General features: G+C 45.5%; 1 protein-coding gene across 2 annotated transcripts; it reads right to left on the minus strand.

Moving 5' to 3' along the window:
- Positions 1-22,309: 22,309 nt before the first annotated feature.
- CYGB (cytoglobin) lies at positions 22,310-98,255 on the minus strand. Of its 2 annotated transcripts, XM_075349563.1 has the most exons (4): positions 98,048-98,255; positions 97,097-97,290; positions 39,505-39,736; positions 22,310-23,482 (listed from the first exon to the last, which is right to left on the minus strand). In XM_075349563.1, exons 2-4 carry the CDS (start codon positions 97,237-97,239, stop codon positions 23,318-23,320), a joined length of 540 nt encoding a protein of 179 aa, XP_075205678.1. In that variant the 5' UTR covers positions 97,240-97,290; positions 98,048-98,255; the 3' UTR covers positions 22,310-23,317. The 2 variants fall into 2 exon arrangements, with proteins under 2 accessions (XP_075205678.1, XP_075205676.1); XM_075349561.1 differs by lacking the exon at positions 98,048-98,255 and having other exon boundaries at positions 97,097-97,511.
- Positions 98,256-144,179: the final 45,924 nt, after the last annotated feature.

Here is a 144,179-nt window from a genome sequence, read left to right on the forward strand (position 1 = left end):
CGAATTGCAGTCCACAGCTGACCCAGAAAATGGCGCTTTCATAGAAGCGCCATCTTCAGGCGCTGTATCCAACTCTTCCAGTGGCCCTGGTGGCAGGTGGCACGCTGGGTAATAAGGGGTTAATACCAGCTATGTTTTACCAGCTGGTATAAAGCCCGAGATTCTTAATGTCAGGCCAAGTTTAACCTGGCCATTAAGAATCTCCAACAAAGGATTTAAAAAAAAAAAAAAACACATCACACAGAGAAAAATACTTTATTAGAAATAAATACACAGACACAGTAGGGACTCCATGTTTATTACTCCCTCTCACCCCTCCACGATGGAGAGATTTCTGTACTGACCATGCCAGGAGAGAGCGAGGAAAAAGAGCAAGTGGGGGGGAGGAAAAGAGAGCGAGCGAGGGGGGGAGAAGAGAGAGAGGGGGGGAGAAGAGAGAGAGGGGGGGAGAAGAGAGAGAGGGGGGGAGAAGAGAGAGAGGGGGGGGGGAGAGAGAGGGGGGGATAAGAGAGAGAGGGGGGGATAAGAGAGAGAGGGGGGGAGAAGAGAGAGAGGGGGGGAGAAGAGAGAGAGGGGGGGAGAAGAGAGAGAGGGGGGGAGAAGAGAGAGAGGGGGGGAGAAGAGAGAGAGGGGGGGAGAAGAGAGAGAGGGGGGGGAGAAGAGAGAGAGGGGGGAGAAGAGAGAGAGGGGGGAGAAGAGAGAGAGGGGGGAGAAGAGAGAGAGAGGGGGGAGAAGAGAGAGAGGGGGGAGAAGAGAGAGAGGGGGGAGAAGAGAGAGAGGGGGGAGAAGAGAGAGGGGGGGAGAAGAGAGGGGGGGGAGAAGAGAGAGGGGGGGAGAAGAGAGAGGGGGGGAGAAGAGAGAGGGGGGGAGAAGAGAGAGGGGGGGAGAAGAGAGAGGGGGGGAGAAGAGAGAGGGGGGGAGAAAAGAGAGGGGGGGAGAAAAGAGAGGGGGGGAGAAGAGAGAGAGGGGGGAGAAGAGAGAGAGGGGGGGAGAAAAGAGAGGGGGGGAGAAGAGAGAGAGGGGGGAGAAGAGAGAGAGGGGGGGAGAAAAGAGAGGGGGGGAGAAGAGAGAGAGGGGGGAGAAGAGAGAGGGGGGGAGAAGAGAGAGAGGGGGGAGAAGAGAGAGGGGGGGGGAGAGAGAGGGGAGAAGAGAGAGGGGGGGAGAAGAGAGAGAGGGGGGAGAAGAGAGAGGGGGGGAGAAGAGAGAGAGGGGGGAGAAGAGAGAGGGGGGGAGAAGAGAGAGGGGGGGAGAAAAGAGAGGGGGGGAGAAGAGAGAGAGGGGGGAGAAGAGAGAGGGGGGGAGAAAAGAGAGGGGGGGAGAAGAGAGAGAGGGGGGGAGAGAGGAGGGGAGAAGAGAGAGGGGGGGAGAAGAGAGAGAGGGGGGGAGAAGAGAGAGAGGGGGGGAGAAGAGAGAGGGGGGGAGAAGAGAGAGAGGGGGGGAGAAGAGAGAGGGGGGGAGAAGAGAGAGAGGGGGGAGAAGAGAGAGGGGGGGAGAAAAGAGAGGGGGGGAGAAGAGAGAGAGGGGGGGAGAGAGGAGGGGAGAAGAGAGAGGGGGGGAGAAGAGAGAGGGGGGGAGAAGAGAGAGAGGGGGGGAGAAGAGAGAGGGGGGGAGAAGAGAGAGAGGGGGGGAGAAAAGAGAGGGGGGGAGAAGAGAGAGGGGGGAGAAGAGAGAGGGGGGGAGAAGAGAGAGGGGGGGAGAAGAGAGAGAGGGGGGAGAAGAGAGAGAGGGGGGGAGAAGAGAGAGGGGGGGAGAAGAGAGAGGGGGGGAGAAGAGAGAGAGGGGGGGAGAAGAGAGAGAGGGGGGGAGAAGAGAGAGAGGGGGGGAGAAGAGAGAGGGGGGGAGAAGAGAGAGAGGGGGGAGAAGAGAGAGAGGGGGGAGAAGAGAGAGAGGGGGGAGAAGAGAGAGGGGGGGAGAAGAGAGAGAGGGGGGGAGAAGAGAGAGGGGGGGAGAAGAGAGAGGGGGGAGAGAGAGAGGGGGGAGAAGAGAGAGGGGGGGGAGAGAGGGGGGGAGAGAAGAGAGAGGAGAGAGAAGAGAGAGGGGGGGAGGAGAGAGGGAGAAGAGAGGGGGGGAGAAGAGAGCGAGGGGGGGGAGAAGAGAGCGAGGGGGGGGGAGAAGAGAGCGAGGGGGGGGGGAGAAGAGAGCAAGGGGGGGGAGAAGAGAGCGAGGGGGGGAGAAGAGAGCGAGGGGGGGGAGAGAGAGAGAGGGGGGGAGAGAGAGAGGGGGAGGAAAAGAGTGAGTGGGGGAGGAAAAGAGAGCGCGGGGGGAGGAAAAGAGTGAGTGGGGGAGGAAAAGAGAGCGCGGGGGGAGGAAAAGAGAGCGCGGGGGGAGGAAAAGAGAGCGCGGGGGGAGGAAAAGAGAGCAAGGGGGGGGAGAGAGCGAGGGGGGGAAGAGAGCGAGGTAAAAGAGAGGGGAGAGGAGAGAGGGATAAGAGGGGGGCAGAGAAGAGGGGGAAGAGGGGAGGGGGAGAAGAGTGGGGGGAGAGAAGAGAGTGGGGAAAGAACGGGGGGGGGGGGGGCAGAGGTGCTCTGTCACCAACTGTCTCCACTCTGTGACTTGTGGTGCAGGTGACAGAGTGCAGACAGTTGGTCCCATGCAGCAGGACAGATGGCAGAGTACAGCGGTGACATGCCTGTCAGTGTCTTGCTGCTGGGAGGAGCAGATGATCACACTGCCCGACACCGGCCGCTCTCCTGACATCGCAGCAGAGCGGCCGGGTGGAAAGTGTGAGCACATACTTACGTGCAGGGGGGGATTTCAGCTGAAGAACCCCCCCCTCACCCCCCCCTCACCATCTGCAGGACGCCGGCTCCACACTGCACTAACGTCCTCCGGATCCTCCCCTCAATGCTGGGCTGTGACGTGCGGTAGTCACCGCCCACAGCCCTGTCACTCAATCTGAGTAGCGCCGGCATCCTGTGACGTACCCGTCCAGTTTGAGAGCCCGGAAATGCCGGGACGTCAGAGGATGCTGGCGGCCACAGCTCCAGGGGGTCATGTGACCGGCACTGAGCGTGCAGGATAGCGCCGCTCAGTGCCAGAACTGGAAACAGAAGCCAAAGGAGAAAACGCCTAGAAAGGTAAGTAGAACTCATACAGAAAATAAAAAAAATGGGTGAACCACCCCTTTAAATCAAGAAAACTTGACGAGTTTCATTTGTATTATTATTCATATTCCATCTGGGTAACATCAATACTTATACATCAACGGTTTTAAATGTCCATAATCTAATACAGTCTCCTATGTTAATAATGGAGATGTGTTTGTAAAAAGCATATGGATCTATTTAGATTTATTTTTTCGCACCCATGTACTAAGCATGTCTCATCTAAAGTATAGAAGAGAATAGTGCATGCCGCAAAAAACCCTGTCATTTAAATAGCCCTAATAAATAATATTGGTCAGTGTGCTGTCCGATCTTAACATGGTCATCACCTCACGTCCGTATAATAGTCATCTGGACGAGACCTTAGAATTTTTATTTAGAAATCTGATAAACCCTTAAGTTAGGGAAGGCCTCTTTAGTATGTAGACTATTGTACATCAGCGTAGAGCTGAACACCCAAAAATATGGTAACCTTTGGGTCCATCCGTAGCAGAAACATGATAGTCGTCATAGACTGTCTAGAGATAATTAATGTGGTTGAGTAGGTAGAGAGACATAGAAAAATGCATAAAGAATGTGTGTATAGTAGAAAGAACTGTACAGAAGAAACTGACAGATAAAAGGAGACGGTTCGAGAAGAAGGATGAAAGGGAGAAGTATTCTAGAAAAGAGAGAAGGCAGAATTCATGAAAGGAAGCCTCTGATGTTTGATGTGGAGCTGCGTTACAGAGCGCTTGAACAAATAAAGACTTGCTGCAGCTGTTCACTTCTCCTGGCTCATAATTGTAACATTACATTCCCAGGAACAGCATGATGCAATGTTCTGCAGCTTCCATCTTCATGTGCAATGTGCTGCATGTGCTCGCTATTTCTTTTTGTTATGCCGTTCTATTTCTAAGGCCAGTAATCTGCCGATCTCTATCTCCATGCATCTCTCCACATAGAGCGGTTATCTAGTAGAATAATCTTTCATTGGTATTCAGGACAGGGATTTCAGTACAGGACAATACAATCTGAGGTCACATTGGCCCCCAGGATAGGATGTAATGAAGGCTTAGTATGGAGAAAGACGGATCAATGCTTAATACACGTTCACTAAATGGACCAATTCTAAATGCTGTAGAGGCAGCTCTGTTCCGCAAAGAGGAGATAAACTAGTACCAAAATGTCAATGTGTCACAGTACTATTCGCTGTCAAAACCATATAGGGGTTTTATTAAATACCTTCCTCAATGCATCTATTATTTCTCTAAAGCAGTGGTCCCCAACCTTTATGACATTGAGAGCCACATTCAGCTCTGAGAGAGGGTTGCGAGCCACATTCAGCTCTGAGAGAGAGTTGCAAGCCATATTCAGCTCTGAGAGAGGGTCGTTAGCCCCATCTAGCTCCTGCCCCCTCACACTAGTGACACCTAGAGCCCCCCCATTATCAGTATAATGACAGCCAAAGCACACTGAGTCAGTATACCAAGATCCAGGAGATCCTAGCCTACCCCAATTCAGATCTGCTTTTGTATGTGGAGGTGCTCACAAAAGTCCAACTCTATCTGGAGACCTGCTCTTCATATCTGTTTGGTATCCAGGAGCTTATGCACCAAGCTGGCAGACAGTTACGAGCCACGTATCACAGACCCACGAGCCACATGTGGCTTCCAAGCTACAGGTTGGGGACCACTGTTCTAAAGGGTTTGTCTAGAATGATGACAATTTTGTGTGTGATATTGTAGCTCATCAAATAAAAGAGCAATGAACACAGTATAGAATGTTTCCAAACATGAAGCTTGGAGGCCAATGGCAGGTAGCTTGGGGTTAATTTTAGGTCAGAGTTAAGTTTTCATGAGGGAAGAAGGGTCTGTGGATAATCGCTATTGGCGCAGAGAGAACAGGAGGACGTACCTGGAAGGATATAAGGGGAGAAAGCGATCCCCCCTATTAGCAGCCCACCCAAATGCATCTTGGCCAGGGTTTGAGGTGTTTATCTTTTCTTACTATGGTCTGTGTAAAGGAGGTCATGATTGGTATTATTAATTATTATTATTATTGGTACTCATTGAGTTGACTAGGATGCCATTGGAGGTATGGCTTCTCTCCTTAATTTCGTGATAGGATTATTGGCCAGTGTTATTCCACCAGGCGTGGTCACAGGGAACCAGATCTAAATGTGTAACGGGGGCAGGGGGCGCCTCAGGGGGTGTAGTCGGGTCCCCTCGCCTTGTGGGCCGCAGGCTGAACCCCGGCCCGGCCGTTACTTGCAAAACAGGTGTGTTGTTGGGGCAGAGTGTGGATGCATGGGGCTCATTCATGACAGCGTTCTTTCTGTGCTCTCCAGCTCCTTCTTCACTTTCAGGAAAGAGACAATTGCAGGCAGCGGGTAAACCAAACACCGTTTTATTAAACAAAGCTTCCATCTTTCTGTTTGCAGCAGGCTTACTTTAGTACGTTACAAGTTACAAGTCCTTTTCTACGAAAATGGTTTCCTTTTTCTCTACGGGCACTTTCCTTTGCCTGCAGGGGCCAATTGTTATCCCCCTAGCAGTGGTACTCCTATCCCGATTTTAGTCCAGCCCTTTCCCAGGGATTTGTATTGAACTAGGGGACGGCTCCAGTACTCACTACCGGCTCCGGATTAGCTCCAACTTCTCTGCTCCACTGCCACAGCACCCACTCCTGCACTCTGCCCCGGCACTTCTCCTCAGCTCACTCTCCTGTTACATCTCACAGCACACTGCCCTGCATTCAGAGCCCAACCCCCCTTCTCTTCCCTCCTAGGCTGCCCTGCCCCTTCCTTCCCTGTCACTGTTACCAGCGGAACCACTCACTACACTGGCACCTAGGGGGGGGGAAGAACCGTACATAACACACAACATTGTACAATGTGCCACCATACTCCTGTGGCGTCTTCAGGGGGGGGGAAACGTCTTCTCCACACTAGGGGTCCGTCCACCCCTTACAAATGGAACTAGGTTTTTTGGACAGATTTACCATTCCCAGAATTGGCGCCATGTAACTGGGGGCTCAGTTATTATAGTACTGCAGATAGAGCTATCCAATACCTCCTGGGTGGCCAATACCTTTCAACTGCCTAAAGTGTTCATTAGTTATAATATGCAAAGTAACATTTTGTTTGTTTAGATATTATAATTATATTACAATGAAGAGGCTGCTATGGCTATTAGTTACCGACACCATACAGCGTTTCTGTCTAAATTTGAGCAGGCTATGCCTAATGTCAGAGATGTGAGAAGAGTCCATTTCCAACCTAGAACATTTTCAATATCCTAGCTATGAAGCTAATCAAAATACCAGTCACAAGCCAAAGACGAAAGTGATGTTCTTTTTGGAAAAGAAGCAGATCCTTTATCTCTAAAACAGCATATCTCATTGCAGGGGAACAGATATGCATACGGTGTCTTATTCTTCTCTTTGGTACTTCTACTACTAAAGAATAGGCCTCGTGAAGATATATTTTACCAGGAATGAATAATGCTGTAGTGTAACATTCCTTCAGGTTAATGTATATAAATGGGAAACTATCAAACCACATGGATTTCCATTAGTGATTGTATACTTGCAAAAGGTATTTTCCTTCTGACAGCTTGTACTTAACTCAGGAGACTTGTGTATATTACTGAATCATGTTCTGAAGTTTCCTATATAACTGGATGGTCATTAGTAGCTTGGAATGCAATAGGCTCCACAGATAATATATCCCTGTGAGCGCAATGATCCCATCTTAGTGCTTATTAGTGATGAGCGAGCACTACCGTGCTTGGGGGCTCTGGACCCGTAATGAGCATTTTGTTGCTCGGTCGGGCTTGACACGTGTACTGAGTATAATCGAAGACAATGGGGAACTAAAGCATTTTTCCAGAAAGTTCGCCAGAAAAATGCTAGAGTTCTCTATTGGCTTCCATTATACTTGGTACACGAGTCAAGCCCAACCAAGTGACAAAATGCTCATTACGAGTACCAAGCACCCAAGCATGGTAGTGCTCGCTCATCACTACTTATCATGCAATATCCTGCCGTGTGAAACACAAGTTATAGGTTACTGTGTACAGCGTATTCTATATAATTGTCTCTGCAATGCATTTACATGCTATATAATTGGCTGTGCAATACTCTGCAGGTCTCTAAGGGTCCCAAGCTTCCTCTCAGCTGTTTTATAGTTGGATCCCTGCTCTTCCATGTGTGAGAGAGGGAGGAGGGGGTTGACTCCTGTTTTGTGACCTCTTCTCTCTGGCGGTGGAGATGTGACAGCTCATACAGATGCTGCTTGTCACCTCTGGTTCTGCATGGTTCCACCAACTGTCACCCACGCATTTATCACACAGACTGACGCCTTAACCCTTTAATCGTAGATGCTGGCCCTCTGGCTGTGAACGGGTTAAGCCAGAAAGCAGTATAGAGCTATCCAATAATCATAAATCTACAAACTTTACGAGGGAATGTAAAAGAAATACCAAGAATTCTATCAAGAATTGGTCATTAGAATCAACTGTTATTTATGATCATTATCCATTTCCTCCTCTAATCTGTGTGTCCAACAAAGACCAGCTGTCCCGACCCTTCAAGATCCAGCATCTAATGAGAAAGAACATCTTGCCTTCATATTGCTATGGATCCAGACAGTGTTATGTGTTTGGCAGCCAGGAATAGTCTCATACTAACCAACCCAACCCCAATAATGGAGGAATAACTTAGTGGGTGACAACCAGAAACATTCTCCCACACACAAGGTCACATATTTGTAACCTCCTGGCTGAACAGTATTAGGGTCTACTTAGACAGCGGTAGGTCTGTGCATGATCCATGTTTCATTTGGAACAGAAGGTTTTTCTTCCTGCCAGTGATAGGGTTGTCACCTCGTTTGAAGATAACATTATGGTGCTTACATTTATTATGACTTATGAGCTTGTTGTTGTATTATATATTTATCGCATTGGAGTATTCTGTAGGGAAATGAGATAATGGTCAGGAATACAGATGACTATGTAGACGATAATTTCATCTGACAAGTTGGCCAATGAACTGGGTGGTGATCACTGTGTAACATTACTACTTTTTCAGGCCTTCATTAGCTGAATCTACTGGTCGGTGACTACACAATCTGGTCAATCAATCCAACAAAGGCGGACAACTAGATTATTACAAGGAATGGAAGGTCTCTCATATGATGAGAGGTTGGAAAAGTTGGGCTTGTTTAGCTTAGAAAAAAGATGTAGAAGAGAGGACTAAGCCGCTACCAGATGCATTCATGGTGGCTTATTTCTATGAGAACATACAACATTGAAATTCAACATGAAAGTTGGGATGTTCAGTCAGTCTTGCTGAAATTAGCTGGTCTGGCTGACATCAATCTGTTGTTTACAAAGGAGGAATCTGTTGCTCTCTTCATGCTGTCCAAACTGTGGACAACATGAATCAGAACCTGGCAGCACGATGGAAGCTGTTATGTTATTTATGTTATGTTATGTTATCATTTGATATGTTCCATTTTTCAGAGAAAACATGAAGAGCCAACCGGATACTGTAATGGCCCAGAAGGGGCCATTACAAACGTTTCTGTATTCATAGAAGCCTGCGGAATAATTCCTGCTTGGATGTATTACCTAGTGTCATTCTGTGAGGTTAAATGTAAGTTATTGCTCTGTAATACCATGGGAGACAAGCAGGTGGTGGTTTAAGGGTCGACAAGGGACTGTATTGAAGGATTTCTGATCAACATCCTCTATCGTGTTGAGTACCTTGCCAGACAGTCTTTTCTCAGCCCTGACAACCAAGCATGGTTGTGCCTTATGCAGCAAATCTAAATACAGAATCCAGACAGGTCTTGACACTGGCAAGTGGCTCTCTGCCTCCTGCCAGCTATGAGATCCAGGGTATAACCCTAAAGACCCTAAAGCTACAGTAATGGTTTTGCCATATCAGAGTTTCAGTCTGGTCTAGACTAGATATAACATACATCACACCTGGGTAGTAGAAGCCGGAGGCACTACTAGGCCCAGATGTACCAGTACCCCAGAGGCTGCCTGTGTGCCATGCTTTAGGGGAAATGATTGCCGAGTTTCTCTGTCATCATGGACGGTGTCGGAGTTAATGATGATGGAAGTGGAGGAGGAGTCCACCTCAGATGATGAAGCCCCAGTTAATATCGTTGAGGTTGAGGTACTGATTTGCCGATGCTGTAGCCTGCCAGGTCACTTTGCCAGAGCGTGCCTGGGAAATGCTCAACTCTAAGGAACCGGCCCTGCAAGTTGCTGTAAGATGGAAAATGACTGTTTGAGCCTGTCACCTTTGTTGAACATTCTCCGGTGTTAAGTTTAAGTGAAGAAGGCCGTCGGGGATCGGTTGAGGAGTCCCTTGTGGAAGGTGACAGGAGAGTTTGTGCTACAGATAGACTGTGCCAGCCATGTTGACCCTTCTTCCATGTTCCAGTTAAGGTGAAAAGGCCATCAAGGTCTTGGACGGTGCGGTGCTGGTAGACGGTACCAGGGGGCCCTTGATGGAGGTTGGCACAACGGGTAATGGCTACCAGGTTACTCAGGACGGATACCAGAGTTATTTTTAAACCTCCAGGACTTCAACCCCATCATGGACCCCAAGTAGGAAGTGGCGGGTAACAGGTTGTGTGGGTGGCGGGTTGAATGGAGAGGGACAATGGGAATGGACTGTTGCAGGAAGGGGCTGTAGCAGAGTAGGCTGAGCCACCGGCTACCGCTACAACCGGTAGCGTTCCCATGGTTCTTATAATAAAAATGAACTCGAAGAGTTTGGTTAAGTAACGTTTAAGTGATGTGCCTCCCATGTGCGGGATGAGAAATTGTGAATTAAAAATGCTATTTTCTTTTTCAGTTAAAAATAAACCTCTGGATGTCCTGTAGCTTGCGGACGAGCTACGTTTAACCAATGGGGAATGTGACACCCCTGGACTAGTCAGGATGTCACAGGGTATTGCACTTTCTGCCCTTTAGTGCAGGGCTCATCCCCTCTTGGTTCTGGGTTTCCAACCTATGATACTGCCTCCATCCCCATCCAAATCCCAACCACACCTCACACCACACCCTGTCAGACACACTAGTGGGCTGCTGAGCTGGAATAGAGCCGTCCACCTAGGGGTCAGGCAGACTGGTGGGAGGGAAGTAGAACAGATCAGTGGTAGCTCTCGAGTAGTGAGGAGCTGATGGAGTGTGTGGCTCCCTGAGTCTTAGAGGTTGGGTCGCAGACGGTGGTCTGGGCCCAGAGCAGTCGGAGACCCGGTCGCAGGGTATTGAGGCTGGGTGCCTAGACCTGGTCTTGGAGGACGGTCAGCAGCTCGAGTCTAATAACCGGTCCGGGACCGAAAGCACGGCAGGATACAGGACCCTAGGTCGGGGAGTAGCTTCAGGCAACCCGACAATTGACCTACGGAGGATAGTGACTTTACGGACTGTCCCCAAGAAGCTCAGAGATCAGGGGCACTAGTGCAACGAGGGGGATATGGCTTTCCAACCCACGCAGCCCACAGAAATCCCAAGCGTGAGCCTTTGAGAGCGCAGCTCCACTACCAACAAGTAGGGAGCGGGGCCCGGACACCTTTACGCCAACGGGCCACCAGAACACTTCTAATTTGTGCACGGAGGCAGGCTCCGGACCACCCAGCAGTACTATAGGGGATGGATACCCGGACGGGCTCCCCCAAGAGGGAAGCGGCACCCAGAGACTTGATTTACCTTTTTGTCAGAGTCTGCTTTGCGGTCGCATCGTCACCAGTACTGACTGAGTGAGTACATGGTCCTCCCCTTGCTTTAAAGAAGGCGATTCATTTTATTATAATGATTCAATGATTACAGGAAATAGTGTGATATTGCGTACACTTTTGCATAATATAAATCACAAAGGTAAAGTACTTACATTGAACACTACATAGGAAAAATTTCCCCAAGAGTTACACGCATCATCTGTCCGGTAGCATCAGCTGTGAGAAGCAAAAACAGCGAAGACAGAGAAACTCCTGGGATCCACACTGTGGTGTCATCGGCGTCCCCTCCATAGGTAAAGCAGGCTTCTGACTTCACTGTAATCTTCACTAGTTTATATCTCACTTGAAAACAAATGCTCGCGTAACCAAATGTTACACAAACTCTGACAGGTTCTATTTGTCCAATATAGTATCCCTCTTTTGAGTGGCCAACTCTTCAGATGTCAATCTACACCGGACAAATACGTTACCGGATGAGACATGCCAACGGCTCCTGGTTTCCAATGTTTTACCATACTATAAACACGCACATTCTCACTAAACATTGATAAGAGAACTATGTGGTATTGAGTGATACTATAAACATGTACTTTCGCACTAAACATTGGTACTAGAACTATACCTCCAGGTGTCTCGGAAAATTACAGAAAAACAATCTAATATAAACTAAACTGTTACAGTCTAATATCTTAAAGGATTTCTTAAAGATAGACTACTAATATGGATTCCTGATAGCCACTAACATGTTAGCACTACACTCCCACACTCCAAAGACATACTGATAGGGAATTTAGATTGTGAGCCCCAATGGAGACAATGATGAAGTTGTCTGTAATGCAGTGTTGAATATGATGGCACCAGTGGTTTTTTTGCGGCGGTACATGCTGGTATGGCATACCGGAAAATCTGAAGAGCGCTGATGGCCAGCCCCTCTGGCTCTGTCCACATGGCTAATTTGTAAACTATACATATTAGCCATGTGTGGAGCGGAGGCACAAGCAGAGCAGCAACTGGAGCTGCAGGACCTGCCTGTGGACTGAGGTCCGAGGTCAGGAGGGGTGGTGCCACCCCGGACCTACGGAGGCTGTGATTGGCTGAGCAGCATTCGTCAGCCAATCACAGCCACTGTAATGTTTCAGCCATTGAAAATCCATCCATGATCAGTGCAGCAATAGCACTGATCATTGGCTGGAGCTGAGTGACCTCTGCTTCACCCACCCCCAGCTCTGGAGAGACCGGCCTTGTGACCGATCTCTCCAATCACTGTGGATCTGGGGCCGGTGACCGCTCCCCTCAGCTTCACTCCGGCGTCTGTGGAAGCAGAGGAGAGCGATCCCTGCAAGTGCATCAGTAAGTTATAGCCGCTGCCGCCCCCCCTCTCCATCTGCTGTCCCCCTCCATCTGACGCTGCTCTCCCCATCAGCCGCTGCCCCCTCCATCTGCCACCACTCTCCCCATCAGCCACTGCCCCCTCCATCTGCCACCGCTCTGCCCATCAGCCACTGCCCCCTCCATCTGCCACCGCTCTCCCCCTCAGCTACCGCCCCCTCCATCTGCCTTCCCCCTCCATCAGCCGCTGCCTCCTCCATCTGCCACTGCTCTCCCCATCAGCCGCTGCTCCCTCCATCTGCCTTACCCCCTCCATCTGCCGCTACTCTCCCCATCAGCCGCTGCCCCCTCCATCTGCCTCCCCCCTCCATCAGCCGCTGCCCCCTCCATCTGCCACCGCTCTCCCCATCATCCACTGCCCCCTCCATCTGCCACTGCTCTCCACATCAGCAGCTGCCCCCCTCCATCTGCCACTGCTCTCCCCATCAGCCGCTGCCCCCTCCATCTGCCACCGCTCTCCCCATCAGCCGCTGCCCCCTCCATCTGCCACCGCTCTCCCCATCAGCTGCTGCTCCCCTCCTTTATTGAAATTAGCATACAGACTACAAAACCGAATAATGAGAAACAGGGCCACACCGTCCATTGGACAACAAGTCAACAACAAGTAAACCGTGCACAGGATGTCACGGCCGCCCGACAGCATGACAGCACCCCCTCCCCGCTCCTCAATCTCTGCCGCCGGCTGACAGTTTCCCCCACCGCACCTCAATCTTGCCGCCGGCAGACAGTTCACCCCCCCCGCTCCTCAATCTCGGCCGCCGGCGCCTGACAGCACCTCCCCCACGCTCCTTGCCTTGGAGATGCATACCAGCAAATATTTTTTTACAAAAAAAGCACTGGACGGCACTATATACGGTAAGTATAAATAAATGTGGGTATGAGCGGTAACATTTCAAAAAGCTTGGTAGTGGTTGACCATGTTTTATCATGAATTACTGCAATTTTGCATTTTTGGCTGCCTAATTTTTACAGTCAAAACACATTTTCTAATATATATGCATTACTGTATATGAGCAGAACCCTTGACAAGAAGCAATGTATATCTCATCTGAGCATTTCCTTTCCTAGGAATGCTGTAAAAAATAAATGATGCTTTCACAGCTGGAGATCCATAAGCTGCATGCTATTTCCAGATTTGATATTGTTGGGTATGAGGCATATATGAATATCAGTATTGGAAGCAGATGGGTTGTACACAATGTTGGCTGCTTTGAGGATATATATTTTTGTCTTCATTTAGAATGATTTATTTCACAGTATCTAAGGGTTTTGTAAGCAGCAATAATAAAATCTTAAGTTACGGTAATGCATCTGTCAGTGATTTAGAAACATGACCACATTTAATTTTCTACCCTATACAGTAAATTACTGCAACATCATAAAAATCCAATAAACTTAGCAGCTGCCTATTTAGCGGCTTCCCTTCTCCATGCACAAATGATTGGGGCTTTGCTGCCTTCTTCAGTGTGAGTGGTGACATGGTGACTTGGGGACATTCCTTCACTGCACACACACAGAGAAGGTAGCTGATTGGCTGAATATAGATCAGCTGATATCAGTAGGTTGTTGGTAATGAATGGTTGGGCCAGGACCTTATCGAACAGACAAACTCTCTTTCCACCTATCCCAAGATTTCACTAATAGAATCCAGAACGATTGAATTCAATCTATTCATTTGGAAATCCCAAATAGATATTTGAAATTGAGTTTTTTTTTTATTTTTATAGCAGATAATCCCTTTATGGCCTCCTACATATGGCAGTGATATGTGCAGGCACCCTATATAGCACTTTTTATATGGCCATGTAATAGATATATACTCTCCTAAAAATAATGCTTCCAGGGCAGAATAGTTCCGAAATATGGTATACTATGTACCGGTCTGGCCCCAGAGCCGGACATAGCGGGGTCCCACCAGTAACTGTTACTCGCCGTTAAAATGGCCACTGGCCTATAAGCCGGAAGCTGACGTTCGTGCAAGGCGCATGACTGCCATGCACTATGCGCTGACATCATCTGGTGGCCTCTGATACGTAGGCAGCCATTTTAATGGCCGTGTTGGATTTGAACCAGCAAGAGGGTGCTTCCTGGGAATAGGAGGTATAAGTATGTGTTGTTTATATTTTCTATGCTTTTTTCCTACACGTGCTGCTATATAAGAGGCTATGTGAGGCCACATAATGTTTATAGAGGGCTATGTGGGAGCTATTACTATCTATAGGGGACAATGTGGAGCTCATGTTGTTTATAGGGCGCTATTTGTGGGCTCATACTATATATAGGAGACTATGTGTGGGCTTAGGCTGTTTATAAGGGGCTATGTGTGGACTTATACTGTATATAGATGGCTATGTGGAGGCTCATGCTTTTTATAGGGGGCTATGTGTGGGCTCATGCAGTTTATTAGGGGTTATGTGTGGGCTCATGCTGTTTTTAGGTGGTTATATGTGTGCTCATACTGTATATAGGGGACGATGTGGGAGGTCATACTGTATATAGGGGGCTATGCATGGGTTCATGCTCTATATAGGAGGGCTATATGGGGGGCTCATGCTGTGTATATAGGGGACTGTGTGGGGGCTTATGCTGTTTATTAGGGGCTATGTGTGAGCTCATACTGTATATAGGTGTGTGGCGCCCTGGACAAGCCAGGTCGTCACAGGTACTGCAGCAACACACCCCGAGATAGGCACATCAGTCACACACAAATCCTTGTTGCCTCCCTCCAGGGGCTGATGTCCACACCAGGTGGGGTGGAGCCAGGCGGTTGACCCCACCCTCCAAGGAGTTCACAGTCCTGGAGGCGGGAAAGGAAGGCAGTTCAGTTAGGGAGAGTTAAGTTGAAGGAGTTAAGTGGCAAGTGAGGAGCAGACTGACCGTGTCCGGGTACGTGGCCCGGGCACATACAGCAAGGTTGGCAGACGGTGGTGGCCGTCTGCAGGAGTGGCCTATCGACGTGGAACCGTAGGGCCGGGGCTGGGCGGTGGCCCACCGGTACCGAACCGGGGAGCGAAGAGAAATCAGCACAAACCGGCAGGGCCTGCGAAACCCGACCAGGCTAGGAGTCGCCGTTAAACTGGTTAAATCCGTTAGCGACGGGAACCTCCGGGGTTTCCTAGCAACCAAGACCCGATTGAAGGCAACCATCCAAACCGAACAGGGAGAGGCAGCTACCGCCAGAGCTAGAGCTCCCAGGGCCAGAGCCTGCGGGCAAAAGGGGCTCCTCTGGCACACATCCAAGCTGGGGAGCGGGTTACCGGTGGGAAGCCATCGGGACCGAAGATACACAACAGGTGCAGGGAAAGGCAGCCACCACCAACCTACCGGGAGTAACCACAGCAGCCGGCTGCGGGACCCGTCCATCCAGCACTTCATTGAGCAAGGATGAGTCCATTAGTCAGTTTCTGACTGTATGTGTACCGCTCGGATCCGGGCTCGTCGGTGGGTGGCTCGAGCGCCTCCGGACCCGGGGGTCACGTCGCTCTGAAAGGAAGCTGGCGCTACATGAGGGGTTTCAGTGGGGAGGTTCACGGCCGGAGCTGCGGTTTTGGGTTTAAGTTCGTGACGCCACCCACGGGTCGTGGTGAGTGTGGACACCACTGCTGCTGTTGACTAGGCTCCCGGGGACGGTGTTGCGCAGCCAGGTGTTGACCCCTCCCTGGGTAGGAGGTTGATGGTCCCGGGGCCCGGTTGTTGGGGTTAGGATGTGGGAGCATGGGCGTGTTGGTGCGATGTGGGGCGGTGCGCGGCCCGAGGGCACTGATGTACTCACTATGACAGATACACCAGAGTCTCTGGTAAACCAAAAAGATGGTGGTTGGTGCCCGCAGCCGGCTGTGTCTGGTCCCCCACCCGGTTTGGTGGTCCCCCGCCTTTTTCCTGCACCTCGTTTTGTAGACTTTGACTGCCTTTGCTTCCGCGATGGGAGTCCGCTCCCCGGCTTTGTGTGTGTGCCAGGAGAGCCCGTGTGCTCGCAGACGCTGGCCCGTGAGATCTCTCTGCCTGAGCGGTGGCTTTCTATCCCCTTCGTTGGCCTGTTGTCTTCAGTCGGGACTTGGGTGGGAAAGAACCTAAGGTCCAGACCCCAATCAGTGAATTTGACTCGGTCAAGTGGTTTCTGGGCCTCGTTCTGGGTCTGAGTACCCCTCCTGGTGCTCCGGTTTCCAGTTGGTTGCCCGGTTCAGTACCAGCGGGCTACTACCCTGTCCCGGTTCCTTACGGTTCCACCAGCCGTCTTCCCGGCTCCTGCAGGCAGCAACCACCATCTGCCTCCTGGCCACAGGGTATCTGGGCTACGACCCAGATCCCCGACAGACGTTTTACTCCTCTCAACTCCTCTCTCTTTCACCTCCAAAACTCATCTGCTTGTTTTTCCCGCATCAGGCTATCCGAACTCCTCTGTGGGCGTGGCCAACCACCTGGCTCCGCCCCCGGGTGTGAACGTCAAAACCTGAGAGGGGAGACTCAGGGTTTTTAGGTTGGCTGCTGTTACCTTATTAGGGGACTGGTGCTTGTGCAAGGGCCTGTCTGTGACTACGTGGCTAGTCCAGGGCGTCACATATGCATTACCATATTTTGCTGCCGGTCCCGACCCTGACAACAACGGATCCTCACAACGCACAGTGCGTGTGGTGGGAGGATTCACAAGTCTGTAGTCACATAAAGTGGCACAAAGACTGATTGCAGAGTATTCATTATAGACCGACAACCCTTTTAACATTATTACAGGATAGGGGACATTATTAAATAAAGGGGTCTAGGATTAGGGACATACATTAGTTTATGGTGGCATTTGGGGGACATAATTACTGTAGAGGCCAATTGGGCGATATTATTACATTTTAAGGCTCGCTCACACTGGCGTATATTCTCTCATGTGAGAGAATCGGATGTGATATACAAAGAACACTCGGCACAAACTCTGCTGCGAGCGTGAACTGAGTGTCATTCACTGTGCTCTGATTCTCTCTCGTGAAGATTGGATCACAGGTGCAGAGAAAATGGAGAGATCAACTTCTCCATTGTCTCTTGGCATATATCAAACTGCACGTGAATGACATCAGTGCAGTCCGATGGTTTGCACGTCCCTATAGATCTGAATGGGTGCACGCCATCAATCGCAGTATTCACCGAATTGGCATGAGCAAGAAAACACTAATTGGCACTTCTCCATTGGATAACATTGGAGGGAGTGCGATCTGATAAAACATCTGATAGCACTTCTCCAAGTTATTTGCAAATGTGAGCAAGCCATTTCTTTCAGGATAGTGTTTTCCAGGAGGGGAACAAAGCGAGGTCCTGTTGGCCTATGTGCACACGCTGCTTTTTTGCTGCTATTTTCTGTAGGCAAAGCCTGTTCCCTTGGCAGTTAAGCAGCTGCTTACAAAAAAACATGTTTTGCTGCTTTTTTGGTGCAGTTTACGTGTATAATTTGTCTATAGTACACGTTTAATAAAGTTAATTTAATTCAGCAAAAACGGATGGTTGCATTATCTGCAGTGTTTTGCACACTCATTACTTTCTATGATGAAAAAACGCTGCAAAAATACTGAAAGAATTGACATGATAAAGTTTTCAAAAGTGCAGCAGTTTTCCATTTCAGTATATCTGAAATCTCATAGCTTTTGCTGGTATTGTAAAAATCAGCTTTTAATTTGCATTAAAAAATGAATATTGTGAACATAGCCTTTTACTGTGCAGGGCGGCACTATAATGCTTTTTTCTTTAGCTGGTGCTGTACAGTTGGGTAAAAGTGGAGAATTTGCTCTAGAAGTGATCAGTTACACATGTATCTGTGTTATTTTCTGCAGAAATGAGTCCTGGCTGGAAGAAGTGTTAGCAGTCAGCACCAGATGAAGAAGAAAAGCGAACATGAATGACCTCAACTAGAGATGTCAATGGTAAGTCAGTGTATTTTATGTACCTACACACTATAAACTAAACTATATACAGAACGTCTGTGCATAATGTCACAAGTGATCTCTGTATTACCTGTACACTATATACAGAGCTCCTGGGCATAATGGTGGTAATATGTGTTGTTATTATTATTGTGGTTTCTATTCATGATCAGTATTGTATTATTCGGTCACCAAGTGGTGGTAATATGTGGTCTGGTCATGGTGTGGTGATATTTGTCCCTTGTATTTGGTATTTTTCGGCCAATATGTGATGGTAGTATGTGGTCTGGTCACAGTTTGGCAGTATTTTTCTCTTGTATATTCAGTCGCTTTGGTAGTAATATGTGGTCTGGTCATGGTGTGGCGGTATTTGTCCCCTGTATGTGGTATTATTGGATTATTGGTCTTGATATAGTGGATTGTGTTGTGGATAGAGGTCATTTGTTCACTCTGATATTAATTAGAAAAAAATTATTTGTCTCCATTAGACATTAAATAGCTGGAACGTCCCAGAAAACCACTCAGCATAGTAGAAAACACAGAAATGTGCTGGGACTCTAATGAAATAATTATTAAAAAGTCATCTTTATTAAACAAGTAATATAAAACAGTGCACTACAGACATAACAGAAACTGAATAATTAAAACTGGTGGATGAGCCACTGTGGGAATCATTGTAGTCAAAGGCTAAATTCACACCTGTCTACTGTCTATGATATATGTGTGCATAAAAATACATGAAAGTGCCTAGTGCAATGGAGAAATATATATATATATATATATATATATATATATATATGTATATATATATATATATATATATATATATATATATATATATATATATATATATATATATATATACAGTATTTATATGTGTTCAGGTAAATATATATAGTGATTTCTCTCTGATTTTTCTTCATAATCCGTCTGAATACAATCAATGAAAACTGAAACCAATGAAAACCGAAGCAATTATTTCCATAGGAATCAATGTAAATCCAATTAATTTGTTTTAGACACTCTAAAATACACACCAAAAACACATTTAATAGAGAATGAAGATAGTGTCTAATACTAAAAACAATAAGAAATTAATATAAAATGAATATTAAATGAATATAAAACACTAATGTAAAGAATAAATACATTTTATCTTACATGTCTTACATACATTTTGAAACTGAAGAGCGGGGTGACACTCACATAATGCCACACAGAGCCGGAGAATGCGTGGATCACTTTGTTATCTCAAAATTAGCAACGTAGTCACATGGGCAAGCAGACAAGAACAAACAAAATCTGAAGCAAATTTTTAGTGCAAAAAATCAACGAAAACCATAATCAACGTCAACGAAAACCGAGGTACTACTGTAATATATATATATATATATATATATAATATATAATATATATATATATATATATATATATATATATATATATATCTCTACAATACAGACCAAAAGTTTGGACATACCTTCTCATTCAAAGAGTTTTCTTTATTTTCAGGACTCTGAAAATTGTAGATTCACATTGCAGGCATCTACACTATGAATTAAAACATGTGGAATAAAATACTTAAAGTGTGAAACAACTGAAATATGTCTTATATTCTAGGTTCTAGCCACCTTTTGCTTTAATTACTACTTTGCACAATCTTGGCATTCTCTTGTTGAGCTTCAAGAGGTAGTCACCGGAAATGGTTTTCCAACAGTCTTGAAGGAGTTCCCAGAAATGCTTAGCACTTGTTGGCCCTTTTGCCTTCACTCTGCGGTCCAGCTCACCCCAAACCATCTCGATTGGGTTCAGGTCTGGTGACTGTGGAGACCAGGTCATCTAGCGTAGCACCCCATCACTCTCCTTCTTAGTCAAATAGCCCTTACACAGCCTGCAGGTGTGTTTGGGGTCATTGTCCTGTTGAAAAATAAATGATGGTCCAACTAAACGCAAACCGGATGGAATAGCATGCCGCTGCAAGATGCTGTGGTAGCCATGCTGGTTCAGTATGCCTTCTATTTTGAATAAATCCCCAACAGTGTCACCAGCAAAGCACCATCACACCTCCTCCTCCATGCTTCACGGTGGGAACCAGCCATGTAGAGTCCATCCGCTCACCTTTTCTACAAAGAGACGGTGGTTGGATCCAAAGATCTCAAATTTGGACTCATCAGACCAAAGCACAGATTTCCACTGGCCTAATGTCCAGTCCTTGTGTTCTTTAGCCCAAACAAGTCTCTTCTGCTTGGTGCCTGTTCTTAGCAGTGGTTTCCTAGCAGCTATCTTACCATGAAGGCTGCTGCACAAAGTCTCCTCTTAATAGGTGTTCTAGAGATGAGAAGGTGTGGCCTGTACTGTATATATATATTTAATGTAAAAATGGAGGTTTGCCTTCTAATTTTAGGGTCCGGTTTATAGGCTGGCTGAATGTAGCTTACCGGGGAAGGGGGGGTCAGGGGTCATAGAAAGCCGGTGGCAGCACAAGTGGGGTGATGCTGTGGGCACTAGGATGGGAGGAAGGGGGGGAACTGGCAGCGCGAGGCAGGCATTAATCTCCAAGTGATGGACGTGATGAATGCTCAGACTGAGATCTCAGATTGCACTAGGCATTGCACTAGTAGGCAAGAGTTCCCACAGTGGCACACCCACCAATTTTACTTATTAAGTGTCTGTTATGTCTGCATTGCACTGTTTTTATATGACTTGTTTAATAAAGTTAACATTTAATAATCATATCATTTATTTGAGTCAAAGCACATTTCTTCGTTTTTTGGCTGATTTCTGCCAGATTACATAGCAAAAACTTGATGTCAAATTCCCTTTGAGAATGGTCACAATTCAGATTGTAAAAACATTTGATTTTGCTACGTATAATAACAATTATTTTTATTTACACGTTGTTGTCTGGGCAGTCGACCACCTCTGCAGTGTCCAGCGGTTATACAACATGCGCCGTGCTTACAAATTCATTTCAATTGAGCTTGTAATCACTGCACTATAAAGCTGGTGTCACACACAGCGACAACGACAACGACGTCGCTGCTACGTCACCATTTTCTGTGACGTTGCAGCGACCGTCGCTGTAGCTGTGTGTGACATCCAGCAACGACCTGGCCCCTGCTGTGAGGTCGCCGGTCGTTGCTGAATGTCCAGCTTCATTTTTTCGTCGTCACTCTCCCGCTGTGACACACACATCGCTGTGTGTGACAGCGAGAGAGCGACGAAATGAAGCGAGCAGGGAGCAGGAGCCGGCGTCTGGCAGCTGCGGTAAGCTGTAACCAGCGTAAACATCGGGTAACCAAGGGAAGACCTTTCCCTGGTTACCCGATATTTACCTTCGTTACCAGTCACCGCTCTTGCTGCCAGTGCCGGCTCCTGCTCTGTGCACATGTAGCTGCAGTACACATCGGGTAATTAACCCTATGTGTACTGTAGCAAGGAGAGCAAGGAGCCAGCGCTAAGCCGTGTGCGCGGCTCCCTGCTCTCTGCACTGTGACATGTAGCTGCAGTACACATCGGGTTAATTAAACCGATGTGTACTGTACCTAGGAGAGCAAGGAGCCAGCGCTAAGCGCGGCTCCCTGCTCTCTGCACATGTAGCACAGCGACGTTATGATCGCTGCTTCTGCTGTGTTTGACAGCTAAGCAGCGATCATAACAGCGACTTACAAGGTCGCTGTTACGTCACAGAAAATGGTGACGTAACAGCGACGTCGCTGTCGCTTAGTGTGAACCCAGCTTAACGGATGGAAACTGATGGGGCACACTGTTATCTTTCTATCCTCACCAGCTTCAGTGCCGCTGCACTACCAATGCTGCAGAGGCAAAGCTGAATCATATGCATACAGTCTGGGTCAGTGGCACAATAATGCTACTTGTCCAAATTGTCAATCAAGCAAAGGTGCCCGCCCTCCAGCAAGCATGAAGGTGGCTGGCTGGCTTGGAACCGGTATGCTCCTGAAATACATGAAACCAACCCTTTAGTCCACTTACCTATGCCAATCCAGTAGATAGCAACTCTAAAATAATATTGTGTTCAAGTGTCACCAAAGATATCATACTTAAACTTGGCACTAAGGTACAAACAATGTCACCTAGCATAGTATTGGAATAAAACACGTCTGACATCATTATCATCATTATTACATTAATCATTCACATAGAGGCCAACTCCATTATAGATCCAATAGTATGTTTTATTTCTATATCACAGTAAAACAGAACATTATATATATGGACAGACACATTTGGACACAATTTGTCACAGGCCAGGTGTGTATACATCTCTATTCCACAATTTCACTCCCGCACCACCATCCAAAACATTCTGCCTATAGATCGTAATCCCTTAGTAGTGGCTTATGGGCCTACTTACTGACATAGGGAGATAACATTTCCAGGCTGATATACTGCATGGTTAAGCTGATACTTCTTCTTTATAATGCTATAATTTATCCCATACAAATCTAAATTTCCCTGTACATTTGGTCCCATAAAGAGTCTTTAGTAACTGAGGATAAAATAAAATGGCTGGTGGAAATTACTGAGCCGTTTCTATCCACTGGTCTCATGAAGACACTTGATCAAATGAGAACCAGCCAAATAAAATGATGAGAAAAGAAGAATATACAAGTGCATGCCAAGCAAAACGGTGGGATTTAGAATGGCGTTGTAACTGAGCCATGATGTAATGTGAACCCCATCATGTACAGGGGCCCCGTTTATGAGCTACGGATCTCTTAGAAATCATCTGTTTCTCATGCTTTATAGAACACAGAACACGTGGAAAATATGGGACAGAGAATAACAGGGCAAGGACAATCTCAAAATAGCCTGACGTACAATACTAGATATTTCCACCCTAATGATGTGCACTGTAAAACACCAGATCCTCGGAATGATATGTCTCTGCTCCCTCCCACGGAGATTGACTCTGTTCTATCGTCCTATTGTATAAACTGGATTTGCTTGTGGCTAGGTCAAAGAAACCATATCGCACTTTCCTGCCATATTAAAAAGCCCATCCCACCCTGTTTGTAGAGACCCTGTAGTTATAACCCCCATGCCCACCCAGCTACCCAAGCCTATTTTCCCCACCACCCGTACTTCCCAGCTGTCCCAGAGATCTGAGATAGCTAGGATCTGAAGTCCTTGGCTTGGCTCTCTCTGGGAGATAGACGTGCTCACACTGAATTACTGGGGTACTGTGTCCAGCCCACCTCCTTGTATGTTGCCAGTACATGACAGTATATGTGGCTCCGTAATTTGCTCCAGGCTAGCGATACTTCGGGGGTGAAATCTTTGGCAAATGCTTCTGCAATGACCTCCAGTATCACCCCAGTCAGGATCTAGGGCAGATAAAAAAAAGCAAAAATTAGAGAGGGATAAAGCACCATAACAACCTACCAAACACTGCACTGTATCTATGGACAAATGGACAAGCATATGACGAGGCTTAGTACAAATGATTGCATTACACGACATGCCGTTCCTGCTCATGTGCCTGTTTGTGTGGCTTATGACATTATTTTAACCTATTTGCTCTCAGGATTAGTTAATCCTGTTGGCAGGATTGGATTTATTATGCTGTATTTTTAATAAACCCCCTTGAAATGCGGTTAAGATAATACAGCACAGATCAAATTCAGAGAAGGACAGGAAGACTATAACAAGTCCAAAGCCAACAGGAAACCAGTGTAGCTGTCAGCTCTGCGCGGAAAGACAGATGCCAGGAACAGAGACAGTAATTGGCATTTCGTCTAACAGCACAGAACTGAGAGGTGAATCGACTGAACGCTGCTTCCAATACTGATTATCAGCGGTACAAACTATGCCCCATTCATCATTGCATAGTCTGAATTTTAGGGGGGGGCATAAATTCATGAACAATGTGTGCTCTGAAACAGTGTTGCAAGCCAAATCCAGTGCCTTCACCAGAGTACCTGGTATAATGACAGCCAAAGCTTTTCCACAGAAATCAATCTTAGGCCCCCTTCACATGTCTGTAAGAATCACGCACGTGTTTCACGGACGTGTCAAAGGTGCGTTTTGCCCTCCGAGAGCCGTGTTTATGGCACTACGTGTGTTCTCCGTGTGTTCTCCGTGATAACACACAGAGAACGAGATCTTTCTGCTCACCGGTCCCTGGCATTGCTGTCCGTGGTGCGGATCTTCGGTCTCCAGCCCTGCCACCTCCCCACTGCTGCTGCTTCCGGCCGCAGTGAAGTGAATATTAAATGAGCATAATGAGCAGCGGTCGGCAGCAAGTGACAGCAGCGGCAGAGACAGGAGGGCTGGAGAAGGTGAATAAAGATTTGTTATTTTTTTCTCTGATACGTGAGTTTTCTCCGGCACGTGTCACACGGGACCGCATCCACACTACATCCGTGTGGTCCGTATGCAGGCCGTGTGACACCCGTGATGCCGGAAAAAACGTGGACATGTCTACATATGGAACACACGGACACGCGTATGCTCCACACGTACACACGTTCCATGGCAAAACACGCATGTGTGCGCAGACCCATTGATTTTAATGTGTCTACGTGTGCCCGTGTCTCCGGTACGTGCAGGAACGGACCTAACACGTACAGGAGACACGTGTGTGTGAAGGGGGCCTAGGTCAGTATACCAAAATCCAGGGATTCCTACCTTTACCCCCATTCAGATCTGCTCTTCTATGTGGGCCTACTTACAAATGTCACCATTTGGAGACCTGCTCTTCATAGCTGTTTGCAAGACCTGGCACAAATGCACCATGCTGGCAGACAGCTGCGAGCCACACTTCACGGGCACATGAGCAACATATGCTTCCCGAGCCTCAGGTTGGGGAGCCGTGCATTAGTCTCTGCTGAATTGTTTTCCATATGTTTGGATCCATTACTGGTTTTAGTTAATTATAAAAGTGCATGTTCTTGGTATTGTGAGATGTTCTGAGTATGACAAAAATATGCTGTCTGAGAAAATACATGCATTATACATTTACAAGTCAATTCCCCTTTAAGAAAATGTAAAGGCTATGGACACTTTCGGGGGCAGATTTTTTTTTTTTACTTTAATTATTATATTTTGCTCTAAAAATAATTTTTGCAGTTGGGTTTCATTAAAACGTTTGCACAACTTGTTTTCTGTAGCCTATGTGCTGCAATTTCTCTTGCCGGCTGCAGAATGAGTTATCTAAGAGTCTGTCAGTGAGCTACGGAATTTGTATATCTTATCAGTCTATTGGTCGGTTTCACACATCCAAGAAATATGGACTGTTCTCATCATATTGCATGCTCAGTCCAACTGCTGGGTCTAAGGGGTACTTTGCAAACTAAGACATCGCAAGCCGATGGTAGCAATGCCGAGCGCGATAGTCCCCGCCCCCGTCGCAGCTGCGATATCATGGTGATAGCTGCCGTTGCGAAAATTATCGCTACGGCAGCTTCACATGCACTTACCTGCCCTGCGACGTCGCTCTGGCCGGCGACCCGCCTCCTTCCTAAGGGGGCGGGTCATGCGGTGTCACAGCGACGTCACACGGCAGGCGGCCAATAGAAGCAGGGGGGCGGAGATGACGAGACGTAAACATCCCGCCTACCTCCTTCCTTCCTCATTGCAGCCGGGACCCAGGTAAGGCGATGTTCCTCACTCCTGCGGCTTCATACACAGCGATGTGTGCTGCCGCAGGAACGAGGAACAACATCGTAACATCGGTCCTTCCGAAATTATGGAAATGTCGGACACTACACAGATTATACGATTTCGACGCTTTTGCGCTCATTAATCGTAGTAAAAAGGATTCACATACTCCGATGTCGCCTGCGATGCCGGATGTGCGTCACTTTCGATTTGACCCCACCGACATCGCAGCTGCAATGTCATAGTGTGCAAAGTACCCCTAAGGCTGTGCTCACCTAAAAGTAGATTCTCTCATGCAAGAACGTTGGATTGATTATGCAAATGACACTCAGATCAAACTGTGATCCAAGTTTGATCAGAATGTCACTGTCTTGTCTTCACCTTTTTTCAGCATGTCTCCGGTCCCACAGTGCCACCTTGTGACTGCAACTTCTAACTGGCCGGAAGTCAAACGTTATGTACCAAGTTCTCAACACAAGTCTATGAGAGCCAGAACGAGGCTCTCATAGACTTACTTTGAGTTCTGACATCCAGGGCGCTCCATGAAACACTGGAGCAGTCGGCAGGTCACAAATTGCCAAAGACGACAGGAGCGACGCTGAAAAAGAAGATGCCGGAGGGTGAGTTAAAGACCGGGGTCAGGGAACTTAGATTAGAAGCACCACTCTAGCAGTTAAAAAAAAAAGCTGAAGTGGTGCTTTAAAGAGGTTGCCCTCTATGAAGAAAGCTTTAGCTATATGCTCAGTTAGGTTATGTGCATGTGACATGTTTTAGATACCGGTGATTTTCGAAGCAGAAGATTTCTAGGAAAATGCAAGTGGGGTTTTTCTTTTTAGTTGTTTTTGCAGCAGATTCGCTGTTGGCGTCTTTTTTTTTTTTTTTTTACCATAACAGTATATATAAAATTGTCAGTGGCTTCTTTTTAATGGAAAATGCCTTAAATTCTTAAGCACAGGTTATTTCTTTGAGCTGCTTCACGGCTTTCGAAGCCTGAAGCATTTATGAGAAGCTAAAAAAGACTGAACATATCCATAGCAAGTTGCTATGATTGTTTTTGGTGTGGGGGGGTTAGCGCCTTTTTGAGGTGGATTCCGGCATGGCTCTGTGCATAGTGAGCGCGGTAGCTGACTGAAAGCTGATTCTAATGCTGAGGCATAGAGGGGTGACTGAAGCTGCGCCAGCCTCGCCTCGTATGACTGAAAAACCTTGGCTGCCCGGAGGAATAAAGTTAATTTCCTCCTGGCAGCGGGGCTCTCAGTGTGGACACCGTGCAGCTTCAGAATGCTATTAACCTCCAGATTAAACAAATATCTGCAGATTTATAGTGTTGTTTTTCCTGACTGGTTTCCTTTAAAACAATAAAACAAAAGCTGAGCTTTACAACCACCAGTCTATTGTATCTACTACAGCCCTGCAACCGATCACTCAGCTCAGTGCCTTTTCTGGTATAGATGGAAAGAGTTGCAAAGCTCAGTGATTAGCTGCAGTGTTGTTGACATGATATCAATACTGCAGCCAAACAACAGAGACCAGGGCAGCGGCAGAGAAACAATGCCAGACCAAGGAAGGGTAAGTAAAACTTATTGTATTGTGTTACAGGGGATATGGAAAGTATTCAGACCCCTTTAAATTTTTCACTCTTTGTTTCATTGCAGCCATTTGGTAAACTCAAAAAAGTTCATTTTTTTCTCATTAATGTACACTCTGCACCCCATCTTGACAGAAAAAACCCCAGAAATGTAGAAATTTTTGCAAATGTATTAAATAAGAAAAACTGAAATATCACATGGTCATAAGTATTCAGACCCTTTGCTCAGTATTGAGTAGAAGCACCCTTTTGAGCTAGTACAGATATGAGTCTTCTTGGGAATGAGGCAACAAGTTTTTCACACCTGGATTTGGGGATCCTCTGCCATTCTTCCTTGCAGATCCTCTCCAGTTCTGTCAGGTTGGATGGTGACTGTTGGTGGACAGTCATTTTCAGGTCTCTCCAGAGATGCTCAATTGGGTTTAGGTCAGGGCTCTGTCTGTGCCAGTCAAGAATGGTCACAGAGTTGTTCTGAAGCCACTCATTTGTTATTTTAGCTGTGTGCTTAGGGTTATTGTCTTGTTGTAAGGTGAATCTTTGGCCAAGTCTGAGGTCCAGAGCAGTTTGGAAGAGGTTTTCTTCCAGGATATCTCTGTACTTGGCTGCATTCATCTTTCCTGCAATTGCAACCAGTCGTCTTGTCCCTGAAGCTGAAAAACACCCCCATAGCATGATGCTGCTACCACCATGTTTGACTGTTGGGATTGTGATGGGCAGGTGATGAGCAGTGCCTGGTTTTCTCCACACATGCGGCTTAGAATTATCACCAAAAAGTTTTATCTTCGTCTCATTAGACTAAAGAATCTTATTTTTCATAGTCTGGGAGTCCTTCATGTGTTTTTTTTTTTTTGCAAACTCTATGCCGGCTTTCATATGTCTTGCACTGAAGGAGATAGATGAAGGAAACCGGGTGTCACGCAGCGCTTATCACCATTGAAGACTGAATAAATTATTCCATGCCCTTCCTCAGGACAATAGCAGTGACAAGGATCCTTTGTCACTGTTATTGTCCTATTGTCCTGAGGAAGGGGTCTGCGACCTACAACACGTGTTTACCTGTACTTAACAATCCTTATAAAGGCATGAAATAATTTATTCAGTCTTGAATGGTGATAAGCGCGGCATGACACGTGATTTCCTTCATCTATCTCCTTCTGACTACTTCGGGGCTGCAGCTGTTTCACCTTGATACTACGTAAATATAGGCGTTGTGACTGGCAAAAACCCCTATGGGTGAGTTTTTCCTAATTTTACTTATTTGGTTTTAATCTGGTGCGCTACTTGTTCACAGCTTCTACATTCCTGATATGTGTTACACTGAGGACAGGCTTACGTTGGGCCACTCTGCCATAAAGGCCCGACTGGTGGAGAGCTGATGTGATTGTTGACTTTGTGGAACTTTCTCCCATCTCCCTACTGCATCTCTAGAACTCAGCCACAGTGATCTTGGGGTTCTTCTTTACCTCTCTCACCAAGGCTCTTCTCCCACGATTGCTCAGTTTGGCTGGACGGCCAGGTCTATGAAGAGTTCTGGTGGTCCCAAACTTCTTCCATTTAAGGATTATGGAGGCCACTGTGCTCTTAGGACCCTTGAGTAGTGCAGAAATCTTTTTGTAGCCTTGGCCAGATATGTGCTTTGCCACAATTCTGTCTCTGAGCTCCTTGGGCAGTTCCTTTGACCTCATGATTCTCATTTGGTGTGACATGCACTGTGAGCTGTGAGGTCTTATATAGACAGGTGTGCACCTTTCCAAATCAAGTCCTATCAGTTTAAATAAACACAGCTGGACTCCAATGAGGGAGTAGAACCATCTCAAGGAGGATCAAAAGGAAATGGACAGCGTGTGACTTAAATATAAGTGTCTGAGCAAAGGGTCTGAATACTTATGACCATGTGATATGTTTCTTGTTCAATGAATTTGCAAACATTTCTACATTTCTGTTTTTTTCTATCAAGATGGGGTGCAGAGTGTACATTAATGAGAAAAAAAATACCGTAACTTTTTTGAATATACCAAATGGCTGCAATGAAACAAAGAGTAAAAAATTTAAAGGAGTCTGAATTCTTTCCGTACCAACTGTACAAGTAATTAAGCACATTGCTTACGTTATTATTTTGCACAGATTTACTAATTGTTTGTCATACCATAAACTAATGCGGGCATCACACGAGACGATTTATCGTGCGATGCATCGTCAGGGTCACGGTTTTCGTGACGCACATTCGGCATCGTTTGCGACGTCGTTTCGTGTGACACCTTCGAGCGACGCTGAATCGGTCACAAATCGTGAGTCGTGTACACATCTCTTATTTTTAAAAAATCGTTTATTTTTCATGGCGCCGGTTGTTCATCGTACCCGGGGCAGCACACATCGCTCCGTGTGATACCCCGGGAACGATGAACACCGCTTACCTGCGTCCCGTGGCACACACCGGCTATGCGGAAGGAAGAAGGTGGGCGGGATGTTTACGTTCCGCTCATCTCTGCCCCTCCGCTTCTATTGGCCGGCCGCTGTGTGACGTTGCTGTGACGCCGAACGTCCCTCCCCCTTCAGGAAGAGGATGTTCGCCGCCCACAGCGAGGTCACTCAGCAGGTAAGTACGTGTGATTGCGGTTTAACGACTTTGAGCGACACGGGCAGCGATTTGCCCGTGACGCACAAACGACGGGGGCGGGTACGATCGCTCGTGCGATCGCACGATAGATCGTACCGCATTAGTCTAGACAGTCTTAAAAGGAATATGTCAACAGAATTTTGTTCTTTTGCAGTAAAAGACATGACTTTGAGCATGTCTTGGAACGTTCGCACTACGATTTCTTAGCTTCGGTAAGTGCTGCTAAGAACAGTTCTACTTTTTCTTATGTGAGGCCGTATGGCACATATTAAATAAAAGTAATTTAGAGTAGGACTACTCCAAAGAGATTTTCCGTAACGTGGCGGGGTAGCTCAAGAAATTGCAATTTTTTTGCCAAAAATCTCAAATTTTAATGCAGTTTGGAATTTTTAGTGCAGTAGTGCACATTTAGTGCTGGCTATCTTGTTTTTTCTGCAGTCTCACATAGGTAGGACATCAATGTCTATGCCTGAAGTTACGTCTCTTACTGCGTGTGCACTGGATTTAGAGCACAGAGAAGATACAAACGAGCATGATCTGATCCTCAGTTATAGTTGAAGCCATAAGTATACATACACTTAGGTTGAAGAAATCAAAACTCATATTTATCTCCTCCACGGATTACAGGTCAACAAACTTTAGTTTAAAGGGAATTTGTTAGCAGGGTTATTTTCTATCTCATCTCAGAGCAGCATAATGTAGAGAAAGAGACCCTGATTCCATTGATGTATCACTTAGTTTACTGAATGCAGCAGTTGTGACACAAGCAGAGTTCTTAGATATTGCATGTAGCAGAGTTCACAAAGTTAACCCTGTCCACCCCACAGCTCTCTACTCTCTATGTACATTGTATATTTACAGTGTGTTGCTAATCAGTGCTGGGGAATTGGTTGGATTAGGTGGTAAGCGGGCAGCTAGTCTGTCAGTGATACTCTCCTGCTGATAAATCACTCATTGAAATTGAAACAGCCCACAGCTTAATAAGTGACATATCACTGAAATCAGTGTCTAAAGGGGGTGTTACACGCAGCAATATCGCTAGCGACATCGCTGGTGAAAGCACCCGCCCCCATCATTTGTGCGTCACGGGCAAATCGCTGCCCGTGGCGCACAAAATCGGTAGGACCTGTCACACGGACTTACCTGCCTAGCGACGTCGCTGTTTCCGGCAAACCGCCTCCTTTCTAAGGGGGCAATTCGTGCGGCGTCACAGCGGCGTCACTAAGCGGCCGCCCAATAAAAGCGGAGGTGCGGAGATGAGCGGGACGTAACATCCCGCCCACCTCCTTCCTTCCGCATTGCCGGCGGCCACAGGTAAGCTGTAGTTCGTCGTTCCCGAGGTGTCACACGTAGCGATGTGTGCTGCCTGGGGAACGAAGAACAACCTGCGTGCTCAACAATCACCGATTTTTTTTTTAAAAAAGGAACGATGTGTCAACGATGGACAATAAGGTGAGTATTTTCCATCGTTCCTTGCTGTCACACGCAACGGCGTCGCTAACGATGCTGGATGTGCGTCACGGAATCCGTGACCCCGGCAATATATCGTTAGTTCCGTCGTTGCATGTAACGGGGCCTTTAGCCTCTAGCTAATGCTATACTCAGATTACAAAACAAAAACCTGCTGATAGATTCTCTTTAAACAAGGTGTTTCAGATATCTAATTTGTATATGACTCAAGTAATTTTTACAGCAAATGTTAAACTGTTTCATTTATGATTCAATATATCAAAATTCCAGTGGTTCAGAGGTTTTGAAATTCAAACTGATTGTCTCTTTAAATAATGTGGAAAATTGCAGAAAATTATGACATAGTTTTAAAATCTTTTGATTGGCTAACTTACATAATTTGCATTAATTGGGGGTGCAGTGTTTTATCACCTTCTTGCAGCGGCCATTTTTTGTGCTTTCATTTTTTTCCCCTTCTTCTAAAGGCCCCATTACATGCAACGACATCTCTAACGAGATGTCGTTGGGGTCACGGAATTCATGACGCACATCCGGCCTCATTAGCGACGTTGCTGCGTGTGACACGTACGAACGACCGCTAACGATGCAAAATACTCACCAAATCGTTGATTGTTGACACGTCCATTTCACAAATATCGTTGCTGTTGCAGGACACAGGTTGTTTGTCGTTCCTGAGGCAGTACACATTGCTATGAGTGACACCCCAGGAACGACGAACAGCGTACCTGCGTCCTCCGGCAACGAGGTGGGCGTGACTTTCATGCAGCTGCTCTCCGCCCCTCCGCTTCTATTGGACGCCTGCTGTGCGACGTCGCTAGGAAGGTTAAGCACGTGTGACGGGTACTAGCGATTTTGTATGCCACGGGCAGCGATTTGCCCGTGACACACAAACGACGGGGGCGGTTGCTTTCACGAGCCACATCGCTAGTGATGTTGCTGTGTGTAAAGCACCCTTAACAGTCATACAGAAAAGGGTTTGTTTTTTGAATTGTAGTTTTTAATGACATCATTCATTATACTATATAATGTACTGGAAAATTGGAAGAAAATTCAAACAAGGTGAAATAATGCACAATTTTCCCATCATTTTTTGGCTTTCTTAATTTTGGCATTCATTAAACGGTAAAAATATTTTTTATTTTTAACTTAGTACAATTACGGCGATTGTTTAAGTGGTAAAAAATATGCAGAAATTTGTAGCAAAAATTTTGTTATGTTTTGCCATAATATGAGATCCATCGATTTTATCATCTTTCAGACGATCGATCTGTCTAAGGCCTCTTTCACATGTCTGAAAATCACGCACATTTTTCACGGACGTTTCAAAGGTGCATATTGCCCTCCATATGCCGTGTTTATGGCACACATGTGTTCTCCGTGTGCTATCCGTGATAACACACGGAGAACGGGAACTTTCTGCTCACCTGTCCCTGGCATTGCTGTCCGTGGTGCTGATCTTTGCTCTCCAGTCCTGCCGACTCCCCTCTGCTGCTTCCGGCCCGCAGTGCAGTGAATATTCATAAGCATAATGAGCGGGAAGGAAGCAAGTGACAGCAGCGGTAGAGACAGCAGGGCTGGAGAAGGTGAGTGTAGAAATTCATTTTATTTCAAAGACACGTGTGTTTTCTCCGGTGCGTGTAACATGGATCACATCCGTGCGGTCCGTGTGCGATCCGTGTGACACCCATGATGCCAGACAAAATCGGACATGTCTACGTGTGGAGCACACGGGCACACGTATGCTCCACACGAACACACGGTCCATGGCACAACACGCACGTGAGCGCAGACCCATTGATTTTAATGGGTCTATGTGTGCCCGTGTTTCCGGCACGTGAGGAAACAGATCAAACACATACCGGAGACACTGACATGTGAAGGAGGTCTAAGGGATGTCTTTTTTGTATAGTAACCTGAAGCTTTTTATTGCATACTTTAGGGCGGTGCAGAGACAGAAATAGTTTAGATTTGTTTTATGGCATTAACCATATGGTTAATTAATTTAATATTTTGATAGTTTGGAATTTTGCAGATATGATGATTATCAAAAATTTTATATATATATATATATATATATATATATATATATATATATATATATATATATATATCTTTTTACTTTACCTTTTGTTTTCTTTATTTTTTCAAAGGGTTTATTAAATTTTATGTTTTTCATTTTTTTTTCATCACTATGGGATACTTGAAGCTGCGATTGTCTGATCCCTTGAACAATATATACTGCGGTAAGTATATTGCAGTATGTAGCAAAAATCATGGTCTGCTATGAAGTCCAGAAGTACACTCTAGTACCAAAATATCCATGGCCTCCACTTACCATGGATATACATCATCACCCTGGGATCAATGTAAACCACCATAGAAAAGTCAGGTTACAGTTTTCAATTGCACAAGTGACAAAGATATTAGTTTTCGAGAAATGTCCTTTGGTTTATTGAAACAAAAAAGAATAGTCTCACCATAGTGTCCTTTAGCGGACATGCACACACACACACACACACACACACACACACACACACACACACACACACACATATACACACACACACACACACACACACACACACACACACACATACACACATACACATACACACACACACACACACACATACACACAAACACTGAGCTTTATATATTAGATATATGCATTACTGCTCAAGGAAATCTAAGAAATAAATAAGATATTTAGCATACAAAAATGGCTATTTCTATATCTGCCCAGTAGCCACTTCATGGCATATATCGTATACTGGGTATTTTTTCTTAGATTTCCTTATAAAGATATGTAATACATATCTACAGTTAGGTCCAGAAATATTTGGACAGTGACACAATTTTCGCGAGTTGGGCTCTACATGCCACCACATTGGATTTGAAATGAAACCTCTACAACAGAATTCAAGTGCAGATTGTAACGTTTAATTTGAAGGTTTGAACAAAAATATCTGATAGAAATTGTAGGAATTATACACATTTCTTTACAAACACTCCACATTTTAGGAGGTCACAAGTAATTGGACAAATAGACCAAACCCAAACAAAAATTTTTTTATTTTCAATATTTTGCTGCGAATCCTTTGGAGGCAATCACTGCCTTAAGTCTGGAACCCATGGACATCACCAAACGCTGGGTTTCCTCCTTCTTAATGCTTTGCCAGGCCTTTACAGCCGCAGCCTTCAGGTCTTGCTTGTTTGTGGGTTTTTCCGTCTTAAGTCTGGATTTGAGCAAGTGAAATGCATGCTCAATTGGGTTAAGATCTGGTGATTGACTTGGCCATTGCAGAATGTTCCACTTTTTTGCACTCATGAACTCCTGGGTAGCTTTGGCTGTATGCTTGGGGTCATTGTCCATCTGTACTATGAAGCACCGTCCGATCAACTTTGCGGCATTTGGCTGAATCTGGGCTGAAAGTATATCCCGGTACACTTCAGAATTCATCCGGCTACTCTTGTCTGCTAATATGTCATCAACAAACACAAGTGACCCAGTGCCATTGAAAGCCATGCATGCCCATGCCATCACGTTGCCTCCACCATGTTTTACAGAGGATGTGGTGTGCCATGGATCATGTGCCGTTCCCTTTCTTCTCCAAACTTTTTTCTTCCCATCATTCTGGTACAGGTTGATCTTTGTCTCATCTGTCCATAGAATACTTTTCCAGAACTGAGCTGGCTTCATGAGGTGTTTTTCAGCAAATTTAACTCTGGCCTGTCTATTTTTGGAATTGATGAATGGTTTGCATCTAGATGTGAACCCTTTGTATTTACTTTCATGGAGTCTTCTCTTTACTGTTGATTTAGAGACAGATACACCTACTTCACTGAGAGTGTTCTGGACTTCAGTTGATGTTGTGAACGGGTTCTTCTTCACCAAAGAAAGTATGCGGCGATCATCCACAACTGTTGTCATCCGTGGATGCCCAGGCCTTTTTGAGTTCCCAAGCTCACCAGTCAATTCATTTTTTCTCAGAATGTACCCGACTGTTGATTTTGCTACTCCACGCATGTCTGCTATCTCTCTGATGATTTTTTTCTTTTTTTTCAGCCTCAGGATGTTCTGCTTCACCTCAATTGAGAGTTCCTTAGACCGCATGTTGTCTGGTCACAGCAACAGCTTCCAAATGCAAAACCACACACCTGTAATCAACCCCAGACCTTTTAACTACTTCATTGATTACAGGTTAACGAGGGAGACGCCTTCAGAGTTAATTGCAGCCCTTAGAGTCCCTTGTCCAATTACTTTTGGTCCCTTTAAAAAGAGGAGGCTATGCATCACAGAGCTATGATTCCTAAACCCTTTCTCCGATTTGGATGTGAAAACTCTCATATTGCAGCTGGGAGTGTGCACTTTCAGCCCATATTATATATATAATTGTATTTCTGAACACGTTTTTGTAAACAGCTATAATAACAAAACTTGTGTCACTGTCCAAATATTTCTGGCCCTGACTGTATATTCTTACCTTCACGGTTTTCATGCTTTAGCATTTCAGAGTGCAAACTTTTTTGTTATGGATACCTAAGCTATAATGCCCTACACATGAGGAAAGATACATGACTATATCAGGAGATCCATACTAGATTTATAATTGGAGGTATTTGCTAACATTATTATTACACCTACTACATATTGGGAAAGGATCTTGGAGATGGAAGTACTCCTTTAAGGACAACAAAGTGAAGGTAATGAAATAATCATCATAAAGCCCTGATATCAGTCCCCCCAAAATATGCCATTTTGAATTGAGTAGTGCTCCTAAAGGCTGCCTTACATGTGTCGATTTCTTGTGCGATCGCATTTGCGATCGCACCCGCCCCCATCGTTTGTGTGGCACGGGCAATTTGTTGCCCGTTTCGCACAATGTTGTAACCCCCCATCACACGTACTTACCTTCCAAACGACCTAGCTGTGGGCGGCGAACATCCACTTCCGGAAGGGGGATGGACGTTCGGCGTCACAGCAACGTCACACAGCGGCCGGCCAATAGAAGCTGAGGGGCGGAGATGAGCGGGACGTAAACATTCCGCCCACCTCCTTTCTTCTGCATTGCCGGCGGGACGTAGGTAAGCTGCAGTTCATCGTTCCCGGGGTGTCACACGGAGCGATGTGTGCTGCCTCGGGAACAATGAACAACAGGACATTCGATTTTTAGAAAATGAGCGACGTGTCAACGATGAACGAGAAAGTGAGTATTTCTGCTCGTTCATAGCTGTCACACGCTACGATATCACTAACGAGGCCGGACGTGACCCCGCCGACATCTCGTTAGATATATCGTAGCGTGTAAAGCCCGCTTAACTTGCCTTAAGAGTGGGAACAAGGATTAAATCTCAGGCATAGTGAAAAAGAAAAAAGGGAAAAAAAGAAGGCTCACCTAAAGTGGTATTGTACCTGTGGAGCAAGGAAAAAAACGCTCTCATGTGTGCAGAATCCAAGGTCAACAAAGAAAATCCAGCTCCAGATGAAATATTAAAAATTTTAAATCTTTATTATAACATTAAAATCCAACTCCATTATATGTAAAAAGAATTATCAGGTAAATTCCATGAAAATTAACCGCCTGGGTAACAGGCCGTGAGCAAAAAGCTACGCGTTTCAGATCAGCTTTTTGCCCATGGCCTATTACCCAGGCAGTTAATTTTTATGAAATTTACCTGATGATTTTTTTCAACCTTTTCCCACATAACAAAAAGATAAAAATTTTAATTTTATGGTGAAGAATCAACAAGTGGGACACTATTGTGAAGTAGAACGAAATTTATTGCTTATTTTAAACTTTTATAGAAAATAATAAACTGAAAATTGGGGCGTGCAATATTATTCGTCCCCTTTAAGTTAATACTTTGTAGCGCCACCTTTTGCTGCGATTACAGCTGCAAGTCGCTTGGGGTATGTCGCTATCGGGTTTTCACATCGAGAGACTGAAATTCTTGCCTATTCTTCCTTTGCAAATAGCTGGAGCTGAGTGAGGTTGGATGGAGAGTGTTTGTGAACAGCAGTTTTCAGCTCTTTCCACAGATTCTCGATTGGATTCAGGTCTGGACTTAGCCATTGTAACACCTAGATACGTTTATTTGTGAACCATTCAATTGTAGATTTTGCTTTATGTTTTGGATCATTGTCTTGTTGAAAGACAAATCTCTGTCCCAGTCTCAGGTCTTTTGCAGACTCCAACAGGTTTTCTTCAAGAATGGTCATGTATTTGGCTCCATCCATCTTCCCATCAATTTTAATCATCTTCCCTGTCCCTGCTGAAGAAAAGCAGGCCCAAACCATGATGCTGCCACCAGCATGTTTGACAGCGGGGATGGTGTGTTCAGGGTGATTAGCTGTGTTGCTTTTATGCCAAACATATAGTTTGGCATTGTGCCCAAAAAGTTCGATTTTAGTTTCATCTGACCCAAACACCTTCTTCCACATGTTTGGTGTGTCTCCCAGGTGGCTTGTGGCAAACTTTAAAGGGAATCTGTCATCAGAAATTTAGCTTGAAACCTAAAAGTTTCCACCTCTGCAGCTCCTGGGCTGCATTCTAGCAAGGTTCCTGTACTTTTTAAGGCCCCTTTTAAACCAAATTAAATACTTTATAAACTTGTACCTTTTGCTATGTAAATTTTGTAAATCGTCCATGGGGGCGGGCTCTTTGCTGACCGTTGCTGTTCCTCCTGCACATTGACGCCGCCCCCCAACGCTGAATTTCATATCTCAGGACATTTGGTTTAAAAGGGGCCACAAAAAGTACAGGAACCTTGCTAGAATGCAGCCCAGGAGCTGCAGAGGGGGAAACTTTTAGGTTTAAAGCAAAATTTCTGATGACAGGTTCCCTTTAAACAACACTTTTTATAGATAGCTTTGAGAAATGGTTTTCTTCTTGACACTCTTCCATAAAGGCCAGATTTGTGCAGTGTACGACTGATTGTTGTCCTATGGACAGACTCTCCCACCTCAGCTGTAGATCTCTGCAGTTCATCCAGAGTGATCATGGGCCTCTTGGCTGCATCTCTGATCAGTCTTCCCCTTCTTTGAGTTGAAAGTTTGTATGGATGGCCAGGTGTTGGTAGATTTGCAGTGGTATGATACTCCTTCCATTTCAATATGATCGCTTGCACAGTACTTCTTGGGATGTTTAAAGTTTTGGAAATCTTTTTGTAACCAAATCCGGCTTTAAACTTCTCCACAACAGTATCACGGACCTGCCTGTTGTGTTCCTTGGTCTTCATGATGCTATCTGCACTTTAAACAGAACACTGAGACTATCACAGAGCAGGTGCATTTATACGGAGACTTGATTACACACAAGTGGATTATATTTATCATCATCAGTCATTTAGGACAACATTGGATCATTCAGAGATCCTCAATGAACTTCTGGAGTGAGTTTGCTGCCCTGAAAGTAAAGGAGCCGAATAATATTACACGCCCCAATTTTCAGTTTTTTATTTTTTAAAAACGTTTAAAATAAGCAATAAAGTTCATTCAACTTCACAATTGTGTCCCACATGTTGTTGATTCTTCATCATAACATAACAATTTTTATCTTTATGTTTGAAGCCTGAAATGTGGGAAAAGGTTGAAAAAAATCAAGGGAATTGGGAAAATGTTAGATACGGTGTATGTAAACTTATGATTATGACCATATATAAGGTGTATGTAAACTTACGATTACGACCATACATAAGGTGTATGTAAACTTACAATTACGGCTGCATATACTTTAAGGTGTATGTAAACTTACGACTACGACCGTATATAAGGTGTATGTAAACTTACGATTACGACCCTATATAAGGTGTATGTAAACTTACGATTACGACCGTATATAAGGTTTATGTAAACTTACGATTACGACCATATATAAGGTGTATGTAAACTTACGATCACGACTGTATATTGTGGTATATTCCCTTCTCGACGGAAAATGCATTCAAAACCATTCTGACTTACTATCTGTGGTAACTTTCAGAATTTTAAAAGCAGCTTTAGATATGAACGAAGAAAAAGACAAAATGTAATGGAAATAGAAAATAAGCAAAAAGACCTAACAACCACTCACCTTAAAGAATACAGGGTCCACCTTATGTTTCACTGCATGGCTTTTCCCCACAATAGCCAGAACCGTGGCCACCTTTTCCGGATCTGAGAGGTTTTCAATCACACTGTTGATAGCTCCCATTACCCGACGGCCATGCTTACGCAATTGAGCACTACGCTCCATCTCAAGTGGGTCCTCTAGGTCCTTAAACTGGCTGAAGTACTGCTTGGCAGTTGGGAAGTTGACGAAGAACCTTTATTTTGCAGGTCAGAGAAAAGAACAAGTACAAAGGGAAGAGAAATAAAGAGAATCGGAGGTTAGTGCAAAATAATGAAGCACATAATAGATAAAACTGCCTAAGCTTACAGACACCGAGCATTGCCGGGATGGTATTTATATAGTGAGTCAGGCTTAGCTAGCGTGTATCATAAAACTCTGGTTCTTGCTCTACTTTAATTACAAACTGTAGTGCTATGTTACATTAGGGAACTGTACCCTTTCACTGATCATTGGATATGCCATAAATGCTTGGTGGGAGTCACAGTTCTGGGAAACTAAGCAAATGGGTTCCCTGAGGTTTGTATTCAGAAGACAAGCAAATTCTACAATAAAGTCTATGGAGTTTCCCAAAGAACCAAGTATCGCAAGCGCTGCCACCTCTACATCGGCACGATACAACAAGCGACACCACTTTGTATCGACACCTTAGTAATACAGCAGTACCCTCTTAATGAATAATTTCCTGCCTTAATTTGTTAGTTTGCTATTAGTAATGCCTGTGTAGAAGAGAATCTAAATTGGATCACCAGAGATACAGTCAGACATTTTCTTTTCTGCACACAGGTTTTTGCACGAAATGCAGTTCCCTATATCACCAACTCTTTAGACTGAATTCACACACTGGAGATGTTTCATTCATCTCATAGGATTTGTGGAAAGCCATATGCTTGCTATCAAAACAACCCCATATAGAAAAGTGGAAATCCTTTTCAGATTCAGAAATTTTTGCTATAAATTTACTGCATGTCAATATCATGTCAATATTCAACCAATGGGTTCGGTTCCACTTGTGATTTGCACAGACGAGTGCAATCCAATTAAACATCAGATTGCACTCGCACCAATGCAAAACTTTGGGGCAACGGAGGAGATGGGGAGAAAGTGTTCCCTCCCTTTTCTCCGCAGCTGTGATACGATCACAAGATCGCATCACAGTCACATGACCCTCGGCTCACACCAGCAGCAGAGGGTCATTAGCATATTGCTTCCGATGCTCTCGCATCAGAAGCTATGCGCAGGTGGAACCATGCCCAATTACTGAGGCTTATGTAACCACATGAGCCACTGAACTCAGTGATTGGCTGCAGCACTTATTTGTACTGTAGTTGTGATGTCACCGCTGCAGCCTATGAACAAAGACAGGGCAGGGGAAGGTGAGTAATAGCTCTTTTTTATTATTTTAACCATGCGCTAGCCAAAACACTGGAGAACAGTATAACGGAAGACCCGTTTAATATGAGAGTTATCTCTGAAGACTGAAGGTGCCATCAGCCACTGCAAGTAGTTCATGTATATGTAGCACCCCTGAGGTACCAGGTGCCACAAAATGTAACGTGGAAACCCAAAACCCTGGAATATCCGTGCCAGTCAACACACCAGCACCTTCAGGCTACACACACAACCCCAACACCAAACTGGGAGACTGCCTAGTAACAGGTAAAAGGGATGGGCACTGATTGGATAGTCACGACCCAATCTGTAGGGAGAGACCCAGCAAGGAGGAGGGGCCAGTGGTCAGTTGGGAAGTTGGCGGGAGGAAGTAGTGTTCAGTCAGTCAGTGGAGTTAGGAGTAGGAGAAGGAAAAGGAGAGTTGCGAGTAGTAGTCGGAGGAGTGAAAGTACAGAAAGAAAGGAAAAGACCTGAAGTAACAACGGAAAGCTATAACAGGAGTCAGGGACTGTGGAGTAAGGAACCAGGACTCCAGGGACCATGAGTTACCTCTGGAAGTGGAAAACTCCAGGAACCGCGGGGCGCCTGTGGAAGTCTGGAACCTAGGCTCACAGAACTCAGCACGAGGCGGGGTGCAGACCCTAGGACAGCGGGACACTTTATGGTCAACTGTTAAATCTGCCAGGCGAGAAGATCTCCAGGGTCCATCACCAACCGAAGAGTCTGAAGCATCAGCAGCAAAGAGGGGATCGGGGATTGAACCCCTTAAATAGTCCAGGCTGCCTGCAATAGGACCAAGACAAAAATGGAGGGGTTCCCAAGCAGCTCTAGGCCACAGGAGCCCATCAACAACAAGTGTGCACGGAGGACAGCCAACCCAGGTCACAGCTGGCACGGAGAAGAAGGGGAGCAGGAACACGTGGAACCGGCACCAGTGGATCCAAACACTGAAACCAAGTAAAGACAAGGCAAGTTAAAACTGCAATACTGGTGTGGACTGTTTCCTTATCGCCTTCGTACACACACTGACTGTTCCCTACTATAACCACCATCATCCACTGCTTGCGGAGGGCCCAAAACACCTAAGCTGCATTACTCCACCAGCCCCAGTAGAACCCTGCAGCGGCGGCTTCAATAACCTGGCCGCATACCGCAAGTGGCGTAGTCGAAAAACTCTTTATTTTTATTTCTCCCTTTTCTTTTATTTTTACCTTTTTTATTCGGCCCGACCCCCAGGGTGTCAGAACCGGGCATCGGTCACGACCACGACTGTTTCCCCCACACTGCGCACCATGTGCCTGGACCGAGTACCCCATAGTCCTGGGGCGTCACATATATTTATATGGAGATTCTGGGTCTTCCAAAGTGAAAACTATAATAGCTCTGTGCTCTGGTTCAGAGCGGAATTCTAGACAGTGGGTACCATTCTAAAAAGTCCATGTTCACTGGTAAGTCATTTGGATAGGTCAGTGGCATAACTTGAAGCTTGGGGCCTCAATACAAAATCTATAATAGGGCTCCCAACTATAATGATTGATCTCATATGGGCCAAAGGGACATTTTGGGCCCCTCTGGACTCCAAGGCCCTGTTGCAACTGCAACCGCTCCACCCACTATTGACATGCCGCCAGAACGGGGGCAATACTGTTGGCCAAACCCTTTAATCATTTTGCTAAAATATAATCCTCTTTAACACTAGAACTACTGAGGTAGTCATTTTGACTACTTTGCACCATGTATTTCTATATAGGTGTCACGAGTCCAGTAGTTCTAGTGTTAAAGCATTGTCTCAGAACATGTTGAGATCTAAAATCTTACAAAATTTAAATAGCTGTTCAATAAGGATGCAGAAATCCGCTGCATGTATTCCTATATTACTATTTAAATGTCTAAGCACCTGAGTATTTTGGGTATTCCCACCTGATCGCCCACACAGTTATTTATTGAAATCACTAAAACTGGCCATAGGTTTAAACGTTTCCCCCTCGCAGTGATATTTTTCAATTCTCAGGTCAGGAAAGAGCCTTTGTTCTATCATATTTGCAATGATGGGAACAATTTTTCATGGGGATAATCATGGCCATCATTCCCTTACATTTCTGCTATGTATATTCTCGCTTGATTGCTTGTTCCAATGCATTATTCTTTATCAGATTATGCAGCAATCATCACCAGTTGCTTAAAATACATTGACTGGTGGAATATAATGCCAGATGGAATAGCTTTATAGCCAGTTGGAAAGTCTTTCAGACCTCGTTTCCAATAAGTATTAAGAAACTACTTAAAATAAAATTTGTAAGGGTTAGTCTGCTACGGGCTCAGCTCCTGGAAAGCTGTCTCAACTATTCTCACTTGCGGGAAGGTTCTGCAGGTCATGCATTTCCCATTTAGAAAAATTGTATGAATGGCCAACGATGTAATACATGGATAAACCAGGTTGAGCAGAAATCCATGTATATCTAAAAAGGACATACTACCTATTAAAACTTGGTGATTGTATCTAGTTATTAAATGTGATCACATGAAGCCACAAATTAAATCACTCTGCTCCAATTCGTGGTGAATGTCAATAGTTTCATTATTCAAATGATTGCAGTTTGATTAAATCATTGAGATACTGTATGTACTGGAAAAATGTTTTTTCAAGCGCACACCTACACTTAATAGTCAAGCTGGACAATTTTGCATTCAATTTCCATTATCACGGTTGGCTCACAATTAGGTAAGGCATTGTTTTTATTGTGTAGTAATACACAATTTATGAAGTAATAAACCAAATATGTACAGTAATAAAACACATTTTGTGCAGGCTATGTGACAGTGATATTACAGGAAGGGCATATACTGTACTAACTAGAACTACAACTGTCTCCCAGCATTCCCCAGGTTCAGCGAGCACTAACCACATGAGGAGATGGTCTGTTTCACTTTCTTTCCCAGTCTCTTCACCCAAGCTTCCCATTAGGTCATGTAACGGTGACATCATCCCAGGTACTACTCCACTCCACTGACCACTGTGACCATCTCCATGTTAGTATGGAGTTTACAAGCTGCACAGGTGCTCAGCCATGCAGCTAGAAAGGCAGCTCTGATCTGTGAATACTAGTAGCTCTCTAGGGGTGCACTTACGTTCTAGAGGAGATTTTAGCTAGAGTACAGTATGAGTGGTATGGCAGTCATATACCGATTTGTACACTTACAAAAATTGCTTTAAAAAAAACCCCAAAAAACCTGTGAGGTAAGGACCTCTAGGAAAAATGTGCACGGAGATCAGCCAGTATTTTGAAGTAGGGTAAAAAAATGACATACTTACAAAATTAGTACAATCCATAATTATTGTAGCACTCCTGTGGTATCAGGTGCCACAAAATGTAACCTGTGGAAACCCAAAGCCCGGAATATCCGCACGGCCAGTCAACACACCAGCACCCTCAGGCCACATACATAACCCCAATTCCACATGGGGAGACTTCCTAGCAACAGTTAAAAGGGATGGGCACTTATTGGCTAATTGCCACAAAATCTGTAGGGACAGACCTAGCAAGGGGAGGGGAGTGTGGTCAGTTGGGAAGTTGGCGGGAGGAAGTGGTGAGTCAGGAAGAAGAGAGTTGGGTAGAAGAGAAGAGAGTTGGAAATGAAGGAGTGAGGAGTTAGGAGTGAGAGAGTGAGGAGTCAAGTAAAAAGAAGGAAAGGTGTAAAGACCTAAAGTAAGAACGGGACACTGTAAAGGAGAAAAGGACTGTGGAGTAAGGAATCGGGACTCCAGGAACCGTGAGTTACCTCGTCCCCTGTCCGCGCTCCGGTGTCTCGATGGAGTCCGCGCATGCGCGGACGTCTGGGCAACTATTGCTCGGGCGTCCGTGCATGCGCCTGACTCCTTGACTGCCGGGGTGCGGGGCGGGGGGCGTGTCCGGCTGGCCCGCGCACGCGCCGTCTGACTCCGGAACTCTGAATCCTATTCGCGGTTTCACCATCGCGGAGGTATTTATGAGTTGCACTCACCGGATATGTGCACCACTCTTCACTTTCCCCATGACGAAGCGGCAAGCGACGCGCTTGTAAGCCGCGAAACGTACGTCGGGCCTTTTCCACCACCGCACCCAGGTAAATTGTGTTCCTTCCCCTAGGTCGAACCGCTATTTGGTTCCCCTCTTTCCCCCATACTCTCCTTAGGGGGGGTTTTATCTGCAATATAGTGCTTTCGGGCACTGGTTACCCCTTCAGCAACCTTAGTTCTGCTGCTATGTAAATCATATCTTCGCGGTTTGCTGGGCACCCATATTCACTTTGAATATTAGCCTTCTTACTTAATGATGTCTTTTCATGGGGCTGCCCAAGCGTGCACAAATTGTAGCAGCTACTAACAGGGGGTAAGTCCTCTTGGACAGCGAGTCAGGTCGTGTATTCCTATTTGGGAAAACATCTTTTACTTACCCTGATATTGCTATATATCCACTGGGACATGCATCATTGCTTGGGATCTTTTTGACTTATTCCAACAATACTGCACATCTACTGGGGATTTTTACCCTTGAGTGGGATTCTCTCTTTCCCCATGGCCCACATCTGGCCAACTTAACATGGACAAAACAGAGTTTATTGTCTTTCCTCCTCCTCACTCATCTCCTCCAACAAGCCTTTCCATCACACTTGATGGTTGCTCACTCTCCCCAGTCTCACAAGCTCGTTGCCTTGGAGTGACCCTCGACTCTGCTCTATCCTTCAAGCCACACATCCAAGCCCTCTTCACCTCATGCCGATTACAACTCAAAAATATCTCCCGGATCCGTGCTTTTCTTAACCAAGAATCTGCAAAAACATTAGTGCATGCCCTCATCATCTCCCGCCTCGACTACTGCAACCTCCTGCTCTCTGGCCTCCCTTCCAACACTCTTGCACCCCTCCAATCTATCCTAAACTCTGCAGCCCGCTTAATCCACCTCTCCCCTCGCTACTCCCCAGCCTCGCCACTCTGCCAATCCCTTCACTGGCTTCCCATCGCCCAACGACTCCAGTTCAAAACATTAACCATGACATACAAAGCCATGCACAACCTGTCTCCTCCCTACATCTGTGACCTAGTCTCCCGGTACCTACCTGCACGCAACCTTAGATCCTCACAAGATCTCCTTCTCTGCTCCTCTCTTATCTCCTCTTCCCACAATCGTGTACAAGATTTCTCCCGTGCATCCCCCATACTCTGGAACGCTCTACCTCAGCACATCAGACTCTCCACGACCGTGGAAAGCTTCAAGAGGAACCTCAAGACCCACCTCTTCCAACAAGCCTACAACCTACAATAGCCTTCAGCCCAGTAGACCACTGCGCAACCAGCTCTGTCCTCACCTATTGTACCATCACCCATTCCCTGTAGACTGTGAGCCCTCGCGGGCAGGGTCCTCTCTCCTCCTATACCAGTCTGTCTTGTACTGTTAATGATTGTTGTACGTATACCCTCTTTCACTTGTAAAGCGCCATGGAATAAATGGCGCTATAATAATAAATAATAATAATAATAATAATAATGTGGACTGGGGTCAAGTCTGCTCCCTCTCGGGGTCATCATTGCCCAGCTTTTTCCAAGTCTGATGCTCCCACCACCACCAGATATTTTCCCTCACAATAGCTCCATAGTGCTTACATTCCAGTGATTTGGGGGAAATTTATCTGCTATGCTTGCAAGCCAGTGATTTAGGGCTTTACAAGTTCACTTTTGGTACACTTTTTCCTGGTGTCCGTACCAGGCCACTGTTTTTGCTTATTTATTGCCTTCCATCTGTCCTCCATTTTGTATGACTATTTATGAGATTAATTGTACTATACCTGTATTTTTGATATTTTTGTGCAATAAAAACTTCAAACTGTTTTTCAGCAATTTGCTCAGGTTCTCCTGTTTTTTGCAATGTGTTTTGAGCTGCTGTGAGCCTCTGGTGTCTTCACCAAGCTCTCATTCTGTTCAGAATTTGTTTCCCATGGATTTTTCTAGTTTACCGTGAGTTACCTGTAGAAGTATAATACTCCAGGGACCGCGGGGCGCCTGTGGAAGTCCGGAACCAAAGCTCACAGGATTCAGCACAAAGCGGGGTGCAGACCCTAGGACAGCGGGACACTTTATGGTCAACTGTTAAATCTGCCAGGTGAGGGGATCTCCAGGGTCCCTCACCAACTAAAGAGACTGAAGCATCAGCAGCAAAGAGGAAACCTGGGATCAGGGACAGAAGTCCACCCATTAAATAGCCCAGGCTGCCTGCAATAGGACCAAGACTGAAATGGAGGGGTTCTCCAGAAGCTCTAAGCCATGAGAGCCCAATACAACAAGTGTGCATGGAGGACAGCTACCCCAGGTCACAGCTGGCATGGAGAATAAGGGGAGCGGGAACACCTGAAACCGGCACCAGCGGGTCCAGGTACCAAGCCAAAGGAAAAAGGCAAGTTGAAACTGCAATACTGGTGTGGACTGTTTCCTTCTCGCCTCCGTACACATACACTGACTGTTCCCTACTATAGCCCCCTCATCATCCACTGCTGGGGCCTAGCCCTGCTTGCGAACGGCCCAAAACACCTAAGCGGCATTACTCCACCAGCCCCAGCAGGACCCTGCAGTGGCGGCTTCAATAACCTGGCCGCACAACGCAAGTGGCACAGTCGAAAACCTTTATTTTATTTCTTTTGATTTTTCACCCCTTTTTATCGGACCGACCCCCAAGGTCACGGAACCGGGCATCGGCCGTGACCACGACTGTTCCCCCTGCGCACCACACGCCCGGGACCAAGTACCCCACAGCCTATAACTTCTAGAATCCAAATACTACTACAGGAAACAACTTGTCTTCAGATAACTAGTAGAACATGTCTACAGTAGATTTATGAGACTAATGTGAGGAGTTACAAGCCCAAGGGCAATTGTTCCTTTTTGCGCAGATATTAAATCATTTTTCAATGTTAAAAGGTTCACAAGTAAATGAATAACTGGTCTCTTACTGTCATTCTCCAGTCAGGAGAAGGGAATCATTTGCATCTTATTAAAAACATTTGCTTCTCATTAAGTCTATGTCATGTTTTTATAAATTAGACAGAATAAACCCAATGTCTTTATTTCTGGTGACTGGTGAGCTATACCTTTTAAAGGACCATTGACAGGAGCTGGCATACCATATATGCAGCTGTTTTGGTCTGCTCTGTATTTAACCTCACAGTGTCACTGTTTTTCCAAAAATAAACCCTCCCCCAAAAATAAGTCCTAGCAGGAATTTTCAGCATTTTTGGAGCAAGGCTTAAATATAAGCCCTACCCTGAAAATAAGCCCTAGTCCTGGTTCAATAATGAAGTGCCCATGCAGCTAATAAAAGATAAAGAATACTGCATGACACTTCACTATAGAAAGCAGACATCCCCAAAAGAGAGAAGAAAGAAGACAGAAAACCCTGCAATCATACTCACCAGATGCCGTATGGGAGGACCTGCAGTGTAACGCATCCAGGAGCTGCGGTGGAAAGCACACCCACACACATCTTATCGCATATCCACACACATCAGATCCCACACATACACATCAGATCACACACACACACATCAGATCACACACAGACACACACACAAACATCAGATTGCACGCACATTAACACACACACACAATCACACATGAGATCACACATACACAATGATTTTTGTGAGTGTGTCGGCCAGCACAGGGGAGGACCACGTGGAGCATACCTGCTGGCAACAACTGCCGTATATTGCAGGATGACCTGGGAGTCATGCAGACATCCGGGGTCTGGTAAGTATGATTCTCCTAGGAAGGCGAATCTGCTTTTTTGGGGTAAACTTACCCCCAACTGTATTTCCCCGAGAATAAGCCCTACCCCGAAAATCAGCCCTAGTGCTTTTTTCAGGGCAAAAAAAAAAATATAAGACTGTCTTATTTTTGGAAAAATACAGTATGAGAGCTTGCATGAGCCACAGTTTGAACCACTAAGGGTCAGAGAATTCTCTCTGCATATATAGTTGCATAGTATTCTTCATTACAGACATATTGTACTGATACGTTAAAATGTAGAACTGTATCCACCTGACCTTAGAATTTTTTATGTGACTACTCCAAAATAGAGCTATAGATTCTGTATGGCGTGCACTCAGTCAGGATGGATGTCCTGGTAGAGGGGATGAGAATCCCACATAGTTAATAATTCTAATCACTGCACACTCAGAAGTAGTTTGCAAAAAGTGTTCAAAGTTTATTTACAAATGTGGTACAGGAAAGTAGGTGGTGTCTGGAAATGAGCGACTAAAACAACATTTTGACCCTGCATGGGTCTTGTTCGCGTTGTCGTTCAGATATGCAGTGCAAAAGGCACTCCAGTGCCTGTGTCCATTAGTGGTGACCAATGGTGGGTAGAGACGCAGGAACGTTTTGAGTCCCTATTGCCATCTTCACTGGATCTCCATCCTCAGTGGTGACCAACACAACATGTTGGTCACCAGTAATGGACACGCGCTAGGGAGTGCCTTTTGCACTGCATATCTGAGCAACAACGTGAACAAGTCTCATGCAGGGTCGAAACGTTGTTTTAGTCACTCATTTCCAGACACCACCTACTGCCCTGTACCACATTTGTAAATAAACTTTGAACACTTTTTGCAAACTACTTCTGAGTGTCCGGTGATTAGAATTAATTACTCCAAAATAGAGACTAATTGTCGGGGTCACGGATTCCGTGATGCACATCCGGCATCGTTAGAGATATCGTAGCGTGTGACAGCTACGAACGACTGTGAACGAGCAAAAATACTCACCTTATCGTTCCTGTTGACACGTTCATTTTCATAAAGTCGTTCCTCCTTCTGCGCGCCGGTTGTTCGTCATTCCCGAGGCAGCACACATCGCTCTGTGTGACAACCTGGGAACGACGAACACAGCTTACCTGCATCCCGCTGGAAATGCGGAAGGAAGGAGGTGGGCGGGATGTTATGTACCGCTCATCTCCTCCCCTCCGCTTCTATTGGGCAGCCGCTATGTGACGTCGCTGTGACGCCAAACGTCCCTCCCCCTTCAGGAAGAGGATGTTCGCCGCCCACAGCGACGTCGTTATGGAGGTAAGTACGTGTGATGGGGTAAACGACTTTGTGCGCCACGGGCAACTAATTGCCCGTGACGCACAAACGACGGGTGCAGGTGTGATCGCTAATGCGATCGCACAATATATCGTCGCGTGTGACACCGCCCTAACACTGAGTCAACAAAGCCTTAAAGAGAGAACCTGTCAAAAGTTGAACCGCCTCTCCCCTCAACTTCTCAATCCATTAACTTGATTGTGTAGTCCTTTAAAATATAAACAATCCTTTTATGACCCTAAAGCACTTTTCTAGCTGCGAGAAATCATGTTTTGCATTTGTGTCTGGAAGTTCATTTGAGTATGACGATGCACTTCTAGCTTCTTAGCCTCCAGCTGTATTTAATACCTAGCAGCACCCTCTCTCCCTGATTGGCATGTTAGTGACTATGTATCAGAGCAAAGAACCTTTCAATGGACCATGGGAGAAGGCTGTTAGGTAGGAAATATAGCATGAGGCAGAGAAGCTAGAAGTGCACCGATATGACCAAAGAACTTCTAGACACAACTTTAAAACATGATTTCCCACTGCTTGAACAGTGTTTTGGGGTCATGAAGTGATTGATTTACCTTTAACACAGTCAAATACATGATTTGGGTTTCTGTCAAGTTCCCTTTATAGGTACTAACGATATTCCACATTTGAAGACATCCACATAAACATTAAATCTAAAAAGTAATATGTAAGTTGGTATAAAAAATTCTCCACACTCTAAAATTCATTGTTTTTATTTTGGTAATTAAAAGCAAATCAGTTTGGGACATTTCCCATATTTAATCTGACCAAATTTAATGAGGCATTACATATTATATATACATTTATAGCACATAAGACCAGTATGCCATAAGTGCTCGAAATTAGAAAATCACAATGACAATCAGAGTCATGTCTAATGGTAATTACAATGGCTTTACTATGAATAATATAATTCTAATAATATACTGTAATTCTAACAAAACCCATTGCTAACCTGGACATAACAAGCTTATTTTCCACATTCAGATTTTCTTGTAGTTGAACCATTTGTTTAAAAAAAAAAAAAAAAAGGCAAATAAATTTTAAGTTTAAACTGATGAACTGTACTTTTACATGAAAATTCATTAATATGATGTATCAAAAATGTGTTTGCATTACTAAACCTTCAAGGGTGTACAGACTACTGAGCTGCTACACTATGTGCACAATTATTACAATTATTACCGTAGCTAATATGCATTTTATTATTGAACAACTACAGTACTGTCGGTTTAATAAACCTAACTATTTAAGTAAAAGTGAGCTTTTGTATTGTTTTTAGAGAACCTCTATGTGTGCACAATTATTATGCAACTAAATGAAAAGCATCCATTTTTCCATCTCAATTGTTTATTTTCATCTGTTAGGCCTCCTTCACACATCCGTGATTCCGGTACTTATGACGACCGTTTTCATAAGTATAAGTACTGGAGACATGGACATACACAGAGCCATTAAAATCAATGGGTCTGCGCACACATCTGTGTTTTCTCACAGATGTGTGACCGTGCGCCGCACACGCATCTCCATGTGCTTCCGCGGCGACATGTCCATTTTTCTCCGGCAGCACTGATGTCACACAGACAACACACTGATGTGATCTGTGTGACATCAGTGTGACATGTACCAGAGAAAACTTGAAATAAAATGATTTGCTATACTCACCTGTCTCCAGCGCTGCTGTCTCCGACGCTGCTATTGTCACTTGCTTCCAGGCCCGCTCATTAAGCTCATGAATATTCACTGAACTGCGGACCTAGAAGCAGCAGCAGCGCCAGAGACATCAGCATCGGGGACAGGTGAGTATGGAGGTTCCTGCTGTTCGTGTGCTATCACAGAGCACACTGACAGGACATGGTGAACACACACACGGAACACAAACACACATACACACCCACACTACGGACCGTGAAAAACTTTGGTATCAGAGTTCAGAAATTTCTGTTCTATCAAAATATAAAATAAATCAATCTGATCGTTAAATGACATAATGAGAAAAAAACTAAAATTACATTTTTTTGGTCTCCGGAACTTTGCAATAAAGTGCAATCAAAACATTGTATCTAAGCAAAAATTGTATCAATAAAAACTTCAGCTAAGGGCACAAAAGATAAGATCCTCACACAGCCCCATATCCCAAAAAAATGAAAATATTACAGGTCTTGGAAATAGTGACAAAAGTGAAATTCTGTAATATTGACAAATTTCTGAATTTTTTTTTCACCACTTGAATAAAAAAAACTATATTTGTTTGGTATCCACTAATGATGTGAGAGTGTGCTCGGCACTGCTCACAGAGTTCGGCTAAGTATCGCAGGTGCTCGGATGTTTTGTTCATGAACCAGCGACTACAATGCACAGGCTGGCTTCACTGCATGGTGTGTGCAGGGACCCCAGGGAGAGCCAGTCACAGTCTCTGAATGGCTCTCACTGGGGGTAAAGCAACGTTTTCGGATGCAGTGTGTCCTGCTGTAAACAGTCTGATTCTTTTTGGTTTTGTATTTTTTTGTTTTTACAGTGGTTTCCCTGGCCAATCACAGCCATGCCAATACTTGGCATGGCTGTGATGGCTCGGAAGTGCCCACAGCCTAAAAGCTTGCTGATTGGCTGCTCTACAACCTTTCAACAAGCTTTATTCGGGTGACAAATCTGAACAAGAACTAGATGTCCAGTCAAAAGTCTGTGCTCAGCACCGAAAACAAGGCGTTCGGTATGGACACCGACCTTTATTCGGGTTTGCTCATCACTACTCATTACTCGAGTTGAGCACTTTCAGAGCGTCTGACTTGCTCAATTTGAGGACAGAGCATCCAAGCATTTTAGTGCTCGTCCATCTCTAGTATCTATGTACTCATGCTGACCTGGGAAATCATATTGTAAGTTTTACCATATAGTTGACAGAGTAAATAAAATAAAAAACCTTTGTGGAATTGTACTGTTTTGCAATTTCACCACATCTGGAATTTTTTCCCACTTTGCAGTACACTATTTGACAGAATAAATGGTGTCATTCAAACGTACAACTCATCTGCAGAAAACAGGCTCTCATATGGCTATATTGACAAAAAAACAAAAACACTATGGCTCATGGAAGTAGGGGAGGAAAAAACTAAAACTAAAAATGGAAAATGAATGAGGATTTAAGGACTTTATTGGTCAGCCAAGTAGTGGAGGACTGTGATGCATGTGATAGACCACTATCCTGCATACTATCTTGTTTTTCTTGAAAGATTTAGAATTTTTCCTGAACCACTGTCTTCTAAAAACTGGCAGTAGGTTTGGAAGCTGATTTTTGAAACCATCTGCAATTGAAAAGGTTCAACTAGCTCAGTTTCACCCTGATGTGACATCTTCCGCCTTTCTTTCTTCCGCTCTTCTTAACAGTTGTTCCTTTTTACAAATTTGTTGTGACACTGAGGCGAACAACTACTGTATGAACAAATTTTTATTAAATATTAAAATTTACTATTTCCTTTCAAGCCAGGACTCGTGTTGTTGACTTCTTTCAGCTATTTAAGCCAGTTTTGCTTTCTTAGCTCTTGTATAACTTGCCCAATAGATAATCATTTTTTGGGTGACAGTCCTTAATAATATGACCCTTAGTAGTCACTTCACACTGATCAGAGATCTAATAGGTGAATCTACTGTATATTTATAAAGCAGAAAATATGTGTCCTGAAGGATCTTAAATCTCGCTTATGAAAACTGCCTCACAGTCAGACTGTTCTAGTTGTCCATAGCAACCAATGAGAGCTAAGCTTTCACTTTACCTCAGTAGTTCTGACATGCCCCACCGGGGCTTGGGGACACTCGTTACCGGGCTACCTCTGTTCTACTCGGAGGATGTCACAGTGACAGGGCCCAGTTCCGTGACCCAGGCAATGTTGTTAATTAAGGCTGGTTTCACACTACGTCTTTTTAACATCCGTTGAAAACGTTATTTTAACGGAAGTACGGATCCTGTGCAAATCCGTTTTCACTTCAATGCATTTTCAATGGACTCGCGTCCACCTGCGTTCGCATGCGTTTGCGTCCGTTAGACGCAGGATCCGTCCTTTTGCGTTATTTTAACATGTTTCAAAAACGCAACATGTAGCGTTTTTTTGCTTTGTCAAAATAACGCATCTCACAGGATCCTTCACATTGCGCCGCGAGCTGCAATGCATTTCAATGAGTGCTGGATCCTGCCTAGCAGAATGCGTTCAGTTGCGTTGTAACAGGATCCTGCTTTTGTACTGAGCATGCCCAGAAAGTACTGAGCATGCCCAGAACCAGTCTCCAGTGATCTGTCTATCTCTCTACTCCCTCCCTCACCCCCTCTCTCTCTATCTCTGTCTTTCCCCCTTCCTCTCTCTCCCACCTGAGAGCTGCGGACACTCGTAACCAAGGTAAATATCGGGTAACCACTTCTCTTAGTTACCCGATGTTTACGTTGGTTACGCGTGCAGGCAGCCCGGCTCCTAGCAGCTGCAGACACTCGTAACCAAGATAAATATCGGGTATCCAAGGCCGATGTTTACCTTGGTTACCAGCGTCTGCAGCTGTCAGAAGCCTCCTCCCAGTCTAGCTCCCCTCACTCCCGATCACATGACTCCAATGCCCGCCCCTAAATATCCAGTGCAGGATCCTGCAAAATAACATATGCGTTTGCATACGTTATTTGCTGTAAAAGCAGGATCCGTACTTCCGCTAAAAAAACGTTTTCAGCGGATGTTAAAAAGACGTAGTGTGAAACTAGCCTAAGAGATGATGGTGGGGATTATTATTTACAGAGGATGATAAGTTTGTGACGCCACCTGTGGTATGCGGCCAGATATGTGCCGCCCTACTATTCAGTTCCCTTGCGGTCGGTGGTGATGCAGCTAAGTTGGTATAGCTCTCCATAGGTAGAGCTGTGCCCCAGGGCTGTCGATGGAAGAAAGGATGTAATGGCGGGGTGCAGGGCTAGAGGCGCAGGCAAATAACTGGGCAATACAGGGATGCATTCTCAAGATTTTACTCACTGTTGAAAGTTCCTGGTTTACATGACCGGTCAAATGTCACCCCTGGAGTGCTGAATCTGGCTGGGATGGGCTCCAACCGGTCCCCGGATAGTTCGAAGGCACAACCCGATACACCCTTCTGTGTTCCTTCCCTGGTCGTCTTACTGCACTGGCCTCTCCCGCCTGCCCCGTGCCTACACACACACAGCTCCGAGCCGGTGTCCGCGGACCCTGTCGGGTGGCTTGAAGCTCTATCCCTTGGCTTTATGTGGTCACCTTTTCACTGGATGTGTGTGAATGTGGCTTCAGTACTTGCAGTAACCTCAGCCTCCGGTTTGCTAGCTGAGCCTTATAGTTCTCCACTAGTTGAGGGGCTGTTCCCCTTTGCGGCCAAGTCCCTTCACTCCAGTATGCCGGCTGTGGAACGAGACCACGGGTGTATGGCGCACTTCTCGTGGGCTCTAGGACCCCTTCTCTCCTGATCCCGGGTCGAGCTGCTCCAGCTCCAGACCACAGGCCTTCAGTCCTCCGCTCCTACTTCTTGACTGACTAACGTTCTACTGTGTGCTCCCACTAACTAAACCTCACCTCCAAGCTGATCGACTGAACCATGGCCTGATGGATTGTTGTTAAATAAAGAGTGTATCTGTGTTTATGTGTATACCAATTTGTCACCTCCTCCTTACCCGGGATAGGGATACCACACCTCTGGCTGAGATGCAGTACCTCTGTGGTGACTGGAGCCGCAGGGGCGCAACAGTTCAATGCTGAAAGGTGCACTATGGTTGCTATAGGCAACCAGAACGATCTTACTGTGAGGCAATTTTAATAAATGGGGCCACAGTTACTTCTGCAGTGGCTATAGGCAACCAGAACGATGTTACTGTGAGGTAATTTTCATAAATTGGGCCCCAGTTACTTCTGCAGTGGTTATAGGCATCTAGAACGATCTTACTGTGAGGCAATTCTCTTGTTGTCAGCCATTGATATAATTAGTAACTTTTCAGGTTGCCCCACCTTAGCGACTGTGTGGTTGCTGCCCCTTTAAGAGAGATTGTTAGGGTGCCATCGCTTTAATTCTTTAAGTCTCTTCGGGCAAAAACTGTTGTTTTGTATTCAACACACAGACACCCATTTTCTCCTTTATTTCTATAGAGCCTAAATTCAGGGGGCCAAATCTTGTGAAGAGGAGGAGATTTTGAGTTTTAATGCTCACAGTAAAGGGTGCTTTACACGAGACGAGGGATCGTGCGATGCATTGTCGGCGTCACGGTTTTCGTGACGCACATCCGGCATCATACACGACGTCGTCTCGTGTCAAACCTCTGAGCGACGCAGTATCGCTCACAAATCGTGAGTCGTGTACTCGTCGCTCAGTTTCATAATATCGTTTATTTTTACTTGTGCCGGTTGTTCATCATTCCTGTGGCAGCACACGTCGCTCCGTGTGACACCACGGGAGCGATGAACTCTGCTTACCTGCGTCCCACGGCTCCCGCCGGCTATGTGGAAGGAAGGAGGTGGGCGGGATGTTTACTTCCCGCTCATCTCCGCCCCTCCGCTTCTATTGGCCGGCGGCTGTGTGACGTCACTGTGACGCCGAACGTCCCTCCCCATTCAGGAAGTGGACGTTCGCCGCCCACAGCGAGGTCGCTCAGCAGGTAAGTGCGTGTGACGGGGGTTTCACGACTTTGTGCGACACGGGCAGCAATTCGCCCGTGATGCACAAACGACGGGGGCGGGTACGATCGATTGTGAAATCGCACTATCGGTCGTCCCGTGTAAAGCAGGCTTAAGTCTGATGGTAAAGACAGGCCATGCAAAATTTCCCTCAAATCAGGTAAAAACTGTGGTTTTGTATTCAGCGGGCTACCACTTTTCTGGTTTATATGTATATATATATATATATATATATATATATATATATATATATATATATATATATATATATATATATATATATATATATATATATATATATATATATATATATGTATATATATATATATATATATGTATATATATATATGTATGTATGTATGTATGTATGTATATATATATATATATATATATATATATATATATATATATATATATATATATATAAATGTCAGAAACCAGTAAAGAACATATTGGAGTCCCTGTAATCGCAGAAACCCACATTATTTAATGGTGATTTTTTTTTTTTTTTTATGTAAAAGAAGGGTATAATGATAAAAAAATTACCGTACATTATTGTCTTTTTCTCAATTAAACTCATAAAAAAAGTTAATAAAAATGTAATGCTTACATATGTATTTGGCAAAATGCATAAAAAAGATACACCAAAATATAAAAGTTATTGGTGTTACAACTATGAATGAACAAGCAAAAAATAAAATTGTCTGGCCATTGGATAAGGTGCATCATAATACTTTGATTGTAAATATAAAAAAAATTATTGTCATGAACAGCCGGGGGAGTCACTCAGATATCCTGCAGCTGTTCGCTGATTTGTCACGAACACGACTACTCTCTAGCGCCCCCCCTTGTCGGCAGGCCACTTTTGGTACTGCAGGACAATGTGCATAAAATGAGGCTGCTGAGCTAATAATGCCAAATATTGGAGGTCTCAGAGCAAGGGTAAATGTATATATCACCGATTGCTGCTAATGGAATATATATATATATATATATATATATATATATCTATATATATAATTGCCTTATTCTGTCTGTCTGTCTGTCTGTCTGTCTGTCTGTCTATCTGTCTGTCTGTCTGTCATGCTCCGAAATTGTGTCCTTACGGTGACACAAAGCTGATTGGCCGCTGGGCTCGCCATGGCCCCGCCCCCCCACACGGATTGGCCTCTCGCCCCGGCTCTCTGCAGGCCCCGCCCCCTCACGCAATGCACGCTCGCTGTGGCCCAACTGACACGGGGCTCCGATTCCCAGGTGAGTACACACACACACATCAGATCACACTCACTCTCACACTCACTCTCACTCATCACATCCACACATCACAACATGCTGGGATATCGCTTGCTTCTACACCGGCTCCGTCAGGATCCCGGCAGCGCCAGACATAACCTTGCGATGCTGGGATCTTAACGGAGGCCGTGAAAGCTGGTAACCATTATACACATCGGGTAACTAAGGTCCCTTAGTTACCCGATGTGTATCATAGTTACCAGTGTACACCGGCTCACACTCACACACACATCACATCGCATCCACACATCAAGGTCCTGCAGCTGCAGAACATACATAACATAACAGCACACACACACACACACACAAATCAGATCACACTCACTCACATACACACATCACATCGCATCCACATACTCACAACATCCTGGGATATCGCTTGCTTCTCGGCGGCGATATTGTGCTGTGAGCTTCCAGGACCTGACGGAGGATCACATGGCCAGAAGCATGTGATATCCCCGGATGTTGTGAGTATCAGCGCGTATGTGCAATATCGTCAGTGTCTGTGTGTGTGAGTGTATGCGATCGGGTGTGTGTGAGTGTATGCGATCGGGTGTGTGTGTGAGTGTATGCGATCGGGTGTGTGTGAGTGTATGCGATCGGGTGTGTGTGAGTGTATGCGATCGGGTGTGTGTGAGTGGATGCGATCGGGTGTGTGTGAGTGTATGCGATCGGGTGTGTGTGTGAGTGTATGCGATCGGGTGTGTGTGTGAGTGGATGCGATCGGTTGTGTGTGTGAGTGGATGCGATCGGTTGTGTGTGTGAGTGGATGCGATCGGTTGTGTGGGTGAGTGGATGCGATCGGTTGTGTGGGTGAGTGGATGCGATCGGGTGTCGGTGAGTGTCGGCAGAGGAGCACGGCGTGCTGGAGGAGGCTGGGAGCAGAGAGGCTGATCTTGGGGAAGGCTGGGAGGGGGGGGCTGATGCTGAGGGAGGCTGGAAGGAGAGAGGCTGAGCAAACGTGCTCCATCCGCCATACTGCGCACTCCCCATCGTGCTGCATCCCCCATGCTGCGCACTCCCAAACGTGGTCCATCCGCCATGCTGCGCACTCCCAAACGTGGTCCATCCGCCATGCTGCGCACTCCCAAACGTGGTCCATCCGCCATGCTGCGCACTCCCAAACGTGCTCCATCCGCCATGCTGCGCACTCCCAAACGTGCTCCATCCGCCATACTGCGCACTCCCCATCGTGCACCATCCGGCATGCTGCGCACTCCTAAGCGGATGGAGCATGATGGGGGGTGCGCAGCATGGCGGATGGAGCACGTTTGGGAGTGCGCAGCATGGCGGATGGAGCACGTTTGGGAGCGCGCAGCATGGCGGATGGAGCACGTTTGGGAGTGCGCAGTATGGCGGTTGGAGCACGTTTCGGAGTGCGCAGCATGGCGGATGGAGCACGTTTGGGAGTGCGCAGCATGGCGGATGGACCACGTTTGGGAGCGCGCAGCATGGCGGATGGAGCACGTTTGGGAGTGCGCAGCATGGCGGATGGAGCACGTTTGGAAGTGCGCAGCATGGCGGATGGAGCACGTTTGGGAGTGCGCAGCATGGCGGATGGAGCACGTTTGGGAGTGCGCAGCATGCCGGATGGTGCACGATGGGGAGTGCGCAGTATGGCGGATGGAGCACGTTTGGGAGTGCGCAGCATGGCGGATGGAGCACGTTTGGGAGTGCGCAGCATGGCGGATGGACCACGTTTGGGAGTGCGCAGCATGGCGGATGGAGCACGTTTGGGAGTGCGCAGCATGGCGGATGGAGCACGTTTGGGAGTGCGCAGCATGGCGGGTGGAGCACGTTTGGGAGTGCGCAGCATGGCGGATGGAGCATGATAGGGGGTGCGCAGCATGGCGGATGGAGCACGTTTGGGAGTGCGCAGCATGGCGGATGGAGCACGTTTGGGAGTGTGCAGCATGGCGGATAGAGCACGATGGGGAGTGCACAGTATGGCGGATGGAGCACGTTTGGGAGTGCGCAGTATGGCGGATGGAGCACGTTTCGGAGTGCGCAGCATGGCGGATGGAGCACGTTTGGGAGTGCGCAGCATGGCGGATGGACCACGTTTGGGAGCGCGCAGCATGGCGGATGGAGCACGTTTGGGAGTGCGCAGCATGGCGGATGGAGCACGTTTGGAAGTGCGCAGCATGGCGGATGGAGCACGTTTGGGAGTGCGCAGCATGGCGGATGGAGCACGTTTGGGAGTGCGCAGCATGCCGGATGGTGCACGATGGGGAGTGCGCAGTATGGCGGATGGAGCACGTTTGGGAGTGCGCAGCATGGCGGATGGAGCACGTTTGGGAGTGCGCAGCATGGCGGATGGACCACGTTTGGGAGTGCGCAGCATGGCGGATGGAGCACGTTTGGGAGTGCGCAGCATGGCGGATGGAGCACGTTTGGGAGTGCGCAGCATGGCGGGTGGAGCACGTTTGGGAGTGCGCAGCATGGCGGATGGAGCATGATAGGGGGTGCGCAGCATGGCGGATGGAGCACGTTTGGGAGTGCGCAGCATGGCGGATGGAGCACGTTTGGGAGTGTGCAGCATGGCGGATAGAGCACGATGGGGAGTGCGCAGCATGGCGGATGGAGCACGTTTGGGAGTGCGCAGCATGGGGGATGCAGCACGATGGGGAGTGCGCAGTATGGCGGATGGAGCACGTTTGGGAGTGCGCAGCATGGCGGATGGACCACGTTTGGGAGTGCGCAGCATGGCGGATGGAGCACGTTTGGGAGTGCGCAGCATGGGGGATGCAGCACGATGGGGGGTGCGCAGCATGGGGGATGGAGCACGATGGGAGGTGCACACCTCCCCCCAACACACACACACACGCGCACTGCACAACACACACACACTAGGAATCACAAACAACGCCCTACACAGACACCCACACACACAGACAACGCTGCACACACAAATATACGCACATACTGCACAACACACACATTGCTCAAAACATACCTCCCCCCAAAACACACCACACCCACACAAACCGCACAACACACACACACACACAACGCTACAGACACACAGCGCTCCACAAACAACGCAACACACGCAACACACATACAACACCGCTCTCACCCCCCGCGACACTCAGAACATGTACAGCGCCCTACACAAACACTTGGTAACTACACACAACAACATCTATATATATAACAAAAATCATACATGAACTACACAATACGTAAATTCTAGAATACCCGATGCGTAGAATCGGGCCACCTTCTAGTATATATATATTACACCTCGGTACCCTTAATGATAGCACTCCAATAATTTTATGCAATAATAATTACGCTGCCACCACCGGACGTTTCACAGGCAGTCCGGGCACCCGTTACAGATAGCATAAGGCCCTTCGGGTTTTTGGATTCATATATAAAACATGAGGAAAGAAACTATTACATTTTATATATTTAATCCAAAATAGAAGGCAGCGTTTATAAAAATATACAAGAATTTACAAAAGGGAACAATACAAATACAGTATAGATAGTTACATAAAAATAAAATATATAAACGTGAAACTTACTAAACTCGTGCCATAGATGTGACGTCTGAATTTAGGAAGGGAGGGACTCCAAGAGAAGAAGATGGTAGAACGATGGCCAGCATCACCACTTACTGATGCCCTACAGTACTGACTCCACCCATCAAGGAGCTAATCGCTCTTAAGGCCCTGTCACACACAGAGATAAATCTGCGGCAGATCTGTGGTTGCAGTGAAATTGTGGACAATCGGTGCCAGGTTTGTGGCTGTGTACAAATGGAACAATATGTCCATGATTTCACTGCAACCACAGATCTGCCAAAGATTTATCTCTGTGTGTGACGGGGCCTTTATGCCCTCTGGTAACCCCCTCTCTGTGACTTCATTTTACGGTCTCTTGTGGGCTGTGCCAAGAGTGTCACAAAGTTCTTTAATTCTAGCTTTTCACATATCTTTGCCCCTGGGCTACACAGGGAAAGATATTAGCGTCATATTTTATATCTCGATTTTACATTTACATAGATACCAAACACAACGCATCTAGCATGATTTTACTGGCCAATACTAATTTGTCGTGATACCAGCAATCTCCCAGTCAAGCTAAATGGTGCGCTGGGTTCAGCGCTCCACAGGGATTCTGGCAGTAGGTTTTTCATTTTTCTAGCATTAACGGGCCACGTAAAAAAACTGTATTAGTAGTTTTCCCTCCAACAGAACAAAGGATTGTCTTTTCTATGCATCCTTTGGCTGCAGCTCTACCATCACCCAAAGTCATAAATACCTAAACTTTCAGGCCGATCAGATAATCGTCATGACGATCTGTGGCTGATGGTGGGGAGGGGGGTAAGGCCCCTTCAAGAGTTTTACATGACAATTATCATAAAAAAAAAATCTGTTCACAGTATTGTATAGGTTGTTACGATTAGAGGGATACCAAATGTCTGTGTAATTTACTGGGTTGTTATATTTATCTATAAAGAGTATATTAGAAGTTTGATTATTTTAATAGTTTTTCTTTTTTTTGTAGTAATTGTATATTAAAAAAACTGACTTATTTTACCCCTAATATACAGGTATATAGAGATGTACTGGTATATATGGAATGTATTTCTATCTGCTAATATATTATGCATGTACAGAAACAGAATACTATTTAGATCTTTAGGTAGAGAAAATTCTTCAATACTCAATGGTGCTTACATTTAAAGGTAGGGTGTCGCGTTTTTTTATTTTTGTATTAAAAATAGGGATTATGAAATCAAGTATTTTTAATGCAAAATTAAAATCACTGTTTATTTAGTTTTTATTTAATTCTAATTTTACTGAAGGCACTGGGGGCTGCCATCTTGGATTTGCTGTGTCTAATGACAGTTACTCACTCCTTTATGGCAGCCCCCTGTGCATAGAGAAGAGTGGCCGGGATCCGACCCCATTTAGTTAAGTTAGAGTAGGTGTTTGCTGTGACCTGGACGCGCCCCCTGGGCTGTCCAGATCACAGCAGAGGGAGGAGATCAGCGTCATCATTGTGGAGCTCACAGCGTATGCTGTTTGCTCCACTTTACCTCTGTCAACCACCGGGATGTGTGAGTACGGGGCACCGGGCCGCCTCTCCTACACTCCCCCCGCCGTTACCATCTCCAATGACACCCCCTCCCTCCGTTCTACCCAGCCTTGCTCTCCCCTTGCTACTGCTGTCCCTGCCGCCCCTCCCCCGGCTGTTACCGTCTCTGTCTCCAAAGATACCCCCTCCCGCTGCCTCCCCTCCCCCCACCACTGCTGTTGCCGCCTCCTCCCCCTCCCCCCACCACTGCTGTTGCCGCCTCCCCTTCCCCCACTGTCTCCAATGACACCCCCTTCCCACCCCTTCCCTCCGTGACACATGACACGACCGCATCAAAGAATCGGAACTTCACTGAAGAACTGACGGACGTCTGGATCCTTATCGGTCAGATCTGCAAAATGTCTGCACCCAAGGGGAAAGAACCAGCAACACCTGCCCATGTGCAACTGGTGTATCTAAGCCCCATGTGTGATAGTGTCTGCAAAACTACTGTATCTAATCTCACCATGTCCAATACTGTCTGCTGAGCAGTGTATCTAATCCTATCCTGTGTGATACTTTCTGCTGAGCTGTGTATCTAAGGCTGCTTTCACACTACGTTTTTTTAACATCCGTCATGAACGTTTTTTTATCGCAAAAGCGGATCCAGTGCAAATGCGTTTTTATTTCAATGCATTTGCAATGGACTCACGTCAACATGCGTTCACCTGCGTTTGCGTGCGTTATAGTGAGAATCCAGCAAGTTGCAGTTTTTTAACATTTTTCAAAAACGCTACTTGTAGCATTTTTGAGCTGCGTCCAAATACTGCAAATTGCTGGATCCTGACTATACTGCATGCAAACGTATGTGAACGCTGGCGTGCTGATAGACAGGATCCTGCTTGCTCTACTGAGCATGCCCAGAAGCCAGCCTCGGGTGATCAGTCCCTCTCTCCCCACCTCAGTCCCTCTCTCCCTCTCTATCTCTCCCCACCTCCCTCTCCCCCGCCTGAGAGCTGCAGACACTCGTAACCAAGATAAATATCGGGTAACCAAGGAAAGCGGTTCTCTTAGTTACCCGATGTTTACGTTGGTTACGTGTGCAGGGAGCCCGGCTCCTAGCATCTGCAGACGCTCGTAACAAAGATAAATATCGGGTATCCAAGCAAGTTACCCAATGTTTACCTTGGTTACGAGCCGGCTCCCAGTCTATTGCGTTCAGTTCCACTGACTCCCGATCACATGACTCCAATGCCCGCCCATAAACTTAAAGTGACAGGATCCTGCAAAATAACACATGCGCTTGCATGCGTTTTTTTGCTGTAAAAGCAGGATCCGCTTTTACAGCAAAAAAACGTTCATGACGCATGTTAAAAAAACGTAGTGTGAAAGCCGCCTAATCATGTCCTGTGTGATAGTCTTCTGAGCTGTGTATCTAATCCTATCCTGTGTGATACTGTCTGCTGAGCTGTGTATCTAATCCTCTCCTGTATGATACTGTCTGCAGAGCTGTGTATCTAATCCTATCCCGTGTGATACTGCCTGCTGAGCTGTGTATCTAATCCTATCCTGTGTGATACTCTCGCTGTCCTTGGTGACACTTTAGACATTTCTGGTCACCAACAAAATGGCTCTGCACTGTGATCCTAAATTTCATTCTCTGTTATCCCTTGGAAACATCCAGATTGGGAGGGCTGGTGACATCACACACAGGAAAGCAAATTATGCCCACTTTTACTGCAGCTGTAATCTAGCCTAATTCTACAGTAGGATTTCTGTAGGATTTCAGAAGCTGCTCCCCCTAGTGTTTAACAGTGGAAAATATCAAACTTCTTTTTTTTTTTTCTTTATATATATATATATATATATATATATATATATATATAATATAAATATATATATATATATATATATATATATATATATATATATATATATATATATTTCTCAATTGAAAACAAATAATAATATTTAAACAAAACGTTAATACTTTACATTTTTTCAGTTATTGAATTTTTTTTTTTCTGGACGACACCTTCCCTTTAAGATTCTTGTCTTCTTCTACCAAACATGCTGTAAGTTTGATTCTAATGAAAGACTCCACTTAACTTGCAGTATATAAAAGCATCTACTAAACAAAGACAAGCTGGAGGCCCTTCTCCAACGCTAACATCCGGAGTTTTAGGAGGAGAATCAACATGGAGAAAGCAAAATATATTGTATTGTTCAGATGTTCCTTTCTCCCCCCAGATCTCTACCACAGGCCTCTGTGCAGCTAAACCACCTTGGATAACTGTCTCTGTATGCACATAAGACGTAATGTGGTTGTAAAGATATATCTTGTGAACTAATCTTTGTTCTATCAGACTTTGCATTTGTTTTTGCATAAAGTTTAACCAAACGGTGAAGGGATCACCTGTTTCATAATTTAAGCTGGCTATACACACATGTTTTCATTTTTTTGATCCACTACAACTCTGATTCAACAAGACACATACCGTATATAAAACATGCAGATATACATAATACATGTTTGTGTGCATGCTTGTACAATGTATATGGGCGCATAATGTATTAATATGAGTGTAATGCATTAGCAGGTTCAGATTTTACATATGTGAGCCTGTAAATGCATGTAAATTTGCAAGTGTAGAAGCTGGTGGGGCTTGCCAGTTGAGAGTGGTGGGTCAAACCTTGATATAAGTCCTGCATCCTGTCAGCAGCCACCCTTGTAGCTGACAATTACTATCAAAGAACGAAAAAACACCATTGGACTCCTTGATCAAGCATCTAGTTGCTCGAGTACTCGCGGAGCTTGGCTGAGTATCACAGATGCTCTGATAGTTCGTCCATGAAAAAACAACCACAACGCACAGACTTGCTTCACTGCATGATGAGTGCAGGGACTTACTCCAGCCGGACATGCTTTTGTAATGCCCTGGCAAAACCAGTTAGTCACAGAAGTAGTCCACCCTCCTTGATACCACCAAAACCCCACACCCAGGTACAACACACAGCCATTAAAGCCTAGTCACCCCCTCATGACAATAGGGACACACAAGTGGCCGGGATCAGGCGGATGAGAACGCCCACCTAGGGGTCCTGAGGTGTCAGGGGCGGGAACACAACAGAACAGTTGAAGTCTGAGTGAGTTGACGGTGGAGGAGTTGAAGTGAGGAGTCAAGTGCAGACAGAGAAGTGGAGTCAGGGATAGGGGCCCCTGGACTACCTGGCTAGGTGGCAGACAGTAAACAGGGCCACAAGCGATGGAGATCCGGTCGCGGGAGACCTTAAGTGGACCGGGGCAGGGTTGTAGCCCGCCGGTGCCGACAACGGCAATCCGGTCCGGAGGCCGTGTACAGACAGGGTGCCTGGACCCTAGGATGAGGAAGGTTGCATGCCCCTTGTTAATTAACCAGCAGAGGACGAGGTTTCAGGCCTTGTTCTCCAGAAGCCCAGAGAGCGAAACGGAAGCCCAACACGGGGGATAGGGTGTCCGTCACAACCCACAGAAATCTCAAGGGTCAGATTTCGCGGGCCACAGCTCTCAAACATAGACAGTACCGGGAGTGGACTTCCCCGTTCCATGCGGATTTGTCCCACAGAAGACACAAACACAGAGTGCAGGAGGAAGGGACCCCTGTTTGCTACACCTGGGTGTGGGACCCGAATACACCCACCAAAGGCGACCGGTCACTGGCAACTTGGTTTACCACTGGACTTGTGGGTGATTCTTGAACTGTGAGTACACCATTGATCCCTGGTCCAACCCGGCACGGCACCTCCAGCAGCCATTACTCCCGTGTACCAAAGGGCCCCCCCGGGACTATGCCTCCCCTACCCGTGGAGGGGATCCCATCTTGCTGCCCCGCTCCATCAGCCCCGGGCGCCCCATCACCAGGCAGTGGCGGTGTCACCATCCCTCACCGCAACCCACGGGTGGCGTCACCGACACATCAATCCCCTGTACATATCCCTTTCCGACGGTTGTGAGGACGGATGGCCGTGCAAGCCCGGGTCCGGTTACCACTCGAGCCGCAGCAGCTAACCCAGATCCGAGTGACCCCAGAAGCGGCAGAGGCCCCCACCCTCAACACTCTGTTTATGGCTAGCTGTATGTGGGTGGAGACACAAACAGGCCAATCACTGACTTTCCATAATGCTCAGTACTCACGTTGAGCTCTTCCGAGCTTCAGACCAGCTCGAATCCAGGAACAAGCATTTGAGCATTTTAGTGCTTGCCCATCACTACTCCTAACCCCAAAATTTAACTAGAATTAATACCAATTTTTTTCTCACACACACCTGTATATCAATCTGCTCTGCTCAGGTTTCCTATAACAATATTTTTCTCTCATATTTGCATTTGCTTTGTTTTTTATCTCCTTATTCTTAGCAGACTTTTTTTTATATGGGATAAAAATTGGTGGCTAAGACATCACTTTTAACAAAACCTGTCTCACTCTTGGTCCAGTACCCCTTCAAACAATCTCATATTGCCAGTTTACCATCTCAAGATATACAGAGTGGACCGGTTTGCCTGTATTTGGGAGAGCCCTATACATGTTCACAGTATCTAACCTAGTATGTTTTTTTCACCTCATAGGCCCCATCGCAGCCTTTGAGGTTTGCCTGTTATTATTATGGACCAGACATATGGGATATATCATCAACTGTATAAAAAAAAAAACAAGTGTTAATAAAAAGTTATATTTTCTACCTTTTTTTTCAAGAAATTTTTCTTCAAGGTAGCAGCTGCAGAATGGTGTTATCAGGCAGACTATTATGCGTTGCTTACAGAGCGCCATCATATTCTGCAGCACTTTAAAAACATCAGCATCTGTGTCACCATTGGGGCTCACAATCTAAATGCCCAGTCAGTATGTGTTTGTAGTATGTAGGAAATCCATACAAACACGTGGAGAACATATAAACTCATTGAGATGTTGTTCGTCATGCCATTTTGAACTATGGACCACATAGCAACAGTGCTAACCACTGAGCCACCGTGTTGACCATGGTGAGGGACTGCGCCAACATTGCCCACTTATTACCTGTATGTATATTGTGCTAACATCTAATATCTCAGACTATGGCTTCCAATATAGGTATAAAGACCAAAGAAAAAAATCCCCTAAAACGGTACTTTATTTCTATTAATTAAAACGGTATACCCCAGAATCATCAATATAATTCTATCAGACCCTAGTCAAGTGAAGGGAGTGAGATGCAAGAAGTAAGGTAGGGTACAATAAAGTGGTAAACGGCCCCTTACTTCTTGCACCTCACCCCCTTCACTTGACTAGGGTCTGATAGAATTATATTGATGATTCTGGGGTATACCGTTTTAATTAATAGAAATAAAGTACTGTTTTAGGGGATTTTTTTCTTTGGTCTTTATATTATTCATTCCTCTTTTTGATTATTTATTTTGGTTTCTTCCAATATAGGTCCCTGAAGGGAAGCGATATTCAAAAAGACATGGCCACTAAAAAGATCCTACAGCAGTAATGATGTCAAGGCTAATTATAGCTATTCAGTCCTGACATAATGCCCAATGTACACCATCCCGGTGACTGGCAATCATGTTCTTCGCAATTTGCATTGATTATTAAAGCAGATCTGCTGCAAAGATTTACCTGCTTTAAAGGGAATCTTTAAACCTTCACCTCCTTAAACCATCACTATGACTGTGTAGCCTTTTAAAAGATAAGCCAGCTGATCACCTTTAGACCCCAGGGGTGAGAAATAGTGTTTTGACTTTCAATTTGCAATTGCATTGGGACATTGTGATACACTTACAGCTTCATAGCTCAGCTGTAATCCTGAACTAATGGCATCCTCCCCTGGCTGATTGACAGGGTAGTGGCCATGAACCAGAGCACACAACCTGTCAATCTGCCGCAGTAGGGGGGGTGCTAGTTCAGCAAACAGCGAAGGCAAAGAAGCTGTAAGTGCATCGTCATGATCCAATGAACGTCCAGATTAACTTCAATGCATGATTTCTTGCTGCTGAATCACTTTTGCAGTATTATAGGGATTGAATGGCTCATCTGTTAACACTAGAAGTCCCAGGAATTTCGAGCTCCATAGGGTTTCAATGGTAGAAATGTCAAATGACCCCTCTCTGGGACTTCTAGTGTTAAAGGACTACACAGTCACACTAATAGTTTGGGGAAAGTCGGGATAAACATTTCTAACAGGTTTCTTTAAATAAGGGGTTACTGCAAATTGCAAGGGAGACCAGTGCCGAATATTCTTGACTTACAGTATCATATCTAATGTAACTGTCTAAATGGTAATAAAAATAGATAAAGGCAGATAGATGGATGGATGATAGATAGATAGACAGACAGACAGACAGATAGATAGATAGATAGATAGATAGAAAAATAGAAAGAATAGATGGATGGATGATAGATAAATAGACAGATGGATAGATAGATAACTGGAGGGACCGTTGTTTATTTGCCATTTTCGCTCCAATTCTTTGTAGGAAAAAAAGACGGAGTGGCCCTTGGACCTGTTCTCTCCCTTGTTTATTTGCTCATGTTGTACTGCCTGTTACCAGGCTCAGCCCTGCACATGTCCATCTTACAATGTGCAATAATTTTGTATGTTCTTATGCCATGCTTGGTGCACATACTGTAGTATTAGAATATCCCAGCACACTATAGTAAGTATCTGACAATCACTCTTCTGCTTGGTGGGTGACAAAAAAAAATCTTTTTATAGAAAGGGTTAACAATTTCCAAGGCTTGAGGGGCCTGGAATTAATTAATTGCATGAATACCCACAAGTATATATGTTATATAAACACATTATATATTAATACTCGTGCACAGTGGCAGGGCCTGGCCCCTCACAGTCAGCATGTAATTCCAATTTAATGAGCAGATGCTAATTAACTATGTAATTATAACAGCCGCCCTCGGCTAATTCACAAATGGTCCAGGAGATGCCAGGAAAGCAGCAGGAGACAGATAGAGAAGAGGAGGAGAGAGGGATCTCACTGAAAACAGAGTAGGAGGAGGTAACAGGTAGAGAGAATGTGGAGGATGATACAGGTGACCATTTTACGGGGGCTTTCCTAAAAGGTTTTTCTCATCTACTCAATCCCATGACTCATGACTGGACGTAGAGTTGGCACCTATAACGGCAAAAATGCAGAGAAGAATGTAATGCAGGATAGCTTTATGCTAGCTAATTAATTTGGCCCCTATTATGTAGGTATAGAAGCGATATTCCCTTCACATGACAAAGGATGTAGTCAGTGGGAAACTAGCAGAGCAAGATTAAAGCTTTACGTGTGGTCGTAATGAAATCAGAACTGACAACATGACCTATTTCCTCAGCTCTATAGTGTTCTTTTTTTCTCCCCCCCTTAACTAATTTCCAAACTGCAATGTTAACAGCTAAGGAAGACATATATATTCTATACATGCACAAATATATGTGTGTGTGTAATATATAAACCATATATATAGATATATATATATATATATATATATATATATATATAGGTCAAGAGTGCATTAAGACTGTATATACATCTATGTCGCACAGCCCAACAGATTTGTCAGAGAACCTTTAGTTTGTTTGTTTTCAGAATCAACATTTTCTACTGGATATGTGCTAAAAAAACCTCACAAAAATGTGGGCCATTGATTGCAAGCAAGATTTGTTATTTTGCACACCCCAAAAATTAGTTTTCTTAACAAATTCATTCAAGAGCATGGTTCAGAGGACACCCCACTGAAAGTCTTAGCAGCAAAGCTCAAGGTTAGACTGAAAAATTCTAATTAACAAGAATTCAACCTCAGGTAACAGTATTCAATAAGCAAGCATTCAGCAGAGAGTTGACTATAAAAGAATCTTACTAAAAAAAAAAAAAAAAAAATGAGAGAAAATCCTTCCCATTTCATGCTGACAGCAATGGCACCACATAGAAGAGAAATGTCACAAGACCTAAGACCTGAGAAAGAAAATAATTTAATTACACAAGAAATGTGAAGAATATAAAAAGATCATCAAAGCTTTATCAGTCAAAATACTGTAGCAAAAGTGATGGAAAAAACATGGAACTGCAACCATCTCACAGAGATGTCCAGGCCACCACAAAGGTCAACACCTAAACAGAAGCATCTCCCGATAAGAAGGATTGAAAAACAAAAATCGACATGGAAGTGTACTGCAAGTAGCCAAAGAAGTAAAAAGCCAACCCGGAGTGAGTGTTTCCCGTGGCACAATATGGTGTATACTGTAGAGGAATGACATGCATTTGTGTCGTCCACGGATGAAGCCTCTCCTAGTGCCGATGCACAAAAAAGCTTGCCTACAAATTACCAGAGCACATGCTGGAAAAAAATGAAGAATACTGGGACTCTTTACTCAGGGATGATGAGACCAAGATATAAGTTTATGGAACTGATGGATTCAAAACTGTATGACATCGCAAAGGTGAGGAATACAAAGAAAATTGCATGGTGCCTACAGTCAAACAAGGTGATACCATTGTCCTTATGTGGAGCTGTATGAGTGCTGTGGATATTGTGGAATTGTGGAATGCATTGATTGCATTGATGGTATCATGCATTCAAATAGTCTATATTGAAAACTAATATGATACCATCACTCCGTGCCTTTGCTAGTCATGCACTTTCCAACATGACAATGATCCAAAACACAAATCTAAGGCCATTGTTGCATTTCTGAAGAAGTGAAATGATTCAGTGGCCAAGTGTGTCTCATGATCTGAACCCAATCGAAACTATGGGGATTTGTGAGGAGACAAGTTCCGCATCTCTGTCCATCAAGACACTAAAAGATGTCCTTCTTGAAGAATGGAAAACAATAGATTTAGTAATGTATCGCCAACTTGTTCATTCCATGTCTAAGCTGTCCTTGAAAATAATGGAGGTCATACAAAATACTAGATATAGAAATGTTTGATGCTGGGTGTATTCAGTTTTGCATCAAATTATTTTAGTAAAACTGAAGATTTTGTAATAAAAGTTATATTATTAACCTTAAACTCCAAAACTCAGCCTTTTCAACATTTTGGCAATCTGACACCCCTGCACTCCCGCCGATCAGCTGATCTTGATGCTGCTCAGTTCCGGAGATGCTCAATCAACTGATAGTGGCTGCCACCGGCTACTGCACATCCGCCTACCATTCAAATCAATAGGAAGCTGATGTGCAGTACCCGATCGCAGCCGCTATCAGAGGACAGGTCAGCTCCGTAACTGACCATTTCCAGCTACCTGCTGCAACACCAAAATCACCTGATCTGTGGTGGTATGGGGTGTCGGACACTGGGCGATCAGATATTGATGGCCTATCCTAAAGGCCCCGTCACACACAGAGATAATCTTTGGCAGATCTGTGGTTGCAGTGAAATCATGGACATATTGTTCCATTTGTACACAGCCACAAACCTGGTACTGATTGTCCACAATTTCACTGCAACCACAGATCTGCCGCAGATTTATCTCTGTGTGTGACAGGGCCTTAAGAATAGGCCATCAATGTAAAAGTAGTGAACAACCTCTTTAAAATCTTACTTTTCAAAAGGAGTGTGCTCATTCCTGCTAAAATCTCTCTCCCTCTCACTATTTATATATGTTCAATATGACTAATCAGATTATTCACTGTTTTTGATATAAATTATATCACCACATGTCAAACAATTTACCAGTTGGTGCGGTAGATTTTTAGAAAACCACCAGACTCAGCATTCATGATCTACAGGTTTTGGAGTCTGTGTATTTGAATAATTAATTCAAAGTGAAGGTGTTCAGAAAAATAGCAGTGTGGAGTTATATTAGTGAGGTCAGTCATTCTGTGAAGAAACCGGTGTGAATCAGGTGGCCCTTATTTAAGGGTGAAGCCAGCACATGTAAATGCATTTCTCCTTGAAAGCCTGAGAAATATGGGTTATTCGAGACATTGTTCAGAAGAACAGCGTACTTTGATTAAAAAGTTGATTGGAGAGGGTAACATTTATAAAGAAGTGCAGACAATGATGGTCTGTTCAGCTACTATGATCTCCAATGCTTTAAAATGGAAAACAATAAGAGACGTGGAAGAAAACGGAAGACGACCTTTCAAATGGATGAAAGAGTAGCCAGAATGGCAAAGGCTCAGCCAATGATCAACTCCAGGATGATCAAAGACAGTACCAAGTTACCTGTGAGTACTGTGACAGTTAGAAGATGCCTGTGTGAAGCTAATCTATTAGCAAGAAGTCCCCGCAAAGTCACACTGTTAAAAGAAAGACATATACTGAAGCAGATAAAATATGCCAAAGAACACATCAATTGGCCTAAAGAGAAACTGAGAAACATTTTGTGGACTGATGAAAGTAAAATTCTTCTTTTTGGGTCCAAGGGCCGCAGACAGTTCGTTAGATGACCCCCAAACTCTGAATTCAAGCCACAGGACACTCTGAAGACATGGGCATGTTTTTCTTACTTTGGTGCCGGGCCTATTTACTGCATATCAGGGATCATAGACCAGTTTGCATATATCAAAATACTTGAAGAGGTCATGTTGCCTTATGCTGAAGAGGAAATGCCCCTGAAATGGATGTTTCAACCAGCGAATGACCCTAAACACACCAGTAAACGAGCAAAATCTTGGTTTCAGTCCAATAAAATTGAGGTTATGGAGTGGCCAGCAAAATCCCCAGACCTTAATCCAATAGAACACTTGTGGGGTGACATAAAAAATGCCGTTTCTGAGGCAAAGCCAACAAATGCTAATAAATTATGGAATGTAGTAAATGCATCATGGGCTGGAACAAGAGTTGACAGGTGCCAGAAGATGGTTGACTCTAGGCAACATAGACGTGAAGCAGTAATAAAAAAATGTGGTTATACAACTAAATATTAGGTTAGTGATTCACAGGAATGCTAAATCCTAAATAATGAGGACAGATTTGAGTTTGTAAAGACAAATGCAGACACTGCTATTTTTTGGAACAGCCCAATGTTCATTTTTTTTATATTTTCTGTAAAGTAGTTAAACATTCTATACATTTCTCTGCATGTTTTGATTTAGAAAACAGTGTGCAATGTGCCCAATGCACAGAAACAAAAACTATTATAAAGATTTTGGGCTTAACTCATGTTTTTGAACACACTGCTATTATTTTGAACACAATTGTATATATGTATATATCATATACTGTATAAGTGGAAAAAATGAGTTATGCAATGAAAGGGAAAAACCCTTTAAGGGAAGTCCTCATCGCTATAACTCTTGATGTGTTTTTATTTACAAGGTCACAAGGCAGATACTGTCTTTGGTTGGAATTGAACCTAAGGTCCAATTGCCTTATGCTTGGTTTACACTGCTCTCTACACCAAGCACTATGTTAGGATTTCTGTCAGAATCTTTAAGTAACTATATTACGGCAGAAATCCGAACAGAGCCATTTAGTCAAGTGAAGAGAAGATAGGACCCTGCTTCACCTTATAGGTGCTCTGGAGAAAAAAATAATCAAATATGGAGAAAGGAACTCCGGCACACTACCCCAAATAAATTAAGTACTCAAAATATGTCTTCAATCAGTTAGTTTATTTAGTTCAATAATTTGTTAGAAAAAAAGGAAGAGGTCCTTATGAGTAAACGTTTCGACCGGATTCGGTCTTCCTCAATCAGGACTAATCTTAGTGCAAGGTGTACTGATGGGTATACAATCAGAGATGCAGCACAATAGATGAAGGAACATTGGTTATGGTGTATGACGTATAGCTCAACCTACGTGGAAAAGTGGTGTGACTCACTATAACAGGAGGGAAGTCATCAAAATATTACTCTCATATGAAGACTCAATTTGTTAGGTCCTACAAGGCCAAGAAGAATACCAAAAGGACTTTCGTAATGGAGGCCTAATGTTGTGAGAGCATGGAGTCAGAGTTCAATAGGTGAATCAGGTAATCGATATTATATGAACAAGGCTATCACTGACAGGCATCCATAGGAACCCATGGGAAACACAGTAAATACATATCAGATATATAGGTATAATTGTACATAGCTTCAGTATTCCTGAAGCAAAAAAACCTCTGGCTATGGGAAGAAGATCCCCGACGGGCATGTAGCATAAAGTGCGTGTGTGCAGAGGAATGGGAACCCACACACGTTATGCTAAATGATAATATAATAATAATATATATATATATATTATATAATATATAATATATAATATATAATATATATATATATATATAATATATATAATATATATAATATATATATATATATATAATATATAATATATATATAATATAATATATATAGATAATAATATGTATGGAGGGCTTAAAGGGGTTTTCCGTTTATAAGAAATTTGTGTCCCCAGGTGCAGTTTGTTATAGAAAACAGAAACTGTTCTTTACTCGCCCTCCCTGAGTCTAAGGCTAGTTTCACACTTGCGTTGGACGGCTTCCGTTGCTATCCGCAGCCTTGAGGAATTACAGTAACCGTTACAGGAAACCGTTATATTCCTCATAGACTTCTATTAGCTACGGATAGCAACGGATGGTCTTGCATTGCATCCGCCCCGCAGCGCATCAGTTGTTTTGACGCTGACCGTCAGTGAGCGTCGGGCGGATGGAACGCTGCATGTAACGTTTTTTTGAGCAGCGGAAACCTTTATTTTTCACTGCGCATGCTCTTTCTTTTTTTTTTTTTTATCACAAACTTTATTTTATTTCTCGGTGGCCAACCGTTCAGCTGAGCGCTCGGCCGCCGGCATGTCAGGGCACTCAGCTGAGCACTCGGCCGCCGGCATGTCAGGGCACTCAGCTGAGCACTCGGCCGCCGGCATGTCAGGGCACTCAGCTGAGCGCTCGACCGCTGGCATGTGAGAGCGCTCGGCCGCTGGCTATTAAGAGCGATCAGCTGATCGTTAACAATAGTCGGCTGCCGGTAAACTGTAAGAAGAAAAGAAAAAAAGAAAAAAGCTTTCCGTTATTTTGTACGATCCGTAGCATTGCGTTGTGCCACTATATGCAACGCATCCGTTGCATGCGTCACACAACGCAATTATACGGATCCCGTCCAACCCAAGTGTGAAACTAGCCTAACACTGAGCCTGTGCCACTTCTCCCATTGTTATTCTCAACAGAACTAATGACACGTCAACAGCGCTGCAGCTAATCACTGAGCTCTGCATTTTATACCATTTATATGGGCAGAACTGCTGAGCTCACTGATTGACTGCAGAGCTGTTCGACATCACATCAACGCTGCAGACAATAACAGATACCAGGAGCGTCGATGGCACTGGACCTGGGGAGGGTGAGGTTTACAACAAACTGTGCTTATGAATATAACTATCCAGAAAATCCCTTGAAATTTACTAGTTTCATGTAAACAGCCCTAAAGACGTACGTGCAAAACGGATGAGTGGGTTAGGCCTAAGGGAGGGGCACTACCTTTCTCTTTTAGTCCTGAGTATAATGGGTCCCCCTGTTTACAAGAGATCAAGAAATTGAATCACGAGGAGCCGCTTCTTCAGATCCTCACACTGTCAATCTTTTTGGTTGTAAATGTGGCGTAAGTAAAAAAATGAGAGTGATGATTGTATTTCTCACATCCTACTTTCACATATCTATATGGCTAATAATACATTACTTACGCAGAAGGGAAACTGCACAACTTCTTCCTCTCTGTACCACTGACATATACCTTAACCCCTTAACGACCGCGGGCAGTAAAATTACGTCCTAAATGACATAATGTTACTGCCCGCGGTCCTCCGGCGGCAGCATGCTGCGATCGGCACACATCTCAGCTGATTTTCACAGCTGAGATGTGTGCCTGCTAGGCACGAGCAGAATCGTTATCTGCTCGTGCCGATTAACCCCTTATATGGCGCTGTCAATACATGACAGCGCCATTATAAGCGCAATCGCGGTAAAGTTTTTACTTACCGCCGAAACCGGAAGTCACGTGACGCGATCACGTGACTCCCGATAGTTGTCATGGTAGTACAGGGTCATGTGATGACTCCTGTACTACACATGAATTGGTTTCACTTTCGCTGTGCCCGGGGCACAGCAAAAGAGAAAGACAGCGTATCTGCTGTTTACAGCCTTCCAGCTGTGATCAGCAGATACTGCAGAGCGATCGGATTGCTGATCGCAATAGCCCCCTAGGGGGACTAGTAAAATAAAAAAAAAAAGTAAAAAAATAAGTTTTAAAAAATTAAAAAAAAACAAAAAAACCTAAAAGTTCAAATCACCCCCCATTCGCCCCATTGAAAATTAAAGGGTTAAAAAAATAAAAAATATACACACATTTGGTATCGCCGCGTTCAGAAACGCCCGATCTATCAAAATATAAAATCAATTAATCTGATCAGTAAACGGCGTAGCGGCAAAAAAATTCCAAACGCCAAAACGACGTTTTTTTGTCGCCACAACTTTTGCGCAAAATGCAATAAGAGGCGATCAAAACGTAGCATCTGCGCAAAAATGGTACCGTTAAAAACGTCAGCTCGAGACGCAAAAAATAAGCCGTCATTGAGCCTAAGATCCCGAAAAATGAGAACGCTACGGGTCACGGAATATGGCGTAAAACGTGCGCCACTTTTTTCGGACAAACTTCCGATTTTTTTTTAACCCCTTATATAAAAGTAAACCTATACATGTTTGGTGTCTACGAACTCGCACTGACCTGAGGCATCACACCCACACATCAGTTTTACCATATAGTGAACACAGTGAATAAAATATCTCAAAAACCATAGTGCTATCGCACTTTTTTTGCAATTTTTCAGCATTTGGAATTTTTTTGCCATTTTCTAGTACACAATATGGTAAAACTGATGGTTTCATTTAAAAGTACAGCTCGTTCCGCAAAAAATGAGCCCTCACATGACCATATTGACTGAAAAATAAAAAAGTTACGTCTCTCAGAAAAAGAATGGCGAAAAAAAAAAACGGAAAGCGAAAAATCGGCCGGTCGTGAAAGGGTTAATCCAGTCTATCAGGTTGTCACTCCCATATTTGCAACAAAAGCGTACTCATTTTCTTGGATCAATTTTTACTATTTAATCTATTTGTCCCTCCTTCTACCTGCCTCCCTTTCCCATTTAATACCTTTAATAACACATTTTCTATTGTCAGAAGTACATGGGTGTAAATACCAGTTTAGCAAACATAATGGCTGGTATGGGGCCCTGCAACTAAGGTACAGTAGCATTACGGCAACATAACTGTGCCTAGTATCCCTTTGCTCTGAGATTACTCTGTTTATTAACCCGATACTCTGACATCACTGTGTTTGTGATATTAATGTGTCTATCATGCCAGTATTGTGACATCACTGTTTATTATCCCTGTGGTCTGACATCACTGTGTGCATTATCCCTGTACTGTGACATCATTGTGTGCATTACCCCTGTACTGTGACATCACGGTGTGTATTACTACTGTACTGTGACATGACTGTGTATTATCTCTGTACTGTGACACCACTGTGTGCATTACCCCTGTACTGTGACATCACTGTGTGCATTACCCCTGTACTGTGACATCACTGTGTGCATTATCCCTGTACTGTGACATCACTGTTTGGTATCACTGTGTCTGTATTGTAACATAACTGTGTTTATTATCCTTGTTTTGTGACATCACTGTGTGTATTATCCTTGTACTGTGACATCACTTTGTTTGTTATCCTTGTGCTGTGACATCACTGTGTGTATTATCCCTGAACTGTGACATTACTGTGCTTATTATCCTTGTGCTGTGACATCACTGTGTTTATTATCCTTGTACTGTGACATCACTTTGTTTGTTATCCTTGTGCTGTGACATCACTGTGTGTATTATCCCTGAACTGTGACATTACTGTGCTTATTATCCTTGTGCTGTGACATCACTGTGTGTATTATCCCTGTGCTGTGACATCACTGTGTGTATTATCCCTGTACTGTGACATCACTATGTGTATTATCCCTGTACTGTGACATCACTGTGTTTATTATCCCTGTACTACGGGAAAGACTATTCTCCTTGTGGAGACCTGACAAACCAGTCTGGCTGCCAGTGAGGGGACTTATAGCTGCAATGCCCCTCTGGGAATTATTCAAATTGTCCCTCCAGTGAGGAAGGAGACAAACTCTAGCGCCACCTATTGGAAGTAGCAATCCTAAAAGTCAAAATTGTCTTTTTACACAAGGCTTTTCATAAGACTTAGGATTTATACCAGATCAGAATCCCAATTTGCAGACACGATGTTTCGGGGTAATTGCCCCTCATCAGTGCAAAGTGTGGGTATCTGATCTGAAGCCAGACATCACTATGTTTATTACTGTACTGTGACATCACTATGTTTATTACTGTACTGTGACATCACTGTGTTTATTATCCTTGTGCTGTGACATCACTGTGTTTATCTGTACTATAACGTCACTATGTTTATTATCCTTGTGCTGTGACATCACTGTGTTTATTATCCGTGTGCTGTGACATCATTGTGTTTATCTGTACTGTGACATCACTATGTTTATTATCTTTGTACTGTGACATCACTGTTTATTATCCTAGTACTTTGACATCACTATGTTTATTATGTTTATACTGTGACATCACTGTGTTTATTATCCTTCTGCTGTGACATCACTGTGTCTGTACTGTGACATCAATATGTTTAGTACTGTACTGTGACATCCCTGTGTTTATTATCCCTGTCGTCTGACATCACAGTTTATTATCACTGTACTGTGACATCACTGCGTTCATTATCCATGTGCTCTGACATCACTGTGTTTACTATCTCTGTACTGTGACATCACTATGTACATTACCCCTGTGCTGTGACATCACTGTTTTTATTATCTCTGTACTGTGACATCACTGTGTGTATTATCTCTGTACTGTGACATCACTGTGTGTATTTTCTGTACTGTGACATCACTGTGTGTATTATCTCTGTACTGTGACATCACTGTGTTTATTATCACTGTGCTTTGACATCACTGTGTTTATTATCACTGTGGTCTGACATCACTGTGGTTTTATTCCAGTTCTATTACATCATTGTAACTATTATCTCTGTGCTGTGACATCACTGTGTTTATTATCCCTGTCGTCTGACATCAGTTTACTATCACTGTACTGTGACATCACTGCGTTCATTATCTATGTGCTCTGACATCACTGTGTTTATTACCACTGTGGTCTGACATCACTGTGGTTTTATTCCAGTTCTATTACATCATTGTAACTATTATCCCTGTGCTGTGACATCACTATGTTTATTATACAGTTAGGTCCAGAAATATTTGGACAGTGACACAAGTTTTGTTATTTTAGCTGTTTACAAAAACATGTTCAGAAATACAATTATATATATAATATGGGCTGAAAGTGCACACACCCAGCTGCAATATGAGAGTTTTCACATCCAAATCGGAGAAAGGGTTTAGGAATCATAGCTCTGTAATGCATAGCCTCCTCTTTTTCAACGGACCAAAAGTAATTGGACAAGGGACTCTAAGGGCTGCAATTAACTCTGAAGGTGTCTCCCTCGTTAACCTGTAATCAATGAAGTAGTTAAAAGGTCTGGGGTTGATTACAGGTGTGTGGTTTTGCATTTGGAAGCTGTTGCTGTGACCAGACAACATGCGGTCTAAGGAACTCTCAATTGAGGTGAAGCAGAACATCCTGAGGCTGAAAAAAAAGAAAAAATCCATCAGAGAGATAGCAGACATGCTTGGAGTAGCAAAATCAACAGTCGGGTACATTCTGAGGAAAAAGGAATTGACTGGTGAGCTTGGGAACTCAAAAAGGCCTGGGCGTCCACGGATGACAACAGTGGTGGATGATCGCCGCATACTTTCTTTGGTGAAGAAGAACCTGTTCACAACATCAACTGAAGTCCAGAACACTCTCAGTGAAGTAGGTGTATCTGTCTCTAAGTCAACTGTAAAGAGAAGACTCCATGAAAGTAAATACAAAGGGTTCACATCTAGATGCAAACCATTCATCAATTCCAAAAATAGACAGGCCAGAGTTAAATTTGCTGAAAAACACCTCATGAAGCCAGCTCAGTTCTGGAAAAGTATAAAAGTATTCTATGGACAGATGAGACCAAGATCAACCTGTACCAGAATGATGGGAAGAAAAAAGTTTGGAGATGAAAGGGAACAGCACATGATCCAAGGCACACCACATCCTCTGTAAAACATGGTGGAGGCAACGTGATGGCATGGGCATGCATGGCTTTCAATGGCACTGGGTCACTTGTGTTTATTGATGACATAACAGCATACAAGAGTAACCGGATGAATTCTGAAGTGTACCGGGATATACTTTCAGCCCAGATTCAGCCAAATGCCGCAAAGTTGATCGGACGGCGCTTCATAGTACAGATGGACAATGACCCCAAGCATACAGCCAAAGCTACCCAGGAGTTCATGAGTGCAAAAAAGTGGAACATTCTGCAATGGCCAAGTCAATCACCAGATCTTAACCCAATTGAGCATGCATTTCACTTGCTCAAATCCAGACTTAAGACGGAAAGACCCACAAACAAGCAAGACCTGAAGGCTGCGGCTGTAAAGGCCTGGCAAAGCATTAAGAAGGAGGAAACCCAGCGTTTGGTGATGTCCATGGGTTCCAGACTTAAGGCAGTGATTGCCTCCAAAGGATTCGCAACAAAATATTGAGACTAAAAAATTTTTTTTTGAGTTTGGTTTATTTGTCCAATTACTTTTGACCTCCTAAAATGTGGAGTGTTTGTAAAGAAATGTGTACAATTCCTACAATTTCTATCAGATATTTTTGTTCAAACCTTCAAATTAAACGTTACAATCTGCACTTTAATTCTGTTGTAGAGGTTTCATTTCAAATCCAATGTGGTGGCATGCAGAGCCCAACTCGCGAAAATTGTGTCACTGTCCAAATATTTCTGGACCTAACTGTACCTATGCTCTGACATCAATGTTTATTATCTTTGTGTTGTGACATCACTGTATTTTTTATCTGAGTGTTGTGACATTGCTTTGTTTATTAGTCCTGTGCTGTGACATCAGTGTAGTTTTATCATCCAAATGAAGTGTCATCCCTCTGCTCTGATATCACTGTGTCTATTATTCCTGTATTCTGACATTATTCAATTCTGGACTGGAAATCTGCCAAGGCAAACATATGCCCACTGAACCGAAGCACTCCACTACATAGTGGGCCAGCGACCCTTTAAAACATCTACTTGCTTGCACGGTGTGTGTGTGTGTGCATGCACACACACTCAGAGCTCTGCCGCAGCACACAAAATGTTTCTTTTTGTGAAGCTGGCCAGTACCAGTGTGAGTACTTTGTATTGTGGGCAGAGTTTCCCCGCTCTCCAATAGAAGCTCGGGAGACTAATGAGTCTTCTCTTGCGCTCCCAACGTTACAGAACTTTATCTTTACCTCAATCTCTCTTATCTGGGTGAGCCCCAATATGGAAACATTTTATCCATACAGTAGTCACAGCCTCCTACAAAATGTATATAGACTGCTGTATATACATTATAGGAGGCTACATCTGTTGTGTGTACTTTTTAGGAGGCTGCAACGGCTGTATATACAATATACAGAAGGCTGCAACTACTGTATATACATTATAGGAGACTGCAACTGCTGTATACAGTGTGTCCATCCATATCCTGTCCACCGCCATTAACTTGAGAACGGCGGCAGCTATAGGAATAGAAGTGGTATCTAGGTATAGTAAAGTAGCCATGCACTACACAATGAAACCACCTATAGCGCCACCTGGTGAAAAACAATGGAGTTAGTATTTTTATCTCGAAAACGGAACGAGATAGAGAAAAAAAGTGAATCACAAAGTTGTAGGGCATCATCAATTCAATACGAATCGACACCTTGCATACAGAAATGCTATGATTAGAATGTGTAAAACTCACAAGACTGCAGACGTGAAGCGATACCTCATGGAGACCTTCCTACAAGTCATTGGGTATGGTAGCTGCGTGGAGTGGCCTCCACGCTCACCTGACCTGACCCCATTGGACTTCTTTCTGTGAGGTCACATCAAACAGCAGGTGTATGCGACCCCTCCACCAACATTGCAGGACCTACGACGACGTATCACAGACGCTTGTGCAAACGTGTCACCTACCATATTGCACAACGTGCAGCAAGATACAGTATGCTGTCCAGAGTCCAGATGTGCATTGCAGCTGACGGTGGCCACTTTGAGCATCAAAGTTAAATGAGCGCCATATGCGTGACCAGCATTCAATGTTTTGTGGGGGTCATGGGTTTCATATCATAGCATTTCTGTATGTAAGGTGTCGATTCGTATTGAATTGATGATGCCCTGCAACTTTGTAATTCACTTTTTTTCTCTATCTCGTTCCGTTTTCTAGATAAAAATGCTAACTCCGTTGTTTTCCACCAGGTGGCGCTATAGGTGGTTTCATTGCGTAGCGCATGGCTACTTTACTATACCTAGACACCACTTCTATGCCTATAGTTGCCGTCGTTCTCAAGTTAATGGCGGTGGACAGGATATGGGTGGACACACTGTATACAATTTATATGAGGCTGTGACTGCTGACAGCTTCCTATAAAATGTATATACAGCAGTCACAGCCTCCTATAAAATTTATATACAGCAGTCACAACCTCCCATATGTACAGCAGTTGCACTGTGTCCTATTTGATGTATGCAGCATAATATAGTATATATTATGATGCTGTGTTTATATAGTATATAATGTAGAGTGTAGATATAGTATACAGATATTTTTATGCTATGGTGCTGTGTATATAGTATGGATTTCACACTATATACGCTGGCATATCGCTACACTATGTAGTATATGCCAAGCTCAACTCTATATTCCTTAACACAGTATATAGTGTGGATGTAATTGATGCAGTATATATTGTGTATGTTGCATAAACTTCTCCTGTCCTGTATACATGGTGTCATTCTCAGTATCTGCTGTTATGTATTTGTATATGTACTGTATATACACACACACAACTCTTTATGTCTCTAAAGTGTCCTTTACTTTTTCCACCTTTAGGCCTCTGTCACATATTCGTATAAAACACGTATGTGCAAAATCGGTACTGGTTTCATCAGTGTTTTAGATCAGTGTGCCATCAGGGTGTCAGTGTCCGTTTTTTCCTTTAGTTGTCATCATTGCTTTTCCAGTGTGGATAAATAAAGAAATTACAAAGCTTCTCTTATACTTTGCAGTGTTAAACACATACAGCAGATGGATGGCACACTGATACCATCCAAGAGTTGTACGTATTTTTACGGACTCATGGACTTGTATCGGCCCTTGTCATCCGTTTCCATGTTTTACACACAGTCTGTGTAAAAACACAAACATGTGACTAGCACCATAGGTTATAATGGTTATGTGTAGAATCTGTGAAAAAAAAGGGTGCCACACATACCGGAAACAAGTACATGTGAAAGGGGCAATAATTGAAGTGCTGATTATCCTCTTTTTCTATATCCATTTAGCCTATGGGTATGTGATTCACACCAGTTGCAGAAGATTTGGTGCTGCTCCGATATTATATATAAAATATATATATATATATATATATATATATATATATATATACTAGAAGGTGGCCCGATTCTACGCATCGGGTATTCTAGAATTTACGTATTGTGTAGTTCATGTATGATTTTTGTTATATATATGTGCGGTATGTGCGTATATTTGTGTGTGCAGCGTTGTCTGTGTGTGGGTGTCTGTGTAGGGCAGTTGTTTGTGGTTTCCAGTGTGTGTGTGTGGTGTGTTGTGCAGTGCGCGCGCGCGCGTGTGTGTGTGTTGGGGGGAGGTGTGCACTCTCCATCGTGCTCCATCCCCTATGCTGCGCACCCCCCATCGTGCTACATCTCCCATCCTGCGCACTCCCAAACGTGCTCCATCCGCCATGCTGCGCACTCCCAAACGTGCTCCATCCGCCATGCTGCGCACTCCCCATCGTGCTCCATTCCCTATGCTGCGCACTCCCCATCGTGCTCCATCCGCCACGCTGCGCACTCCCCATCGTGCTCCATCTCCTATGCTGCGCACTCCTATACGTGCTCCATCCGCCATGCTGCGCACTCCCAAATGTGCTCCATCCACCATGCTGCGCACTCCCAAACGTGCTCCATCCGCCATACTCCACACTCCCCATCGTGCTCCATGCCCCATGCAGCGCACTCCCCATCGTGCTCTATCCCCTATGCTGCGCACCCCCCATCGTGCTCCATTATCCATGCTGCGCACTCCCAAACGTGCTCCATCCGCCATGCCGCGCACTCCCAAACGTGCTCCATCCGCCATGCTGCGCACTTCCAAACGTGCTCCATCCGCCATGCTGGGCACTCCCCATCGTGCTCCATCCCCCATGCAGTGCACTCCCTATCGTGCTCCATCCCCTATGCTGCGCACCCCCCATCGTGCTCCATCTCCCATGCTGCGCACTCTCAAACGTGCTCCATCCGCCATGCTGCGCACTCCCAAACGTGGTCCATCCGCCATGCTGCGCACTCCCAAACATGCTCCATCCGCCATACTCCGCACTCGCCATCGTGCTGCATCCGCCATGCTGCGCACTCCCAAACGTGCTCCATCCGCCATGCTGCGCACTCCCAAACGTGCTCCATCCGCCATGCTGCGCACTCCCAAACGTACTCCATCCGCCATGCTGCGCACTCCCAAACGTGCTCCATCCGCCATGCTGCGCATTACCAAACGTGCTCCATCCGCCATGCTGCGCCAGCATCAGCCTCTCTACCCGCATCATCAGCCTCTCTGCCCGCAGCATCAGCCTCTCTCCTCCCAGCATCAGCGTCTCTGTCTCTAGCATCAGGCTCTTTCCTTCCAGCCTCCCTCAGCATCAGCCTCCCTTTCCCAGCCTTCCCAAGGATCAGCCTCTCTCTTCCCAGCCTCCTTCCTCCCAGCCTCCCCCTCCCAGCCTCCCTCAGCATCAGCCTTCCTCTCCCAGTCTCCCCCAGCATCAGCCTCCCAAAGCATCAGCCTCCACCAGCATCAGCCTCTGTTCTTCCAGCCTCCTCCAGCATCAGCTTCCCTAAGCATCAGCCTCCCTCGTCCCAGCCTCCCTCAGCATCAGCCTCTCTCCTTCCAGCCTCCCTCAGCATCAGCCTCCTCTCCCCAGCCTTCCCTAGGATCAGCCTCTCTCCTCCCAGCCTCCTTCTTCCCAGCCTTCCCATCCCAGCCTCCTTCAGCATCAGCATTTCCCTCTTCCCCATGATCAGCCTCTCTGCTCCCAGCCTTCTCCAGCACGCCCTGCTCCTCTGCCGACACTCACACACCCGATCGCATGCACTCACACACACACCCGATCGCATCCACTCACACACACACCCGATCGCATTCACTCACACACACACCCGATCGCATCCACTCACACACACACCCGATCGCATCCACTCACACACACACCCGATCGCATCCACTCACACACACAACCGATCGCATCCACTCACACACACACCCGATCGCATTCACTCACACACACACCCGATCGCATCCACTCACACACACACCCGATCGCATCCACTCACACACACACCCGATCGCATCCACTCACACACACCCGATCGCATCCACTCACACACACACCCGATCGCATCCACTCACACACACCCGATCGCATCCACTCACACACACCCGATCGCATCCACTCACACACACCCGATCGCATCCACTCACACACACAGACACTGACGATATCGCACTTACGCGCTCATACTCACAACATCCGGGGATATCACATGCTTCTGGCCATGTGATCCTCCGTCAGGTCCTGGAAGATCACAACAGCACATTTTCGCCGCCGAGAAGCAAGCGATATCCCAGGATGTCGTGAGTATGTGGATGCGATGTGAGGTGTGTGTGAGGTGTGTATGAGAGTGAGTGTGAGTGTGATCTGATGAGTGTGTATGTTTGTGTGTGTGCGTGTGGACCTTCCGGCGCAGCAGGACCTTGATGGGCTTGTAACCATGCGAGCATGGTTACCAACGTATCCACACCACTCCCACCACTGCCGTGGGAGCGGGGGCCGGGGGAGGGGGAGGGAGTACAGTACTCACCTCCGTGACAGCGCTTGTAACCATGCGAGTATCCACACCACCCCTTTGGGAGCGGGGGCCGGGGGGGGGGGGGGGTTGGGGGGGGATAGGGAGTACCGTACTCACCTCCGTGACAGCCGTGTCAGTTAGAGAAATGCGCGGGGGGAGGGAGGGGGTGGGGCCAGAGCTAACGTGCATTGCGTGAGGGGGGCGGGGCGTGGCGTGGCTGAATTGCCAATGCCTGCAGGGTGCCGGGGCGAGAGGCCAATCTGTGGGGGGGGCGGAGCCTGGGCGAGCGGCTGGCCAATCCGTGTGGGGGCGCAGCCTGGGCGAGCGGCCAATCCGTGTGGGGGGGCGGGGCCATGGCGAGCCCAGCGGCCAATCAGCTTTGTGTCACCGTAAGGACACAATTTTGGAGCATGACAGACAGACAGACAGATAGACAGACAGACAGACAGACAGACAGACAGAATAAGGCAATTATATATATAGATATATACACACACACACATACTGCCTGTATGTTGGGTGTAAAAAAATATCTGTATATGTACATGGGACAGTACCCTTCTCCTGTCCTGTATACTGGGTGTAATTCTCAGTACTTGTACTATTTTGGATATATATGCTGCACAGTGCCACTTCTCCTGTCCAGTATGCTGGGTATAATTCTCAGCACCACTTTTCACGTCTGTATATATACACTGTACACTGTGTATATACACTGCACAGTACCACTTTTCATGTCCTGTATACTAGGTGTAATTCTTAGTAACTGTGTTATTCTTTATATACAAACTGCACAGTACCACGTCTCCTGACCCCCTATACTGGATATATTTCTCAGTATTTGTATTATTCTGTATATTTACTTTGCACAGTACCAGTTCTTCTGTACTGTATTCTGGATGTAATTCTCAGTAACTGTATTATTCTGTATATATACACTGCACAGTACCACTTCTCCAGTCCTATATTCTGGATGTAATTCTCAGTACCTGTATTACTCTGTATATACACTGCACAGTACCACTTCTCCAGTCCTATATTCTGGATGTAATTCTCAGTAACTGTATTACTCTGTATATACACTGCACAGTACCACTTCTCCAGTCCTATATTCTGGATGTAATTCTCAGTAACTGTATTACTCTGTATATACACTGCACAGTACCACTTCTCCAGTCCTATATTCTGGATGTAATTCTCAGTATCTGTAATATTCTGTATATATACACTGCACTGTATGTCTTCTGTCCTGTATACTGGGTGTACTTCTCAGTAGCTGTATTATTCTGTATATACAAACTACACAGTACCACTGGGTATAATGCTCAGTATCTCAGTATCTGTATTATTCTGTATCGATACACTGCACAGTACCACTTCTCCTGTCCTGTGTAGTGGGTGTAATTCTCAGTTTCTGAAATTATTCTGTATATATACACTGCACAGTACCACTTCTCCTATCCTGTATACTGAGTGTAATTCTCAGTATCTGTATTATTCTGTATATACACTGCACAGTATCACTTCTCCTATCCTGTATACTGAGTGTAATTCTCAGTATCTGTATTATTCTGTATATATACACTGTACACTGCACAGTACCACTTCTCCTGTCCTGTATAGTGGGTGTAATTCTCAGTATCTGTATTTTGCTGTATACACTGTGTGCAGAATTATTAGGCAAATGAGTATTTTGATCACATGATACTTTTTATACATGTTGTCCTACTCCAAGCTGTATAGGCTGAGAGCCAACTACCAATTAAGTAAATCAGGTGATGTGCATCCCTGTAATGAGGAGGGGTGCGGTGTAATGACATCAACAACCTATAAAAGGTGTGCTTAATTATTAGGCAACTTCCTTTCCTTTGGCAAAATGGGCCAGAAGAGAGATTTGTGAGATGAAAAGTCCAAAATTGTGAGTTGTCTTGCAGAGGGATGCAGCAGTCTTGAAATTGCCAAACTTTTACAGCGTGATCACCGAACAATCAAGCATTTCATGGCAAATAGCCAACAGGGTCGCAAGAAGCGTATTGGGCAAAAAAGGCACAAAATATCTGCCCATGAATTGAGGAAAATCAAGTGTGAAGCTTCCAAGATGCAATTTGCCACCAGTTTGGCCATATTTGAGAGCTTCAACATTACTGGAGTATCAAAAAGCACAAGGTGTGCCATACTCAGTGACATGGCCAAGGTAAGGAAGGCTGAAAAACGACCACCTTTGAACAAGAAACATAAGATAAAACGTCAAGACTGGGCCAAGAAATATATAAAGACTGATTATTCAAAGGTTTTATAGCCTGATGAAATGAGAGTGACTCTTGATGGGCCAGAGGCTGGATCAGTAAAGGGCAGAGAGCTCCACTCCGACTCAGACGCCAGCAAGGTGGAGGTGGGGTACTAGTATGGGCTGGTATCATCAAAGATGAACTTGTGGGACCTTTTCGGGTTGAGGATGGAGTGAAGCTCAACTCCCAGACCTACTGTCAGTTTCTGGAAGACAACTTCTTCAAGCAGTGGTACAGGAAGAAGTCGGTATCGTTCCAGAAAAACATGATTTTCATGCAGGACAATGCTCCATCACATGCATCCAACTACTCCACAGCGTGGCTGGCCAGTAAAGGTCTAAAAGATGAAAAAATAATGATATGGACCCCTTGTTCACCTGATCTGAACCCCATAGAGAACCTGTGGTCCCTCATAAAATGTAAGATCTACAGGGAGGGAAAACAGTACACCTCTCGGAACAGTGTCTGGGAGGCTGTGGTGGCTGCTGCATGCAATGTTGATCACAAACAGATCAAGCAACTGACAGAATCTATGGATGGTAGGCTGTTGAGTGTCATCATAAAGAAAGGTGGCTATATTGGTCACTCATTTTTTGGGGTTTTGTTTTTGCATGTCAGAAATGTTTATTTCTAAGGCTATGTGCGCACTTTACGTTGAGTTACTTGCAGCTCTAAACGCATCCTCTGGCAGAAATTGTCTGTCGAATTTGGTTTTGACCACAAAAACGCTAAAAATACGCATGCGTTTTTACCGCGTTTTGGACGCGTTTTTACTGCGATTTACATGCTTTTTCATTGCTGAAAGTCAGATGCGTTTTGAATACAAATACACTATTAAATAAAGTTTAAACATTCAAACACTATGAAAAAAAAAATGATTACAAATATCATTATTAATATCATAAACAAAATAGTTAATTTTATTAAAATGATAACTGTGTTCTAATATTTATGTATAAAATAACATTAAATTAATGATTTTCTTTAATTTAATTGTCGGACTATCTGTGTGCGTAAAAGGACATATCATGCCCTTAATATAATGTCAAAAACGCATGCGTTTATTTTGTCAAAAATGCAATCTTTCTGCATCAAAAAAGCATGTAAAACGCTGGGATTTTGATGTAGAATGCGTTTTGAAAATTCCCATTGACTCTAATGTTAGCAAACGCTGCCAAAATGGCAAAAACAATTGACATGTTGCTTCTTTAAACGCTGAGATTTTGACAAATTTTCTGCAACTGAAACGCTGCTTTTTTAACAGCATTGTGCGCACAAGAAAGCCCTAATTCCCATAGACTTTGCTTGAAAATCAAAACGCATGCATTGTGGCATTAAAACGCTATAGTTCAAAATGCTGCGGAAACGCATGAAAAAAACGCAAAGTGCGCACACAGCCTAAATGTTGTGCAGTTATATTGGTTTACCTGGTGAAAATAAACTGATGTGAGATGGGAATATATTTGTTTTTTATTAAGTTGCCTAATAATTCTGCACAGTAATAGTTACCTGCACAAACAGATATCCTCCGAAGATAGCCAAATCTAAAAAACACCCACTCCAACTTCCAAAAATATTAAGCTTTGATATTTATGAGTCTTTTGGGTTGACTAAGAACATAGATGTTGATCAATAATAAAAAAAAATCCTCTAAAATACAACTTGCCTAATAATTCTGCACACGGTGTATATACACTACACAGTACCACTTCTCCTGTTCTGTATACTGGGTGTAATTCTCAGTATCTATATTATTCTGTGTATATATACACTACACAGTACCACTTCCCCTTTCCTGTATACTGGGTGTAATTCTCATTATCTGTATTACTCTGTATATACACTGCACAGTACCACTTCTCCAGTCCTGTATACTGGGTGTAATCCTCATTATCTGTATTACTCTGTATATACACTGCACAGTACCACTTCCCCTGTCCTGTATACTGGGTGTAATCCTCATTATCTGTATTACTCTATATATACACTGCACAGTAGCACTTCTCCTGTCCTGTATACTGGGTATAATTCTCAGTATCTGTATTACTCTGTATATACACTGCACAGTAGCACTTCTCCTGTCCTGTATACTGGGTGTAATTCTCAGTATCTGTATTACTCTGTATATACACTGCCCAGTACCACTTTCCCTGTCCTGTATACTGGGTGTAATTCTCAGTATCTGTATTATTCTTATTATTCTGTATACGGTATGTACACTGCACAGTACCACTTCTCCTGTCCTGTATACTGGGTGTAATCCTCAGTATCTGTATTATTCTGTATATACACTGCACAGTACCACTTCTCCTGTCCTGTATACTGGGTGTAATTCTCAGTATCTGTATTATTTTTATTTTTCTGTATACGGTATATACACTGCACAGTACCACGTCTCCTGTCCTGTGTACTGTGTGTAATTCTCAGTATCTGTAGTATTCTTATTATTCTGTATATATACACTGCACAGTACCACTTCTCCTGTCCTGTATACTGGGTGTAATTCTCAGTATCTATATTATTCTGTGTATATATACACTGCACAGTACCACTTCCCCTGTCCTATATACTGGGTGTAATCCTCATTATCTGTATTACTCTGTATATACACTGCACAGTACCACTTCTCCTGTCCTGTATACTGGGTGTAATTCTCAGGATCTGTATTATTTTGTATATATACACTGCACAGTACCACTTCTCCTGTCCTGTATACTGGGTGTAATGCTCAGTATCTGTATTATTCTGTATATACACTGCACTGCACAGTACCACTTCTCCTGTCCTGTATACTGGGTGTAATTCTCAGTATCTGTAGTATTCTTATTATTCTGTATACGGTATACACACTGCACAGTACCACTTCTCCTGTCCTGTATACTGGGTGTAATTCTCAGTATCTGTATTATTTTTATTTTTCTGTATACGGTATATACACTGCACAGTAGCACGTCTCCTGTCCTGTGTACTGTGTGTAATTCTCAGTATCTGTAGTATTCTTATTATTCTGTATATACACACAGCACAGTACCACTTCTCCTGTCCTGTATACTGGGCGTAATCCTCAATATCTGTATTATTCTGTATATATACTGCACAGTACCACTTCTCCTGTCCTGTATACTGGGTGTAATTCTCAGTATCTGTATTATTCTTATTATTCTGTATACGGTATATACACTGCACAGTACCACTTCTGTCCTGTGTTCTGTGTGTACTTCTCAATATCTGTATTATTCTGGATATATACACTCCTTCAATGGGGGAGGGTGTTTTAGTATGTAGGCTGCTGGGATTTGATTTGTCGGCTATGGCTGCTTTTTAGTCCTCCCAGTACGGCCCTGGACATAAATGTGTTTCTTCTCCCTGTGTTTATCACTATTTATTATTGTGACATTACTGCGCATTATCAGTATTTTACATCATCATTTAGTAGATGATCAGTACAATGTGATTTCACTATTCGCATTATTCCTGTTTTATACTGTGTGTGCATTAATTTGTTCAGTACAGAAGACACATATGCTTTTCATGTTCTCAGCTCGCAAGTGAAGCTGATATTGGTAGAGTGAGGCGATATTCCAAGCTTTGCTATGGCACCCCATGGTTACTTGTTATAACCAGGCATACAAGCCTATATACGGTATGTATTAGGTATTAAAAACCTGTTCATCATAATTATCTCTTCACCCTGACTGCGTGATTTCTGATGAAGCTTGTGTTTTTAGGCAAATCCACACTTTTGTCTTTAATATACTCATCATAGGTTAAAATAGTACAGAAATAATTGAACCTCTGGGTACTCCAGTTTCTTCCCACACTCCAAGAAAGACATACTGATAGCGAGTTTATATTGTGAGCCCCAATGGGGACAGTGATGACCATGTCTGTAAAGCGCTATGGAATTAATAGCACTATATAAGTTAGTAAAATAAGTAAAATAAATAAACACAGATCTTATATATAAGGATCCAATAAAAGGTCCAATTGTATCAACTTTAAGAACTAAAGCCTGCTTTACACGCTGCAATGTATCTTACAATGTGTCGGAGGGGTCGCACATCCGGCATTGTAAGGTACATTGCAGCGTGTGACAGGTACGTGCGATTGCGATTGAACGGTAAAACGTTCATCGCATACACATCGTACCTTTCTCTACAATTGTACGTCAGATTGTTCATCGTACCCGGGGTAGCACACATCGCAGTGTGTGACACCCCGGGAACGATGAACAGATCTTACCAGCGTCCTGTGGCTCCCGCCGGCAATGCGGAAGGAAGGAGGTGGGCGGGAGGTTTACGTCCCGCTCAGCTCCGCCCCTCCGCTTCTATTGGCCGGCTGCCGCGTGACGTCGATGTGACGCCGAACGTCCCTCCCACTCCAGGAAGTGGATGTTCACCGCCCACATCGAGGTCGTATGGACGGGTAAGTACGTGTGACAGGGGTTATTCGTTTGTGCGACACGTTCAACAAATTGAGCGTGCCGCACATACGATGGGGGCGGGTACGATCGCATACGATATCGAATGCTTAATTGCAAGGTGTAAAGCAGGCTTAAGCAAAAGCTATATTCTAAATAAAGTGAACCATGTTCTTTGAGATGGCTGTTTGCCATCCTTGGCGATCCTAAAACTGTGTGCAAAAGTGACATTCCCAGAGTCCTCATTCTGTTCTGTATGATGCCAAATTCAGCGCACGGGATAGTGAAAAATAGAAAATGTAACATAAACACAAGTCACATCGCTAGCTCCCTGGGGTACAGTGACATCACAATCAGAAACCATCCTAAATCAGTCACCTAGTTTACTCTATAATTTAATGTCATCCATTTTTTGAAATTCTGATAGAATGCAATAGAACAAATACTGAATGTCAAAGTGAGTGAACCCCTCTATATCTGTGGCAATAAGCATCTCACATGAATATGAAAGTAGAGTGTTATTGAACAGCACTTTTTGTATCTTGTTACCTGGATTTTCTGTGCAGCTGAATGAAATCTACCGTTTTCTGCAGGCAGCCATTTTAGGCTGGGAAGAGCCTGACTGTTGCAATCATCAATAGGGTTACTGACAAGTCCGAAGTAATGCCTACACTTTTGATCACCACCTTATCTCACAAATTTCCAGTTCTGACAATCTCAAGAAACAATAAAACCCCTGTACATGCAGTATTACAAATATGTGTTGTATGGATGGGTAATATGGATCTAACAGAGTTCAACAGTTGTATCTTTTGCAGTTATATACTTGTGTATGTGATTTTTTTTTATTTTTTATCATAGATTCATTTAGAAACCTTAAAAATGAATTGTTTCTTGTATTATGGAGGTATCTTCTGGACGCAATATACGGTGGCACATGCACTGTGTATAGGCTAGTACGCAGTCGTGCAGTGGCACATGTACTGGATATAGCCCTGGACATAGTCATACGGTAGCACATGCACTGTGTATAGCCTGGTACACAGTCGTACAGTGGCACATACACTGTGTATAGCCCGTTACACAGTTCTAAAGTGACACATGCACTAGGTATAACCCAGTACACAGTCGTACGGTGGCACATGCACTGGGAATAGCCCGGTACACAGTCGTACAGTGGCTCATGTACTGGGTATAGCCCGATACAAGGTCATACAGTGGCACATGGACTGGGTATAGCTCGGTACACAGTCGTACAGTGGCTCATGTACTGGGTATAGCCCGATACAAGGTCATACAGTGGCACATGGACTGGGTATAGCCCGGTACACAGTCGTACAGTGGCACATGCACTGGGTATAGCCTGCTACACAGTCTTACAGTGGCACATGCATTGGGTAAAGCCTGTTACACAGTTGTACAGTGGCACATGCACTGGGTATAGCCCGGTACACTGTCATACAGTGGCACATGTACTAGGTATAGCCTGGTACACAGTCGTACGGTGGCACGTGCACTGGGTATAGCCCTGTACACAGTTGTAAGGTGGCACCTTCACTGGGTATAGCCCGATACACAGTCATACAGTGGCACATGCACTGGGTATAGCCCGATACACAGTCATACAGTAGCACATGCACTGGGTATAGCCCGGTACACAGTCGTACATTGGCATATGTACTGTGTATAGCCCGATACACAGTCGTACAGTGGCACATGGACTGGGTATAGCCCGGTACACAGTCGTACAGTGGCACATGCACTAGGTATAGCTTGGTACACAGTCGTACAGTGGCACATGCACTGGGTATAGCCCATTACACAGTCGTACAGTGGCACATGCACTGGGTATAGCCTGGTACACAGTCGTACAGTGGCACATGCACTAGGTATAGCCTAGTACACAGTCGTACAGTGGCACATGCACTGGGTATAGCCTGGTACACAGTCGTACAGTGGCACATGCACTGGGTATAGCCCATTACACAGTCGTACAGTGGCACATGCACTGGGTATAGCCTGGTACACAGTGGTACAGTGGCACGTGCACTGGGTATAGCCCTGCACACAGTTGTACGGTGGCACCTGCACTGGGTATATCCCTGTACACAGTCGTACGATGGTACATGCACTGTTTATAGCCCAGTACACAGTCTTACCGTGGCACATGCATGAGGTATAGCCTGGTACACAGTCGTACAGTGGCACATGCACTGGGTATAGCCTGGTACACAGTCGTACAGTGGCACATGCACTGGGTATAGCCTGGTAAACAGTCGTAGAGTGGCACATGCACTGGGTATAGCCTGGTACACAGTCGTACAGTGGCACATGCACTGGGTATAGCACTGTACACAGTCGTACAGTGGCACATGCACTAGGTATAGCCTGATACACAGTGGTACAGTGGCACGTGCACTGGGTATAGCCCTGTACATAGTTGTACGGTGGCACCTGCACTGGGTATATCCCTGTGCACAGTCGTACAGTGGCACATGCACTGGGTATAGCCCGGTACACAGTCGTACGGTGGCACATGCACTAGGTATAGCCCGGTAAACAGTCGTACGGTGGCACATGCACTGGGTATAGCCTGTTACACAGTCGTACGGTGGCACATGCACTAGGTATAGCCCGGTAAACAGTCGTACAGTGGCACAAGTACTGGGTATAGCCCGGTACACAGTCGTACGATGGCACATGCACTGTTTATACCCCAGTACACAGTCGTACAGTGGCACATGCACTGGGTATAGCCCGGTACACAGTTATACGGTGGCACATGCACTGGGTATAGCCCGGTACACAGTCGTACAGTGGCACATGCACTGGGTATAGCCCGATACACAGTCGTTCGTTGGCACATGCACAGTCATACAGGTCTTGGTCTTGCATCGTAACTTACATATGTGTTAATGACTTATTACCTGAACTTTTATACGCTGCTAATTTTAGAGTAAGTGGTCCTTTAAAAAAATCTTAATGGGGAAGCCCTAGACACTGTGCACCTAGCTCTCTGTGTGACACTAGCAGTCAGCGCCTTGCTTTCTGCATGTGCTACCATCAGACTGTGCACAGGTCCTCTCCCCTCGCAGAGGGTCATGGTGACACCTGGAGGGATCTTCCTTCCTACGAGCATTCTGCTGACACTGAGTGCTTTCCATTTCCTATGATCGAATCAGATAATATCACACTTAGGAAGATGCCATGTCCTGCGCACACGTAACAGTCATCCGTTTTTTTCTTACCTTATCAATATAGAGACCCCAACATCTTCACAGTTGGTATACACGCGTGCCCAGGTGTCCTTGATGATGTCTCTCTCACTCTCCGTTATCTCCTCCGGTCTCTCCCATCGCTCCGTCTCATTCTCCCCTTGGACTTTCTCCATGGACCCGTCAGGATGAAATCACACACAGCCCCAGGCAGGAATCAGAGCCCCCTGCAGAGATCAGGATGTATAAAGGGAGGGGGGGTGATGTGGGTTGTCTGTTCAGAGAGATGTCTAATTGTCAGACCTCTGAGCTCTGTCCATTGCTGCTGTGTGTATGTGTGTGTGAGAATCTCAGCCTAGAAATAAACTGATCAAAAGTAAGATATTTCAAGGCATTGTCAGAATGCTGAGGCAGGGAGCAAATCTCCTGTCCCTCCTCTTCCCCCTCCTCTTCTCCTTCTCTCGTTTTCAATCCCAGCCTTCTTCCCACCCCTTTTTTACCTTCTTCTGCTTCTTAACTCTTTCTTCCTGCCCTTTTTTCGCTTCATTCTATACGCCCGTCTCTCCGCCACCCTCTTATTTTCTTATCCTTGGTACCTGGTCCTATCCCTTGCTTTATTCTCTATTTCTCCTTTCACTTGAGGTCTTCATCTATTGCCAACGTATCTCTTCATGTGGATACTGTAGCTGTGTTCTACACCCCACAAACCAGCTTAGATTCATTTATTTACTATGAAATTGACCATAGTATATCCGTGAGATCTGGAAATAAAATTGTGGACCCCAAGCGCAGCATTTGGAGCCATGAAATGCCTTGGTGGTCTGTAAACAAGAGATAACGACTCGTTATTAACGAGTAATGATCACCTGGTAACTTTTCTCTTTTCTTTTGATGAGATGAATATTTTACAAATTATATTTCTATCTAGTTCCCGCGTCCTCCCATTGCCCTTTTATATCTTCCAGCTTCGGTGAATTGACTTACCTAGAAGCCAAGTTCTCTCCTTGCTCTGTTAATCCTCCTTAACCCATGCATCCACTTCTTCCGCTGCTGTAATCGGTTTTCATTTACCTGCGATCTTGTAGCCTCTACTTTGTTATCCCTCCATCATTTGTCCCCTCTTGTTTTCTGGGGGGTTTTCTTTGCCCCCCCCTTTCTTCCTTGGCTTCTTTCTCATTCTCCTTCAGACTTGACCTTGCTCTGTGTTCCCAGGCCACACACAACTCTCCTCTTTCATTCAGTCATATCTATCTTGTAAAGCCTTCTGCACTGGGAGTATCTAGTAACACTAAACCGTAACATGCCGGTCCAATGGAACATAGTAGAACATATAATTAAAGTTACTGATGTCTACGGCCAGGCTTGACTTGATGATTAATGTCTTCTCCTTTCTCACACTGCTAAGAGACTACAGCAAGACCTGCCCAATTATCTCTCAGATCCTGGCGCTTTAATATCTGACATTTCCATCCTTCTTCTGATCTCTGGGGTAAAATTGACTTTTTACTTGTTGCTCATTTCTCTTTTTTTATTTCAGAGAAAACAATAATTATCCTCCACCCTCCGCAATTTACCCTTCCAATTTCCGTTCAATTTCTTTCTCTCCCTTACGGGTTCATGTTAGTTATTATTCTAGTCCTCCCTTTTATACTCTACATCTCCTTTGCTTGCCCTTCCTCTGGCCTCCTCTTCATGTTTACCATCTGTATTGTTCCCTATGTAGCTTTTATGGTCTCCAATTTTATTAATTACCCTCCTACTCTGTTTTTTTTACCTTTATCCTACTTCCTTTGACGCCGCTTGTGTGTTATCGTTCATTACTTTTACTTTTGAATAATTTGTATTTTATTCAAATATTGTAGCTAAGAAATACAAAATAATAGAATCAACACACAGAATCATACATGAACATATACAGTGTTTTCATGTTGCCTTTTACAAAATTTGCATGCAGTATTAATATACAGTTGAAACCAGAGGTTTACATACACTGTCTAAAAAGACACATCTGCATGTTTTTCTCACTATCTGATATGGAATCAGAATTAACCTTTCCCATTTTAGGTCAATTAGGAACCAAAATTCTTTATATTTGTCATATGCCAGAATAATGAGAGACAGAGAGAGGGAGAGAGAGAATGTTTTAAGGCATTTTTACTACTTTCTACAAAGTCAAAAGTTTCCATACATTTCATTAATATTTGGTACCATTGCCCTTAAACTGCATGACATGGGTCAAACATTTTGGATATCCTTCCACAAGCTTCTCACAATAGGTGGTAGGAATTTGGGCCCATTCCTCCTGACAGAACTGGTGTAACTGAGCCATGTTTGTTTGGCACCCCTGAGGCTCGGGTCGCCACAGGGTACTGTACCTCATTAAAGGTGCGGTATCTATCTCAGGTAAGGTGGGGAGTTAATCACCGGTGTTCCACATTCACATACTACATACAGCTTAGGAGCCTTCTCACAGGTGGTATTGCTCAGGGTAGGCAGGATGGTGGCCATCACGATACATGGGACTTCCTCGGCCCTGAAGCCAACCACTTGGGGGGCGGGGTCCACTTGGGGTAGAAGTAGATGCAACACACTCACACAGATCAGATCTGTCAGGACCATAGTTCTGACAACAATAAAAATGACTGCTGGAACACCATAGTAAATGTGAACAGGGTGCTAGCCAAAAAATGAGATGTTGCTTCAGTATTGCCACATAATCTTCTTTCCTCATGATGTCATCTATTTTGTAAAGTGCACCAGTCCATCCTGCAGCAAAACAACCCCACAACATGATGCTGCCACCCACATGTTTCACAGTTGGGATAATGTTCTTAGGCTTCAAAGCTTCTCCCTTTTTCCTCCAAATGTAACAATGGTCATTATGGCTTTTCAGCCCATGTTGATACAGTACTCGTTTCACTGTGGATAATGATACAATCTTACAAGCTTCCACCAGGATCTTCACAAGGTCTTTTGGTTTTGTTCTTGGGTTGATATACACATGTCTGACCAAAGCACGTTCATCTCTGGTACACAGAACCTATTTCCTTCCTGAGCGGTATGATGGCTGGACATTCCCATCTTGTTTGTACTTGCATATAACTGAACAAGGCACCTTCAGGTATCTGGAACTTGCACCCAAGGATGAACCAGACTTGTGCAAGTCCACAATTCTCTTCCTGAGATGTTGGCTGATTTCTTTTGACTTTCCCATGATGCTATACAAAGAAGCAGTGTGTTTCAGGTGTGCATTAAAATACATCTCTAATTAACTCAGATGTTGCCAATAAATCAGAAGTTTCCAAAGGCATGACATCATCATATGGACTGTCCCATAGTGTTTGTAGTCATAGTACTTATAAGGGGGCTTTACACGCTGCGACATCGCTAACGATATATCGTCGGGGTCACGGTGTTTGTGACGCACATCCGGCGTCGTTAGCGACATCCTAGCGTGTGACAGCTAGGAGCGACGATCAACGATCACAAACACGGCAAAAATCGTTGATCGTTGACACGTCGCTCCTTTTCATAATATCATTGGTGGTGCATGCCGCTGGTTCTTCATCGTTCTTGTGGCACCACACATTGCTGTGTGTGACACTGCAGGAGCGACGAACATCATCTTACCTGCGTCCACCGGAAAAGAAGGAAGTGGGCGGCATGTTCCGGCTACTCATCTTCTCCGCTCCTCTTCTATTGGACGGCCGTTTTGTGACGCCGCTGTGACGTCGCTGTGACGCCGAACGCACCCCCCCTGAAGGAGGGATTGTTCGGCAGCAACAGCGACGTCGCTGAACAGGTATCTGCGTGTGACGCTGCCATAGCAATATTGTTCGCTACGGCAGCGATCACCACATGTCGCACGTACGACGGGGGCGGGTGCTATCGCTCGCAACATCGCTAGCAATCGCTAGCGATGTTGCAGCGTGTAAAGCCCCCTTTAGCGTATGTAAACTTTTGACTTTGCAGAAAGTAATAAAAATGACTTAAAAAATTCTCATTATTCTGGTACTTGGCAATTATAAATAATTTTGGTTCCTAATTGACCTAAAACAAGAAACATTTATTTCTGATTTCATATCAAATAGTGAGACAAACATGCATATGTGTTTTTTTAGATAGTGTATGTAAACTTTTGGTTTCAACTGTATGCACACTTGTAAGCCGATTTAAGGGGTGGTCCACTACTTGGACAACCCCTTCTCACTCCCTATGTTTCTCCAAAGTAAAATAATAATACCTATACTAACCTCTGATGTTGTTGCCATTTCAGCACTGTCAGGACAGGCTCTCCTGGGATCGTGTAACATTAAGTCATGCAATCCCTGTGGCCAGTTAGAGCAGGCATCAATGTCCTATGATATAAGTGACATTCAAAGTAAGCAAGAGCTGCAGCTGATCTCTCATTCCTCCGGATGTCTGATTTGTCTAAAGAAGGGGAGAGTGAAGCCAGCGCTAATTGGCCACAGGGTTTGCGTGACATAATGTCGCTCAATCCCAGGGAGAGCCAGTGCCAACACAGTTGAAACAGCGTTGGAACCAGAGGTGAGTGTAGATATTGTTATTTTACTGAGGAGAACATAGGGATTTAAAAGGGGTTGTCAAAGTAGTGGACAACCCCATTAAGGAAAGCAATTTTCATAATTTTTGGACTAAAAGCTGAAGATATTGACTTTCTTCACTGAAATGCAAAAAAAAAATAGAGCAAGCCACACCATAAAGTGCACAAGGAAGTGATGTATCAATATCCCTCTACGAAAGGAGGACCCCAATAAACTCATATTTCCAAGCTAGAAGCCCAAAGCAGGGTTGCTGACAGGCCGCCTTACCTTGTTTAGGCAAGGAGCCTGATTTGAGGTCTGTCAACCTTCTGAAGTACTTGTGGGGGAGTGAAGAACCTAATAGATGCTCACCGCCAATAGACCTCAGAATGGACATCCCATAAATGTACACATCTGGAACAGCACTTGTGACTAATAAACATGGAGAGTGAGCATACAAAGGGCATAAAATATATAATGTGTGACACCTCCGCATCCAGAATGATAAAACTGCCTCATATTAAACTGGCCAGAAGACTAGGCAAATACTGAAGAGGTGTATGCGCTGAAAACATGAGAAAAGTAAGTGCGTGCAATATAGAAACACTCAACTGGGGTTCCCAAATCCATGTGTTATGGCACCCAGGTCAAACAACAGAGCCTGAGGATCTGGACAAGTCCACAGGTAGCAATAACTTGCGTACACTCAGAAGCTTACACTGTGTAATGGCAGCTGTGAATGTATATCTCATGCAACCTACGCACTGGCATAGAAAGCGCTCCATTGCATCCATGTACAAACCTTTGCATATTTCCCATTTTATACAGACATACAAATTGTAATAGCTAAATATATCACAATATATAGTACAATTTAAAAGGTAATAAAAATATTAACAATTATAAAATCAAAGGCACAAAGGCCTAATACATACAAGTACAAATAAAATCACAACAATCAGGCACATTCACAAGAACTCTATAAAAGCATTCTCGCATATGCAGTCACTGCTTAAAGAGGACCAACCACCAGGATTTTGCAATATGAACTAAATGCAGTGCCATACTGACACTAAGTACCTGAATCCAGGCATACCTGTTACAGATAGATCGGATGCTTGGTTGCAGAAATATTTTTAATCAAAGTTGCAGAAATGCACTGCACTTTGAATGACAGGTGCACCGGGGGCTGGCCTTTGTGGGACGAGTCCTCGCTGCAAAGTCCTCCTCCAGCTTCCTCTATGACGTGGCCCCTTTTCTTTATTTGAATCTAGCGCTGCACCACCATTGCTGTTGGTGGCGTCGCATGCACATTGACACAGTGATTCTGTATTCATTAAAATGGTGCCAGAGTCCACGCATGCACAAACCGCACTCTCTAGCGCCATTTTTGTTGAAGACACAACGTTGAAGACTATGAGCGGCAGGGGTGCATGCACAGATGTAAAAAAAATCTGTGCACCCGCCGATGCCTCTCATAGTATTCACCGTAGTGTCTGCTGCTTGACATTGAGTGCTGCTGCTACTCAGCTTACTTGTAACCAGAATATCCAAGTCTTTCTCCTCTTCTGTAGTTGAGTTTACTTCCATTTAATGTATACGCAGCTATAGGATTACTCCGTCCTAGGTGCATTACACTACATTTATCGACATAAACTCTCATTTGTCAGTTGTTTGCCCATTCAGACATCTTATCCAAATTGTTTTACAATATTATACTATTAAAGTCCATTTTTAATATCCTACATAGTTTGGTGTCATCAGCAAACACTTGCACTTTACTCTCAATCCCACCCAAAAGACCATTAGTTAGTTTACCCTAGTCTCTGCTTTTGGAGCTTTAGTATAAGGTTGTTATGTGGTACAGTACCAAATGCCTTTGCAAAGTCCAAATAAATCACATCAGTTGCATTACCATATCCAGATTTGCATTTACCTCATAGAAACCTAACATTTTGGTTAGACCTGACTTATCTTTCATGAATCCTAGATTGGAGGTACTTACTGACCTAGAAAGTATAAGTACAGTACTTCTTGGCTATCATGGAGGTACTTTCACCATGCCTAGCACGATCACCGCTTGGGACTCGGCTTTCCCGACAGCCGAGTCTTGGCTCTCACAACCAGGGACGGTGGCAGCACTGTCCCTGGCTTTTTAACTACCTAAATGCCATGATTGATATCAATCGAGGCACTTAGGGGATTTGGAGAGGGATCGCGCTCCCTCTTCCCTCCGATCAGTGCCCCCGCAATGTAATTGCGATTGTCCGATCATCTCCATGGTAACCCGAAGTCATCATGATGACCTCCAGGTCACCTGACTGCAGGAAGCCTCAGTGATCAAGCCTGACAGCTGACCTGTATTACAATGATCGATCATTGTAATACAGTGCAGCTGCGATGAAAGCTGTGAAAGGTATTGTCATTTATGGGGAATAAGTAAAAAAGTTTATTTTAAATTTTTTTTCCAATAAATATCTATATTTGTGTAACAATAAAAAAGTACACATATTTCGTATAGCCACATCTGCAACATCCTGATCTATAAAACTATCATACTAGTTAACCCCTTCAGTGAAAACCATTAAAAAAACTATATTAAAACATAGCAAAAACTGTCTTACCAACATACAGCTCACAAAAAAGTACAATAAAACGCGTTCAAAAAGTCATAAATAAATACAAATACCGCTGAAAATGTTATCTTGTTCAGCAAAAAACAAGCCTCGTAAAGCTCCTTCGGTGAAAAAATAATACATCAATGAAAAAACTTTTATTTTTCTATAAAATAGTTTTTATGGTGTAAAAGCGGTAAAACATAAAAAAAACCTATATAAATGTGGTATCGCTGTAATGACATACAATAATAGATACTACACTACAATACAATACATACTACAATACAATTATTAGTATTTAAAGCAACAGTTTTGTGGGAAAAAGTAAAATATTTTTTTTCTTCCACATTACTTTGGTTCCTGTGAAGACCCTAAAGGGTTAATAAACCTCTTCGATGTGATTTTCAGTACTTTGAGAGGTGCAGTTTTTAGAATGGTGTCACTTTTGGGTATTTTCTGTCACCCAGGCCTCTCAAAGTCACTTCAAATGTGATGTGGTCCCTAAAAATATGGCTTTGTAAATTTTGTTGGAAAAATGAGAAATTGCTGCTAAACTTTGGATCCTTCTAACTTCCTAACAAAAAAAATTGTGCTGATGTAAAGTAAACATGTGGGAAATGTTATTTATTAACTGTTTTGTTTGATATAACGCAAATATCTAATATATAAAACTGAGTGTATGTGTGTGTGTGTGTGTGTGTGTGTGTGTGTGTGTGTGTGTGTGTGTCCGCTAAAGGAATCCGCACCGTCGCATTTACAATCACGAAATTTTGCACATCCACCTCATTTGACTCAGGGAACATCATAGATTATGTTTTGAGGGGAAAATTTAACCCCGGGCTTTACAATTATTCACCAAAAAACCTGCTTACATTAAAGTCAATGGAGCTGGGAGCTACAGGTCATTAATAGGAGCTGTGATTGGTTGCTATAGGCAACGAAGGACATTCTTAGTATAAGAAGGTTATGTGTCAGTTAATATGATTTCGGTGGAGAGATGGATAGAGACAGAGAGAGAGAAACAGAGAGACAGACAGAGAGATAGAGAAAGACAGATAGGGAGAGAGACAGAGAGACCAACAGAGAGATAGAAAGATGTAGACAGTTGAGAGAGACAGAGAGAGAGAGGGAGACAGAGAGAGACAGACAGAGAGAAAGAGGCAGACAGAGAGAGAGACAGAGAAAGACTGATGGATAGAGAGACAGAGAGCGAGGCAGACGGACAGAGAGACAGACGGCAGAGAAAGTGAGACATAGAGAGATGGATAGAGATACAGACAGAGAGCGAGGCAGACAAAGAGACAGAGAGAGAAGGATAGAGACAGACAGAGTGATAGAGAGGCAAACAGGGAGAGAGACAAACAGAGAGATATGGATATAGAGTGATACACAGATGGATAGAGAGAGACAGACAGAAGCAGAGAGAGGCAGAAAAGGAGAGAAACAGAGAGAGACAAAAAATACAGAGAGATCCATATACCAAGAGACAGAGAGAGACAGACAGAGAGACAGAAAAAAACAGACAGAGACAAACAGAGACAGACCGAGAGATAGGGAGAGACATAGGGAGAGACAGAGAGACAGACACAGAGAGGCAGTGGGGATAGAGAGAGGCAGACATGGAGAGATAAAGACAGAGATAGACAGAGAAAGAGAGGCAAACAGGGAGAGAGACAAACAGAGAAACATTGAGAGGCGGACAGAGGCAGAGAGAGATGGATAGAGAGAGACAGAGAGAAAACCAGAGACAGACAGAGATAGAGAGACACAGCCAGAGAGAGGCAAATAGGGAGAAAGACAAACAGAGAGAGACAGACAGAAACACAGACAGAGCGAGACAGAAGAGATGGATAGAGAGACAGACAGCGAGAGACAGACAGAGAAACAGAGACAGACAGAGAGACAGAGAGAAACAGGGAGAGAGACAGACAGAGAGAGATGGATAGAGAGACAAACAGAGAGATAGTCAGAAAAATAGAGACAGACAGACAGAGAGAAAAAAGCAGACATGGAGAGAGACAGACAGAGAGAGACAGACAGAGAGAGACAGACAGCGACACAGAGAGAGACAGAGAGAAAGACAGACAGATAGAAAGACAAGGAGAGAAACAGACAGTCATGAAGGTGAAAAAAGGCTCCGTAGTAAAGGGGTTAATTTGCTCAGACTCTTGTGTTAAATTAGTTATATCAAGTAGCTAGCTTTGATTTTTGCCTTGTTGAATGAAAAGGGGTGGGGGTCATGCAAATCACACCCAAAATTGGGTATTCCTATATACAGTGTGTCCACCCATATCCTGTCCTCCACCATTAACTTGAGAACGGTGGCAGCTATAGGCATAGAAGTGGTGTCTAGGCATAGTAAAGTAGCCATGCGCTACACAATGAAACCACCTACAGCGCCACCTGGTGGAAAACAACGGAGTTAGCATTTTTATCTCGAAAATGGAACGAGATAGAGAAAAAAAGTGAATTACAAAGTTGTAGGGCATCATCAATTCAATACGAATTGACACCTTGCATACAGAAATGCTATGATTAGAACATGTAAAACTCACAAGGCTGCGGACGTGAAGCAATACCTCATGGAGACCTTCCTACAAGTCATTGGGTATGGTTGCTGTGTGGAGTGGCCTCCATGCTCACCTGACCAGACTCCATTGGACTTCTTTCTGTGAGGTCACATAAAACAGCAGGTGTATGCGACCCCTCCACCAACATTGCAGGACCTACGACAACGTATCACAGATGCTTGTGCAAATGTGTCACCTACCATATTGCACAACATGCAGCAAGATACAGTATGCTGTCCAGAGTCCAGATGTGCATTCCAGCTGACAGTGGCCACTTTGAGCATCAAAGTTAAATGAGCACCATATGCATGACCAGCATTCAGTGTTTTGGGGGGTCATGGGTTTCATATCATAGCATTTCTGTATGCAAGGTGTCGATTCGTATTGAATTGATGATGCCCTACAACTTTGTAATTCACTTTTTTTCTCTATCTTGTTCCGTTTTCGATATAAAAATGCTAACTCCCTTGTTTTCCACCAGTTGGCGCTATAGGTGGTTTCATTGCGTAGCGCATGGCTACTTTATTATACCTAGACACCGCTTCTATGCCTATAGCTACCGCCGTTCTCAAGTTAATGGCGGTGGTAAGGATATGGGTGGACACAGTGTAGAGTCCAGGTCAGTACTGGGCAGGCCTTGGCTCATTACTTGCGATGAGTGAGCACTAAAATGCTCAGATGCTCGTTACTCGAAATGAGCAATTTTTTATGGCTGAGTGCTTGTTTTGAGTAACGAGCATAATGGAAGTCAATGGGAAACGCGAGCATGTTTCCGGCAGACCCCCCTGACAGACTCGGGAGGGTTCCCAGGAAGGTCCATGGAGTGAGAGAGCACTAATCTAGGAGTTCTTCATCTCTAAGAGTCCAGCTGAGGGAGGAGTCCCTTCACTTGGCTGGTGAAATAACCAGCTTCAGTGGGCAGCTCCAAGAAGTGAAGGAAAACTGCCAGCAGGGGGCTCTTGAGGACGAGGTGCATTTCCTGCTGCACTGTAACAAATACTCAGCAGTGAGGGCCTCCCACTTCCAGAAACTTACCACTCATACCCCGGACTTTTCATCTATGGACGAGGAGAGGAAACTCTGCATCCTACTGGGGGACGAAGAATCAATCAATATGTCATCACATGTCATAAGCTGAGGGGAACTAAAGTCCTGCAAATGGACCATCATTCCCCAAATTGTGCCCCCAACACCCCATCCCCACAACCCTAACCCACTCCCCTGTCACACTTCAGTTTCTTGCTTTGGCAACACTTATTATATTTTGGTCCTGCCAATAAAGAAGCCTATTTGATTTGATTTGATTGATTTGAAGCTGCATCACTGTAACCTGAGCAATCAAGCACCATGTGATACTCGTCACTGCTTATTACTCGACCGAGCATCCTAATGTTCAGTCGAATAATGAGAAGTGCTGAGCACACTCGCTCATCACTACTCCCTACTTGAACATTTCTATTCCAACATCAATTTTGGCAACTACAGTATGCCATTCGCAGCCTTGACTGTGACAATTATTTATGACTGAAAATAATATTGGTTTTATGAGGCAAACCAACATTGTACAATATCAGTGATTCCGTTGGCTTAAAAGGGAACCTGTCAGCAGAATTTTCGCAATTAAACTAAAAGAATCCCCTTCTGCAGCTCCTGGGCTGCATTCTAGAAAGGTTCCTCTTCCTACTGGCCCCCCTTTCAGACCTAAATAAACACTTTATAAAATCTTAACTTTTGGTCTGTTAATGATGATTTCTGGCCACAGGGGCGGGCTGTATTGCGTCCGTTATTCCCCCTCCTGCCGCTGTTCGCCGTCCCCCTTTGTTCATTTACATACATGAGGCCGCCGTCCTCATGTAACGCAGTGATCCTGAGTTCTCGCGCATGCACAGTGGCACTATCGCGGGACTGAGCATTGTGCAAATTGCGAGCGCTGGTGAGGTTATTGCGCAGGCGAGAGATTATGGGCGGCGCTGTGAATGTCATCACCAGCGTCATCCAAGTGTACCGCCCCACGCTCGGCTGCAGCCGAGCCGCTCAGGTCCGGGCTCGTTGGTGGGTGGTTCGAGCGCCTCCAGTCCCGGGGTCACTTCGCTCTGAAAGGGGATGCTGGCGCTTTTGGTGGGGGGAAGGTAGGTGCACGGCCGGAGCCGCGCTTGAGTTCGTGACGTCACCCACGGGATGTGGTGAAAGTAGACACCACCGTTGCAGTTACGGGGCACCCGGGGGAGATGTTATGCAGCAAGTTGTTAACCCCTCCGTGGGCAGGGATGGTGGCCCCGGGACCCGTTGGGGATAGCTGGGCGGTGCAGGACAGTGCGCGGCCAGATGGCACTGTTGTACTCACTGTTATTGACACACACAAGTCTCTGGTAAACCAAGTTGATGGTGGTCGGTACCCGCAGCTGGCTGCGTCTGGTCCCCCACCCGGTTTGGTGGTCTTGGCCTTTCTCCTGCACCGTGGGCTGCCTGCGCTTCAGCGACGGGAGTCTGCTCCCCGGCTTTGTGGATGTCGGGAGAGCCCTGTTGCCCGCAGACGCTGGTCCGTGGGATCTCTCTGCCTGTGCAGTGGCTTTCTATCCCCCTCGTTGGGCTGTTGTCTTCAGTCGGGACTTGGGTAGGAAAGGACCTATAGTCCAGACCGCAATCAGTTAATTAACTCAGTCCAGTGGATTCTGGACCTCGTTTCAGGGTCTGAGTACCCCCCTGTGTGCTCCGGTTTCCGAGTCGGTTCCCCGGGTCGGTACCGGCGGGCCACTACCCTGTCCTGGTCCACCACGGTTCCACCGAGCCATCTTCCTGGCTCCTGCAGGCTAAGGTCACCATTTGCCTCCTAGCCAAAGGTGCCCGGGCTCCAACCCCGGCACCTGTCAGACTCCTCTTGCTACAGACAACTCCTCACTCTGAACTCCCAGACTAGACTGCTGTGTTTCCTGCCTCAGGCCCGCTGAACTCCTCGGTGGGCGTGGCCAACCGCATAGCTCCTCCCCCTGGTGTGTCCATCAAGCACTGAGAGAGGTGACTAGGTTTTAATGGTTGGCTGATGACACCTTTTTGGGGGACATGTGTAGTGCGGGGCGCTATCTGTGACTACCTGGCTAGTCCAGGGCGTCACACAAGTACCCGCCCATAATGTCGTGCCCGCACTTTTCCCTCTGCCTCCACCGTTATGCGCTAGCACTGGCCATATCATCCACATTACCTATTACCGCGGGCACGAGATTATAGGCGGATACTTGGATGACGCTGATGATGACATTCACAGCACCGCCCATAATCTCGCGCCTGCGCAATAACCTCACCAGCGCTCGCAATTTGCGCAATGCTCAGTCCCGCGATAGTGCCACTGGTCATATGTGAGAACTCAGGAGCACTGCGCTACATGAGGGCGGCAGCCTCATGTATGTAAATGAACAATGGGGGACGGCGAACAGCGGCAGGAGGGGGAATAACGGACGAAAAACAGCCCGCCCCCGTGGCCAGAAAACATCATTAGCATACCAAAAGGTAATATTTTATAAAGTGTTTATTTAGGTCTGAAAGGGGGGCCAGTAGGAAGAGAAACCTTTCTAGAACGCAGCCCAGGAGCTGCAGAAGGGGATTCTTTTAGTTTAATTGCGAAAATTCTGCTGACAGGTTCCCTTTAACAGGACAAAAATCCAGCTTCACAGTGTGTGGATAAAATATACTGTAAATTTATTGAAAGTCCATTCAAAAGTTAAATATAGACATTAATGTCCAAAGAAAAATTAAAACAGAACTATTCATTTTAAATATTCGAAACACGTAGTTCTTTTTTTAATTTTTCTATTGACATTAATGTCTATATTTTCCATTGAATGGACTTTCAATAACTTTATATTTTATCCACACACTGAAGCTGGATTTTCATGCTTTTAAGACTGTCTCCACATCTACCATTGGTTCCTTTGCTGGTTTGAGGGTGAGCTGGACTTTTTCTTTTTTCTTTATTGCATTGGCTGGAGGGGAATATTTACAACATTAATCCTTTTGTTTGACACCTTGTTCCTCACTCTTTTGTGAAGAGAGCTTGATGTCACGTATTATTGCCCTGGAACAGGGGAGTAAATTTCCTATATTTCTATTTGACTGATATTTTATTTACCGAATGCTGCACATTACTGCACTTAATACTTTGTGTGCCGTGTTCATTGATTGTGGCATTACATAAGCTAAGGAAAACCTTATTCCCAAATTGAGACCACCTAGATGGGGTTACAGAAGAATCAATGTGGTGGCAAATTAAAGGCCCAAGGCTGTGATCAAGCATCAGTCTCGCACGTTGCATAGTTTAATATGCTTTACCTCCCACTGAAAAAGCCATTGAGTCACTTATTACTAAACACAAGCATCAAACACCAGGTAACTGCTATAAAACAACAAGGACTTGTCAATACTTATATAAATTGTTCTGTTTGTTGCATCTCTTAGGAATTACCCTCAAGTGGAGATCTTCAGGCTCTTCATTGCAAGTGGTCTTGTCAACCATTGCACCTGTCTCCTGCCTGCACCCTATCTGCGGTACCAGCGAGTTCCCCTTCTCTGTGGTGCACACATACAAGTAGTGAGACCTCTAGAGGCCATACACCATATAACATATTGCTATATCCTTTCTCGTTTAACTGTAGGAACAACTAAACATAATAAAACACAACGATTAACCTGACCAAGTAATAGATAATTAGAATAAATACAGTTAGATACAGTGCCTTGCGAAAGTATTTGGCCCCCTTGAATTTTTCAACCTTTTCCCACATTCCAGGTTTCAAACATAAAGATAAAAATGTTAATGTTATGGAGAAGAATCAACAACAAGTGGGACACAATTGTGAAGCTGAACGAAATGTATTGCTTATTTTAAACTTTTGTAAAAAATAATAAACTGAAAATTGGGGCGTGCAATATTATTCGTCCCCTTTACTTTCAGTGCAGCAAACTCACTCCAGAAGTTCATTGAGGATCTCTGAATGATCCAATGTTGTCCTAAATGACTGATGATGATAAATATAATCCCCCTGTGTGTAATCTAGTCTCCGTATAAATGCATGGGCTCTGTGATAGTCTCAGTGTTCTGTTTAAAGCACAGAGAGCATCATGAAGACCAAGGAACACAACAGGCAGGTCCATGATACTGTTGTGGAGAAGTTTAAAGCCGGATTTGGTTACAAAAAGATTTCCACAACTTTAAACATCCCAAGAAGCACTGTGCAAGCGATCATATTTAAATGGAAGGTGTATCATACCACTGCAAATCTATCACGACCCAACCGTCCCTCAAAAATTTAATCTCAAACAAGCAGAAGACTGATCAGAGATGCAGCCAAGAGGCCCATGATCACTCTGGATGAACTGCAAAGATCTACAGCTGAGGTGGGAGAGTCTGTCAATAGGACAACAATCAGTCATGCACTGCACAAATATGGCCTTTATGGAAGAGTGGCAAAAAGAAAGCCATTTCTTAAAGATATCCATAAAAATTGTTGTTTAAAGTTTGCCACAAGCCACCTGGGAGACACATGAAACATCTGGAAGAAGGTGCTCTGGTCAGATGAAACCAAAATCAAACTTTTTGGGCACAATGCCAAACGATATGTTTGGCGTAAAAGCAACACAGCTCATCACCCTGAACACACCATCCCCACTGTCAAACATGGTGGTGGCAGCATCATGGTTTGGGCCTCCTTTTCTTCAGCAGGTACAGGGAAGATGGTTAAAATTTATGGGAAGATGGATGGAGCCAAATACAGGACCATTCTTGAAGAAAACCTGTTGGAGTGTGCAAAAGACCTGAGGCTGAGACGGAGATTTGTCTTTCAACAAGACAATGATCCAAAACATAAAGCAAAATCTACAATGGAATGCTTCACAAATAAATGTATCCAGGTGTTACAATGGCCAAGTCATAGTCCAGACCTGAATCCAATCGAGAATATGTATAAAGAGCTGAAAACTGCTGTTCACAAATGCTCTCCATCCAACCTCACTCAGCACAAGCTGTTTGCAAAGGAAGAATTGGCAAAAATGTCAGTCTCTTGATGTGCAAAACTGATAGACACATACCCCAAGAGACTTACCCCAAGAGACTTGCAGCTGTAATCGCAGCAATAGGTGGCGCTACAAAGTGTTAACTTAAAGGGGCCGAATAATATTGCACGCCACAATTTTCAGCTTATTATTTTTTATAAAAGTTTAAAATAAGAAATAAATTTCGTTCAACTTCACAATTGTGTCCCACTTGTTAATTCTTCACCATAAAATTAAAATTTTTATCTTGATATTTGAAGCCTGAAATGTGGGAAAAGGTTGAAAAATTCAAGGGGGTTGAATACTTTTGCAAGGCACTGTATTATCCTTGAGGTGCGAAGGCTTTCTGATCATTCTGCCCATCCTAGTAACATAAGAAGTGTCACTGTCTACCTCTGGTAGTTCTTCTGATTCTGGTAATATTCCTTCTGTTATTGCCTGTCTCTGGCTAGCATCCTCACCCTGATGGTCAGCAGTCACTGTTGGTACTTGGCTTGTACTTGCTGCCTCATTTTGGGTGTCAGGATATTGTTCAAAAGGCCATGACTCATCTTGTTCTTGCGTTTTCCTCAGATATCTCCAATTTCTCCTTAGGCTTCTTCCTTCCTCTGTTAAAATTTTGTGGGACCGAGGTCCTAGTTTCGGGACAGCCTTTGCCTTTTGCCAGTGTTTGTCGTATTTTAAGCCTGGCTGCAGCCGTATGTTGTCATTCCTCTGGAGATCTGGCAGAACCTTAGCAGATTTCTTGTAATAGACAGCTTGGCTATCCTGATTCTTCTTTAGTTTCGCTTTGATATTTCCCACCAACTTTGGCTTTAACAGATGACTAACGGTTGGCATGAGTGTCTTTGTACGTCTACTCATGAGCCTCTGTGCCAGACTGCTGTTTATTCCTTGGGTGGGTGTGTTTCTACCGTATGATCTAGTATAGACAGATATACATCAGTACCTGCCTGTTTTGCTTTATGCATGGGTCGTTTGGCCATTTTTACTGCTGACTCTGCTTTTCCATTACTCTGAGGATATCTTGGAGAAGATGTCTGGTGTTCAAAGTCCCATCTCTTGCCGAAGGTTTTGAACTCTTCAAGTCTTCTTTGGGTCACACTGTTTATCAAATGCCTGCACAATGTCTGCTAGGATGAGGCTGTCTGTGTCTCAGCTATTTCTCTGCCTTTTCCCCCAATTGATTAATTAAGCAGCTTTACTTTACGTTTTTCATTATTGCGGGCCACTGTCAGATCCACATACAGAATAAACTCTTCTTTCCAGTGTCTCCACATCTGGGATAGATTACATGACGTGACATCCAGTCTCTGAGGGGGCTTCAGATCAGTCTCCATTTTGTAGTATTGACAGGAAATCTGTACTTACAGTGGCTGTGATACTCTGTACAGTCCCAGTATCACACACAAGGTCTGAGGATTTGCAGGTGTGTCACATGAAGGATCTGTACCCAGTTGCCATCATGTTCTCATGTTCTGTTTGTTGTGTCTCTCAAGAATCACACTCAGTGGATATCTTCAGGCTCTTTATTACAAGTGGTGTTGTTAGCCATTACACCTGTCACCTGCCTGCACCCTATCTACCATACCAGCGAGATCCCACTTCCCTGTGGTGCACACATACAAGTAGTGAGAACCCTAGAGGTTATACAGCATATAACATATTGCTACATATATATATTTTTTGTATACTATAAAATGGTTTTAGAGTATATGTGACGCCCTGGACCCCAGGGGTCACAGGTCACTACACAACACCATACACCCCCTTCCCTTGACAGGTCACACCAGTCAAACATTAAATCCTTGTTGCCACCCTCCAGGGTTGATGTCCACACCAGGTGGGGCGGAGCCAGGCAGTTGGCCCCGCCCACCGAGGAGTTCACAGCCTGGACGCGGTAAAAACATAGTCAGTCCAGTTGTGGTCTGTAGTGAGTGAGGAGTGAAAACTGTGTGTGTCTAGGTCAGAGCCCAGGCACTTCCAGCAAGGTCGGCAGACGGTGGTGGCCATCTGCAGAAGTTGGCGAAGGTCAGCGGAACCGTAGGACCGGGGTCGGGCGGTGGCCCGCCGGTACCGAACCGGGGATCAGATTGGTGCCAAGCACCAGGCAGGGTACTCAGATCCCGACTAGGCTTAAAGCCAACCTCTAGTCAAATTCTCTGATTACGGTCTGGACCTCAGGGGTTCATTCCCAACCAAGTCCCGATTGAAGGCAAAAGCCCAACCATTCTGGATAAGTGCCACCGCCAAGGGCCAGAGATCCAAAGGGCCAGCGTCTGCGGGCAAAGGGGCTCCCCCGGCACATATACGTCGGGGAGCAGACTACCGGTGCCCAGGCATTGGAGTCAACATACAAACACAGGTGCAGGGAACCGACAGCTACCATCAATCCATCCAGGGAAACACTGCAGCCGGCTGTGGGCCCAGTCCATCCAGCCGTTTGGTTTACCAGAGACTCTGTCCATCTGTGTCTGAGTGAGTACACCAGTGCCATCCGGCACCACGCCGCGCTGCACCGTGACCCTGCACCCTGCGAGCCCCCATCCTACGGGAATCCAACCAGCCACCGGGCCCCAGGACCAACAGCACAATCTCCCCGAGCAGCCCCCGCGACGGGGAAGCCGGCCCCCGCCCGCGACATATACATCATTACCTCATGTGAACTGTCCTGGTGTTTGTGAAGTGGTTACAGTAGTGCCAGAAGAACCTACTAAAATCCATGATTCAAAGCAAGTCTCAGCTAAATTATGGACCTCATGGCGACAGGACACAGCACCATCTTTGCATATAATGGCAGATTACATTAAATATGGCAGAATTTACACAGGTGCTCTGGCAAGAAAGCCATGGAATCCATAGGATGGAGGGGCGACATGACTAGAGGGAAGGAGTGATGGGGTTAATAGGGATAGGAATTGGTGGATTTCTAGGAGGCAGAAGGATGGGATTGGTGGGAAGGAGAAGTCCTTAGAGGAAGAGGGGGAGTATACGAAGGTAAATAAGAGAAGGGGTTTGTCTTACCTTTCCTTGCGACTTCCAGACAAAGCCTGATCCCCACCCACCCTCCCTTGTGCTTGAGTACAGTGTGGTGGATATATATATAAAAAAGAAAAAAAAAAGTGAGATGGTTGAGTGCTGAGACAGAGGTGTCTTGTCGTTGTTTGTTGTGAAGTTGGAATATACGGTTTGGTTGATTTGTTTTGTCAAAGCAGCGGGGGGTAGGTCTGGTCCAGAGGCGGTTTGAAGGGAATGGTAACTGGACCGAGAGACACTGTCTTGGTATGGTGGCTCCGGGTTCCGGGATGTTGCAGGCACGGGGTTCTGCAAATGTTTGGGGGTATTAATCCGTGGGTGAATAATACCTCATCTTTGGGTCGGTGTGTTGCGGCCAGGGATCTTGGGGTAAGAAGTGGTTCCTGGACTGGGCCTACCCAGGCTTATATATACTGTATTGGTATTATTGTGTTACCTATTGTTATTTGTTGGGGTCGCCCGTTGGATGGCGCCCCGTTGTGTTAGAATGTAAATAATAGGTAATAAAGGCTGCCGTGGCCAATTTGAACCAATTCGCATGCAGTCCGTGTATTATTTATTAGTGGTTAATGGTGGGGTAACATAGACATCACGACTGGAGAATCCTTCCTCAATGGTCATGCGATATTATATCCATTATTGAGTCTAATGTTCTTATTGCTGGCCTATCCCTGGGATGAGCAATGAATATTTGAGCAATAGATAGATCTAAATGAATCTCACACATCAGTTCAGGATATTAATGATGTTTGGACACAGCCTCCTATTGCTCAGGATGTGATTAATAATTTTAAATGACCCACTCAAAATTACAGATATGAAGTATAGTGCATTGAAAAGTATTCATACCCCATGAACTTTTCTATGTTATACCCACAAACTTAAATGTATTTTATTATGATTTTATGTGATATAACAAGACAAAGAGGCAAGTATTTGTGAAGTGTAAAGGAAATAATACATGGTTTTCAAAACATTTTAAAAATTTTAAATCTAAAAATTGTGACGTGCCTTTTTATTCAGCCCCCATGAATCAGCACCTTGTAGAACTACCTTTCCCTTCAATTACTGCTGCAAGTCTTTTTATAATATGTCTTTACCAGCTTTCACATATAGAAGCTGAAAGTTGTGCCAATTCTTTGAAAAATAGCTCTATCTCAGTTAAATTGAATGGAGTGCATCTGTGAACAGCAATTTTCAAGCTTATACAGTAAATGAGATTTAAATCTCCACTTTGCCTGGGCTGTTCACACACAGGAATATACTTTAATTTTTAAATCTTTAAATTGTAGCTCTTGCAGTATGTTTAGGCTTATTGTCCTACTGGAAGGTAAACCTACACCTCAGTCTCAACTATTTACCTCCATCCATCTTCCCATCAACTCTGACCAGCTTACATGTCATTGCTGAAAAAATCATCCCCCCAGCATGATGCTGCCACCATGTTTGACGGTGGGCATGGTGCTTTCAGGATGAAGTTGAGTGTTATTGTTATGTGTACTAAAGTACATATGTGGTAGATAAATGAAAAATAAGGTCTTACTTAAAACTAATACACCTGACCTGACTGGTTAATGTACAGACTTGAGGTCCCAGCTGCGCATTCGCTAAAGCCCTCTGCACAGACTGAAAAAACCCTAACTGCATGACTCAGATGACCACTTGGACCTTTGCTCCCTAAGCAGCTATCAAGGGTTTCACATGCTACCTAAATAATCCGGGAAAGGTGCAGAGTAAAATAGACAAACCAAAAGCCAAAACTATAATCTACCAGAAGAAACACAATACACACAGGGTGTATTTCCAAGCAGGGTCCACTTCAGAAATATCACCAGCAGGAAATAGAAGCCAGGGGAGTCTTTAAATAGTTACACCCACCGGGTCATAGGGCAGAGTAAATTGCATAATAGAAAACACTTGCTAGTAGAAAGCCAATGCACACAGTAAGGGGTACTTTGCACACTACGACATCGCAGCTGCGATGTCGATGTGGTCAAATAGAAAATGACGCACATACGGCGTCGGTGTCAACATCGGAGTATGTAAATCATTTTTAATACGATTAACGAGCGCAAAAGTGTCGAAATTGTATGATCGGTGAAGTGTCGTGCATTTCCATGTCGCTGCAGCGACAGGTACGATGTTGTTCCTCGTTCCTGCGGCAGCACACATCGCTGTGTATGAAGCCGCAGGAGCAAGGAACATCTCCTTACTTGCGTCCCGGCTGCAAAGAGGAAGGAAGGAGGTGGGCGGGATGTTTATGTCCCGCTCATCTCCGCCCCTCTGCTTCTATTGGCCGCCTGCCGTGTGACGTCGCTGTGATGCCGCACGACCCGCCCCCTTAGGAAGGAGGTGGTTCGCTGGCCAGAGCGACGTCGCAGGGCAGGTAAGTGCATGTGAAGCTGCCGCAGCGATAATGTTCGCTACGGCAGCTATCACAAGAAATCGCATGTGCGACGGGGGCGGGGACTATCGCGCTCGGCATCGCTACAATCAGCTTGCTATGTCGTAGTGTGCAAAGTACCCCTTAGTATCCAGACAGAGAAAAAGGATTCAGAACAACGACAGAGACTGATCCTGATTGTGGTCCAGCGGAGAGGGAAAAAGACACAGTAGGCAGCTGGATCAAATCTGATCCATGACAGTTAGGGGTACTTTACACGTTGCGACATCGCTAGCATCGGCCAGTGATGCCGAGCGCGATAGCACCCGCCCCCGTCGCACATGCGATATGTGGTGATTGCTGCCATAGCAAACATTATCGCTACGGCAGCTTCACATGCACATACCTGCTCGGCGACGTCGCTGTGACTGCCGAACTATCCCTCCTTCAAGGGGCAGGTGCGTTCGGCGTCACAGCGATGTCACCACGACGTCACTAATTGGCCAGCCAATAGAAGCGGAGGGGCGGAGATGAGCGGGAGATGACATCCCGCCCACCTTCTCCCTTCCGCATTGTCGTCGGGATGCAGGTAAGGATATGTTTGTCGCTCCTGCGGGTTTACACACAGCGATGTGTGGAGCTGCAGGAACGACAAACAACATCGTACCTGCGGTCGACCCGACATTATGAAAATCACCGACGCTACACAGATCACCGATTTTCAACGCTTTTGCCATCATTTATCGGCACATCTAGGATTTACACGTTGCGATGTCGTTACCGGCGCCGGATGTGCGTCACTAACGATGTGACCCCGACGATATTTCGGAAGCGATGTTGCAACGTGTAAAGCCCCCCTTAGTGTTCTGCCACACATAGCATTTTGCATTCAGCTCAAAAAGTTCTACTTTTGTCTCATCTGACCAGATCACTTTCCTCCACATGCTACCTGTGTCCTCTACATGGCTTTTTCCAAAATGCAAACAGGACTCCTTATGGCTGCTTTAAAAAAATGTCTTTCCTTTTGCCACTCTTCCATAAAGGTCATATTTGTGGAGTTTAAGAGTAATAGTTGTCTTGGGGAGAGCTGTGGAGCTCTGCAGCTCCTTCAGAGTGACCATGGGCCTCTTGGATGCTTCTTTAATTAGTGCTCTCCTTTTTTGGGATGTCAGTTTGGTTGAACGGCCATGTCTTGTTAGGTTTGCAGTTGCGTCATACTCCTTTCATTTTTGAATGATGGATTAAATGGTGTCCATGAGATGTTCAGAACTTGGGTTATTATTTTACAAGATAGAGAAATTCGGTCACCAGTCCTAGTTCCAACTGTTTCACATGGAAATGAAGTGCACTGAGGTGCCCAGGTCAAAGCTTCAATGAAGTAAAAAAGAAAAAAATCCAAATATCCATCGTCCAAAGTCCATGTTCATTCCAATTTATTTAAAGTGTAAGAGACACCAGCCACCAGACAATCTACCGCTATGCACAAACACCGTTTTGACTTATGAAGTCTTATTCATGGTATTGGAATGAACATGGATTTTGGATGCTGGAGATTTGGATTTTTTTCTATTTTTTTATAAGATAACCCTGCTTTACTCTTCTCCACAACTTTATTCCTGACCTGTCTGGTGTGTTCCTTGTTTTATTGTGTTGCCCAGGGAATGGGGTACTCGGTCCCGGGCAGTGTATAACTGGGGAATGTCACTTGCCCACTGCCGTTGCCCAGTCCTGTACCCTGGGTGCTTTTTTTAATGAGGAGTAATTACAAGCGAGATTAAAGTCATTTGTGTGACGCCACCTGCGGGTTGCAGTTAAGATGGTGGAACCGCCGCTGCTGAGTAGATTATCCTCAGGGCTGGTGGTAATGGCAGCTGTGGTTGTAGGCCATCCGCAGGTAGGGCTGATCCTGGGAGATGTATGTTGGAGTAATAAAGGAGGCCACGCCGTGAGTTGTAGTTAACAGTCTCTACTCACTCTGGACCCTTGGACAGCTGGTTCAGGTCCCTGTATTTCCAGTGCCAGTTGATTATTCGGTTGCTCTATCCACAGCACCCTCAGTGTGGTTGGGTCCCCGTAGCAAGGAGCGTTTGGAGCCCGACTATCCTTGTTTTGTGGCAGTCTCCTTTTCCATACGGCTGACAGTGTGGACCCTGTAGGACTGGTCTGTATCCTGATCCCTGATCCTTGCTTTACTGCTGGTGCCCCCGGATTTGTTGGTCAGTGAGGTCCGTGAAGGTCCCCTCACTGTGCAGGTATTTTCCAGGCCATCTGAAACTGTCGCCTGACCTAGGGCCCTGTGCGCCGTGCGTGCTCTGGTCCCAGCAGTACTCGGGTGTACCCGGCCTGGCGACCACTCTCCTGTGCCCCCGGGCCACCGTTACACGACCCATTTCTAGGCACGTCTTTCCACTTTCACTTCCTACTCAGACTGTCTGCTGTCCCCTCCCACCAGGTTGTCTAGTCCTCCAGTCTGGCTCCACCCTCTAGGTGGCCATCCCCTTGTGTCCGACTAACCAATTACCCCTGGTGTGGAGTGGTAACTAGGATTTTGGTGTGTGTGTGTGTTACTGGCACTGGTGTTCCAGGTCCCTGGGGGTAGCTCCTGCATCTCCATGAGGATGCAGTTCCCTATAGTGCCCTGAGTGGCTCAGGGGCGCTACATTATTATGCTGTTTGACATTTAATGTTCTCAAACAAACCTCTGAGGTCTTCATCGAACAGCTGTAGATATAATGAGAATGAATTACATGCAGATGGACTCAATTCACTATTTATTGGACTTCTGGAGGCAATTGGTCAATCTGGATTATATTTCACTCATTTTTTTTTAATACAAATGCATGTCACAATTTTCAGATTAATATTTTTAAAATATTTAAAAAACCATGTATTATTTCCTTTACACTTCAGAAATACTTGCTACTTTGTGTTGGCATATCACTCGAAACTACAGTAAAATACATTCAAGTTGTGGGTGTAAAAAATGTGGAAGAATTCACAGAGTATGAATACTTTTTCAAGTCATTGTAGCTAGGCTAAAAAGCAAGATCCTTCCATGGAAATTTATATTACCCATGGTTTCTATTTGGCCTTTGTACCCCCTAAGGCACCTATGTACATGTACTACTGCCACCTCTGCACCTCTTATTTGTACATTTCTGCAAAGACTAAAAATCAGTTTTTGCAACCCAGAATTTATAAACATATCTCTGCTTACAAAAAACATTCCACATTCCAATGACTTAATGGAATGTTTCTAAATTCAATAAATGTGTACTTGATTTATAAGTTATAACTAAATTATAACTCACTAGAAGGTGGCCCGATTCTACGCATCGGGTATTCTAGAATTTACGTATTGTGTAGTTCATGTATGATTTTTGTTATATATATATATATATATATATATATATATATATATATATATATATAGATGTTGTTGTGTGTAGTTACCAAGTGTTTGTGTAGGGCGCTGTACATGTTCTGAGTGTCGCGGGGGGTGAGAGCGGTGTTGTATGTGTGTTGCGTGTGTTGCGTTGTTTGTGGAGCGCTGTGTGTCTGTAGCGTTGTGTGTGTTGTGCGGTTTGTGTGTGTGTGGTGTGTTTTGGGGGGAGGTATGTTTTGAGCAATGTGTGTGTTGTGCAGCATGTGCGTATATTTGTGTGTGCAGCGTTGTCTGTGTGTGTGGGTGTCTGTGTAGGGCGTTGTTTGTGATTCCTAGTGTGTGTGTGTTGTGCAGTGCGCGTGTGTGTGTGTGTGTTGGGGGGAGGTGTGCACCTCCCATCGTGCTCCATCCCCCATGCTGCGCACCCCCCATCGTGCTGCATCCCCCATGCTGCGCACTCCCAAACGTGCTCCATCCGCCATGCTGCGCACTCCCAAACGTGGTCCATCCGCCATGCTGCGCACTCCCAAACGTGCTCCATCCGGCATGCTGCGCACTCCCAAACGTGCTCCATCCGCCATGCTGCGCACTCCCAAACGTGCTCCATCCGCCATGCTGCGCACTCCCAAACGTGCTCCATCCGCCATGCTGCGCACTCCCAAACGTGCTCCATCCGCCATGCTGCGCACTCCCAAACGTGGTCCATCCGCCATGCTGCGCACTCCCAAACGTGGTCCATCCGCCATGCTGCGCACTCCCAAACGTGCTCCATCCGCCATACTGCGCACTCCCAAACGTGCTCCATCCGCCATACTGCGCACTCCCCATCGTGCACCATCCGGCATGCTGCGCACTCCCAAACGTGCTCCATCCGTCATGCTGCGCACTCCCAAACGTGCTCCATCCGTCATGCTGCACACTCCCAAACGTGCTCCATCCGCCATGCTGCGCACTCCCAAACGTGCTCCATCCGCCATGCTGCGCACCCCCCATCATGCTCCATCCGCTTGGGAGTGCGCAGCATGCCGGATGGTGCACGATGGGGAGTGCGCAGTATGGCGGATGGAGCACGTTTGGGAGTGCGCAGTATGGCGGATGGAGCACGTTTGGGAGTGCGCAGCATGGCGGATGGACCACGTTTGGGAGTGCGCAGCATGGCGGATGGACCACGTTTGGGAGTGCGCAGCATGGCGGATGGACCACGTTTGGGAGTGCGCAGCATGGCGGATGGAGCACGTTTGGGAGTGCGCAGCATGGCGGATGGAGCACGTTTGGGAGTGTGCAGCATGGCGGATGGAGCATGATGGGGGGTGCGCAGCATGGCGGATGGAGCACGTTTGGGAGTGCGCAGCATGGCGGATGGAGCACTTTTGGGAGTGTGCAGCATGGCGGATAGAGCACGATGGGGAGTGCGCAGCATGGCGGATGGAGCACGTTTGGGAGTGCGCAGCATGGGGGATGGAGCACGTTTGGGAGTGTGCAGCATGGCGGATAGAGCACGATGGGGAGTGCGCAGTATGGCGGATGGAGCACGTTTGGGAGTGCGCAGCATGGCGGATGGAGCACGTTTGGGAGTGTGCAGCATGGCGGATAGAGCACGATGGGGAATGCGCAGCATGGCGGATGGAGCACGTTTGGGAGTGCGCAGCATGGGGGATGCAGCACGATGGGGAGTGCGCAGTATGGCGGATGGAGCACGTTTGCTCAGCCTCTCTCCTTCCAGCCTCCCTCAGCATCAGCCTCCCCCTCCCAGCCTTCCCCAAGATCAGCCTCTCTGCTCCCAGCCTCCTCCAGCACGCCGTGCTCCTCTGCCGACACTCACCCACACCCGATCGCATCCACTCACCCACACAACCGATCGCATCCACTCACCGACACAACCGATCGCATCCACTCACACACACAACCGATCGCATCCACTCACACACACAACCGATCGCATGCACTCACACACACAACCGATCGCATCCACTCACACACACCCGATCGCATACACTCACACACACAGACACTGACGATATTGCACATACGCGCTGATACTCACAACATCCGGGGATATCACATGCTTCTGGCCATGTGATCCTCCGTCAGGTCCTGGAAGCTCACAGCACAATATCGCCGCCGAGAAGCAAGCGATATCCCAGGATGTTGTGAGTATTTGGATGCGATGTGATGTGTGAGGTGTGTGTGAGTGTGATCTGATTTGTGTGTGTGTGCTGTTATGTGTGTGTATGTTCCGCAGCTGCAGGACCTTGATGTGTGGATGCGATGTGATGTGTGTGTGAGGTGTGTATGAGAGTGAGTGTGAGCCGGTGTACACTGGTAACTATGATACACATCGGGTAACTAAGGGACCTTAGTTACCCGATGTGTATAATGGTTACCAGCTTTCACGGCCTCCGTTAAGATCCCAGCATCGCAAGGTTATGTCTGGCGCTGCTGGGATCCTGACGGAGCCGGTGTAGAAGCAAGCGATATCCCAGCATGTTGTGATGTGTGGATGTGATGTATGGATGTGATGTGTGGATGTGAGGTGTGTGTGAGAGTGAGTGTGATCTGATGTGTGTGTGTGTGTACTCACCTGGGAATCGGAGCCCCGTGTCAGTTAGGCCAGAGCGAGCGTGCATTGCGTGAGGGGGGCGGGGCCTGCAGAGAGCCGGGGCGAGAGGCCAATCCGTGTGGGGGGCAGGGCCATGGCGAGCCCAGCGGCCAATCAGCTTTGTGTCACCGTAAGGACACAATTTCGGAGCATGACAGACAGACAGATAGACAGACAGATAGACAGACAGACAGACAGACAGACAGACAGAATAAGGCAATTATATATATAGATTAACCACTAATGCAAACAAGACTATACAGACTAATATGACAAATAGTTACATATCTTGGATCAGAAGGCCATAACTAACATTTGTTGTTTGTTATTCCAAAAACATTTTATGGAAAACCTCTGCTAAAATACCTGTCAGGAATAATCAACATCAACTCGTGATTTGTATCCCAATGTAGAAAATTTTTAGAACCTTGAATATGACCCTCAATTAATAATACCATTGATAGTACCGTTGTCCTCTTACGTGGCTACAATACTCATTAGACTCCCACGGGCAGCATGGTCAGAATACTCCTGCAACTTGCACTTCTTGTAGCTAAGCCACCTCACAAAATTTGTTATCGTATATCTGACGCGCCCACGGGTCTGGGGGGTTACTCGTCACCGGGCCGGTGTCGGTTTGGGATGTCACAGCGGCCTGGCCCGGTCTCGTGACCCCGGTGGTAACAATAAAGATGGGGATGGGGAAGATGGGAGTAGTTACTCGTGACTCCACCTGTGGTGTGCGGCCAGTTAATAGCCGCCGCTGCGGAAAGTCTCTCTCTTCTGGAGCAGATGGTGTTGCAGCTCTCTACAGGTAGAGCTTAGGCCCCAGGGAGGATGTTGGGAGTAGTAGTTGCCAATGATGCAGGGGCACGATGATGGCTCCCAGCCAGCAGTAATGGGACAACACAGAGGATGCAGTTCAAGTTCTTTACTCCCTGATGTCACACCGCCTTTGGAGTGCCATGTTCCTCTGTGATAGGCTCCAGCCGATCCCGGATAGTTCAAAGATCAAGGCCGGTGTTTCCTTCTGTGTGTCCTTTCTAGTGAGTGGTCGTCCCTCCACCCCAGCTCCTGGGCCGTGGAATGGGTCACGGGTGCCTGCTGCCCACTCTGCAACCCTGGGATCCCCCTTCTTCCTAAGAACCCAGGTCAAGCCTCCAGCTCCTGACCACGGGCCCCTTTCTGTCAGTGTCTTGCAACGTCTCTTCCTGAGTCTGACCTGGTGCTTGCTGCGCCTGGAGCTAGCTCAATGCTGTGTGAGATGGCTCCTCACTTCCCCTGCAAGTGCCCCGCCTCCAGGGTTGCTGAACTAATGGGCAAGAGGTCCCATACCTCGTGATGGCCAGCCCTGGCACCTACCTTAGCCCAGTCCCAGTGACAGAACTCCCGAGTGGTGTTTTAGATGTATTGTGGTGGTTTACCGGCAATCCGTATCCGAGATTAATACTGCACCCCGGGTGAGGTGCAGTACCCTGTTGCACCTGAAGCTGCAGGACGCCACATATCCGTAATAAATATTCTTCTAAGGACTATATATCTAAAGCTCCTCATATACATTAGATAGCCATCGTTTGGCCAGTTGTTTAGCCAGCAGCTATCTCACCCCACTCTCCCTTAAGGCCCCGTCACACTAAGCAACATCGCTAGCAACATCGCTGGTAACGAACAACTTTTGTGACGTTGCTAGCGATGTTGCTGTGTGTGACATCCAGCAACAACCTGGCCCCTGCTGTGAGGTCGTTGGTTGTTGCTGAATGTCCTGGGCCATTTTTTAGTTGTTGCTGTCCTGCTGTGAAGCACAGATCGCTGTGTGTGACAGCGAGACAGCAACAACTAATGTGCAGTGAGCAGGGAGCCAGCTTCTGCTGAGGCTGGTAACTAATGTAAACATCGGGTAACCAAGAAGCCCTGTCCTTGTTTACCCGATATTTACCTTTGATACCAGCCTCCTCCGCTCTCACTGCCTGTGCTGCCGGCTCCTGCTCTGTGCACATGTAGCTGCAGCACACATCAGGTAATTAACCCGATGTGTGCTGTAACTAGGAGAGCAAGGAGCCAGCGCTCAGTGTGCGCTGCTCCCTGCTCTGTGCACATTTAGCTGCAGCACACATCGGGTTAATTAACCTGATGTGTGCTGTAACTAGGAGACTGGGGGCTGGTCACTGGTTGCTGGTGAGCTCACCAGCAACTCGTGTAGCCACGCTCCAGCGATCCCTGCCAGGTCAGGTTGCTGGTGGGATCGCTGGAGCGTCGCAGTGTGACAGCTCACCAGCAACCTCCTAGCAACTTACCAGCGATCCCTATCGTTGTTGGGATCGCTGGTAAGTTGCTTAGTGTGACTGGACCTTTACATAAGAGTGCTCACTTTGCCAAGCACTGCAATGTTCTCTATGCGATAGCTACTGATAGCTACTGCCAGAAGTGCCAGCCATGTCAGATCCTTATCTCTCCCAACAGCCATCTCTCGGGGACCCTCACACACATTAGAATGCCAGCAGGGGCGTACATAGAAATCATGGAACCCCAAAGCAGAAGTTCTAATTGTCGTCCACCCCATAAAAAAAGAGAACATAATGTTTAGCTGGGTAGTAATTTTCCTCCTATTAAAGCCCCTAGATTTCCCTTTCATTGTACCCACAAAATTCGATGCCAACAAAAGTGCCCTACAAACACTGTATGATACTCAAACAGTGAATTCCTCCACAGTACCCACCACGTGCACAATATAATGGCCTTACTGTCCCCCCCTTAACTACCCTATCAATGTATGCTGATGTCAACACAGTATAATTTCCAAATGTGTCCCCCACTCAGCCCTCCATGCAGTATAATAGGCCTACATACAGTATAGTGGCCCCCATTACCGCTTCACACTGTATAATGGCCCATAACACAGCCAAAATAGCCATCCATAAAATATAAAGGCTCCCTCATATCCCTTCAAAATATTATAATGACATAGCCCTCCAAATAGTATAATGGCCTCCACATAGCCCTACAAATATTATCATGGCCCCCACAAAGCCTTCCATATAGTAAAATTGGCCCTCATAGTCTTCCATATAGTATTAAGCCCCTGTATAGTTTTGCATATATAATACAATGTGCCCCACATTGCCTTCTGTTTAGTTTAATGCACCCCCATAGTCCTCCATATATTATAGTGTGACACCCTGGCCTATCAGGTCGTCACAGGGTATTGTGCAATCTGCCCTTCTGCACAGTATCCACATCCTCCTTGCTTACGGGTCCCTGGCCTTTCGTGTTGCTAAGAACAAGCTAATCAAAATCCTAGGAACACTCTGCACCACACCCACCAGACACACCAATGGGTAGCCTGAAGGGAATATGGCCGCCCACTTGGGGGTTGGTTAGGGAGGGTCAGGAGTGTCAGGAGCAGACAGTTGAGGAGAGACTCTCAAGTTGAGAGGTTGGGGAGCAGGGCTCCTTGAGATTACTAGGTGGCAGACGTTGGTCTGGGCCTGGTAGGAGCTGGAACCCCGGTCGCAGGGGATCGTGACAAGGGGCACGGAACTGCCGAGGAGGGCAGCCGGTGGCCTTGTGCTATCTCCAGGCAGGGGCCAGGGCATGACGGGGTACGTGGACCCTAGGTCGGGAAGTAGCTTCAAGCGTCCTGGTAATTCACCCAACGAGGACGAAGCCTTCAAGATTCATTTTCCACCTGCTCCAAAATCGGGGTACTAGCGCAATGCGGGGGATAGGACTTTCCCAAGACACAGTCCAGAAAATCCCAAGCGTGAACCCTGAGAGCAAGCTCAATCCATATAGTATAATGCTTTTCCCATAGTCCTCCATATATTGTGATGCACCCCATAGTTCTCCATATAGTATAATGTGCCCCATATATTAAAATGCATTCCATAGTCCTTCATATAATATATTTCACCACATAGCCTCCATATAGTATAATGCACCCTCTATAGTCCTCCATAATATAAAATGCCCCCCCCACAGTCATCCATGTATCATAATGCCCTATCCATAGCTCTCCATATAGTTTAATGCACTCCCCATAATCCTCCATATATTGTAATGCACCCCATAGTCCTCCATATAGTATAATGAACCCCCATAGTCCACTATATATTATAATGCACCATCCATTGCCCAACATATATTGTAATGCAGATCCCATAGTCCTTCATATATTATAATGCACCACCATAGTCCACCATATAGTGTAATGCACCGTCCATAGCCCTCCATATAGTATAATGCACATCCCATAGTCCTCCATATATTATAAGGCACCATCAATAGCCCTAGATATGTTATAATGCACCCCCATAGTCCTTCATATATTATACTACACCCCCACAGTCCTCCAAATAGTATAAAGCAACCCTTTTGTCGTTTATTAAAACGCACTCCATGTAGTCTTATATTAAACTGCACCCCTATAGTCATCCACCAATGTATTAACTACAGAGGGGGAAATAAGTATTTGATCCCTTGCTGATTTTGATTCAACAGTGAGAGATAGAATATCGAAAATAAAATCCAGAAAATCACATTGTATAGATAATATACATTTATTTGCATTTTGCAGAGAGAAATAAGTATTTGAATCCTCTGGCAAACAAGACTTAATATTTGGTGGCAAAACCCTTGTTGGCAAGCACAGCAGTCAGACGCTTTTTGTAGTTGATGATGAGGTTTGCGCACGTCAGGAGGAATTTTGGTCTACTCCTCTTTGCACATCATTTCTTAAACGTTCAGATTTTGAGGCTGTTACTTGGCAATTCAAAGCTTCTGCTCCCTCCATAAGTTTTCTATGGGATTAAGGTCTGGAGACTGGCTAGGCCACTCCATGACCTTAAGTGCTTCTTTTCGAGTCACTCCTTTTTTTGCCTTGGCTGTATGTTTTGGGTCATTGTTGTGCTGTAAGACCCAGCCATGATAATTTTTAATGTCGTGGTGGACGGAAGGAGGTTGTCACTCAGGATTTTACGGTACATGGCTTCATCCATTGTCCCATTGATATGGTGAAGTAGTCCTGTGCCCTTAGCAGAGAAACATGCCCAAAACATAATGTTTCCACCTCCATGCTTGACAGTAGGGACGATGCTCTTTGGGTCATAGGCAGTATTTCTCATCCTCCAAACACGGCGAGTTGAGTTAATGCCAAAGAGCTCAATTTTTGGCTCATCTGATCACAGCACCTTCTCCCAATCACACTCAGAATCATCCAAGTGTTCATTGGCAAACTTCAGACATAACTGCACATGTGCCTTCTGGAGCAGTGGGACTTTGCTGGCACTGCAAGATTTTAATCGATTATGGCGTAATGTGTTACTAGTGGTTTTCTTGGTGACAGTGATCCCAGCTGCCTTGAAGTCATTAATAAGTTCTCCCTGTTTAGTTTTAGGCTGATCTCTTAACATCCTGATGATGCTGGATACCCCACAAGTTGAGATTTTGCATGGAGCCCCAGATCGATGTCAATTGACACTCATTTTGTATTTGTAATGCCTGCCTGGATCAACACGCTCAGATGGGATGTAATGGAAAGGCTAGAGGGAAGCCACTCACGAAGCAGGACCCCCAGAACCCTGAAACCCTTTAACCCCTATACAGGGATTTGGAATTACACAAGGCCCTGGAGATCACTACCTGTGGAAGGCTGCAGTCCGATGAGAGTAGTCGTCAGGCAGGGTCAAACGAGGAATAGCAGAACAGGGAAAGAATCGGCAGGCACGGACGTAATCAGAAAACGTAACAGAGGTCAATTCCGGATCGGGCAGCGAGGTAGAAACACAGCAGGCAGAAGGGTAGTCAGAAAACATGCAGAAGTCAGCACACAGGAATCACAAAACAGAATAGGGCGGACCAGGAGCTAGGAAATCAGAACTATCTCTGGCAGAGGTCAGCAGACAGGAGGGGAACTAAGAAGGGTGTGGTGTCTTCCCATTGGCTGTAGCTGAACGCTGGTAACTTCAGCTGGAAGACACACGCCACCCACAGTCAGCCAGTGGTACTGCAGATCCCAAAATAACCCAGCCCAATGGATGATCGGAGCCTGCGCCCACTGGTGCCGCTGACATCGACTCCTCTCCCATCACCAGCACCATCCACGACAGGAACACGGCGTTGCCTGGCTATCGGAGCAGAAGTCGCTGGAGCGGACTCCGGTGGTGACTTAACAGTATTTCTTCCATTTTCTTACTATTGCACTAACAGTCGTCTCCTTCTCACCCAGCATCTCACTTATGGTTTTGTAGCCCATGCCAGCCTTGTGCAGGTCTGTGAATTTGGCCCTGACATCCTTAGATAGCTCTTTGGTCTTGCCCATGTTGTAGAGGTTAAAGTCTGACATTAATTGAGTCTGTGGACAGGAGTGTTTTATACAGGTGACAATTTAAGACAGCTGTCCTTAATGCAGGTAACGAGTTCATTAGGAGCGTCTAAGTGGTCTGTAGGAGCCAGAACTCTTAATGATTGGTAGAGGATCAAATACTTATTTCTCTCTGCAAAATGCAAATAAATTTATAAAATTTATACAATGTTTTTTCCTGATTTCATTTCGGATATTCTATCTCTCACTGTTAAAATTAACCTACCGTTAAAATTATAGACTGTTCGTGTCTTTGTCAGTGGCAAACTTACAAAATTAGCAAGGGATCAAATACTAATTTCCCCCACTGTAATTTAAAAAAAAAATAAAGAAATACCTCTCTGCAAAGGTGTGTGTTCTGCAGCCCTGTGAGGCGCCCGCTAGGTATGGGGGGTTATTCGTCACCGGGCTGGTATGGGGCTTGGGATGTCACAGCGGCCTGGCCCGGTTCCATGACCCCGTCAGTGCCAACCAAATGAGGGGGAAGATGACGGAGTAGTAGTTATTCGTGACGCCACCTGTGTTATGCGGCCAGGTATTAGCCGCCGCTGCAGGAGGCCTTCTCTGGGGCAGATGATAACGCAGCTCAGATGGTATGGCTCTCCACAGGCAGACCTTAGGCCCCAGGGAGGATGTGGGGAGTAGTAGTCCACTCTAATGAAGGAGCGCAGGGCGCGGAAAGGATCAGACAACACAGCGATTGCAGTTTAAGTTCTTTACTCACTGAGATGTCACCGCCTTTGGACTGCCGGACTCCGCTGTCATGGGCTCCAGCCGATCCCGGATAGTTCGAAGGTCAGAAACGGAGTTTCTTTCAGTGAGTTCTTCCTCCCTGCGCCATGTTGTGTGAGTCCCTGTGGCTTGAAGCTACGCTGGGACCCGAGCCCTGGGGGTTTTTCTGTTCCCCATCCCACATAGCAGTCAGTGCGAGTTCATAGATGGAGCCGCCTTATGGTCACGACTCCTGGCTCTATATGTTGCTTTGCTACGGAAACTGTGTTTGGGCCAGAAGACTTGAAATCCTCTGCTCGGTGGATTCTGCTGGCAGGACTTGCAGTGCCCACCAGCCTAGGGCTCCGCACCCTGAAGTGGGCACCGGTTCTGAGAGAGCTATCAGCTCTCCCCTCAGCGACCGTGTCCTCCTGCGTCTCACTTGTTTCCTGTCCTGGACTAGACTGCTTGTAAGTGTGTCTGTGTCGCCTTGCTCCCCGGTGTCTAGCTCCTCCCCCCAGGATTCCTGAACTAGTGAGCTGAGGGTCTACTACATTAGTGATGGCCACCCTCCAATGTCTCTACCCTAGCCCAGTCCCAGTGAGAGGGTATCTAACTGTGTGTTTTGGTGGTTTGTTGTGGTTTTACCAGCGATGACCTCCTCTGTATACGAGATGAATACTGGATCTCTGGTGAGGTGCAGTACCCTGTGGCGACTAAAGCCTCAGGAGAGCCACACCTGCACATCCCGGCATAGCAGGCGCACAGTAGTGACATCATTGCCCAGTAGTGTCATGAGCTGTCAGATCTCAGACACAGAAGGAAAATGATGAAGGAGGGAGTGGACAGTGGAGCTTTCCCTCTGTCATCATCACAGTTGAAAGTGTGATGCCGGGTACGTGGGGGACTGGTGTGGGCGTTAGCATCGGGGCACCCCGACTCATGAGCCACATAGTGGCCACGTGGTCTGCCGCCACTGGTGGTACGCCATTGATTGTGAGCTAAACCCATAAATATTGAAGGATTTGCCTGATGTTAGTGCATCGAGGCCTTAACACATCATAGGGTCTAATGGGTCATAAGACTGCCCTATGCTGGCCATAGCATTTCCAATTTTCTCATATATATTCATGCAAGAGCAGACACAGCCAGGAAATAGCCTTTGTGCAATAACAGTATATGGAAAATATGGATGTGTCACTGCCTGTCACGGAGGTATCATGGCCGGCTGACAATCCAGTGGCAACGAGTGCTAGAAGATCACAGACGTTAGTGGCACGTGTTGTTATCTGACAGTTCTCAGTTTCTGCAGCTAGTAGACTCTCAGGCGGGCTTTGCACGCTGCGACATCGGTAACAATGTGTTACCGATGCTGCAGCGATAGTCCCGCCCCCGTCGCACGTGCAATATCTAGTGAAAGCTGCCGTAGCGATTATTATCGCTACGGCAGTTTCACACGCACATACCTGCCGTGCGACGTCCCTCTGGCCGGCGACCCGCCTCCTTCCTAAGGGGGCGGGTCGTGCGGCGTCACAGCGACGTCACACAGCAGGCGGCCAATTGAAGTGGAGGGGCGGAGATGAGCAGGATGTAAACATCCCGCCCACCTCCGTCCTTCTCATTGCAGCCGGGAGGCAGGTAGGTGAAGTTCCTCGCTCCTGCGGCTTCACACACAGCGATGTGTGCGGCCGCAGGAGCGAGGATCAACATCGCACCTGTCGCTCCCCCGGCATTATGGAAATGTCAGAGGCTGCAGCGATGATACGATAACGACGCTTTTGCGCTCGTTCATCGTATCATCTAGGATTTACACACTACGACATCGCAAGTGACGCCGGATGTGCGTCACTTTCGATTTGACCCCACCGACATCGCACCTGCGATGTCGTAGTGTGCAAAGCCGGCCTAAGACCATGGGGAACTGTCAATCCTTCCTAGAAGTTGGTATCCTCTGACTTCCTTTATTAACCTCACCCTGGGGTTGTTTGTGTGTGCTTTATAGTTTGTTCCTTGTTGTCTCCCAGAGACTTCTGTGGTTGCTGCTCCTCAGATGAGAATTTGTATTTTGCTAGCTACCTTGGCTCTGATGATAGTATTCATGTTTTCCCTGTATTGTTTCCTTGTGTCTTCCTTTAGTGTTGACTAGCGTTCATACCCGCCAATCTTACTTAGGGCCTTTTTACCAGGGAAACTAAGGGCCCTAGGTAACCAGCTCAGCAACAGGTGTGGAGGCTGTATAGGGTCAGTGAAGGCAGTGAGTGTGAGCTGCAGGTTGTTGTCAGGGATCACCACTTCCCCTTGTCCCTAGCAATAATTTCAACTCTTCCTTTGTGTTGTTCTATACGGCTGGTATAGCCTCTCTCTAATGCTGTAACAGTGAAGTACAATAGCTCATCATAGGGCATAACACCACCTGGTTTAAAGATGGAAGTGCCCCCTTACCTGTTTGGCCCCTGTGTTGCACCAATGGTATGTCTGACCCTGTATTAAAAGAAAAAGGTTTTGGTACCGTGTTAGCCAGTTGAAAAATGATTGATTGCTCTCAGTGAGAGAAACAAAATTAAAAATTTGTAGTTGTGATACCTTTTAATGGCTAACTAAAATAAAAATAAAATATGATGTTATAAAGCAAGCTTTCGAGACATCTCAGGTCTCTTCCTTAGGCATGGTATGACAAAATATCTGAAGAAACACAAATATATACACAAAACAGGGCAGAGGGATGCATAGTAAAAGGACATTTAAATAAACAAACTCTGAGCTTGGAAAGTGAATCCTTAATTAGCTTTGGTTAGTGGTGTGAGTTTTATTGTCCCAATATCCATGTAGGATCAGAGGACTGGTGCAGGTGAGATCTCATCCTTGCTCTCAGTCTCTGTCCTGTTTCTCCAACATAGAGGCCCCCAATATTGGAGGCTTCTATTGGGGGCCTCTATGTTGGAGAAACAGCACAGAGACTGAGAGCAAGGATGAGATCTCACCGGCACACAATTACAGACAAAAAAAATCCATTTACCTGTGGCCAAACATTTCTGTGCTCCAGGACACAACATAAACCACATGAACGTTGTCATATTAAAAGGCAACTTCAGATCACAGAGCCATCGCAGGATCTGGGAATACAAATTCATCACAATGTTTAACTCTGTGGACACAGGACTCAATCTCTCAGAAGGATTTATGACTCATTACAAAATCTGAGAGGTCAGCTCCAGAGACTAGGAGGGCACCAGGCCACTGATCCTACATGGATATTGGGACAATAAAACTCACACCACTAATCAAAGCTAATTAAGGATTCACTTTCCAAGCTCAGTGTTTGTTTATTTAAATGTCCTTTTACTATGCATCGCTCTGCCCTGTTTTGTGTATATATTTGTGTTTCTTCAGATATTTTGTCATACCATGCCTGAGGAAGAGACCTGAGATGTCTCAAAAGCTTGCTTTATAACACCATATTTTATTTTTATTTTAGATAGCCATTAAAAGGTATCACAACTACAAAATTTTAATTTTGTTTCTCTCACTGAGAGCAATCAATCATTTTGCCCCTGTATTCATACATGTATCAGCTTTGTATTCAGCTTGCGTATAAGCACTGCAGGACATAAATACATTAATATGTCAACATTTATTGAAGGTTGTAGACCAAAGATCAACAGAACAACCTTCACTGGATTGACTACCAAAAGTCATTACAATATGTTTCCCAAGATCAGGATATTTTGTGCATGAATTTCTGTTATCCAGCTTTACTACCACAGTGCAAGAAATGTTAATCCTCTTCATAACCTGGTTTTGTGAATTATTTAGTGTTTCTTGTATAAAATCATTGAGATAAGCTAGGAATGAATTCTAAAGCTGCAGCAGTGGTGACAGCTGTGGATACACATTGTGTGTGAATATGGACATATGAAATTCTGTAATAATAAGTATATTAATATGACTTCAGGGTATTACATCTGCCAGTGTTTCTCGGACAGTAATTTCAGCAGTTTTAGCTTAATTTTCTTTAACACGGCAAAGATTTAGGTTTCCCAGTAATTAAATACCACGGTAAACGACAGAGTGGTGTGTTGAAACATCCATCTGGTACCCAGAACTTGAGGCACATGCCAGACACCTTCCCCCCCATAACTACCCTGTGGTTTCTCAATAACTACTTGCAGATGACAGCTCAATTCTAACCTTTCCAAAAGGTGGGCGCCTAATACCAGAGTTCGGTACAGGCAGATAAATAAAGGTGGGAGGGCGGGTGAGTATAAGACAAGCAATACATACTGCAAAAATTGTGAAACAGGTGCTGTCAATGAGCCGAATCAATTTATAAAGGGGTCTGACCTTGATGTCCTAGCGTACATAACAGAGTGGCTTGTTGGCAGCAACCGGGCTCCCCGCAATTGTCCCACATGCTCCTATAAGCTAATTTCTTGTTGGGTGGGATTCAGTGACAATCTGATATTATATATATATATATATATGTTAGTGGAACCTTGGATTAAGAGTAACTCAGTTTGAGAGCGTTTTGCAAGGCAAGCAAAGCTTTTTAAAAAAATTGTAACTTGGTTATGAGCAATTGTGATGCCCTGGCAAAACCAGGTAGTCACAAATAGGCCCCTGCATAACACCTTACCTCACTGGGAAACACACAGCCAACCATTAAACTCTGGTCACCCTCCAGGGACAGATAGACACACAATTGGGCGTGGCCAGGCGGTTGGTGCACGCCCACCCAGGGGTCTAGACAGCCCAGGGCGGGAAAACAAGCAGGTAAGCTCTAGATTAGCTTTAGAGAGGAGTGTGGAGTGGAGGTCAGGCCTGTGTGTCAGGCCTGAAGCAAACTGACAGGTACCAGGGTAGTAGCCCCAGTGCCTTGGCTAGGAGGCAGACGGTGGTCTCCGTCAGCAGGAGACGGGAAGACGGCTCGGTGGAACCGAGGTGGCCCGGGCCAGGGTTGGACCCCGCCGGTACCGACACGGGGAACCGACCCGGAAACCATAGCACAAAGGGGGGTACTCGGACCCTGAATCCAGGACCCAGAACCTACTGGAACTGGTTAATTAACTGATTGAGGCCAGGACTAGAGGTCCTGTCCCACCCAAAGTCCCTCATAGAAGAGACAACAGCCCACCGATTAGGGATAAGAGGTCACAGCCAAGGCCCATAGATCCCACGGGCCAGCGTCTGCGGGCACGGCTCCTTAGGCCACATCCAGCCGGGAGCGGACTCCTACGTTTCATACAAGGAAGTCTTTTCTACTAAAACAGTGCAGGAAAAGGATAGAGACCACCAGCCGGGTGGGCGATCCCGAACGCAACCGGCCGCGGCACCGGCCACCACCACCTTGGTTTACCAGAGACTTGTGTGTTTTCCTAACAGTGAGTACACCAGCACCCTCTGCGATCGTCATTCCCCCTGCACTAGAGCCATCGGGTCCCGGTGCCACCATCCCTGCCCATGGAGTGGTTAACATCTTGCTGCACAATATCTCCCCTGGGTGCCCCGTGACAGCAGCGGTGGTGTCCCACCTCACCACACACCGTGGGTGGCGTCACAAACCTATTACAGCCTAGCCCGTACACCTATGTCCCCCATTTTATTTGGCTTGTCCGCGAGACCCCCGGGTCCGGAGACCCTTGAGCCACCACCCCTGAAGGTCCGGATCTGAGCAGCGGCGGCTGCTGGCACGGGGGCGGCACACCCCGAAACTTGGCGTCACAAACAGGATACTTACCCATCCACTTACCTTGTGGAAGTACGCCTTGTATTGGACAGTCAGCGGTGATCCGTTGCAAAATTTTCAGAAGTCGCCATCTTGCCGCCATTTTTGGGCGCGAAAATTACAGCCCAGCGTCTTCTTCCCCGCGAAAAGGGCATGAAAGCCGAAGCCCCGCCCCCTGGGAACGCAGCCGGAAAGCAAGGCCGGAAGTCGCAAAATGAAACTTACATGCCTGAAAGCGGAGTGCCAGAAGAATACCAAGGGAGAGGACGGAGCGGCATATAACTAGCGCTGTGAAGTGCCCGAACGCCAGGACTCTGCAGAAACCCATTCTTGGACACCAACGCGGCAGGAGGTGTCGCAGGATCCAGGCCCAAGCCCACTTCATGCTAGCGAAGTGGGCATCGGAGATGAAGGGCTTGGCTGCAGCTGTCCAGGCGCGCAATGTGGAGCTGATCCCGGAGGAGCGGGTAAGCAGTTACCCACGCCCCTATGTTTCCCAGGAACCAGCCGTCCCGGCTGAGGGGCTCGGCCTACTCCCATCCACCACGCTGTTTCCCTCGTCGCCCGTGTCCGCAGCCAACGCCCCGACCGACTCGCTGCCCCAGTCCGTGGCAGCGGAGCCTGTACCATCTACGGAGGAGGACCCAGCTGCTGGGCCCTCAGGCCTTACCGTCACCATCGCTCCACCACCGCTGACGATATCCCATCCGGCCCCAAGCCTGTCCACACCAGTGATGACGTCGGCTCCGGCAGTCCGTCCGGCCTCAATGGAGGCAGCACCCGCTGCTCCCAGGTACCTCATCCTGGCTGAAAACCAGCGGCAAGGTGCTCGTGGAAAGGAGGCGCAGGCTGTTGAGCATGGGGTCCCATGGCAGTGTGTGAGGCCAGTCGTAGCCGGCGCCGAGGGTTCCCCAGGAGGGTAAAGCGGATGTGCATGCCCGCATTTATGAGTGTTAAGGTAGCGGTTCCTGGCTACCCACAGTTCAGTTCCCCGTTGGGACAGTGTACCTTTAATGTTCCCGTTTACAAGTTTAAAACCAAAGACAATGGCTGAGAACTTGCAGGCCAACCCATAAACTTGTGGGCCATGTAAATAATCCTGGACCCTCCTTCTCCACACTTTGCAGCAGTCTCTGGAGAGGCTGATTGGAGGATGGGCCTGCGGTAGAGTAGGCCGAGGCCCAGTCACCATTGGGACCGGTGACTATCCTCAGGGTCAGGGGCCCCTGGACGTGGGGCCCTTGAAAAGGACTGCCGGGTAAGGAACTTTTTACCCGGTCCGTTTGGGCAACACCCGGACTTAACCTGGACTTGGGCAAGGGGTGCGCACCAGTACTTAGCGGTGGCACCAGGGTTAGGTTTGTTTGGGTGGTAAAGGCGAGAAGGACCCGGTCCCGTCCCGTCCCGGTTATGTTATGCAACGTTTAAGTAACCTGCCTCCCGTAAGGGAAGAAACCAAAATATTCTTGCACTGTAAATATGTTATTTTCCTTGTAAAATGTTTCAATTCCTTTTATCTTTTCTTGCAGTAAAAATAATCCGGTGGTGGTCGGACAGCCCGCGGACGGTCTGTGTTTAACCAAGGGGGAGTGTGACGCCCTGACAAAACCAGGTAGTCACATATAGGCCCCTGCATAACACCTTCCCTCACTGGGAGACACACAGCCAACCATTAAACCCTGGTCACCCCCCTTAGGGACAAATAGACACACCAGTGGGCGTGGCCAGGTGGTTGGTGCACGCCCACCCAGGGGTTTAGACAGCCCAGGGCGGGAAAACAGTCAGTCTAGTCTGGAGTTCAGTGAGAGTGGAGGTCAGGCCTGTGCGTCAGGCCTGAAGCAAACTGACAGGTACCAGGGTAGTAGCCCTGGTGCCTTGGCTAGGAGGCAGACGGTGGTCTCCATCAGCAGGAGACTGGAAGACGGCTCGGTGGAACCGAGGTGGACCGGGCCAGGGTTGGAGCCCGCCAGTACCAACACGGAGAACCAACCCGGAAACCATAGCACAAAGGGGGGTATTCGTAACCTAAAGCCAGGGACCAGAACCTACTGGAACTGGTTAATTAACTGACTGAGGCCAGGATTAGAGGTCCTGTCCCACCCAAAGTCCCTCATAGAAGACAACAGCCCACCGATTAGGGATAAGAGGTCACAGCCAAGGCCCATAGATCCCACGGGCCAGCGTCTGCGGGCACGGCTCCTTAGGCCACATCAAGCTGGGAGCGAACGCCTACGTTTCATACAAGGAAGTCTTTTCTACTAAAACAGTGCAGGAAAAGGATAGAGACCACCAGCCGGGTGGGGGATCCCGAACGCAACCTGCCGCGGCACCGGCCACCACCTCCTTGGTTTACCAGAGGCTTGTGTGTTTTCCTAACAGTGAGTACACCAGCACCCTCTGCGATCGTCATTCCCCCTGCACTAGAGCCATCGGGCCCCGGGGCCACCATCCCTGCCCACGGAGGGGTTAACATCTTGCTGCACAACATCTCCGCCGGGTGCCCCGTAACAGCAGAGGTGGTGTACCACCTCACAACACACCATGGGTGGCGTCACAAACTATTACGACCTATTCCGTACACCTACGTCCCCCATTTTATTCGGCGTGTCCGCGAGACCCCCGGGTCCGGAGACCCTCGAGCCACCACCCCTGAAGGTCCGAATCCAAGCAGCGGCGGCTGCTGGCACGGGGGCGGCACACAATGCTTTGTAATAAGAGCGAATAGTCACCGTGCACATGTCTGGTCCTGTCCTTTCACAGCTCTGGAGGTAACTTTCTGTACATACAGTATGTACTGTATACAATATACCATTCTACAGTACAGTATATAGTATATTTGTATTTGTGGATACAGTGCTGTACTTTCTTTCTGCTAAACAGTGCTTGTACTGTAATCTAATTGCCTCTGCAGTATTCCTACCCCACATTTGGCTTAGTTCTGCTCTTATGTTGGGGAGAATAGATTTGAGGAGTGTTTTTTGAGTACTGTACTAGAATAAAGGTTGTCCTATTTATATACAATTTTTTTTTCTCTATAGTGCACCTCCTGCATACCAACAATTCTATTGTAAACTAAAGTGCAGTTTAATTTGTTTTATATGCTATTACTGTACTGTACAGTATTTTCTATTAGTGTAGTGTAATAATTTTATATGAATACAGTACATTATTTTCTATTAAGGCCCTGTCACACACAGAGATAAATCTGCGGCAGATCTGTGGTTGCAGTGAAATTGTGGACAATCAGTGCCAGGTTTGTGGCTGTGTACAAATGGAACAATATGTCCATGATTTCACTGCAACCACAGATCTGCCAAAGATTTATCTCTGTGTGTGACGGGGCCTTTACTGTAATAACTTTGTATACATTCAGTAAATATTTTTGGGTTGCGGAACGAATTGTCTGCGTTTCAATTATTTCCTATGGGAACATTTGCTTTATATAAGAGTAACTTGGTTTAAGAGCACACTCCTGGAACCATTTATGCTCATAATCCAAGGTTCCACGACACACACACACACACACATATATATATATATATATATATATATATATATATATATATAAAGTAAATAATGATTTATTTACAGGGAAGATATATGCTATGAGATTCAGAAGGGCAATGGTATGTACACCAAGTAAAAAAAAATACATATTTATAACAAGTGGTAATTCTCTAAATTCTAACAGCTTTAATGCACTCATCTCTGATAGACTGTTTACTAAACTGAGATAAGGAGGAGTTTTAGATATTAGGTGTAAGATGCCAAGATAAACTAAACAGAGTTCAATAGTACAGGTAAAGAATTCTTTGCATAGTTATGCTTTTGATTACACTTGTGCCGCTCTTAATGCAATAACTGGCCTACTCCAGAAAAGTGCTCTCCAGATATGTGTTGCTTAATCATTTACAGGCAACTTACCCTTAGTATGATGTGGATATATATATATATATATATATATATATATATATATATATATATATATATATAAAATATATACAGTACAGACCAAAAGTTTAGACACACCTTCTCATTCAAAGAATTTTCTTTATTTTCAGGACCCTGAGCATTGTAGATTCACATTGAAGGCATCAAAACTATGAATTAATACATGTGGAATGAAATACTTAAAGTGTGAAATAGCTGAAAATATGTCTTATATTCTAGGTTCTTCAAAGTAGCCACCTTTTGCTTTGATTACTACTTTGCACACTCTTGGCATTCTCTTGATGAGCTTCAAGAGGTAGTCACCGGAAATGGTTTTCCAACAGTCTTGAAGGAGTTCCCAGAGATGCTTAGCACTTGTTGGGCCTTTTGCCTTCACTCTGCGGTCCAGCTCACCCCAAACCATCTCGATTGGGTTCAGGTCTGGTGACTGTGGAGACCAGGTCATCTGGCATAGCACCCCATCACTCTCCTTCTTAGTCAGATAGCCCTTACACAGCCTGGAGGAGTGTTTGGGGTCATTGTCCTGTTGAAAAATAAATGATGGTCCAACTAAACGCAAACCGGATGGAATAGCACACCGCTGCAAGATGCTGTAGTAGGCATGCTGGTTCTGTATGCCTTCAATTTTGAATAAATCCCCAACAGTGTCACCAGCAAAGCACCCCCACACCATCACACCTCCTCCTCCATGCTTCACGGTGGGAACCAGCCCTGTAGAGTCCATCCGTTCACCTTTTCTACAAAGACACGGTGATTGGATCCAAAGATCTCAAATTTGAACTCATCAGACCAAAGCACAGATTTCCACTGGTCTAATGTCCATTCCTTGTGTTATTTAGCCCAAACAAGTCTCTTCTGCTTGTTGCCTGTCCTTAGCAGTGGTTTCCTAGCGGCTAATTTACCATGAAGGCCTGCTGCACAAAGTCTCCTTTTAACAGTTGTTCTAGAGATGAGAAGGTGTGTCCAAACTTTTGGTCTGTACTGTATATATATATAATCAGTGGAAAAAATAGGTTCCTTGTGACACAAAGGCACAACTATGTCTTTTTCACCCTGGCCACCTGGCAAAAGAATTTCCAGCCATCCAAAACTGCTTATCCCCTCCACCAATTAAGTGCAAAGCAATGTAAATCAAAGTTTGCCATGAAAGCAGCATCAAAGCATCTATTCTTCAAAATCATTTGCATAGTTTTTGATAATTTCATGATTTTACTGTTGAAAAATGACAAAAGTCCATCGTGATGAACCTATAACTTCATCCGATTTTCCATAGGAAGGCAAAAACCTCATGAGGCAAATGCTAATTGCCCCATATTAGGGAAAAAAACCTGTACAACTCTATATCCGACAATCAGACTTTTCCCTGGATCATCATCCCATCGTGAAACTTGAAGGAACTCAGCATGGTAGTTGTTCCAAACATTTGGAGAGCAAAGCACAGATCTTGTGGATGTAGGTGTCACGTGTGACAGACAGTCATGAGGTTTCTGACCATAGAAGATCACAGCGTCTAGCTGCACAGAATGCTCCCTGACTTTCCATTGTTCCTGCTGTCAGTATTCATTGGTATAGGTAGCTTTTCTGCTTGATTCATCTCTCTCTCTGTTGGACCCAGAAAGAGCTCGCCTTCCACCCAGCTGTTGATTGCCAGTATTTCTTTGGTGTTTAAATACTCCTTCCGTCCTTTGGACTGTGCTAGTGATATTTTTCAGTTCATTCAAGCCTTAGTTGCAAGCAGGTGGCTTGTCCTCCTCTGTGGTATCATTGCTGAAAAGTTTGCTGAACTTCTATCTGTGTCATCTGTGGATAAGTAGTTCATTAGTTCATGCATTTTCCCCCTGTGTGTCCTCCTTGTGTCATCTATAGTGTTTAGTATGGTTGACGAACAGCTCATCCCACCCGTTCCTTATTTAGGGTCCAGCACTAGGGATTCCTAGGGTCAGGTATCCGGCTCGGCGAATAGGTGCGGAACCGATCTAGGGTAGTGAGGGACCCCAGGGACCATCGGTATGTTTGGTCAGAGGTCACCATCATTCCTTTCCCATGACACAGGTTTTCCCACTGTCTTTTCATGTAATTGTGACGCCCCTGCCCTAGTCAGGGTGTCATAGGGAACTGCACTCCTGTCCTTATAGTGCAGAACCCACCCTCCTTGGTTCCAGATGCCACCTAATGATATTGCTAACATCAGCATTCAGATCCCAGTCACACACACACACCAGTGGGTAGGTCTAGTGGTGAAAGGGCCGCCCACCTAAGAAGTCAGGCAGACTGGTGGGAGGGGACAGGGCAGTTGACTTCAGGGGAGCAAGCAGAGAGTAGTGAAATAGAAGCTCTCAGGGGGAGAGCAGGCTGGGGAGGTGGAACTCCCAGGATAGTGAAGCATAGCCCTCATGGTGTGAGGGGCTGAGGGGTAGAAGCTCACGGAAGGTCAGACTAGACTGGAACACAGCAAAGCAATATCATTGGGAGCGGACACCTGGATGGGCTCCCCTCCTGAGCGGCAGCGGTACTTTAGGACTTTTGGTTTAACTACAGTCTGTGTGTGTAATGGCCTTCCAAAACAGCACCAACCTTATCCAGCACCACGACTACCAACCATGGGTTCCCTGCTCCCTGCCTTCCAACCTCCCAAACCTAGATCCCACGGCTTTCCCCACACCGAGTCCCGGGATATCCCCCCTACCCGTGGAGGGTCACAACACCTGCTGCCCCATTCCATCATCCCCGGGTACTCCCAACTGCAGCGGTGGTACTCCTAATTACCACATTCCACGGGTGGCGTCACGAACTGTATAAGCCCCCCCTTGTAAATACCCCCCTTCATTTGAGTGGCCGCACGACCCCCGGGTCCAGAGACCCTCGAACCACTGAGAACCCGGATCCGAGCAGCTCAGCTGCTGACACGGGGGCGGCATACCTCAAATTCCTGGTGTCATGAACAGGATACGAGCAGGACCTACTTACCTGGGTGACGTGCACCTTAGCAGTCGAAAACGCGAGTCAAAATTCCCGTTTCCCGCCATCTTCCGCCAACTTTTGGTGCCAAAATGCCATCTTCTCCACGAAAGTGCGAAGTGGAAACCCCGCCCCTCGTCCTGAGAATCGGCCCGGAACCGGAAGTTCCCAGAGGGCCACAGCACCAAAGTGAGTGGTGGGCGAAAACCGAGAGGGCGTGACGGCATGTAGCAGCGGAA

The sequence above is a fragment of the Anomaloglossus baeobatrachus genome, chromosome 5, assembly GCF_048569485.1.
Source record: "Anomaloglossus baeobatrachus isolate aAnoBae1 chromosome 5, aAnoBae1.hap1, whole genome shotgun sequence".
NCBI lineage: Eukaryota > Metazoa > Chordata > Amphibia > Anura > Aromobatidae > Anomaloglossus > Anomaloglossus baeobatrachus.

What these genes read in the sequence shown, in the direction of transcription:
- CYGB (XM_075349563.1), bottom strand. Translation starts at nt 97,239, where the DNA reads ATGGAGAAAGTCCAAGGGGAGAATGAGACGGAGCGATGGGAGAGACCG. An exon ending in GGGGTCTCTATATTGATAAG is followed by an intron (nt 39,737 to 97,096) that starts GTAAGAAAAAAA and finishes TGCAAAATAAAG; the next exon opens with GTTCTTCGTCAACTTCCCAA. An exon ending in TGGACCCTGTATTCTTTAAG is followed by an intron (nt 23,483 to 39,504) that starts GTGAGTGGTTGT and finishes TATCTGCCCTAG; the next exon opens with ATCCTGACTGGGGTGATACT.